The 132,482-nt window shown below is 43.8% G+C and overlaps 1 protein-coding gene across 2 annotated transcripts; it reads right to left on the bottom strand.

The window, feature by feature from the left end:
* Positions 1-64,538: 64,538 nt before the first annotated feature.
* Positions 64,539-108,521, bottom strand: ANLN (anillin, actin binding protein). 2 transcript variants are annotated; one of them, XM_056118210.1, is made up of 23 exons: positions 108,425-108,521; positions 102,281-102,621; positions 100,530-100,740; positions 97,035-97,225; positions 96,649-96,756; positions 93,512-93,638; positions 92,022-92,132; positions 90,621-90,859; positions 89,417-89,559; positions 88,825-88,972; positions 87,704-87,839; positions 86,748-86,936; positions 84,317-84,443; positions 82,172-82,220; positions 82,022-82,078; positions 81,682-81,720; positions 81,300-81,321; positions 79,772-79,884; positions 78,833-78,886; positions 72,397-72,483; positions 67,878-67,985; positions 66,725-66,897; positions 64,539-65,711 (listed from the first exon to the last, which is right to left on the bottom strand). In XM_056118210.1, exons 1-23 carry the CDS (start codon positions 108,477-108,479, stop codon positions 65,588-65,590), a joined length of 2,952 nt encoding a protein of 983 aa, XP_055974185.1. In that variant the 5' UTR covers positions 108,480-108,521; the 3' UTR covers positions 64,539-65,587. The 2 variants fall into 2 exon arrangements, with proteins under 2 accessions (XP_055974185.1, XP_055974186.1); XM_056118211.1 differs by lacking the exon at positions 78,833-78,886.
* Positions 108,522-132,482: the final 23,961 nt, after the last annotated feature.

Raw genomic sequence — 132,482 nt, 5'->3', positions numbered from 1 at the left:
GTGGAAAGTAAAAACCAGAGAAAGAGAGAGAGAAAAAAAACTCAGCTTGCCCTTTCAAGCTCCTGTTCTCCCTTGAAACCATCCTCTCTCTTTCTTTTCCCTCACATCATTCTAAGTAAATTTCATTCAATAAAAACTACCTTGCTTCACTATTTTGCCTCCTCCTGAGATTCTCTTCTGTGAGGTTAAGATGATGGACCTGGAACACTGTGCTGAGGTTAGTAGGACTGACTTTCCTTTCCTGCAAAGAGCAATTCCTTTCTCCATCCTGAGTCTATGGCCCCCTCAGGTAACTGGCTGGCAGGGATCATCAACCGACCACTTGCAGAGTGGTGGTCTCTAGGTGCAGTGTGATAGCTGTCTGGTGGGGCTGATGGGCTGTTGGTATCCATGCAGTATAGGTACTCATAGCTGACTTTACCTCTCCTGATTCAAGCCTGGCATTTCCCTGAGTGGGTGACTGAGATGGGTCAAGCAGAAAGGTGGAGGCATTTTCTTCTCAAGGTTGTTTCACTTTCACCCCACTTTACCAAGCAATACTTCCTTTCATTTCTCAAATAAAGTCTCCTCTGATTTGGCAAAATAATAATATTTTGGAAATGAAATGAACACCTCATCAAGCTGAGAGAGAGAGAGAGAAGAAAAGTAGTGCCTGCTTCAGAGGCAGGTGATGGGGGTGGGGGTGGGAGAGTCAAGAGGGAAACTGGGACATTGGTGGTGGGAAATATACACTCATGAAAGGATGGGTGTTGGAACATTACATAACTGAAGCCCAATTATGAACAACCTTATAAATCTGTATTTCACTGTGGTTCAATAAAAATAGTTGAAAAAAGGAGAAGAAGAATACTGCTAGATTACCATACCGATTTGAAGGGATGATACAGAGCTACATGGGAGGGCAACAGATTAGGGAACTCAGAGCCTTGAAAGCAGGAAAGGGGCTTTATTAAATAACATCACAAGCTTCTCAGCACTTTGTCACTGAGCATGGCATTTCCTCATGATGCTTATACCCTTTACTATATTAAAAAATAAAAAGGCCTGTTTATTCCTAGCTTGCTGAGGGTTTTGTACTTTTTTAATAATGAATTAATGTTTCATTTATATTAAATGTTTTTTCTATGTCCTCAGGTGATTTTTTAAATCAATAGAGTATTTTTTAATTAAAATCTTTGGCCTAATGCAGATACTTAAACACTGTCTTTAATATTATATTTTCTAACATAAAGCCTTAAGAAGAAACACTCTTTCATATTTTTCTTTAAAATGTTTTTAAGTTCTCCTCTCCTTACTCTTACTAAGTTGTATACTTTAGGATGTATCTATTATATGTGTACTTTAAAGTGTATAAATATAAAACCATTTATACTACAAATTTTAAGAATTTATATACCTAAAAGAAATAAAGATATATAGTTTCTGAAAAAAAATCAATCTATCATTGATTTACAGTCTTGTAGAATTTCAGGAGTTTGTCTTTATCCATCTTTACGTATGTTGGTATCGCCACCTTCACAATAAAAATCCTCCTTCATATGTGAGATATAAAGAAACATAAGGGAACAACAAGCAGCCAAATTTATTAAAACTGGAGATCTTATCTATAGAACTGATTTTACATGAAAGGGGCAGTGGCTGGGAAGGGTTTGGGGGACACGGGTGGGGGCAAGTGGGCACTTTGGTGATAGATGTTGTGTCGGAATTCTGCATGTGTGAACAGCAAGCTTACTATTTATAACAGTATCATAAATCCCAGTGCCTCAGTGCAAATGGTACAGAAAAAAATAAAAACAGAAAGTGGATTCAGGGAGATACTTCCAAAGGCTAGGGCACATGTTGAGCCTGTGGGAGGTCCAGGTCCATCCCCTGGCACACTCGATCCCTGAGAACTGAAGCAGAAGTGTCCCCTGAGCACCATCTGGCATGGTTCAACACCCCCAGCTGGAAAAAAAATGCCTTTTTCTTAAGACACCTGATTAGAGCTATTGGATCATACTTCTTGTAGCAAACAGGGTAAAAAAGAGCAATCCACAATGAAGGAGCCTTCTCTCTGGGTGCATGTAGTGGATAGACTTGGGGTTCCTCTGTCATCTTCAGATAAATATCCCAACACTATTGTCATGGGTTTACCCAAACAGGAGCATCTGGCCCCATGGGTGGAGGGGTCAACAGCAGGTAAGATGCTAAAAGTGGCTAGCCCAGGTTCATCACCAACACTACATGTTCCCCAGTGCATGTCAGGACCAATCCCTGAGCACAGAGCCAGAAGTGATCCCCGGGCATCACTGGGTATGACATCAAAAGACAAAAGGAAAGGAAAAAATGTAGCCCTTTGCTATCAAATCAAGCTTCCAGTTTTTTACATAAAAAATCTATTAAGAAGTTAGAGTCACATATCCAAAACACAGACTCAACAACACTGAAAACACACGATCTAGGCTGCAAACACTGGAACTCTGTCAAATGCCTGGTAAGGTGACAGGCAGGGATGGGGATGGGCCCTGGCCGAGGAATGGTGGGAAAATATTATGTGCCTAGAATAGAACTATCGATAACTTTATTACTGTCACTGTCCTCCCGTTGTTCATCGATTTGCTCAAGCGGACCCAGTAACATTGTGAGACTTGTTACTGTATTTGGCATATCGAATAGTCATGGATAGCTTGCCAGGCTTTGCCGTGTGGGCGAGATAATTTCGGTAGCTTGCTGGGCTCTCCGAGAGGGGCGGAGAACTTTATAAGTCACAGTTTATCAACTAAAAAATTATCAAGAAGTCAGGCCCACAGCCTGCCCCCCAGCGCCATCTTTACAACATACAGCCCAAGAGAAGGACCACATGAAGGGCGGAAACCACAGATCCCAGAGGAAAAAAAAAAAAACAGGTTCCAAAAAGAGCCGAGATCACCGGGAAGTCCCAGATGGGGTAGGTACCGCATCCCGCCTCCCCCAGATGGAACCCCGGTGACCAGAAGCCTCTACAAGCACAGCTCGAGTTTGCGGGAACTGGGACTTTTTCACAAATCTGCCGGAACTACAGCTCCCAGGTAACCTCTGATTCTGGAAGTCACGCCCACAGCCCGCCCCCCAGTGCCATCTTTACAACATACAGCCCAAGAGAAGGACCACATGGAGGGCGGGAACCACAGATCCCGGAGGAAAAAAAAAAAACAGGTTCCAAAAAAGAGCCAAGATCACCGGGAAGTCCCAGATGGGGTAGGTACCGCATCCCGCCTCCCCCAGATGGAACCCCGGTGACCAGAGGCCTCTACAAGCACAGCTCGAGTATGCAGGAACTAGGACTTTTTCTCAAAACCGCGTGGCCGCTTACGCGGCTGCGCGACATCTCTCTATATACAAAGTGATCAATGGGAAGTAAACCACCCAACCTTTCTCCCTGAAAATCAGAGTTAAGTTTGGAGCACGGCCACAGCCCCAGAAACACAAAGACTTAATGCAGAACCCAGCAGCTTGGAGCAGAAAAGTGAACAGACTATGCGTTAATCCAGGCCATCATGTCTGCCCGGAGGGCAAAGAGTGTTGCCCCATTCACCCTCCCTTCTCTGGAAAGAAGGATGGCAGCCGCATGGGAGCCTTGTGGACAGCAGGTATGAGCCGGGTGTGTGGGGGCGACTAAAACCTCATGGGAAGGGGAGCGTTCTGGTCCGTCCTTCACGCCCTGAGGGGAAAGGGTGTTGCCCCATTCGCCCTCCCTTCTCTGGAAAGAAGGATGGCGGCCGCATGGGAGCCTTGTGGACAGCAGGTATGAGCTGGGGGTGCGGGGGCAACTAAAACCTCATGGGAAGGGGGGCGTTCCGGTCCGTCCTTCACGCCCTACCGAGGCCACCAGTTGGCCCCACGAGCAGCTCTCCAGCACGGCCACAGCCCCAGAAACACAAGGACTTAATGCAGAACCCAGCAGCTTGGAGCAGAAAAGTGAACGGACTATGCGTTAATCCAGGCCATCAAGTCTGCCGGAGGGGAAAGGATGTTGCTCCCTTCCGCCCTCCTTCCTCTGGAAAGAAAGATGGCGGCCACATGGGAGCCTTGTGGACAGCAGGTATGAGCCGGGGGTGTGGGGGCGACTAAAACCTCATGGGAAGGGGGGTGTTCCGGTCCGTCCTTCACGCCCTACCGAGGTCACCAGTTGCCCCCCACGAGCGGCTCTCCAGCACAGCCACGGCCCCAGAAGCACAAGGACTTAATGCAGAACCCAGCAGCTTGGAGCAGAAAAGTGAAAGGACTATGCGTTAAACCAGGCCATCATGTCTGTCCGGAGGGGAAAGGGTGTTGCCCCATTCGCCCTCTTCTCTCTGGAAAGAAAGATGGCGACCACATGGGAGCCTTGTGGACAGCAAGTATGAGCCGGGGGTGTGGGGGCGACTAAAACCTCATGGGAAGGGGGGCGTTCCGGTCCGTCCTTCACGCCCTACCGAGGCCACCAGTTGCCCCCCACGAGCGGCTCTCCAGCACGGCCCCGACTCCAGAACACAGAAACCAATTTCTTAACTATCTGACTTCCAGTAGAAATACTTCCAGGGTCAATAGGTAAAATAGCAGAAATCCAAAACCAACATTTAATTCTTGAACCCAGCTGAAGAAAGCAAATCACTTCACAATACTTTTTCAGCATGTCTGATTTGGGGGGGGGGGGTAAACTCTAAATAATAGTGGTGAATCTTTTATTGAAACAGTGAATCTAATCAAAGCAGATAGAGTGTTAACTAGAATTCATCTGCCTCACAGGGACTGGGAGGGGTGAGGGGTGGGGTTTTATTGGGGTTCTTCATGGTAAAAAATAAGTTTTGGTAAAGGGAAATGCGTTTGATATTTGCATGACTGAGACATAAACCTGAAAGCTTTGTAACCTTTCCCACAGTGATTTAATAAATAAATAAAAATAAATAAATAAATAATTTAAAAAACAATTATCAAGAACTTTTTATCCCGGCCTCAGACATTTTTCACCTGGAGTAGAGCCTTTTTAGACTGAGCCCCTGATGAGACAAGAAAAATAAAAGCCAGGTGCCTCAGAAAAAAGGAGGTCAGCTCCACCTCTTCATATGGGGCTTGTGCTTCACGCACCCTCCACAGCCCTTTTCCAAATGACTTGGTCTGCAGTGAGTTTCCTCAACACATGCCACCCCTTTCCGCTGAGGAATGCAGTGTAGTCAAACCTGCCGGAACGTCACATGGTTGATTTTGCACTAATTTCTGGTCATTTCTAGCTCGGAAATCTTTTACTGTTACCAAATTTTTCACCATCCCCACATTCAGCTGCATGACCCCACGTGAGGTGGTGACTCATAGCTTAGAAGTTAGAGTCTAGAGAAAGGGTCCTGAGCTGCCCCCCAAGAGAGACACTTCCCAGAGAAGGGGGACTGAGGGATTTGAATGGGAAAACGAAAAGTCCCCAAGACTCTGAGTCAAAATCCCCATTACCTTCTATTGCAGTGTAGGCATTAAGACAACGCTCTGTCACACTGTTTTTACTGCAAATTGTATCTCATTGTATTTACTGCAAATCAGTTCTAATTATTCACTGCACTTGTGGTAGTTCTAATTCCATAGGTCAACTTCGCACACTGGATTAGCTAATGTTGAGCCGTTCAGCTTTGTTGCCCAGAGCTGGGCCTCCGTGCCCGTCCCACGCAGCTCAGGGGTTGAAAACCGGCTGTCTAGGGGCTGGATCTACGTGCGCATGCCCAGAAAGGGTCCCAGCCCTTGGAGGCGGGCTGTACCTGTTTGGAATTGGAGCGGTTCAGCTTTGTTGCCCAGAGCTGGGAACTTCATATGGGGAAATGTAGGTTGATGGTGGAAAGTATACACTGGTGAAGGGATGAGTTTTGGAAAATTGTCTGACTGAACCCAACCAGTTTACTTTGTAACTGTGTATCTCATGATAATTCAATTTTCAAAACCTAATTTTTTTTAAAAAAAGGAAGTAGACCCTGAGCTGCGTGGGATGGGCACGGAGGCCCAGCTCTGGGCAACAAAGCTGAACGGCTCCAATTTCAAACAGGTACAGCCCGCCTCCAAGGGCCTGAGACCCTTTCTGGGCATGCGCACGTAGGTCCAGCCCCTAGACAGCCGGTTTTCAATCCCTGAGCTGCGCGGGACGGGCACGGAGGCCCAGCTCTGGGCAACAAAGCTGAACGGCTCCAATTCCAAACAGATACAGCCCGCCTCCAAGGGCCTGGGACCCTTTCTGGGCATGCGCACGTAGATCCAGCCCCTAGACAGCCGGTTTTCAACCCCTGAGCTGCGTGGGACGGGCACGGAGGCCCAGCTCTGGGCAACAAAGCTGAACGGCTCCAATTCCAAACAGGTACAGCCCGCCTCCAAGGGCCTGGGACCCTTTCTGGGCATGCGCACATAGATCCAGCCCCTAGACAGCCGGTTTTCAACCCCTGAGCTGCGCGGGACGGGCACGGAGGCCCAGCTCTGGGCAACAAAGCTGAACGGCTCCAATTCCAAACAGGTACAGCCCGCCTCCAAGGGCCTGGGACCCTTTCTGGGCATGCGCACGTAGATCCAGCCCCTAGACAGCCGGTTTTCAACCCCTGAGCTGCGCGGGACGGGCACGGAGGCCCAGCTCTGGGCAACAAAGCTGAACGACTCCATATCCAAACAGGTACAGCCCGCCTCCAAGGGCCTGGGACACTTTCTGGGCATGCGCACGTAGATCCAGCCCCTAGACAGCCGGTTTTCAACCCCTGAGCTGCGTGGAACGGGCACGGAGGCCCAGCTCTGGGCAACAAAGCTGAACGGCTCCAATTCCAAACAGGTCCAGCCCGCCTCCAAGGGCCTGGGACCCTTTCTGGGCATGCGCACGTAGATCCAGCCCCTAGACAGCCGGTTTTCAACCCCTGAGCTGCGCGGGACGGGCACGGAGGCCCAGCTCTGGGCAACAAAGCTGAACGGCTCCAATTCCAAACAGGTCCAGCCCGCCTCCAAGGGCCTGGGACCCTTTCTGGGCATGCGCACATAGATCCAGCCCCTAGACAGCCGGTTTTCAACCCCTGAGCTGCGTGGGACGGGCACGGAGGCCCAGCTCTGGGCAACAAAGCTGAACGACTCCAATTCCAAACAGGTACAGCCCGCCTCCAATGGCCTGGGACACTTTCTGGGCATGCGCACGTAGATCCAGCCCCTAGACAGCCGGTTTTCAACCCCTGAGCTGCGTGGAACGGGCACGGAGGCCCAGCTCTGGGCAACAAAGCTGAACGGCTCCAATTCCAAACAGGTCCAGCCCGCCTCCAAGGGCCTGGGACCCTTTCTGGGCATGCGCACGTAGATCCAGCCCCTAGACAGCCGGTTTTCAACCCCTGAGCTGCGTGGGACGGGCACGGAGGCCCAGCTCTGGGCAACAAAGCTGAACAGCTCCAATTCCAAACAGGTACAGCCCGCCTCCAAGGGCCTGGGACCCTTTCTGGGCATGCGCACGTAGATCCAGCCCCTAGACAGCCGGTTTTCAACCCCTGAGCTGCGTGGGACGGGCACGGAGGCCCAGCTCTGGGCAACAAAGCTGAACGGCTCCAATTCCAAACAGGTACAGCCCGCCTCCAAGGGCCTGGGACCCTTTCTGGGCATGCGCACGTAGATCCAGCCCCTAGACAGCCGGTTTTCAACCCCTGAGCTGCGTGGGACGGGCACGGAGGCCCAGCTCTGGGCAACAAAGCTGAACGGCTCCAATTCCAAACAGGTACAGCCCGCCTCCAAGGGCCTGGGACCCTTTCTGGGCATGCGCACATAGATCCAGCCCCTAGACAGCCGGTTTTCAACCCCTGAGCTGCGCGGGACGGGCACGGAGGCCCAGCTCTGGGCAACAAAGCTGAACGGCTCCAATTCCAAACAGGTACAGCCCGCCTCCAAGGGCCTGGGACCCTTTCTGGGCATGCGCACGTAGATCCAGCCCCTAGACAGCCGGTTTTCAACCCCTGAGCTGCGCGGGACGGGCACGGAGGCCCAGCTCTGGGCAACAAAGCTGAACGGCTCCAATTCCAAACAGGTCCAGCCCGCCTCCAAGGGCCTGGGACCCTTTCTAGGCATGCGCACGTAGATCCAGCCCCTAGACAGCCAGTTTTCAACCCCTGAGCTGCGCGGGACGGGCACGGAGGCCCAGCTCTGGGCAACAAAGCTGAACGGCTCCAATTCCAAACAGGTACAGCCCGCCTCCAAGGGCCTGGGACCCTTTCTGGGCATGCGCACATAGATCCAGCCCCTAGACAGCCGGTTTTCAACCCCTGAGCTGCGCGGGACGGGCACGGAGGCCCAGCTCTGGGCAACAAAGCTGAACGGCTCCAATTCCAAACAGGTACAGCCCGCCTTCAAGGGCCTGGGACCCTTTCTGGGCATGCGCACGTAGATCCAGCCCCTAGACAGCCGGTTTTCAACCCCTGGGCTGCGCGGGACGGGCACGGAGGCCCAGCTCTGGGCAACAAAGCTGAACGGCTCCAATTCCAAACAGGTCCAGCCCGCCTCCAAGGGCCTGGGACCCTTTCTGGGCATGCGCACGTAGATCCAGCCCCTAGACAGCCGGTTTTCAACCCCTGAGCTGCGCGGGACGGGCACGGAGGCCCAGCTCTGGGCAACAAAGCTGAACGGCTCCAATTCCAAACAGGTACAGCCCGCCTCCAAGGGCCTGGGACCCTTTCTGGGCATGCGCACGTAGATCCAGCCCCTAGACAGCCGGTTTTCAACCCCTGGGCTGCGCGGGACGGGCACGGAGGCCCAGCTCTGGGCAACAAAGCTGAACGGCTCCAATTCCAAACAGGTACAGCCCGCCTCCAAGGGCCTGGGACCCTTTCTGGGCATGCGCACGTAGATCCAGCCCCTAGACAGCCGGTTTTCAACCCCTGAGCTGCGCGGGACGGGCACGGAGGCCCAGCTCTGGGCAACAAAGCTGAACGGCTCCAATTCCAAACAGGAGACGTTCCCAACTCCTCGCCAGTGCCAGGGACTGTTTCCGGAGCCGCGGCCGCTAACGCTGCCGCGAAATATTTTCCCACTACATATGCCTTAGGAACCATAAGCTACCTTCTTAGATGGAAACTTCTCTATTTTAGCTCAGCCACTAGAAACACAGTAGCCAATAACTCATAAGCCTATCTTAACTCACACTGCATATCAAGCAGAATAGTAACAGTGAACGTGAAGGACTAAACCACACCTCTCACAATGGTAAAGCAACGCAAAAGCCCACCAAACTTTCATATTGAAGAGTCTAGCCCAGATGACACCAACAGTACTGTAGTGTTAGACAACCTCTCTGACAAGGAATTCAGGAGGGAGCTACTTAGGATGCTTAGGGAATTAAAAGAAACAATGGAAAGCAATGCCAATAGAAGACAAGAGGATCTGAAGGCATAAATGAGGAAAATGCAATCAGAAATGTCAGACCTGAAAAATCTCGTAGGCGAATTGAAAAGCTCAGTGGAAGGCCTCAGCAGCAGAGTAACAGCTGCTGAGAACAGAATCAGTGAACTCGAAGATGAAGTTCAGAGACTCGCCAGAAAAGAGCAGAAAATGGAAAAGAGACTCACAATTCGGGAACAGATGGGAAGAGAAGATCGTGATGAAGCCAAGAGGGGCAACATAAGAATCATTGGAGTCCCAGAGGTACAGGAAGAAAACCTCGATGAAGAAGAAACTGTCAAAGAAATCATTGCTACAACATTTCCAGAGCTGAAGAAAACTTGTGACCACATTCAGGAGGCCCGAAGGGTACCAGCTAGAAGAAATCCGAATAAAAATACCCCAAGACACATTCTGATCAAAATGACCAAAACCTTAGACAGAGACAAAATTCTGAAAGCAGCAAGATCGAAGAAAGAAATCTCTTACAAAGGAGCATCCTTAAAATTCACAGCTGATTTTTCTGATGAAACCCTCATGGCCTGAAAACAGTGGTGGGACATAGTGAAAAAACTCAATGAAATAAATGCCTCTCCAAAAATACTTTACCCAGCGAGACTCTCATTCATAATAGAAGGAACAACACACAGTTTCACAGACAAACAACAGCTCAGGAACTTCATAGACTCAAAACCATGGTTACAGGAACAACTAAATGGGCTACTTTAAGGCAAGAAAGGCCCCTCAAATACACCAAATTTTAACAGAACAATGGGACAAAATCCCATAACAATAATCTCTCTCAATGTCAATGGGCTAAATGCACCAATTAAAAGACATAGAGTGGCAGGATGGATTAGAAAATTGAACCCAACATTCTGCTGCCTGCAAGAAATGCATCTCAATAGTCAAAGCAAACACAGACTCAGAGTCAAAGGCTGGAAAACAATCCTACAGGCAAACAGCTCCCATAAAAAAGCTGGGGTAGCCATCCTTATATCAGACCACATCGATTTCAGGTGAGGAAGGTCATAAGAGACAGTGAAGGCCATTTCTTATTGATCAAAGGATCTGTACAACAGGAAGAACTTACAATAATAAATGTATATGCACCTAATGAGAGACCAGCAAAGTACTTAAAACAACTACTCATAGATTTGGAAAAAGACATCAATAGCAACACAATACTAGTGGGAGACTTCAACACTGGTTTGTCACCTCTTGATAGATCAACCAGACTCAAGCTTAGCAAGGACATACTTCATTTGAGGGAAACAATGGAAGAAAGGGACTTAGTAGATATATATAGGACACTTCATCCACAAAAAGCTGAATACACATTCTTCTCAAGCGTCCATGGAACATTCTCCAAGATAGACCACATGCTGAGCCACAAAACATGCCTCCATAAAATTAAGAAGATAGAGATTGTATCAACAATCTTCTCAGACCATAATGCGCTGAAATTAGAAGTAAATCACACACAAAAACAGAAAACTAAATCAAACACCTGGAAATTAAACAGTGCACTATTGAACAACAAGTGGATTAGACAGGAAATCAAAGAGGAAATCAAAAGATTCCTAGAAACGAATGAAAATGAGAACACGAGTTACCAAAACTTATGGGACACAGCAAAGGCTGTGTTAAGAGGAAAGTATATAGCTCTACAAGCATTCCTCAGGAAGGAGCAGCGAACACACATAAGTAACCTAACCTCACAGCTTAAGAGCTTGGAGAAGGACCAAAAAAAGGAGCACAACCCGAACAGGAGAAAGGAAATAATAAAACTCAGAGCAGAGATTAATGAGATAGAAACCCAAAAAACAATCCCAAAGATCAATGAAACCAAAAGCTGGTTCTTTGAGAAAATTAACAAGATCGATAAGCCGCTAGCAAAACTCACAAAGAAAGGGAGAGAGAAAACCCTAATAAACCGAATCAGAAATGAAAAGGGGGTCATTACAACAGAAACTACAGAAATTCAGAGGATCCTCAGGGAGTACTTTGAGAAGCTTTATGCCACGGAACATCAAAACCTCGAGGAAATGGATAAATTCCTAGACTCCTACAGACTCCCAAGGATGAATCAAGAAGACCTGGATTACCTGAACAGACCTATCACCATCAAGGAAATTGAACTGGTAATAAAAAGTCTACCCAAGCACAAAAGTCCGGGCCCGGATGGATTCACTAGTGAATTCTTCCAAATCTTTAAAGAGGACTTACTCCCAATGCTCTTTAAGCTTTTCCATGAAATTGAAATATCAAAAACACTTCCGAACAGTTTCTACGAAGCAAATATCACACTGATACCAAAAGCAGACAGAGATACCACAAAGAAAGAGAATTACAGGCCGATATCCCTGATGAACACAGATGCAAAGATCCTCAACAAACTACTAGCAAATAGAATCCAACTACTCATCAAAAAGATCATACACCATGACCAAGTAGGATTCATCCCAGGGATGCAAGGATGGTTTAACATTCGAAAATCAATCAACATAATCCATCATATCAACAAAAGAAAAGATAAAAAGCATATGATTATATCAATAGATGCAGAGAAAGCATTTGACAAGATCCAGCACCCCTTTATGATGAAAACCCTAGCCAAAATGGGTATAGAGGGGACCTTCCTCAACATAATTAAAGCCATCTACCACAAGCCTACAGCAAGCATCATCCTCAATGGGGAAAAACTGAGAGCCTTCCCTCTAAGATCAGGGACGACACAGGGATGCCCACTCTCTCCACTTCTGTTCAATATAGTACTGGAAGTACTTGCAATAGCGATTAGGCAAGAAAAAGATATTAAGGGCATTCAGGTAGGAAAGGAAGAAATCAAGCTCTCACTATTCGCAGATGATATGATACTCTACTTAGAGAACCCAATAACCTCCACCAAAAAACTCCTAGAAACAATAGACTCGTATAGTAAAGTTGCAGGTTATAAAATCAATACCCAAAAGTCCATGGCTTTCCTATACGCAAACAGTGAGAGAGAAGAAAGCAACATGAAAAAAACAATCCCGTTCACAATTGTGCCCCAGAAAATCAAGTACCTAGGAATCAGCTTAACTAAGGAAGTAAAGGACCTGTACAAAGAAAACTACAAAACGCTACTTCAGGAAATAAAAGAGGACATGAGGAAATGGAAAGATATCCCCTGCTCATGGGTCGGGAGACTTAACATTGTCAAAATGGCAACACTACCGAAAGCATTGTATAAAGTCAATGCAATCCCTATAAGGATACCCATGACATTCTTCAAAGAAATGGAGCAAACACTCCTGAAATTTATATGGAACAATAAGCCCCCACGAATAGCTAAAGCAATTCTTGGGAAAAAGAAAATGGGGGGAATCAACCTCCCGAACTTCAAACTGTACTACAAAGCAGTAATAATTAAAACAGCATGGTACTGGAACAAAGGCAGAACTGCAGACCAATGGAACAGGGTTGAATACACTGACATCTCCCCTCAATCATATGATCATCTAGTCTTTGATAAAGGTGCAAGTAATGTGAAGTGGAGTAAGGAAAGCCTCTTTAATAAATTATGTTGGCATCATTGGACGGCTACATGCAAAAAAATAGGCTCAGAACTCTGCCTAACACCATGTACAAAAGTAAGATCAAAATGGATTAAAGACCTCAACATCAGACCAGAAACCATAAGGTACATTGAAAATAAAGTTGGCAAAACCCTCCATGATATTGAAGCTAATGGTATCTTCAAAGATGCCACGCCACTGGCCAAGCAAGTGAAAACAGAGATAGATAAATGGGACTATCTTAAACTAAGAAGCTTCTGCACCTCCAAAGAAACAGTGACCAAAATACAAAGACAGTCTACAGAATGGGAAAGGATATTCGCCGAATACACATCTGACAAGGGGTTGATATCCAGGATATACAAAATACTGGTTAAACTCCACAAGAAGAAAACATCCAACCCCATCCAAAAATGGGGCAATGAAATGAACAGAAACTTTCTCAAAGAAGAAATCCGAATGGCAAAAAAGCACATGAGAAAATGCTCTACATCATTAATCATCAGAGAGATGCAGATCAAAACCACAATGAGATACCATCTCACACCTCAGAGACTGGCCCACATTCAAAAGAACAAAAGCAACCAATGCTGGCGTGGATGTGGCGAGAAAGGGACACTCCTTCACTGTTGGTGGGAATGTCCACTGGTTCAGCCCTTCTGGACAACAGTATGGATGATTCTCAAAAAATTAGAAATTGAGCTCCCATTTGACCCAGCAATACCACTCCTGGGAATATATCCCAGAGAAGCAAAAATGTATAGTCGAAGTGACATCTGCACTTGTTTGTTCATTGCAGCACTCTTTACAATAGCCAGAAACTGGAAGAAACCTGAATGCCCAAGAACAGATGACTGGTTAAAGAAACTTTGGTACATCTACACAATGGAGTACTATGTAGCTCTTAGAAAAGATGAAGTCATGAAATTTACATACAAGTGGTACAATATGGAAAGTATCATGCTAAGCGAAATGAGTCAGAAAGAGAGGGATAGACATAGAAAGATTGCATTCATCTGGGGGATATAAAGTAACAAAGTATGAGATTAATACCCAAGAATAGCTGAGATCAGCACCAGGAGGATTACTCCATAACTTAGAGGCCAGCCGGGTATCCTAGAGGAAAGGGCAGTTCAGATAGAGAAGGGAGCACCAAATAAAGGATGTTTGGAGGATCCTCCCAGGAGGGGAGATGCATGTCGAAAGTAGACTATGGACTGAACATGTTTGCCACTCAATGCCTCTTTTGCAGACCACAACACCCAAACGGAGAGAGAGAACACAGGGGATTGTCCTGCCACAGAGGCGGGGGGGATGGGGGGATGGGGGTGGGAGGGATATTATCCATGGTGGTGAAAAACGGGCACTGGTGGAGGGATGGGTATCTGATCATTGTATAATTGAAACCCAAGCACAAAAAAAATTGTAAATCTACAACTGTAAAAAAATAAAGAAAGAAAGAAAAAAAAAAGGAAGTAGAGTTAGGTGCTTACAAGTCTCTGGTCACATATCAGTAACGTATCAATATGGGACCTGGTTTTATCTATAGCTTTTTTTTTAAAGGGACCTTATTTAAGTTATTCTTTATCTGTTAACAGCAGATGGTAAATCATGCTACAACTTACACTTGAGACTTGTCCGCACACTTCATTTCTTCATAAGGTACATCAGAGCCTCTTGCACTATGAACTCTCTAGATGGTGCTTCTGAACTATATCAGGAGTCATTCTGAACTATATCAGAAGTCATTTTAAATGTGTGAAATGGACAGCAAAAGATATTTTTTAAAAAACTTACAAAGTTTTTAAAAACATGCTGACAAAAAATTCTGAAGCAAGAAGCAGCAATATCACTGTGTTTGGCTTCAACTGGGAACATACAAACCAGGTAGCCCAAATTCTCTTTTACTTAAACGAGTACAAAAGAGACCTGGATATTGATTTTGTGGTTTTAAAAAGATTTAAGCTAGTAGACAAATTCACAAATAAAAAGTTCTAACTAATGAGGATCTATTGTATCTTGAAAATGCATTTGGTGGGCACTGGTGGAGGGATGGGTATTTGATCATTGTATAATTGAAACCCAAGCACAAAATTTGTAAGTCTACAACTGTACCTCATGGTGTCTCACTAATAAAAATTTTTTTAAAAAAGCATTTGGGGTCATCAATGCCCACAAACTCTAACTATGAGACCTCATCTCTGGAACTATTCAAGAAGGCCGCGCACTCAAATGTGCCCATTTTTAATATTACATCATATTTTAAGTATTGTGGTTGGTATTTGAGTTCAATACAATTGACTTTCCTTGTAATGCTTTATATACTTTATTTTTGCACTTAAAAATATTCATCTTCATGGGATTCACAGCTTTCCTCAGATTGCCAAGGAAGGTGGAGTGTGAGGTATGGGAGACAGAATAGAGAGGGGGAGGGGGAGAGGGCACCAAAAGGTCAGATATGGGGGTGAGGGGGACAAGGAGAAACTCGGCAGTATAACTAGAATAAGTGTGCGGCATATTTTTTTTATCTGCTTCTAAGAAGGGCTGAGTGGAAAGAAAGCACAGAAAAGAAATCTGGTTGATTGTTCACTCACCGTCCTTTACCCAGAGCCTCGTTCTGGTCTGACAGTTACCCCCGGGTCACATTCTCTATGGGGCCACCTAGAGATGCTGGGCAGAGAAATGAGTCCCGTCCAGTGCTCTCCGGGGCATCTCAGAGAAGGGATTTCCCAGTCCCATGAAGCCCATTCCTCACTCCCAGTTTTGTGTGTGAAGTAAGAATTCATTGCAGTCCTTCCCTTGACAACCTCTGCTTTCCTGCTGGAAATTAAAATGGCCAAGTCAGCAGCTCTCCTGGGCGAGTCACAGGTGCCTTCACCCAGCTGCTGATGAATGGACACCTCAATCTCTCATTAACATGCTACTGTCTCATTAAACTGGCTTCCAGACTCCATGTTTGCCTGCAGGTTGAGCTCCTCTCATCGATCTGGCAGAGGCTCCAGCACAAATAAAGACAGCAGCAAGAGCTCTTTTACCCTCATCCTTTGTTTGCTTGGGGTAAGAGGCGGGGGCGGGCTGAGTAGAGGTGGTTTTAAAACCATGTTTTCTGGGTCACTTCTTAAATCTGCAGTATCAAAATAATAATGCCTTCATCATCATAAATCTGCTGTGAGAAAGGATTTTCTCTGGGAGCTCTTGGATTGATGGAAATGCAGAGGCGAAATAAAGAGCACACAATGAAGCTTGCTCAAGATTTCTCTGGGCGGTGTGCTCCTGGAGGGCTGCTTTGTTTATAATTAATTATGTGCAGCATTTACAGGAACCCTTTCAGCCCGGGGCTCTGCAGAGGGAAGCCACCTGTCCGCAAAGCTGTGTTAAGGTCAATAACTTGCGCAGAAGGATGAGCCTGCAGCCTCTCGTCCCTCAAGTTCCGCCTCACCTGAGGATGCTGCCCTGCAGGACGGAGCATTGCAGGCTCAGAGAAGGCCGCGGATATTAACATTTCAACAGCCATGTCCACATTGCAAACATCAGCCTGTTTGTTGAGCAGGGAGCCAGGGCTGGGCGGCGGGGGTAGCACGGGGCTGTTGAGACGTAATATTCTGAGACTCCAGGCGCCTAAAGCTCTCCTAGAGAGCACCAAACAGCCCCACTGCCTCCTAGCACTGCAGACACACTGAAGCACAGGCAGGGGAATTTATGAACCAACAGGCTTGGGAGCCGCTCATCTAAATCAGAATTATGTTTAAGCTCCTGGCGCCACCATTCCTTTCTCTTTACAACAGGAACACAGGTGGCTGCAGTAATAGCGCAGCCAGTCGGGTGCCTGCCTTGCATAGGGCCCGCCAGAGTTCCATCCCCAGGGACCCATAGGTCTCCTGAGCACTGCCACAAGTAATTCCTAGTGCAGAGTCAGGAGTAACCCCATTGGCCCATAAACAAACCCAAAAAAGGAGGGAGCAATAATCCAGCCCTGTGCTGTTTAATGATGGGGAGACTTTCTGAGAATCGCCATGCTAAGTGATCTTTTGTCATAGGACATGGAGGAACACAGTCACACAAGCCAGGATGGCATAAAAGGCACATCATGTTTCTCCCGAACAATGCCTTTTTTACCCCAGAAATTTTATGTGACTTGGGGTTATAAAATAGGTGTAAAGGTAAGGTAAAGGCCCTCCCGTTGATCGTCGATTTCCTCGAGCGGGCCCAGTAACGTCTCCATTGGAGACTTTGTTGTTACTGTGTCTGGCATATCGAGTACTCTCGGTAGCTTGCCGGGCTCTCCGAGAGGGGCGGAGGAATCGAACTCGGGTCGGCCATGTTGGCCGCGTGTAAGGCGAACGCCGTACCCGCTCTGCTATCGCTCCAGCCATAGGTGTAATATCAAACAATTACTGACAAATCATGAACTTATTTTCAACAAAATTTTTGAAATCCCCATGTTTAATTATGTGACCTTAGGTGGGGTTACAAGTAAGTGTATGGATTATGCAAGGTGCATAGGTTAGTCTAGTATAGAATGTTTGTTTTTGACATGTATAAAGTCCATCATTAACAGAACTTTATAAAATGGCGTTTAACTACTCCCCAGTCTTATTGTAAGCATTAACAGCATCTGAAACTTACAGAGGGCAAATCATCCTCACACAACTACAAGACTGCTCTGTTTGGGTTAATACTTTCACAAGCAGACAAAGGGAAGAAAGAAGCAACTATGCACAACTAGATTGACGAATTGGGTCTTTGGAGCCAGGCTTGCTCATCCTAGGCCCTGTCCTGTCAGTTGCCTCACAACTCACCAAGAAATTCAATGTTTCTTCAAGTTGCTGAGTAGTTAGTCAACAGTGCTTCCGTTGACTATTTCCAGGTTGTAGTCTGGTCACCAACATGGCTCTGATCCACTTTCTCCATGGAGCAAAATAAAGACCCATCAAGAGACAGAGCCTGTGACACTGTCGACTCACTCCGGACCTGACTGTTTCTTCATTTTTCCTACCTCTGGTCACAGGGGACAGGGATAAGTCTCCACAGCTGGCTGCCCTGTGGTTGTTCGACCTGTGCTCACTACTCCAGCTACTCCCACCCCTGGATGATGGCCTGAGCCAGAGAAGATAATTCAGGGAAGACTGAACATTCATGATGAGTTCTCAGAAAGTAGAGAAACTCCTTTCACTGACCTAGCTCTTAGTATCACAGGGAAACTGAGGTCACCCAGGTGAAAGAGGTGTTGAGGACTGAGGCATCATGTAGAGAAGAGTTAAGGTATCACTATTCGCACCGAGACCTGAGAGTCATGGGAAAGAAGTTTCTAGAACTTCCATCATAGTCCTGTATGAGCTGGATATGATATAATGAGAAACTCTTGTGAGACCACTGAGAGTCAGGCTGACCTCTTGTGCAGGTGCATGAGGGAGTTCCTTCTTGGTCAAAGGCCCAGTCTCCAGAAACATTGTGATGCAGCAGTTCAGGTCAAGGTCTCTCATACTCTGTGTCTGTCTCCTGAGTTCTCACCATTCCAGCTCTTCCTTCACCAGACTTTCCTCTCATTAGGAGAAAAGTTCCAGCAGATCCTCGAGGAAAGTGACTAAGTGTAGTGTTAACTCTTTATAAGGCTGACAAGAAAAACTAGATTCCAGCTGTGGCTGCTCTCTCAATTTGGGTTTGACATGTTCTGGCCATGTCTGTAGGGTTTTTCTCTTCTCACTCTGGATTCCACCAATGCAGGTGCTAGGTTCACTAATGTCTCAGCTGTTACAGGTGGGGTAGGTATGGCAGGGTGGGGTGTGCCCAGGGAGAGAACAGTTTCCTGTCCCTTGGTTTCAGGATGGATTGCTTGTACCCAGAGCTGCAGGGATACGCTTCAGTCACCCATAACTCTGGGCCAAATAAGAGAGGTCAAAAAAAATTAAGGAGTCAGAAAGATAACAGAGCAGGTTATGGACTTGCCTTGTACATAACCAACTCAGGTTCAATACCCAGAGCCCCACCAGGAGTAATCTCTGAGCACCACAGCATCAGCCCAAAAACAAAAAAAGAAAGAAAGAAGGAAGGAAGGAAGGAAGGAAGGAAGGAAGGAAGAAGAAAGAAAGGCGGAGAGAGTGAGGAAAGGAAGGAGGAAAGGAATTTGAAAAGACTACATACTGTAAAATGCCAGCTATGTGATATTTATGAAAAGTTGAATCTATGGAGACAAGATAAAAGAACAGTAATTTACAAACCAGAGAGATAGTTCAGTGGGTAAGGTGCCTGCCTTGCTACTGGTCAACCTGGATTCAATCCCCTGTACCATCAAGGGTGCAGAACCAGAACCAGAAGCAAACCCCCAGAGCATCTGGGTGTGTCTCCAACCTCCCCTGCCCACCAATGTAACTTCCAGGTATTAGGTAAAAGGTAAAGATGACTCAGACAAAGCACAGAGAATTTTAGGACATGAAAATACTCTGTACCAGAGTGACAGATATGCGTGTCATTATACACTGGTCCAAACTCAGCCTGTTCAGCATCAAGAGTGGTAATGCCAACTATACACTAGGTAGGGTGATTAGGAAGTGTCAGCATCAGGCCCCAATGCTGACGATGCCATGGGCATGGGTGATGTGCTGGTTATGAGGAAGGTGGTCCATGGGTGGCAGGTGGGAGGGGGGGTGATGGGGGTAAGTGAGAAGCCTCTGGTTTCCCATCTGTGTTTCTGTGAATCGAACATGCTTTGATTTTTGAGATGCCACCAGGCTTGCATCCACAGAGGCAGTGACATTCTAAATTTCCACAAAGCACAAGTCTTCCAGTTTCTCACCTTCTCACCAACACTTTCTCTTTTCATTTCTTTTCACATTATTTGATAACCATATTGTCTCTACAGAGGTCCACTTGACTGCTGCTCCAACCTTCAAAAAAATAGGAAGATAGTCGAAAAAGGGTTTGATTGACAGTAAGCCTCATGGCCCAGGGGGAAATGTCACCTGCACCACCCCAGAGGCAGTTTGACAGGGAAAGAGTGTAGGAGGCAGAGTTTCAGGGGGAGAGGTGTAGTGATGGGGATAGAGATCATCAATAGATTCCCTCCTGGGCTGGTTTTCTGAGGAGGACTTCCTGTGTATCTATAAATGATGATTTCTGACTAGCTTTTCACCCTCTTATCCTTTGGGAGAAGATAATGGGGATATTCTCATAATTTCAACCAATCTGCCCACACAACTTTCTTGGTTTCTAATCTTGAATTCAGTTCTAACTCTTCTTGTACCTGTTTCAATACAAATGGACACAACAAAATCTTGTTGTGAGGGAAATTCTTTTAGCTTTATTTAATAAATGTATAAAACATAAAAAATATATAATATATTTAAAGTATACACTAGAATGAAACACACAAATATATGTATGTCTATGTGTGTATTTGTGTATGTGTGTTTATGCATGTATAAGTGTGTGCATATGTGTATGTGTTGTATACATGTGTGTATGTATATATATATGTATAGTGAAATATTCCCACAATTTTTTTTATGATTTATTTATTTATTTATTGAATCACTGTGGGAAAAGTTACAAAGCTTTCAGGTTTAGGTCTCAGTCATGCAAATATCAAACACATTTCCCTTTACCAATACTTATTTTTCACCACAAAGAACCCCAATAAACCCCCACCCCCGCCCAACCCTCCCAACGCCTGTGAGGCAGATGAGTTCTAGTTAACACTCTTTCTATTTTGACTAGATTCATTGTTTTGATAAAAGATGCACCATTATTATTTAGAGTTTACCCCCCCCAATCAGACATGCTGAAAAAACATTGTGAAATGATTTGCTATCTACAGTTGGGTTCAAGAATTAAATGATGTCGCATGGCCACGATAGCAATAGCGGCTGCGCGGTTTTGGATTTCTGCTATTTTACTTATTAACCCTGGAAGTATTTCTACTGAGAGTCAGATAATTAAGAGATTGGTTTCTGTGCTCTGGAGCCATGGCCGTGCCGGAGAGCCACTCGTGGGGAGCAACTGGTGACCTCAGTAGGGCGTGAAGGATGAGCCGGGAACGCCCCCCTTCCCATGAGGTTTTAGTCGCCCCGTCACCACCGGCTCATACCTGGCTTTCCCCCCACAATTTTAATGTATTCATCAATACATTACTTATCTTTCTTTTCTTTTCTTTTCTTTTTTAGTGAGTACACTTAAGATCTAAGTTCTACTGTCCTAGTCTCAATTCTATAGCACAATATTATCAATTGTAGTTACCATGTTTTACATTAACTCTTTAAACTATTCTTCTTATAAGCTCAAAGTTTGCATCACTTCATCAACATCTCCCTCATTCCTCTATGCCACAATTCTTAGCACCCATGATTTTCAGTGAATTTAATCTTCTTTTTGTTTAGATTCTGCTTGTAAAGGATGACTGGCATATTTTATTTCACACCATGTTCTCCATATTCACCTATAATTGTCATGAGTGGTAGGGTTTTCTTGTCCTTTGGGGCAGACTAATATCCCACAGTGAAACATATTTTATTCTTTCATTCCTACAGATATTGTCAGGAGGCTATGCATTTGTGATGATTTGAGACGTCTCAATATTTTGTTTTCTATATTTTGAAGTCCCTCAATTTTGCTGTAAACATAAAACAGCTCTTAAAAGTAAGGTCTAATTTTCAAAAAAAAAAGAAGAAAGTTAAAACCAGTTGGTGGTTATTTGGTAGCTAGAGCTATAAACCAACTAATTAAAAAGTCTATAATGTTGTTCTGAAATCTGGAGGCAAGAAAACTATCCTGTGAATTTAGGCAGCTGCTAGCTCATTCTTGTAACCTTCAGGCTAGAATTTCATTTTGGAGCTAAGTTTTATGTGTGGATACCTATAGATTTGTTTCAAGTTCTTTACTCTCAGAATCAAATCTCTAATAAAAATAAGATTATGTTGTTCTCCTAGTATAATTTTAGATACCAGTAGCAGGTAGAAATTACCTTTTTTTTCAAATTTCATTTAAAGTAATTTCTAAAAGAACAAAATACTCAGGAGGGAAACAAGTAAAAGGCATGTAAGTGCTCAATACAGAAGACAAATTTTCAACAGTCTAAATAAATGGAGTTATGTACCAACTTGTGATTTTCCAAGCTCATTAAGTTATTGCTTCTGCTAAAGCTGATGCAGAGATTTAAGTGAGACCTCGCACCATGGCCCTAAGCATCACACCCTGGATGCTGTGGCCTGGCCACAGCCACTGCAGCTGTGACAGAAGTGTGCCAGCCCACGGTATTGACAAAGAACTGATTAATTTTATATATATATAAATTTTATATATATTTATATATATGTACATATACATATATCCCTAACCAGAGTCCCTATAAAGTTTGGAACTGTTAGAGAGAGGATACAGAGACACAGAGGCTCTACATTAACTGCAATAATTCTGAGGAAAAAAGACAATGGAATGTTTTCATCCACAATTTAGAACTACAGTAACTGAGTGTGTGAGTATCTGACCTGAGGGAAGAAAGATAACTCAATAGACTGGGGTGGTGGCTGGAAACAGGCTCCAGTAGAAGCTCCCTGTGATTTCTTTATAACGGGGCGCAAAGGCAAGGGGAAAGGACCTGACAGCTGTGGAACGTGAGGACATATGCTTAAATGGATTGATTCTGTCTCAGAGCATGTTGCATTATGGCTGGTGGGGGCACCAGGGACAGGCGGTGGGGGGAGTCCTTTGGATTTACACAAGATTATCACATACAGCACTGGGTTCTCTCTCTCCTCTCTCTCTCTTTTGTCTCTCTTCTCTCTCTCTCTCTCTCTCTCTCTCTGCATTCATCCTTAAGTGAGCACACTTCTGCCACATTTCTTTCTGCACCTGCCTGCATGCATGCATGTGGTCCAAGAAAGAACTAAAGCTGGGTGAGACTCATTTCCTTTCTCACTTATCCTCACTTTTAGCTGGTTCCAGACTCTAACTGGCAATATGCCAGGCAGGTGAGATTTTAAATGATGAGTGGGCTGGGCTGGAGCTAGCACAGTGAGTCTACACTTGGCTTGCACGCAGCTGACCCAGGTTTGATCCCAGCAGGTGTGATCACTAAGCACAGAGCCAGGATTCAGCCCTGAGCACTGTAGGGAGTGGCCCTCAAATCAAAAACTAAATTAAAAAAATAATAAAATGGTGGGGTACTACAGCAGGTAAGTCACTTGACTTGTATGCAGTTAAACCAGGTTCAATCGCTGGCATTGGTCTCCAAGGAGTGATTCCTCAGTGCGGTACCAGATATAAATCCTGAGCATCACTGAGTGTGGCTTAAAAACCTAAACAAATAAATAAAATAGCTGGAGATGCACTTTGCTATCCCTAAGTCTTTCTTCATAAACCCTCTTTTCAGAGCTTTAGTCATTACAAAAATTAAATTATCTTGTATTATTTCATCAATCAAAACATTGATTACCAATTAAATTATCTTGATTATCTGGCATTCCCCTTACTTTTCACTGTAACAGTGTCTTATGTGAAAATTAATGTCACATAAATCATAGCCAATGTGTGAAACTCACACAGCAAAGCTTTTAGAAGAAAATTTCATTGCAGTTTGGGAAAAGTTATGTTTCCTATACAAGATGCAGAACAATGACCAAAAATGAAAAAGAAGAAAGATGAATTAGACTTGAGCATTATCATTATTTTTTTAAATCAGGAAAAATGTAAAATTTCTGTCTCCACTTCTGAAGACAGAAGGCACCCCAGACTGGGGCAAAATGTTCACAAAACATAGGTCTGACAAATTATTTCAAAATGTTCAACTCTGAATAATAAAAAGACCTTTTTTTATAAACAGCCAAGGATCTGAAGAGAGGCTTCACCAAGTAAGGCATATGAATAGCATATAAGCACAAGAAAAGGTTAAAACCTCACTGAAATGTCACTTCACACCCTTGGGATAACTGAAAATGAATATTGACAGCCACAAGCATTGACTAGAATGTGGAGCAACTAAAAATCAAATACAAGCTCTTTTGAGAAAGCTCCTCATAAAATTAATTACAAATCTAGTCTATGACCTAGAAAATTCACTTCTAATTGCTTACCCACATGTCCACAAAAGACGTTGAAAGAATGTGCATAGTAGGGGCCAGAGAGACAGGACAGCAAGTAGGGGGTTTGCCTTGCATGCTGCCAAACAGGTTTTATACCCTGCACCCCATATGGTCCCCTGAACCCTCCAGGAGTGTCCCCTGAGTGCAGAGCCAGAGGTAAGCCCTGAGGATTGCTGGTGTGACCCCAAAACAAAACAAAAAAGAATTCATAATAGCTTTGTTCATAATAGCTTAAATATGAAAAATCCTCAGATGTTCTATCAGTAGAAAAATGAATAAAAGGTGAAAGACTGCCCAGAAAATTTAAAAGAAACTACTGACAAAACAAAAAGCAGTTTCAGTTACTATAATGATAAAAGAAGCATTATACAAAAGAGCCTACATTATATATGTATATAAATTCTATAATAGACAAAACTAACACATCATTTTTTTAAACTAGGGCTGGAGCAATAGCACAGCGGGTAAGGTATTTGCCTTGCATGCGGCCGACATGGCTGTCCCGAGTTCAATTCCTCCGGCCCTCTCGGAGAGCCTGGCAAGCTACCGAGAGTATCTCGCCCGCACAGCAAAGCCTGGCAAGCTCCCCGTGACGTATTTGATATGCCAAACACAGTAACAACGAGTCTCATGATGGAGATGTTGCTGGGCCCGCTCGAGCAAATCGATGAACAATGGGAGGACAGTGCTACAGTGCTACTGTGCTACAGAAAAGTATTTGGCTAGAGTATGAAAAGCTAGGAAGGGATAGGAAAAAACCTTCCAGAAAGACAACATTATCTTCATAAAGGTTTGAGTTACATAGATGCAAGCACCAGCTATGGTGCACAATTCACAAATCTCACTGAGGATTCGAGCACTTTACTGTAGGTGAATGGGACACACAGGTGGGGAGCTGGGTGTATGAATGCATTCATCCTTCTATTTTCTATTTGCCCTTTTTTTTAAGTTGACTTTTTGAGTGCCTTAAGCATGAGATGTCACTATATGCATACCTATAGATAAATCATTTTCCAAAAAATCTTTGGAAGTTCATACAGGTCACTGGAAAAATAAATGGAAAGATCACGCATCTTTTATAAAGAAACATAGTAAGGGAGAAAGAAACTGCCAAAGGCAACAGAGCCTGAGAGTTGGCCTATAGCAATGAGTTTACCATGATAGGGAATGCCTGGGAGGGTGGGGGGAGGGCAAGCTCTGGTAGAGGGGGTAGTGTTGGAAAACTGCATGCATAAAACTCCATCATTACCAGTGTTGTAAATCACAGTGCTTAAATTTTTTATTAAAAAATTAATGTCGCACAACTTATTGTGACCTATAATATTTTATGGGTATGTAAAAAGAGTTTTGTATTCATGCAGTTGCTAGATTTGTTAAAAGAAAAAAAACATCAGTAGGGGGTGAGAAATTATAAGCACCTAAATTTTAGAATATAAATAGGGCTATAATTTGGAAAAAGGAAAAGGCATAAGGAAGAGAGAGAAAGGATAATTAGGATGCAAAAAAGGAATCTGGCTCATGAATTACCTTGAAAGCACAATTTTCAAATATAATTATCTTAATTCATTCCCATCCGAGAAAATGTACAGAGTAAAGCCAACCTTTCCTCCCAGGACTGCTGACAACTTTATTAGGAAAAGTGACTTCTGATGTCCCCATTCAAAGCAGCAGAATCCCTTTATAGAAGGCCAGGCGGGTGCAAATTTTGCAAAGGAAAGCGAGAGATGTTAATTAGATGTTGGATTTTACTGCAGACCATGTCGAGGCTGATTAGCTATCTGGACAAAGAGCATGCACAATAGGAATCTCACCACTGGCAGACTCAGATTCCAGCCAGCCAGGCAAAGCATCACTAAGGAAGGAACTGTACCTCCATCCATCCTGCAGTAACCAACTCACCAGTTTGCCATCATAGCCTCTCTTGTGGACCTAAGAAAAATAATAACAACCACACAATATGGGCAAAAAGCCAAAAGTTAGCAAGTAATTTGATGGAAGTTTTATTTTTTTTAATATTTAATATATTTGGTAAAGATTGGAGTCAATGTAACTGCCTTTCAGAGTCAGGACAAGAGGTGAGTGCCTGGTACTGCTGTATGATCCATAGAAAGTTACTCTTAACTTCCCCATCCCTCACGTTCCCCAAAGTCTTTTATTCTTGTATTATACATGGAAAGTCTGAAGATTAATTAAAATAACACATGCAAAACACTAATGTAACTCCACAATACATTATCCATATCCAAAAAGCTCAACAACCTTAGGTTTTCTAACTTTGAAGCAAAGACCTCACCAGGTATAAAGCCATTTAGTCTTGTCCTACTTCGTGTCAACAGTGATGGTGCTAGAGAACACAGTGCCAGAAACACATTTTGCCCAGGTCGATGATGCTTGCCACTGGATGGCCAATTGATCACTGCTGGGGTGGTGCGCTGGTCCCCAGCACCCCATGGCACCCTCAGACTCAGGCACTGTATCCTCAGGAACAATTGGCCTGAGACTCAAGTGACCCTGAGTCTTCCCAAAGTCTGCTTGGGGTGTGCCACCCCCAAATCAACATCAGACGCAGGTCTGTGAATGCTTTCACTGAGAGGAGCTGCCCTTGACCCCTCACAAAGCATTATGTAATGTGTGGTCTATAATCACTTAAATCTGATTAATGAATGAAACCCACTGTATAAATCCAAATATTCTGAATTTCAAAGCACATCTTGCCCCAAGAATTTCGGGGAAGAGACTGTGAACCTAGGTTATGGCCACGTTTTATTATTATTTTATAAATCTTCACAATTTGAATGAATCATATGGAGTGTGAATTGTATTTCAATAAAGTTAGTACAATAGCCAAGATATGAAGAAATTATGAATTTCCCATTTCTACTCCATTGCATGCCAAGGCATGGAGATGGGTTCATTTTATGTCTTAACATCTAGGTTTTGCTGGCAGTGGTGCTTGACAAACAGACAAACCCAGACCTCATTCATGCAAGACAAGCTCCCAGCCTCTCTCCACCCTTGCCCTGCTCGTGTGGCTTCTATTTTATTTTGACTCGTCTTCCAGGTGGTACTCAGGGAGCCTCTGCCAAGCAGGCTAGTGGTTCAGCTAAACCACTCTGGCAGAGCTTGGGAGCCTCCTGGGCTGTACCCTGTGTGCTTGGGGATGTAGCCAGGGTGGGCTGCATACAAGGCAAATGCCTGAATCCTGCACTCTCCCTCCAGCCCACTGTAGGGCAACCTTTGAGCTGCCCTTAGGGTCTGGAGCATCTTGTTTCTGTGTCCTATGGACACGCAGCTGCAGAGGAGAATCGAGAAGACGCCACTGAACAAAGGAGTGGAATCAAGGGAAGACAACTGGGAACAATTGTAGCCCACAGCCCAGCCCAGCCCAGGTCCAGGGAGAAACCATGGGGACCAGCTTCCACCTTGCCTTTATTTATTAATTGGTGGGTTACAATGCAGCAGATGGCAAGGAAATGAAAGTTTAAAAAGATCTGACTTGTAAAAACTGTTTTTTGAAAGTTGTATAAATTAAATATAAAATGGGAATACAATTACAGGAAATAAATAGCTCTCCACTCATTATAGGCGTTTTACTTCTTTGGCATAAATCATTCTGAATAATGTTATATGCTTATGCTCACTTTTAACTATATATAGAGCTGAATCAGTAATAAAAGACTTAATTTGGCTAAGCACATCAGTAACCATTTATTTATTTGTTTACACTGCAAAAAATTATAAAATAAGTATTTAATTTTTTAAATATTGAGACACTTTGATTTTAATTCTGATTGATGTAGTTCAGGTCTTACACTGTCAGCATTGTTGGTTTGGTGGTTTAGATATATTTTATCTATTTCTATATCCTCCACATCATTGATGTGTCCACAGCCTCTAGCCCCTAGCCTGTGGCTGCCCATCCATCTCTTCTACTCTCCCTCTTGATTTCTTCCCTTCCCTGTCGCTCTCCTTCCTATATTCTAGAGTCAAGGGAACTGGGCTACCTGCCCTCTGACACCTTTCTTCCCTCGTCCTTTTAACCTATATACCATAGGTATGTGAGATTATTATTTGTCCTCCTTCTGGACCACTTTACTTCACATGATATCCTCCAGATCCATCCAAATTACAGCAAATTGCATGATTTCCTCCTTCCTCGAAGCTGCATAGTATTCAATTTGGGAGCAGTAGCACAGGGGTAGGGAGTTTGCCTTGCACGCAGCCAGCCCGGCCGAGCTGGGTTCAATTCCTTTGCCCCTCTCGGAGAGCCTGGCAAGCTACTGAGAGTATCTCGCCCACACGGCAAAGCCTAGCAAGCTACCCACGACGTATTCGATATGCCAAACACAGTAACAACAAGTCTCACGATGGAGATGTTACTGGGCCCGTTCGAGCAAATGGATGAACAACGGGAGGACAGTGGTTCATACTTTCATCATCTATTCATAAGTTGATTCCATTTTCTAACATATTGTGCTATGTGCTCCAAAGAACAGTGAGGGAAAATGTTCTTCTGAATGAATGCTTTTGTGTCCTTGGGAGTAGATATCAAGAAGTGTAATTGCTGGGCTCTATGTTAGCTCTATTTTTACTTATCCGAGAAATCTCTACACTGTTTTCCTTAGGGTTTGAACCACACAACATTCCCACCAGCAACAGATAAGCATTCCTTTTTCACCACATCCCAACCAACACAGATGGTTCCCAATTGTTTGTTGTTATTGTTTTTATTTGATATGTGCCATTCTCAGTAGTATGAGATGATAATCAGTCCAAGTCGCCTTGATTTGGATTTCCCAGGTAATAAGTGATGATAAGCACTTTTCATGTGCCTGTTGGCCATTCATCTGCCTTCTTCAGGAAGTGTCTGATCATTTCTTCTCCCTATTTTTGATGGTGTTTGTGGATATTTTGTTGTTGTTGATTGATGTTAGTGAGTGTTTTATATATCATAAGTATTAATCCTTTATCTGATGTGTTGAGTTCAAATTTTTTCTCCCATTCAATTAGGTAGCTTTTAAGTCTATTCATGAAGAGAGAAGAAAAATCTAAAGTATGAGAAAAGCAACATTAGAATCAAAACGAATCTCCCAAATGAAACTATGCAAGCAAGAAAAAAGTTTAATGACACAAAGTACTGAATGAAAAAGATTTTAAACCTAGAGTACACTACCCTACAAAGCATTCTTCTCCAGTGCACATGTAATGTTTCCCAGGAGAGAAAACATACTAAGGCATAACTCAAACATACATTAATTATAAATACAGAAATTATGACAAGCGTCCTCTCAAATCACAGTGCCAGGAAGGAAGAAACTCCAAATGGAAGCTGAATAAAAAACTGCTAAATAAGAACTGGATCAAAGAGGAAATCAAGGAAGAAATAAGATTTCTGGAAACTAATGAGAATGGAATTGACAAATTTTGTTCACGGTTCTCAAATACTTGGCAAAACCCCACAGAGAAGTATTGCATTGCCATCTGGTGGTAGCGCTTGAAACTACACGTGTACATGACAGAAGGTATAAACTTGGTCCTGAAACAACAAAAGGTTCCTGAAGGGAGATTGCTCAGAGGGCTTCGGTCCAGCTCAGCAGAATCCCCTAAGTACAGCCTGAGCCACGCCCCCCCCCCAAGTTCCTCTGGATGTAGCCTCAAAACCAAAACAAGAGGTTTTTAAAACAAACCCTGCAAATTCACAAAAACATACTAAGATTTATTCAAGTTTATGTTAAAAGGAAATAACTGTGGGGTGGGGAAATGTAAAGAATTTATTTTCTAAGAACTGGAAAATCTCCCAAATACATTCAATACTTCCATTCTGCCTAAAAAAATTTAAATAGCATTTATGCATTTAAGGTCTTCATATTGAACAACTGTTTACCTGGTGATTTGAGTAATTTGGAGAGATATTTGGGGAATTCTTTCTTCTCGATGAAATGTTACTATTTGGTTGTATGTGAGAACTAGAGAGATTTGAAAACCTGTGACAATTTGGAAATATTTGGAGATGTATCTCAGGGACACATCACTTTTTTGTGACTGGGAGGACTCCAATACTCAGCAGTTCTCAGGGCTTACTCCTGGCAGCTCAGGGGACCATATGGGATACCAGGGATCAAACCCAGGTTGACCTCATGCAAGGAAAGCTCCTTATCCGTTGTCCTATAGCTCCAACGAATTCGAGTAGGTTATAGCATTTGAATGGGTGAAGTGGGAAGTTCAGTCTCCACCACTGCAAACCATGGTCATCATCACTGCCGTCTTCATCATCATCATCACTGGTCCTCATCAGCATCATCATCTTCAGCATCACCATTGTCATATCCATGATTATCATCACTGCTGTTGTCATCATCAACATTATCACCATCTTCATCATTGATATAAGACCAGTGAAAACAGGAAACTAGGAGGCTGGAATGATAATACAGTGGATCAGGTGCTGGCCTCCACCTGAGCACCATCAAGAATGAATCCATAGAAAGAAGATGCAGAAATACTCCAATGTCAATTAACAACAGGATCAAGAGGAAGTCAAGGAATAAATAAAAAAGATTCCTGAAACTAACTAGAATGAAGGATCAAACTACCAGAACTTATGAAACACCACAAAAGCAGTACTTAGGGGGAAATTCATGACAGGCCTGTATTAGGAAAGAAGATACTGATCAAATTGCCACCGAAATGCACACCTTAAATACATGGAGAAGGAACAATAAATGAATCCCAAAACTAGAAGAAGGAATAAAATAATAAAAACTAGAGCAGAAATTAATGATATAAAAATCAAGAAAGTAATAAAGAAATGAATGAGACCAAGGTAGGAGCTGATTCTTTGAAAAAATAAACAGGATAGAAAAAACTTTAGCTAGTCTTATGAGGGCAAAAAAAGAGAAAATTTCCCAAATAAATTAGGTCAGAAATGAAAGGAGAGAATCCTCAGAGATCCAGGATATAATGAGTTTACTATTAGCAACTTTGCACTGTTAAGCTGGAGAAACTAGAAGAAATGGACATATCCTTAAAATCATGCAATCTCCTAAAAATGAGCAAGGAGGAAATAGAAAATCTAAAAAGGCCAATCATATGCAAGAAAATTGAAATAATTAGATAATTAAGTAATTAAAATCGCCCCACGAACAAAAGATGGGTTCACTGTTAAGTTCTATCAAATCTTCAGAATTACTACTTTTACTCTTTAAGCTCTTCCAAAATATTGGAGAAATAGAAATCCTTCCTAATAGATTCTATGAAGCCAACGTTACAATACCCAAGCAGCCAGCGAAACTACTAGAAAAGAAAATTTCATACCAATTTTCCTTATGACTAGCTGATTGAATCTAGCAGCATATCAAAAAGATCATATACCACAATCAGTGGGATTCACCGCAGGGATGCAAGGATGGTTCAACATATGCAAATCAATTAACATAGTACACCACATCACTGAAAGAAAAGATAAAAGTTATGTGGTCATATCAATTGATGGCAAGAAAGCTTTCAACAAGATGCAACACCCATTCATGCCAAAAATCCTAAATACAATAGGGGGAGGGTCTAGAGCAATAGCACAGTGAGTAGGGCATTTGCCTTGCACACGGCTGACCCGGGTTCGATTTCCAGCATCCCATATGGTCCCCTGAGCACCGCCAAGAGTAATTCTTGAGTGCAGAACCAGGAGTAACCCCTGTGCATCGCCGGGTGTGACCCAAAAAAAGCAAATATATATATATATATATATATCGTCGTCGATCGTCGATCGTCGATATATATATATATATATATATATATATATATATATATACAATAGGGGGCATAGTAACACTCTTCAAAATAGTAAAAACAAACACACATCCAGTATCACTCTTAATGGTGAAAAACAAAGTATTCCCTCTGATATCAGGCACAAGGTCAGAATTCCACTGTCTCCACTTTATTCAATATAGTATTATTACAACAATCAGACAAGATAAATAAATCAAAGGGATTCAAATTAGAAAATAACATCGGCCACCATCTAGATCACAAGGCGTTTTCTCCCAGAAGCAAGTAACATGACACCCACCATAACCATGCCACTGGACTCCGTGCCAGGTTGCTTTACTCGGGGCGCCCCAGAAGGGGGCAGGTGAGAGCCCTCCCTGCCCCAAGGGATCCAGCTCTGGCAGCTGAAATCATCCACAACACAACCGCCACCACACTCGGGCTGAGCCTCATATATTCCTGGACCACGAGGCCGCAACACATCATAAGACACTCCCTACCCAATCTCCATGATTACTACACCATATTTTATGGGGTTCAGATATTAGGCAACAAATCATAGAGGGAAATATATATATGCATATATACATATTTTCAGATATATATATATATATATATATATATACCAAAGCTCACATCACCCAAACTTTAACAACATGTTAGTGATATCCCATAGAATGTCTTAATGGCTCCTGCCAAAACAGAAGAATCTTCACACTGTTTCCTATATGAACACTTTTTTGTAAGCATGTTCAGCAATTCTTCATAACAGACAATATGAAATACATTATTTTGTTTGTGTTTTGGGACAGGGATTGGGGATTAGGATGGAAACATCCCGAATTTGGTGGTGGGAAGGTGTAATGGAGGTGGGATTGGTGTTTGGACATTAAATGTAATCAAATACTGTGAACTAACTTATAAAATAAATTTTTTAAAAAACAATTAGAAAATAAGTCAAATCATCACTTTTTATAAATGAGATGATAATATACCTGGAAGACCTTGACCACTAAGAAGCTCCTAGAAACAACAAACCAATAGAGGAAAGTATTTGGCTGCAAGATCAACACACAAAAATCTGTTCTATTCCAAGATGCAAAGAATGAGCTAGAAGAGAAAGAGATCAAGGAGGCAGTAAAGTGCCTAGGAATTGACTTAACAAACTATGTGAGAGACTTACACTGTGAAAACTATAAGCCACTTAAGAAAAAGAAGACCTTGGGAAATAGAAAAATATTCTTTGTTCATGGAGTAGAAGAATCAAAATTATCAAAATGACTATCTTGCCTAATATACTATATAGATTCAATGTGACCCTCATCCAAATTCATATGACATTCTTCAAGGACTTAGAGCAGTCAATCACAAAGTTTGTATGAAATTATATTATACCTTGAGATAGATGCGCACTATAAACCAGAGGTTTAAGGAGTGAACAAAGAAGAGTGGGGTAAATCTCTGGAATTCCCTTGTTATTTACTTTTGAGGAAGGATAGCTTCTCCCAACAGTGCTTGAGGACTACTCCTGACTCTGTTTAGGGGTCATTCCCAGCAGTGCTAAGGGGCCCGTATGTTGCTGAGATGGGCTCAGAACTGCCAGGTGCAAGGCAGGTGATTGGCACAATGAGCATCACTCCAGCTTTCTTTGTACGTTTTATAAATTAATTCCTGCTATCCAGAACTTCCTTGCCAATGTCTGTAATAATAGCATCTTCCATTCTCCTATGTTATTCATCTGACAACATGTCAAGAACCTCATGGAGAAGATTTGCCTGTTGTATTGTCAAACCTATCATTGAAATTTCCAGATACTCTTGCTGCTGCTCTGAGACAAATGGCAGAATTCAAGAGTTTGCTTTGTGACAAGGCCTTATACTTTTTCCTAAAACACTTTGAGCCAGTAAGCTCAAAACATTTTTGAACAGAATTTCTTGTATGCAACCTTATTGTGACAGAGGAAAAAAATGTTAAAATTAAAATTCATAAGAAGCCCTTTTTTTCTAACACAAATTAATTGAAAAAGTCAATTAAAGTGGGAAAGCGTTATAGAAGAGTGCACACACTTCTTAAATATCCATTTTCATTCATCACATGTGTTACGAGGACAAGGGCTGTTCTCTGAGCAGAAGTCTGCAGAATGAGTTCTACAGTTTCTTCCTTCCTTAACAACAATGTGCAATGTCTGGGTCTCTAAAGAGAATAAAAAATTTGAAGAAGTGAAATAACATCAGAGCAATGTACTTTCACACTTCTCTTACTTTCCTCTCTACTACTTAAGACATAGCAGTTTCAAAATCAATAGTTACGTTGGGGATGGAGTGATAGTACAGCAGGGAGGGTACTTGCCTTGCACGCAGCTGACCTGGGTTCAATCCCCAGAATTCCAGAGGTCCCCTGAGCACTACCAGGAGTGATCCCGGAGTGTAAAATTAGGAGAAATCCCTGAGCATTTCAGGGTGTGGGCCCCCCCAAAGTCATTAATTATAAAACCTCTCGTCATTTGGGAGGGGTAAAATAACCCTCCTCACACTTTACATAACATATAATGGTTATGTATTTTATATAGATTTCATATATTATATAATAATAAAACTGTATTACATATAACTATTTGTTTATATAATATATAACTTCTCACACTTTGTTTATATAAGCATTTATAATTATATTTATATAATATATAATTATATATAACTCTAAGTGTGGGCTGGAGTGATAGCACAGCAGGTAGGGCGTTTGTCTTGCATGCAGCCAACATGGCCGACGCGAGTTTGATTTCTCTGCTCCTCCCGGAGAGCCCGGCAAGCCGAGAGTATCTCGCCTGCACGGCAAAGCCTGGCAAGCTACCCGTGATGTATTCAATAAGCCAAAAACAGTAACAAGTCTCACAATTTGTTGTGAGATGTTACTGGTGCCCACTCAAGCAAATCAATGAACAACGGGAGGACAGTGCTATCAGTGCTAACTATAAGTAGTTATATATAACTATATATAACCAATTTGTAATATTATTTATAAGTGTTATCATCAGATTCACAACAAATAACATTGTCCTGATTCTTGCCATTTGCTTCTAGAAAAAGAAACACACACACAAACACCCGAATGGCCTTTAGACAAGTAGATTTTACCAAGGGTGTGAGTGACTTCATATCTTGACATAGTTAAGAGAGGCTGACAGTGTTTATATTACACGCATGCACAGACACACACACACACACACATACACACACAGAACCTGATTTCTCAGGAGTCTTTTCTAAAGAAAGTGCTTTAATCTTGCTAAGTGGAGGCGGTTTTTTGCGGTTAGCCCTCAAAAGGCTAGATGATTTTGCTCTTTGGCAAGCCTTTACTAAGCAGTATTTACTGTTTCACTGCTCAATAGTAGAAACTCACTTGGTGAACTTGGGGTCTCAGAAGACTGACTTGAGAGATAATCAGTTATGTTCCTTCATTCTTGAAACTCATCTGGCCAGTGAGACAGTGCATGAGGCAAGACTCTGTCCTTGCTTGCAGCTCACTGTGGCCTGTATCCCCAGACTGATGGTCCCCAAGCATGTCCAGAGGTTACTCCTGAGCACTCCTGAGCCAAGAGTAGACTCTCGACATAGGCTGGCATGGCAAACAAACAAACAAACAAACAAATTTGGGATCCTTCCAAGTCTATGTCATTTTCATTCTCAGTGACTGCAGACTGGAAACCAACAGCTGTGCAGGCATCTGCAGTTCCCTGCCACAGACCATTCACACCAGGGAAGCTGACAAGAGGCCAGTCGGACAGTCTCTGCAGTCTGCTGAATGGTCTGAATGCCATTCAGGAATGACACTCCAACACCTTTGCCACAGTGTGCTGGCTGGAAGGAGTCAGTTTCCACCCACAACCCCACCTTGGCTTGAGAAGATTGACACAGGTGTGATTCCCTGAGGGGCCCTGGAGGGTGTATTTGCCAGGGGATGGGAAATTAGTGATGAGAGCAGAGCCTGAGCCTCATGGAGACTGAGAGACAGTGAGCTGGGAGAGATAAAGAATTCAGGCTCAGATAAAAATTACATACCGAATGTAATAAATTATTGTGAACAACTTTAATAATAAAGAAAAAAATAACTTTCAGGAAAATATTCCCTCATAACCCTAATCACATTGAATCATCTTTTTTTGTCTCCCTGTATTTGTTTTGACAGAATTTTTTAAGGAAAATTTTGAAAAAAATATCTTTGACCTTATCTGCTGCTATGTCCTGTTTTGCATTGAGACATAAGTGCATCAAAAAAGAAGAAGAAGAAGAAGAAGAAGAAGAAGAAGAAGAAGAAGAAGAAGAAGAAGAAGAAGAAGAAGAAGAAGAAGAAGAAGAAGAAGAAGAAGAAGAAGAATTTAAGCAGCTACTCAGGGTCTGGGACTTTGGGGAGATAGACATTTACAGAGCATATGTGGACAATTTGGTACAATAATCCCTTCCACAATTTAAAAGTGTATGTTTTGGCATGAAGGAGTAGCTCAGTGGGCTAGAGTATGGCTTTGCATGCAGAAAGCCAGATTTTACCCCAGGCAGTGCATGGTTCCCTGAGCACCAGAGCCGGGAGTGGTTCCAGAGCACCAACAAGGTAGCTAAAAATCAGGCAAACAAAAGGAATCCGTGTTGTTCTTCATTCAGGGGGCCTGATTCTCTTCCTTTTCAGGGAAGTTTATTTAAAGCTTAATTGTCAAACTGATCAAAACTTACTTCTCAGACAAATGAAAAACAGGACAATGTTTTAGTTAACTTATAATGGGAACATTAACAGAAAGACAGAGGAACTGTCTAGATCATCTGAGACATAGTAATGGTACCTGGGTCATGACACTAGGCCTGGCCTAGTAGACAGAATCTTGGGTTAAATCCCAGGCACCTCATGGTTCCCTGAGTATCCCTGTAAGCAACAAGCCCAATGTGGCCCAAAGACCAAAACCAAGAGATATCCCTGTTATTCTAAGTAGGAAAATTAATTCAAGAATGAAAATGTCAAATTACAATAAGAAATTGATTAAATTTCACTAGAGCAACTACTATAAGAGTTGGGATTATCTGCTTTTACGTCAAATGAACACACACACACACACACACGCACACACTTCTTATCAATTTTCCATAAATTAGCTTATCATTTTATAGGGCAAGTTAAGTGAGGAAAGCAAGATACATCTAAGAGACTTTTGCCAAAAACATCATGAGGTTTTGATTTTTATACATTGGTTGCCATGCATTGTTTCCAAATTTGAATATTTATTCCTGCACTCATTTTACATTGAAGATGCTAAAACTGTTCTTAAAGGAATTTTTTTAATGCTCCATTTCTATTTTGGTATAACAATTTTCTACTCCTGACACATAGGCTGAAGCACTGATACTTTTGAGCTAGAGATTCTGTGTAATTCAGCATGATCAGTTTTAGAGATAATGAAACCAAGCTTCAAATAAGTTAACTAATAGGCAGCAGTGAGATTATATGAGACTGTAGCAGAAACCAAGTAACTCTTTGAACCCTAGCACCACAAATGGTCCCCTAAGCCCTCCAGAAGTGATCTCTAAGCACCCAAGGTTAACCCTGTATGTGGTTCCTTAAGGAAGGCAACAGGGATGGCAAGATGCATCCCCAGAACCGGGTCCCAGCATGGTGCCATATGGCCCCTGGGTATCTCTGGGGTGGCCCTGCCTGGCCTGACCAGGCACCAGCATTCACCAACCCCTTTGTTGGCTGTGAATTGCCTGATAGTTGCTTGTGAGTCCCAGAACACAAAGAAGAATGTAGCTTTCTCTTTATCTGTCAAATTCAACCAAAAGGCACATCTGAAATTATCTGAAACTTGGAAATAGATTCTCAAAGACAGATACTAGAGCTTTCTTACAGCCCTGCTGGGTCACCATCCCCCCTGGCTGTGCCAGTCCACAAAACTGTGGCAGCAGGTTCTCGTTTTGTGCAAGTGATTTGCAGCCAATAGACCAGATAACTCCAGAGATCATCGTTTATTTTCCAGTTTGATTCTAACCCAATAACTCTCACAAACACTGCCTTAAGTCCCTGACTTCTTGAGTGCTTTCTCAACTGGTTTTTGTAGATATTAATATTAGCAATAACTGGGTTTTCTTACATTACTTCTTTTCATTCGTTAGTGAACCACAGAAAACCTTTAACAAATGAGTCATGATTTAACCCTTTTGAAAATTATACTTTAATCTACCACTATTAAGGGCTGGAGCGATAACACAACGGGTAGGGCGTTTACCTTGCACATGACCAACCCCGGTTCGATTCCTCCATCCCTCTCGGAGAGCCCAGCAAGCAACCGCCCACATGGCAGAGCCTGGCAAGCTCCCCGTGGCATATTCTATATGCCAAAAACAGTAACAACAAAGTCTCACAATGGAGACGTTACTGGTGCCTGCTCAAGCAAATTGATGAACAATAGGACAGTGCTACAGTGCTACTACTATTAAAATAATCAACTTTAATTAAAATCAGCTCTTGCACTTGGAAAAATAAGAACATCATCATCTGAATTTAGACAACTTTTTGTTTGTCTCTTGGTTAAAAAGATCTGTCTGATCTGTCAGCGTCGGATCTGTCTGGGATTGGCCCCCAGGACTGGCGCACAGCTTTCCATGCAGCCCACCACCACAAAAACCAACAGCTCTCTTTGTAACAAGCCACGTGTGGCCCTTAAAGCAAAATGAAACAAAAACCTGGAAAGCCAATATAGCCTGCCAAACTTTATATAAACATAAGCACGTATTTAAATCATTGTGGAGATTTGAGAAAAACTGGCTTCTTCTCTGCCCTTCACAATTCCTTCCAACGGGTCCAGACTCGACCCACAATACTTGGTCATTTCTGGTTGCCATTCAGAATACTTCTTTCCTTTGCCATTAAAGTCAGTGGTGTTTAAATAGCATGTGCTGTGCTTTTCTTTATGTACTCTTGATCTCCAAAGAGATTGTGTAATTGAAGCTATAGCAGGTGCCACAGACAACTTCTCACTGTCAGCAACACACACGAAGTTATGGTTTTTCTCTGCTCTCTGTCCAGAAGTGGGAGGTGATCCTTTTCTTGAATTTTCAGTAATTTGCCCCCCCAAATCATGTTCGTTGTACTAATTTATGCCTCAAGGGGGATCACTGAATAAATTTTTATTGTCTCCTTACTCTGCTCATCAATATTTTTTAAGATAATAATACTTGGAGCTGGAGCTATAGTACAATGGGTAGGGCACTTGCCTTGCACACAGCCAACCCAGGTTTGATCTCTGCACTCCATATGGTCCATGAGCATTGCCAGGAGTGATTCCTGAGTGCAGACTCAGAAGTAACCCACACATCATGAGTGTGACCACAAAACAAAACAAAACAAAACAAAAACAAAAAAATAGTAATACTTATTGGTCACTGATTTCCAATGGGAAGTAGGAGAAACCAGGGAAGGACAAACAACCACTGCAAATCTGAGGTCCCAGAGATTCTCTTCCATGTTTGCAGTGTGGCAATAAGAGGAACTTTCGTGGGTTGGAGCAATAGAACAGAAGGGAGGGAGTTTGCCTTGCACGCAGTCAACTCAGGTTTGATCCATGGCACCCCAGAAGGTCCCCCAAGCTCACCAGGAATGATCTCTGAGAACAGAGCGAGGAGTAAGCCCAGAGCACTGCCAGGTGTACCCACCCAGCCCCTCCCCAAAAAGGGTGGAGCCTTCCTTTGTCATAGGATTGGGGGCTGGATCAAGCAGGATCACACATGGGGCCTCAGGGAGTGTCTATACTCCACTTGCTGACCACTTTATGCTCTGTTTGGTGGCCAGAGCTGCTGCTTGGAGCTCAGGGGGCCTTGGAATAAGATTCCTCAGAAGTGGTGAATTTGACAATGAGATATCATTTCACACCACAGAGACTGGCCCACATCCAAAAGAACAAAAGCAACCAGTGTTGGCGCGGATGTGGCAAGAAAGGGACACGCCTTCACTGTTGGTGGGAATGCTGACTGGTTCAGCCCTTTTGGAAAACAGTATGGACCATTCTCAAAAAATTAGAAATTGAGCTCCCATTTGACCCAACAATACCACTCCTGGGAATATATCCCAGAGAGGCAAAAAAGTATAGTCGAAGTGACATCTGCATTTGTTTGTTCATTGCAGCACTCTTTACAATAGCCAGAATCTGGAAAAAACCTGAGTGCCCGAGAACAGATGACTGGTTAAAGAAACTTTGATACATTTACACAATGGAGTACTATGTAGCTGTTAGAAAAGACGAAGTCATGAAATTTACATACAAGTGGTACTACATGGAAAGTATCATGTTAAGCGAAATGACTCAGAAAGAAAGGGATAGACATAGAAAGATTGCATTCATCTGGGGAACATAAACTAACAAAATAGGTGACTAACACCCAAGAATGGCCGAGATTAGTACCAGGAATTTTACTCCATGGCTTGGAGGCCAGCCGCACATGCTAGGGGAAAAGGGAGCTCAGATAGAGAAGGGAACACCAAATAAAGGTTTTGGGAGTATCCTCCCAGGATGAGAGAAGCATGCTGAAAGTAGACTATAGACCAAACATGATTGCCACTCATTGCCTCTTTTGCGAACCACAACACCCAATAAGAGAGAGAGAACAAAAGGGAATGCCCTGCCACAGAGGCAGGGTGGGATGGGGGGGTGAGGGGTGGGGGGTGGGAGGGATACTGGGATCCGTGGTGGTGGGAAATGGGCACTGGTGGAGGGATGGGTATTTGATCATTGTATAATTGAAACCCAAGCATAAAAATTTGTAAGTCTACAACTGTACTTCATGATGTCTCACTAATAAAAAAAAAAAGTGGTGAATTTGAGAGTTGCAGCTTAGACAAGGCCTTTCTCTATCAGAAGTAAGTCTCTCCCCCGGGGAAGACATGATGATTAACACAACAAGATTCAAGTCCAAAATAAATTTTAATGCAATATGTTTTAGTTGCCAGAGCTGAAAACTTATTTATGCAAATGAGAATAGACAGCATATTATATTATACCAAATGATTTGAATTTCCTTATTTGCATAGGTTAAAATCACATAGCCATCAATCATCATAAATTGACTTTTATTGATCTATTTTATGATAATCCCATTTGCCATTCCTTTAATTTTTTTGAAGCAAGCAATGTGAAATAAATTTGTTATATCCTGCCAAGGGGCAGGCTAAGGGGTGTGAGGAAAGACAACTGTGGATGGAAGGGGACATTGGTGTCAGAACATTGAATGCCTGAAACAACTATGCTGTGAACAACTTTGTAAATCAGTGTCATCACAACATTAAATAAATTAGATTTTTTTGAAAAGAAGTCTCATCTCATAGAAGCAGAATGCACAACAGCTCTTCCCATTTCTGCCTGGATTTGGTTTTTGTTTTTCTTAGTTACCCAAGAGAACAGTCACCTTGGCAACTTGAAGTAAATTATTTCCATGGAAACCTAATCAAGTCAGAGCAGAAGGTAAATTAGAAGATCACGACCTGCACATTACAGTCTCTCAAAATTGCAACTGTTCTAAATGGAAAGGAAACTTTGCTGTATTTTCTTAATGCCATTTCATGCTCAGTGAAAGCATCTGGAGTCCACTTTCCTTTCTCCTTCCATTCTGTTCACCCCAACATCTGAGTTTGTCTTCGTCCCAGCCAGCTCCAGGCCTGCTAGGAACACTGGCACCTCAGAGCCAGGTCCCAGCCATGAGGAACCCACATCTCATGGCCAGATTCGGCTGTATTTCAGCACAAAGGCACAGAGGCTGCAGACACTTGCCCACCTTGCAAAAGTGCCTTTCCATAAAGAAACCCAAAGCCACCGAACTATCAAGTTCAGAGTGTGTGCTGATGACTGACTGGTCACCTTCTTCAGGGACAGCACAGGGTTCTAGTCATAAGCAACAACTGCCAAGGGTTGGGCATGAACCTTTAGTTGGGCATGAACTTTCCTTCACAAATGGATTGATAAGCTGAGAAACTACTGCAAGTTTTCCCCCCAAAAAGGCCTCCAGAAACATAAATGCTAGAGTTCCTACAGGAGGCAAGAGAGAGACCAGTCAGTTTATTACGTTTCTTGTGACTTTTCTGCATTAAAGAAACAGGTGGAAGTGTTACACAAACAGAGCTAAATTCTCAGGAATGGAGAAATAGTGCAGTGCGTGTTACTTTGAACACAACTAACCCCAGTTTACTTCCTGGAACCCTATATTGTTCCCAGGCACCTTCAGGAGTGATCTCTAGGGGTAGGGCAAGGAGGGGAGGGAACAGAAGGGAAGGGAAGGGAAGGGGGAGGAAGAGAAGGGAAGGATGGAGGGGGGAGGAACTGGGAGGGAGAAAGGGAAGAGACATAGGGTGGGAAGGGAGGAGAGAGGAAGGGAGAAGAGGGGAGGGGGAGGAGAAAAGAAGAGGGAAGGGTGGAGAGGGGATGGGTGATGAGTGATGGATGCTAAACTCTTTCCCAAGTAGACGTAGTCTGGCATTTAGGTATCCAGATTATTCTCTCTATAGCTAGCCCCATTCCTTCTTCTCCAAGTGACTTTGAAGACAAAAGAAATTTCACTTTTATCTTAACGCATCCATGGCAAATTCAAAGGATTTCCTGAGCAAAGAGCGTGGTCTGGCCACGTGGCCTGCCCCATGCCTCAGAGATCCTGCCTATGGGCGTGATGCACTAGTGAGGTGATGCTGCTGGGCCTTTGGCAGAGGTCACAATTGAGAGGATACTGCAGGAGACCTGCCTCCCCGAGGCGTTGCAGGACCCGGACACCCAGCCATGTTCTGGGTCAACAGGGACATGTTGGTCCCCCTCCATAGGAACTCTTGAGAAATATCCAAGAATCAAGATTGCTGCTTACATGTGTTTTTTAAGTAATTTAATGAAATGTAGTCATAGTGAGAGTATTCTTGGAATCAAGCCAGTATTCCCCCATGCTATGTTAATGAAGTAAGAGATTCTTGCGATTTGCTGCATAGCTCTTTTCACAGGTGAAACACATTTGGAAAGTTAGCTTATGTTGTGAATGAAAAAGTGAGGTAGGAAAGATAGTACGGGGGTCAGGACACGTACCTTTCATGCAGCCAACCCCGTGACTCACCCCCGGCCATACATTCGGTCCCTCAAGATAGCCAGGGGTCCCTCCTGTGCACAGAGCTGGGAATAGCTCTGGAGAATCCCCCTCCAGAAAGAAAAAGAAAAAGAAAAATGCTACTTAACCCCAAACAAACAAACCAAAAATCCAAGTAAGGAGTCTGCAGCTGTGGAAAGATGCTACACTGTGGAATTAAGAAACTGAACTCCTTTAGGAAGATGATGATTCTGTGATAGCAGAAGAGGAATACAAAAGATTGAGTAAGAGCAGTTCGAGGTGTGCTGGACACTGCACAATTGAGACCACAGGCGGGGACACTGAGAAAGGTCTCCGGGAGTTCACAGAGAACATGAGAAAGAATGCAGGCAGTCACTTAGAAGCAAAAAATTAACCCCTGGCTAACAGCCGATCAAGGAAATGAGAATCGCTGCCTCATAACCACAAGGAATGGATTCTGCCACCAACCTGAAACTTGAGGAAACAAATTCCTCCTCCAGGTTTAAGATTAGACCTGAGCTGATTCAAACAAACCTCTCTGAGCAGAGGGCCTCTGTGAGTCATGCTGGTCAGAAATGTTGGTTTTGAAATCAGCCCTAAGGAAGGTGCTGCAGACAGATGGAGAGGGGACCCAGGAAATTTGTTTGTGCAGAAAAACCACGTACTAAGAAGATAATAAAATAATATAAAATATATTTATAAAAATATAAGATAAAATACAACATCACTCTCACTGTCCTCCCGTTGTTCATTGATTTTCTGAAATAAAATAATAAAAATTCTCAGCTCTGAGGAAGCCTAATGAGGATCACATCCCTTTGAGATGCGGATCCTGAGCTCTAAGGAGAGGGACAAACTGAGGCACCACCCAGATGCAGAAACTAAGCCCCTTCCAGAGAAGAGTGAAGCCCTCAAAAAAAGGAGAAGGTACAGGAGGATCTCAAGATCATGGTAAGGACATGAAAGGATCATCAAGAGTCCAGGGACTTCCCCCTTGACAACACTCTAGCAACAGACTTTTACCCAGGTGGGGGCAGTTTAGAAGAAACCTAACCATAAAAACCAAGTGTTGTACGGCATAGACGTTTCATGCATCACCCTGTAAGCTGACTCACATCCCAACATGAGATGTGTACTCTTGAATTCTCTTCTCCCGAGAAGGCCTGTGCTCTCTTGCTCTCACTCTCTCTCTCTCTTTCTCTCTCTCCTCTCTCTCCCTCTTCCTCTCTGTCACTCTCTCTCACTCTCGCTCTTGCTTGCTCTCTCTCTCTTTCTTTCTCTTTCTCTCACATTTCCCTAGGTAGATTTTTTTTTTCAGTAAAAGTTGTTCTGTTTTGTTTTGTTTTTCAGTAAAAGTGAAAACCTCCTGAATTTCTTTTCAGTAAGGGAAGGTGACGTTCCTGGAAGGCCTATACTAAGGTGAGGACTGACTCTCCTTTCTCGACCAGAGTAATTCCTCACTCCAGCCTGGGTTCACAGTCTCCCAAGATCAAGGGTGACGAGGACCAGCTTCCATGCCATGCAGACCAAGTGGGCTTCAGGAGTAGCTTGAGAGCTCCTTCATGTGGTTGATGGGACTCAAGTGTCCATGTTGTGGAGATTCAGTAGCAGACTTTCTCTGTTGTGACCAATCCCGGGTATTTCCAGAGTGATCAAGCTGGACATGAGCAGAGAGGTGGAAGTGTTCAGGTGACTTGATAAAGTGGGGATAAAGCAAGTATGAGAACAAAGGAACAAAGAGCATTCAGAAATGTCAGGCACAGGTCACAGAGCAGCAGACCTCAGATCAGGAGGACAGCAAAGCACATGTGGCCTCTTAGTAAGTGACATGACACGTGGTCAGCTGGGGGACATGACAAGTGATATGGTACAGAGGAAATAAAGGGAGAAGCTTGGACAGTGGGGAGGAATCAAGAACTACCTACTTAAATTACAGTAAAGAACGTCACTATCAGCAGCATCAGGAGTTTTGGATGCTAATTAGACATTCAGAATTTAAGGACCCTTGAGCCTGAGTGATAGTACAGCAGATAGGGCACTTTTCTTGCATGACTAATCCCCGTTCAATCCCCAGCACCCATATGGTCCCCCAAGCATCACACTAGGGGTGATCCCTGAGTGCAGAGCCAGGAGTAAGTCCTGAGCATCCTCATTAGGCTTCCTCAGACCCAAAAACCAAAGAGAAAGAGAAGAGAGAGAGAGAGAGAGAGAGAGAGAGAGAGAGAGAAAGGAAAAAAGGAAATAAATTACTTCTGGCAGTGCTTAGGATGTATAGGATGCCGGGGATCAAACCCAGGTCAGCTGTGTGCAAGACAAACACTCTACCCACTGACTATCATTCCAGCCCCATATTTTATTTTTTTTAACTTAACTTAACTTCCCGTTAGTCGTCAATTTGCTCCAGCAGGCGCCAGTAACGTCTGATTTGTCCCTGTCGCGTGCTAGTGTAGACCAATGGCATCTGTTCGCTCCGGGAACATGAAGAGCCTCAAACCGATCGTTCATGATCTTGACAAAGAAGTCTGACCATCTGATAGGTGGGCGGCCACGCGGTCTTTTGACATCCCGTGGAATCCAGTCAGTAACAGCTCTAGTCCAGCGGTCATCTTTAAATCTCATTACGTGACCAGTCCATCTGATTTTCGACACCTTGGCAAATGAGACAGCGTCCCTGATTCTTGATCGTCGACGGATGTCAGAACTCTGGATTCTATCTCTCATTTGAGTGAAACGTGATATTCCAAGCTCTTTCTATTCTTCTTTGGGAGACCTGAATAGCGTTCACATCTTCTTTGCGTAGGGCCCAGGTCTCTGAGGCATATGTTAATGCAGGAATCAAAGAGATGTGCCCGGAGCCGGAGGTTCTTCGTCCTCTTAGCTATTTCTTCAATGTTCTTGAAGGCGTTCCAAGCCGCTCTCTTCCTCCTGCGCAGCTCGGGTGCCAGGTCATTTGTCATGTTGACCTCTCGACCTAGGTACACATAGCTGTTGCATTCGGAGATGGTCGTTCCGTTGAGAGCGAATGGGGCGTCAGGAACAAGGCTGTTTCTCATAAACATTGTCTTCGTAAGATTCAGCTGTAGTCCTACCTTTCCACACTCACGGACAAAGTCGGCCAGCATTTGTGCCGCTTGGCGGATGTTTGGTGTTATTAAAACAATGTCATCAGCAAAGCGGAGGTGGTGTAGTTGCCGACCATCTATCTTCACTCCCATTCCTTCCCATTCCAGTCGTCGCATGACGTTCTCGAGGGTGGCACTGAAGAGTTTCGGTGAAATGGTATCTATCACCCTGCCGCACCCCTCTCTTGACGTCAACGATCACTTCTTTGTAGAATGGTGAGATCCTGGTAGTGAATCCGCAATACAGCTCACGGAGGATCCTGATGTATTGGGCTTGAATGCCCTGATTGACTAGGGCTTCAATGACTACTTCCGTCTCAACAGAATCAAAGGCCTTCTTTAAATCAATGAACGTTAAACAGAGCGGCATCTTGAACTCCCGAGAAACCTCAATGAGCTTGGTTATCGTGTGGATATGGTCGATGGTGCTGAATCCTTTGCGGAACCCGGCTTGCTCGCATGGTTGTCCTTCATCTAGTGTTCTGCCAATCCTATTTAGGATGACTCGAGTGAACAACTTGTAGATGACAGACAATAGGCAGATCGGGCGATAGTTGCCACTGTCATGGATGTCTCCCTTCTTGAACAGTAGTATGGTCCTGCTGGTTTTCCATTGGGACGGAACCTTGCATTCAGACAGGTAGCGAGTAAAGAGCCGAGTCAGTGTATTGATGAGTACTGACGGCAGGTTCTTCAGGTGTTCAGGTCTGACCTTGTCTGGGCCGGGTGCTGTTTGTTTCTTTACCGACAAAATGGCGTGTCGGATTTCAGAAGGGAGAACGTTGGGAACGACATATCCATCCTGTGGAATTTGGTATGTCGGCAAGTGGACATGGCTATCGAAGAGATTTGAGTAGAAGTCATGGATAATCTTCTCCATTGCCGTTCTGGAGGATGTGATGGATCCATCAGGACGTCGGAGGGCAGTCATCTTGGTCTTGTAGTTGGCGAAGGACAGGCGAGCATTATGAATACTTTTCCCGGCTTCTGCCGCATCTACCAGTACTTCTGCTCTTCTCTCTTTGAGGTCTTCCTTGATCGCATCTCCGCACTGCTTTGCGAGCTCGGACGTTAGCTTGTGGTTGCCTGAGGCATGCGCCAAACCACGCTGGCGAATAAGCTCAAGAGTTTTAGAAGACAGGCGATTTTTTGTGGCTATCTCTCTCTTGGCGTTCCTCGCACATTCATGGAGGTGCTGAACCAGTCAATCGTATTCCTCGTCAATGTTGTCAACAATGGCATCTCCCCATGTTGCCGCAATAGTACCAAAGAGTTCCCAGTTGGTGGTCATTCTTGGAGTTCTCTTTTTGAACTTTGCAGCCCTTTCTCCCCTCTCTGTGAAGTAGAATTTTGCACGAAGGAGACGGTGGTCCGATCCCGTTCGAAATTTTGGGACAACAGCGCCATCAGTCAGGCAAAACCGTCGATTGAATATGATGTGGTCTATTTCGTTGTGGAATTGTCCACCGGGAGACTCCCATGTCCATCATTTAGATTCTGCCTTCTGGAACTGTGAGTTACCATGAATGGTCTTGGTCGACATGATGAACTCAGACAGTCTCTCACCCTGTTTGTTCCATTCTAGGCCATGGGTCCCGATATGAAGTTCTTCAGCTGATCTTCTCGGTCCTATCTTGGCATTAAAATCACCCACAATGATCTTGTAGAAGGTGATCTTGTAGATCGACACTACTTCCACTACCCAGCCATCGCCACACTCCAGGACACTTTCTGGACCCGCACAGCAGCTCCGGCCGAGACCCACGCACGACTGAAGACCCACAGAACAAGATAAGTGGAACTCTCTGAGACCTTGGACTCCAGGCTCGGCGGACCCAGGGACAGAGCTTCTCTGCTTGCTCCCACCAACCACAGCCGTCGCCACACTCCAGGACACTTTCCGGACCCGCGTGGCAGCTCTGGCCGAGACCCACGCACGACTGAAGACCCACAGAACAAAATAAGCGGAACTCTCTGAGACCTTGGACTCCAGATTCGGCGGACCCAGGGACAGAGCTTCTCTGCTTGCTCCCACCAACTACAGGTGACAAAGGGATTCTAATCAGGAGCCCCACCCTACCCTGCCCTGTCTGCTTCCATCAACCACCCAGGGATCGAATTGCACACAGAAGACACATCATAAGACACTAAATACCCATCTTCCGGAATTGTAGTACCATATTTGATAGGGTTCAAATATGGTAACACCTACAAGGGTGATTAGAGGTCGCCCCAAAAGCCTCTATCCCTCTCGGAAAGACTGGCAAGCTACAGAGAGTATTCCGCCCGCACGGAAGAGCCTGGCAAGCTATCCATTGTGTATTCGATATGCCAAAACCAGTAACTACAACTGGTCTCATTCACCTGACCCTGAAGGCTTCACCGACATGGCAGCACTGAGAAGGATGAGAAATGAGAGGCCGACAAAATCTCAAGGCCGACCTAGGATGCCACAACGAAGGAAGACATAAATGATCGTCTGTACTTTCAATGCATGTATGCTAGCATCAGATGCATCCATCGAGGACCTGATGGTACAAGCGCAAATGATCAAGTACTACATCATTGGTCTGACCGAGACAAGAAGGCACGAATCTCACCATGCCGTTTTCAACACTGGAGAAGAATTGTTCCTTGGAACATGCGATAAAAGAGGTGTTGGAGGCATCGGTGTCCTTGTCAACACAAACTTGGCCAAGAGCATTGATTCATTCGAATGCCTAACAACCTGAATCGGATGTTTACATCTGAATAGATGTGGCTCACTTCCTGCAGTTTCTATCTTTGTTGTCTACGCACCAACATCTCATTATGATGAAAGAGAAATCGAGAAGTTCTACATGGAGCTAGAGAAGTTCTATAAAGAAGACCACACCTTCTACACCTTCTTCTTATTTTTTTAAGTAAAGAATTCAAGGACCCTCTCAGGTGCTCACGAGTCTTGTGGTGACCATATTCTGTCCCCAAGTCCCCTTTCATCGTGTTACTCCTTCCACTTGAGGACATAGGAAGCATAGGGATCTTTGCTTTCACAGCCATCTTTAACATCAATATTGGGGGATTGTTGAGGCTCTTGTACGTCTTTCTCATCAACATGAACATTTGTTTTTATTTGAAATGCATTGTACGGATTGATACAATGTTGTGACTTTATCCCTAGCTGGTCTCACAGTTAACCTTCCCCTGTCTCCCAACCAGCAAGCCTGGGATTTTCCTAACTATGGAGAGTATGAAAGGTTTTCTGCCTTGTTCATGAAGGTAACTTTGGCAAAGCACCTGAGTCTGGGTGCTGGTTGCCAGGGAAAGAGACAAGAATAGACACCCACCCCTGTTTCCTGGGAGCAGAGGGTTCAATTGCTAATGGCCAAAGGACTCACCTGTATAATGCAGCATCCATGAAAAAGAGGGACAAGAGATGTAACAGGAGAACACTAGAGCCCCCATTTTGCCCCACCATTCCTGTTTTGCCTGCGATCTCTTCCTGGGGCGCCTGGACAGTGAAAGCCCCTCCCAAACCCCTCTTGAACCTGGGACACATCCCCAGAGACCCATAAAACTAATGCTGGCCTCTTTGTCATTCAGGTACAACAAGGGCACCAATCCCCATCCTTCCCCCATAACTCCTATATCATCTTTGACCTCTTCCTGGGTCCCCTGATGGACCAAGCACCTCCCCAATCCCCCCTTTTTTTGCTTTTTGGGTCACACCCAGCAATGATCAGGGGTTACTCCTGGCTTTGCACTCAGGAATTACTCCTGTGGTGCTTGGAGGACCATATGGGATGCCAGGGATTGAACCCGGTTGGCCGCATGCAAGGCAAATGCCCTACCCACTGTGCTTTCGCTCCAACCCCTCCCCACCCCCTTTTGAACTAAAACTGTGCAGACCCTGACACATCCATGCGACAATATCACACCTTAATCTGCACCAATTTCAAGTGCCCTTAGATCTTACATCACTGCATCACTGTATCACTGTCATCCCGTTGTTCATTGATTTACTCGAGTGGGAGCCTGTAACGTCTCTATTCCTCCCAGTCCTGAGATTTTAGCAGCCTCCCATTACTCGTCTTTCCCAATGATTGGAGGCTCTTTCAGGGTCAGGGGAATGAAACCTATTATCATATGTGTTTCTATCTAAGATTTGTTGCCTAATGTCTGAACCCCATCAGATATGGTGTGGTAATTATGGAAAATGGGTAGGAAGTGGCCGCACGGTCTGGAAAGTGGCCTGGAGGGTGGCGGCGGTTGGGTAGTGGAGGTCAGCTGCCAGTGCTGGGTCCATTGGGGCGGGGAGGGCTCTCACCCGCCCCACTCTGGGGCGCCCTGAGAGAAAACTGCCTGGAGAGGAGATTTTATGTATTTCCTCAAATAAGTCTATTTTAATTCTTCTGTACAAATGAAAATATAAGACATTAAACTGCAGGACCATTAAGTAACATACTATTATTCCAACATTGTTAGAATAATAAATTATGAAGAGCACTGTTTGCTGAAAACCAAATTAGATCAGACCTCAGATATCCAACATTCTGAAACTCAAATCATAACACCCACAAAACTTTAGGGAAAGTGGTAAAACAAAGGATGTTATCTGCTCTGGAAGACACTGACCAAAGTCCTGGCAAATCATGAACCTTTATTAGCCTCAAGTCTCATCTGTTAGGAACTTAAGTCAATGCTCCATACCATGACCACGGAACTAAAGCAATCACTGAAAGAAAAATTCAACGAACTTAATGATGAACAGCACAGCGGGTAGGGCATTTGCCTTGCACGCAGCCAGCCCAGCTGAGCCAGGTTCAATTCCTCCACCCCTCTCAGAGAGCCCGGCAAGCTACTGAGAGTATCTCACCCACACGGCAAAGCCTGGCAAGCTACCCATGATGTAACCGATATGCCAAACACAGTAACAACAACTCTCAAAATGGAGACATTGCTGGGCCTGCTCGAGCAAATCGATGAACAACGGGAGGACAGTCGATGATGAACAGATGCAAGGTATCAAAGAAGCCATACAAATGAAGTTGAAGGAGTTAAAAATATTGCAAGTCACAGCAGGAGAATTTAACATGAAAAGGACTGGATCAGTGATATTGAATTCAAAATACTAGCCATCTCTAATAACAAAGTGAAAAAAGAAAAGTAAACTAATGAAAGAGAGTGTAAAATTACTGATAGATACTAGCAAGGGAAATACTCTTTGAATCATAGGACCACCAAAAGGAGAGGGAAAAAGTAAATGGAAAGAATCACTGGTCACAGAAGTAATAACTGAGAACTTTCCTGATATCTCAATAGAGGATCCTGCACAGATTCAAGAGACCCAAGGATCTCCAAACATGCTTTCTTCAGTCTAGTTAAAGTCATCTGCTACAAGTCCACAGCAAGTATTACTCTCAATAGGGAGAAATAAAGCCTTCCCTCTAAGATTGGGGACAAGACAAGGATACCCACTCTCACCACTTCTATTTAATATAGTACTAGAAGTTCTTGCAATAACAATTAGGCAGGAAAAGATATTAAGGTCATCCAGACCAGAAAGGAAGAGGTCAAGGTATCACTATTTGTAGATGACATGATACTATGCTTAGAAAATCCAAAAGACTCTACAAAAAAGATCCTAGAAACAATAGATTTTTATAGTAAAGTGACAGGATACAAAATCAACACCTGAAAGTCCATGGCTTTTCTATATACAAATAATGAAAGAAAAGAAAGAGATATTTAAAAAAGACAATCCCGTTCAGAATAGTATCTCAGAAAATCAAGTACCTCAGAATCAATTTAACTAAAGAGGCGAAGGACCTATACAAAGAAAATTGCAAAACACTACTTCAGGAAACAAAAGAGGACACTAGGAAATGAAAACACATCCCCTGCTCATGGATAGGGAGATTAACATTGCCAAAACGCAATACTCCCCAGAGCATTATACAGATTTAATTCAACAGCAGAATTCAACATGAAAAGGACTGTAGAAATGACATAGTAGAAATGACAATAGCCAGAATCTGAAAACAACCTGAGTGTCTGAAAACAGACAACTGGTTAAAGAAACTATGGTACACCTACACTATAGAATACTATGAAGCTGTTAGGGAAGACCAAATTTGCTTATAAGTGGATGAATATGGAGAGTATTCCTATAAGGATACCCATGACATTCTTCAAAGAAATAGACAAAACACTCCTGAAATTTATATGGAACAATAAATCTCCATAAATAGCGAAAGCAATCCTTGGGAAAAAGAAGATGGGTGGCATTACCTTCCCCAACTTCAAACTGTACTACAAAGCAGTAATAATTAAAACAGCATGGTATTGGAATAGAAACAGCCCCAAAGACCAATGGAACTGAGTTGAATATTCTGTCACAGACTCTCAAATATATGATCACTTAATCTTTGATAAAGGAGCAAGAAGGAGCTGGAGTGATAGCACAGAGAGTAGGGCATTTGCCTTGCACATGGCCAACCCAGATTTGATTTCCAGCATCCCATATGGTCTCCCAAGCACCACCAGGAGTAATTTCTGAGTGCATGAGCAAGAAATGTAAAGTGGAGCAAGGAAAGCTTCTTCAACAAATGGTGCTGGGAAAACTGGATAGCTACCAACCTGCAAAAAAAAAAAAAAAAAAAAAGAATTATGACCTCTGTCTAACATCACGCACAAGAGTCAGATCAGATGAAAGTGGATTAAAGACCTCAATATCAGACCTGAATCCGTAAGGTACATAATAGAAAATGTAGGTAGAATCTCCATGACATTGAAGCTAAAGGTATCTTCAAAGATGAAATACCACTGACCAAACAAGTGGAAACAACATAAACAAATGGGACTATATTAAACTAAGAAGCTTCTGCACCTCAAAAGGAACAGTGACCAAAATACAGAGAGATCCCATGGAATGGGAAAATTTATTTATCCAATACCCATCAGATTACAGGTTATTTTCAGGGATTTACAAGACATTAGTAGAACTGTGCAAAAAAAAAAAAAACTCCAACCCTATAAAAAAATGGGGATAAGAAATGAACAAACTTACTCAAAAAAGAAATATAAATGGCCAAAGGCATATAAAAAACGCTCTTGATCACTAATCATCAGGGAGATGCAAATCAAAACAAAAATGAGATATCCTCTCACACCACAGATTGTGGCACACATCAAAAAGAACAAGAGCAAACAGTGCTGGTGTGGATGTGGGGAGAAAGGGACTCTCTTTCATTGTTGGTGGGAATGCTAACTGGTCCAGCCTTTCTGGAAAACAATATGGACATTCCTCAAAAATCTAAAGATTGAGCTTCCATATGACCCAGCAATACCATTTCTGGGAATATATCCCGGGGATGCAAAAAAGCATAGTAGAAATGACAATAGTCAGAATCTGAGAAAAAAACCTGAGTGCCTGAAAACAGACAACTGGTTAAAGAAACTATGGTACACCTACACTATAGAATACTATGAATCTGTTAGGGAAGACCAAATTTGCTATAAGTGGATGGACATGGAGAGTATCATGCTAAGTGAAATGAGTCAGAAAGAGAGGGACAGACATAGAATGACTGCACTCATTTGTGGAATATAAAATAACATAATATGAGACCAACACACAAGGACAGTAGAGACAAGGGGCAGGAAGATTTCTCCATTGTTGGAAGCCTATCTCATGATCTGGGGAAGAAGGCAGCTGGGATAGAGAAGAGATCACTAAATCAAAGATGGTTGGAGGAATCGCTCAGAATGGGAGATGTGTGCTAAAAGTAGATAAAGGATTAAACATGATGGGCCTCTCAGTATCTGTAATGCAAATCATGATGCCCCAAAGTAGAGAGAGGGTAAGAAGAAAGTTGTCTGCCATAGAGTCGGGAGGGATATTGGGGATATTGGTGGTGGAAAATGTATACTGGTGGAGGGATGGGTGTTCGATTATTGTATGACTGAAACTCAATCATAAAATTTTTGTAACTGTATCTCATAGTGATTCATTAAAAAAAAGACTTCCAAACAAAATGGATCAAACAAAAGAACTCCAAGATACATAGTAATCAAAATGGTAAAATCAAAAACAAAGACAGACTACTTAAAGCTGCAAAAGAGAAGAAAGCCCTCAAATATATCGAAACAACATAAGAATCATAAAAGACCTTCCATATGGCATCTTATAAGCCAGGAAAGAGTGGAATGATATATTCAAAGCATTGATGAAAAAAGCTTCCAGTATGGAGTCTACTACCCTGCAAAGCTATCATTTATACTTGAAGTGTATTAAAGGTTCTTTCTTATGAAAGAACCTGAAAGAATTATTTATAAAAAAATACTCTTGCAAAAACAACTGGATCATACACACACACACACACAAACACACACACACACACACCAACATAGCCCTTTATGTCAATAATCTCTCTGGATGTAATTGGACTAGAGAAAGGCATAGGGTAACTGGATGGATCAGGAAAGAAAAGCCATCCATTTCTGCCTGCAGGAAACACACCTAAATTCTCAGGACAAATAGAAACTTAGAGTGAAAGGATGGAACACATTCCTTTCAATACAATTCCAAAGGATGGAATGCAAGTCAGTAAAAAATAAGCTGGGACAACCATACTTAAGCCAAATTCCACTCAATATAAGGAAAGTTATCAGATACAATGATGGACACTAATTTGTCAAGGAAACAATATATCAAGAAACATTGTCATCAACATTTATACACCAAAATAAGGCTCAGCAAAGTTCATAAATCTTCTGCTCACAAACCTAAAAAAAGATATTGATAGAAACACAATAGTAATGGGTGATTTCAACACACAATTTTCACAACCAAACATATTAACTACCTCCACTACCAAGCCACCGCCACACTCCAGGACGTTTTCCAGACCCTCGTGGCAGCTCCGGCCGAGACTCACGCACGACTGAAGACCCACAGAACAAGATAAGTGGAACTCTCTGAGACCTTGGACTCCAGGCTCGGCGGACCCAGGGACAGACCTTCTCTGCTTGCTCCCACCAACTACAGGTGACAAAGGGATTCTAATCAGGAGCCCCACCCTACCCTGCCCTGTCTGCTTCCATCAACCACCCAGGGATCGAATTGCGCACAGAAGACACATCATAAGACACTAAATACCCATCTTCCGGAATTGTTGTACCATATTTGATAGGGTTCAAATATGGTAACACCTACAAGGGTGATTAGAGGTCGCCCCAAAAGCCTCTATCCCTCTCGGAAAGACTGGCAAGCTACCGAGAGTATTCCGCCCGCACGGAAGAGCCTGGCAAGCTATCCATTGTGTCTTCGATATGCCAAAACCAGTAACTAACAACTGATCTCATTCACCTGACCCTGAAGGCTTCACTGACATGGCAGCACTGAGAAGGATGAGAAAGGAGAGGCCGACAAAATCTCAAGGCCGAACTAGGCTGCCACAATGAAGGAAGACAAAAATGATCATCTGTACTTTCAATGCACATACGCTAGCATCAGATGCATCCATCGAGGACCTGATGGTACAAGCGCAAATGATCAAGTACTACATCATTGGTCTGACCGAGACAAGAAGGCACGAATCTCACCATGCCGTTTTCAACACTGGAGAAGAATTGTTCCTCGGAACATGCGATAAAAGAGGTGTCGGAGGCGTTGGTGTCCTTGTCAACACAAACTTGGCCAAGAGCATTGATTCATTCGAATGCCTAACAACCTGAATCGGACGTTTACATTTGAATAGATGTGGCTCACTTCCTGCAGTTTCTATCTTCGTTGTCTACGCACCAACATCTCATTATGATGAAAGAGAAATCGAGAAGTTCTACATGGAGCTAGAGAAGTTCTATAAAGAAGACCACGCCTTCTACAAGATCATTGTGGGTGATCTTAATGCCAAGATAGGACCGAGAAGATCAGCTGAAGAACTTCACATCGGGACACATGGCCTAGAATGGAACGAACAGGGTGAGAGACTGTCTGAGTTCATCATGTCGACCAAGACCATCCATGGTAACTCACAGATTCCAGAAGGCAGAATCTAAACGATGGACATGGGAGTCTCCCGGTGGACGATTCCACAATGAAATAGACCACATCATATTCAATCGATGGTTTTGCCTGACCGATGTCGCAGTTGTCCCAAAATTTCGAACGAGATCGGACCACCGTCTCCTTCGTGCAAAATTCTACTTCACAGAGAGGGGAGAAAGGGTTGCAAAGTTCAAAAAGAGAACTCCCAGAACGACCACCAACTGGGAACTCTTTGGCACTATTGCGGCAACATGGGAAGATGCCATTGTTGACAACATTGACGAGGAATACGATCGACTGGTTCAGCACCTCCATGAATGTGCAAGGAACGCCAAGAGAGAGATAGCCATAAAAAATCGCCTGTCTTCTAAAACTCTTGAGCTAATTCGCCAGCGTGGTTGGCGCATGCCTCGGGCAACCACAAGCTAACGTCCGAGCTCGCAAAGCAGTGCAGAGATGCGATCAAGGAAGACCTCAAAGAGAGAAGAGCAGAAGTACTGGTAGATGCGGCAGAAGCAGGGAAAAGTATTTGTAACGCCCACCTGTCCTTCGCCAACTACAAGACCAAGATGACTGCCCTCCGACGTCCTGATGGATCCATCACATCCTCCAGAACGGCAATGGAGAAGATTATCCATGACTTCTACTCAAATCTCTTCGATAGCCATGTCCACTTGCCGACATACCAAATTCCACAGGATGGATATGTCGTTCCCAATGTTCTCCCTTCCGAAATCCGACACGCCATTTTGTCGGTAAAGAAACAAACAGCACCCGGCCCAGACAAGGTCAGACCTGAACACCTGAAGAACCTGCCGTCAGTACTCATCAATACACTGACTCGGCTCTTTACTCGCTACCTGTCTGAATGCAAGGTTCCGTCCCAATGGAAAACCAGCAGGACCATACTACTGTTCAAGAAGGGAGACATCCATGACAGTGGCAACTATCGCCCGATCTGCCTACTGTCTGTCATCTGCAAGTTGTTCACTCGAGTCATCCTAAATAGGATTGGCAGAACACTAGATGAAGGACAACCATGCGAGCAAGCCGGGCTCCGCAAAGGATTCAGCACCATCGACCATATCCACACGATAACCAAGCTCATTGAGGTTTCTCGGGAGTTCAAGATGCTGCTCTGTTTAACGTTCATTGATTTAAAGAAGGCCTTTGATTCTGTTGAGACGGAAGCAGTCATTGAAGCCCTAGTCAATCAGGGCATTCAAGCCCAATACATCAGGATCCTCCGTGAGCTGTATTGCGGATTCACTACCAGGATCTCACCATTCTACAAAGAAGTGATCATCCATGTTAAGAAAGGGGTTCAGCAGGGTGATACCATTTCACCGAAACTCTTCAGTGCCACCCTCGAGAACGTCATGCGACGACTGGAATGGGAAGGAATGGAAGTGAAGATAGCTGTTCGGCAACTACACTACCTCTGCTTTGCTGATGACATTGTTCTAATAACACCAAACATTAGCCAAGTGGCACAAATGCTGGCTGACTTTGACTGTGAGTGTGGAAAGGTTGGACTACAGCTGAATCTCACGAAGACAATGTTTATGAGAAACAGTCTCGTTCCTGATGTTCCATTCACTCTCAAAGGAACGAACATCTCTGAATGCAACAGTTATGTGTTCCTAGGTCAAGAAGTCAACATGACGAATGACCTGGCACCTGAGTTGCGCAGGAGGAAGAGAGGGGCTTGGAATGCCTTCAAGAGCATTGAAGAAATAGCTAAGAGGACAAAGAACCTCCAGCTCCAGGCACATCTCTTTGATTCCTGCATTAACATACGCTTCAGAGTCCTGGGGCCTATGAAAACAGGATGAGAAGGCTATTCAGGTCTCCCAAAGAGGAATCGAAAGAGCTAAGCTTGGAGTATCATGCTCCACTCAAATGAGAGAAAGAATCCGGAATTCTGACCTCCATCAATGGTCATGAATCAGGGACGCTGTCTCATTTGCCAAGGCATCAAAAATCAGATGGGCTGGACATGTAATGAGATTTGGAGACAACCACTGGACAAGGGCTGTTACCGACTGGATTCCACAGGAGGTCAAAAGATCACGTGGCCGCCCACCTATGACATGGTCAGACTTCTTCGTCAAGACCCTGAACAATCGGTTTGAGGCTCTTCATATTCCTAGAACGAGCAGACGCCATTGGGCTACACTAGCATGCAGCAGGGATGAATGGAAACGTTACTGGTGTCTGCTCGAGCAAATCGATGAGTAAGAGGAAGTCAAGTGATCAAGAAGTTTTAACTTTCTAAGAAAATCTTGAAAACAGAAAAGGATGTAATACTGAATTGTGGGCAAATTCTAAAATTGCAATATTACTATTAGTTTCTCTGTGATAAAACTGCAATAGATAACATAAAGTATTATTCTTTGTCAAAGGAATTTTAGCAAACTCTAAAATTTCTAATTTTAATTTTCTAATTTGTAGCAACCTCTAACTTCAGAGAACAGAAAGTTTGATGTGGAGACTTCTTGACAGATTTATATCTGTCTCTGCTCAGGTATTTCTGGGCAGTTAATTCCTTAATAAATAATCACTGCCATTATTAGTGACATGGAGGAAATGAAGAGAATCAGAAAAATCAAGACCTTCAATTGTCCCCTTATTTACATATGCAATCCTGCATATGTACTGGTCTAAATTACATAGTACAACTCATATTTGTACAAGGACCTTTGAGAACATTCACAATAAACTATTTGATTGGTCGGTCATCCAATAGTTATCCTACACATCTTCATTAACATACACAGTCCTATTGGACCACGTAGGATTTAACCAATCAGACAGAAAACAGCAAAAGGGTGGAAACATGTAATACATTCAAACATAGGTCAGAGAGAGAGGGAGGTGGGCAGAAAAAAGGTGAGGAGGGTGGGGCAGAGCGCCACACAGGCAGAGGCAGTCTGTAAAGACACACCTACATGAGTTATAAAATAAAGAGCCTGACATTGACGACACCTCTTGGTCTTGATCTTACATGTGTTTCACAGGAACCTGAAGTTAGAGCTGCAGTAAAAGTAAGTAAAGTAAAGGCCCTCCCGTTGATCATCGATTTGCTCAAGCGAGCCCAGTAACGTCTCCATTGGAGTCTTTGTTGTTACTGTGTTTGGCATATCGAATACGTCACGGGGAGCTTGCCAGGCTCTGCCGTGCGGGCGAGATACTCTCGGTAGCTTGCCGGGCTCACTGAGAGGGGTGGAGGAATCGAACTCGGGTCAGCCATGTTGGCTGCGTGCAAGGCAAATGCCCTACAGCTGTGCTATCACTGCAGTAACATTAGGAATAAATTCTTTGCCTTTTTACTGGTCTAAATCTTAAATATTTATCATTTTATTTAAAACTCCCAGCAAATCATGTTACAAATAGAAGAATACCCAATTTGTAAGTAAAAAACACACAGCTATTATAGCTGAGTGAGATGCAGCAGTCTATAGTTAACAATACTAACATAGTTTTATATAAATCAAATAATCAGAGCAATTAAAATGGACAAAGTACAAATGTGGAATTCAAAAATGAAGGAATTCATATGAACAATAAATCCATGGGATGATATTCAACCTCACTAGTAATATTCTAAAATTGTCGAAGCAATTGAAAAAGCTCATCAGCTTGGGGGATTTGTCTCCATAACATTTATGTATTCTATAATAGAGAGGATAATTTAAATTAATAGTTTAAATTAATTAAACACCATAAAATATGCTCAAGGATTCTGGACTAGAAACAGCACACTTTAATTAGTAGGACCAAGATGGAGTAAGGCTCTTTGGACCCCAGAAAAGGCTGATGTCTCCCCACAGGGACAAAAAGAGGCAGCCAGCAAGAAGACCTGAGACTGCAGTCCCTTCCCTTATGGACAAGGCTCCTGACTCTCCTCCATGCTAGTGTCCCTTCTCAAGGGACAGAGCCTCCCAGAAGACACCCTGTGTCCTCTGGTGACTCCCCAGGTGAAAACAATTCAGTCAGGACACCCAAGGCAGGAGTGACCCACTTTTCTAAGAAAAATGAGGACCGACCCTTCCTTCCTTCCTTCCTTCCTTCCTTCCTTCCTTCCTTCCTTCCTTCCTTCCTTCCTTCCTTCCTTTTCTTCCTTCCTTCTATCCCTCCCTCCTTTTCTCCCTCCCTCCTTCCTTTCCTCCCTTCCTTCCTTCCCACCCCTTCCTCCCTCTTTTCCAACCAACCTCTCTCTCCCTTCCTTCTTCCCTGTTTCCTACCCTCCTTCCCCTCCCTCCCACCATTTTACTGAGGTGCTCATACTTTTCATGTACACATCATTCCAACAACACTCCTGCCCCCATAGACCCTGCTTCCCTCCATCAGTACCCCTCCATGTAAGCTCAGTTCTACAGACAAAATCTTCAGTTGAAGCACATGCTTCCATGTGGGAGGCCCAGGATCGAGCCCTGGCACACCAGCCCTGACCACTGCCAGGAATCACCACTAAACACAGAACCTGGGGTAACCCCTGAGTACTTATGGGTATGGCCTAACAAAACAAACAGAAACAAACAGCTCTCTGGGAGATGTTGGGGGCAAGCTGCACAGAAGCACGCAGTCCCCCAAACACACTGCATGAAAGTTTAAGAAAATAACTGGAAGGCCAACCCAGCTGTGCTCAGGGCTTGTTCCTGACTGTGCTCAGGGATCACTCCTGGCAGGGATTGGGGGACCATATGTAGTGCTGGGAATCGAACCTGGGTTAGCTGTGAGTAAAGTAAATAAATGCCTTGCCTCCTGTATACCATCTCTCCAGTCCCAAGCAGCACAAATAGCCTTCCTGCTTTGAAGCTATTTCAGGGCTAGTGACAAGCCAATTTTTCTTAGTTTTATTATTCCCTAAAATCCTCATTCCAGTCCCAATCCCACTCCCCACCTATGAGGACGTTGCAACTTCTTTAAGTTCCTAGGAAGAATCTTCAATTATCAAGTTGGAAATGGGTGGAGTTCTATTGTCTCCTAAGTTTTACTTGGTTTTTGTTTGGTCCTGATGGAGCTGGCGGGACCATGTGGTGCCAGGGATCTAACCAGGGTCTCGCACATGCAAGGCACATGCTCTATCTCTTGAGGTACAGGAAGATATTCTCACTATAAACATGTCAAATATCTAGGAAAACTGTCAAGTCAAAGCATTCCTCCACTCAGCACTGCTCCCACTCACTTTCCACTACTGTCACCTTGCAAAGTTTGTAGTTCCTTGCATACTTTTGTCTAGATAATCATCTGCAGGACTTACCTACATAGAATCACCTTACATGGCACATTCCCATTTTTATGGAGATCACTCCTTGACCATTTGTTAAGATGTAGGTGAAAGGGAAGAGCACCAGGTAATCTCACTAATTGGTCATTTTAAATCTTATTCATAGAAAAGTCAAATAATAAGATGGCTGGGGGTGGGAATTAAAAGAACTTTCTTTGTCCCTCACCTACGCCCAGATGAATGTTCAGGAGAACAGAGATTCTTACCAGGCACCCAGAATGCTGAAAGAGATCAAGGAAAGCCACGGAGACAGAAAGCTGCTGGGGTGCAGTCCTAGACAGGCCAGAGAAAGGTTACAGAGCCGCAGGTGCCCTGGAGAGACCCAGAGATAGGTTACAGAGCAGCAAGTCCCAGCAAGGGGACACAAGGTGACATGGTTTCAGCTGCTATTCTAGATCAGGAAAGTGTACATAGGTCAGAGAATGGTGTAGGGACAAGACCATCCTATGCTGGGCGTGAGCAGATGGTAAGGGACAGATTTAGGATGTCATAATCTGAACCAGGCATTAGGGGGACAGGACAATGACATCTCACCTGGGTGAGAGGCTTAAACATTGGGGAGGGGTCTGGACCCATCTACTTAAACTTTACAATAAACCCCAACTAAGCATCTGAATTTTGTCTGCAATTTTATCACAAACTCACAGACCCACAAACTCAGGAATAAGTCCACTTTTGTGCTTACAAATACAAGGTATCTTATAGAGCATACCATAATTCTCTGTTTTAATCAGAACTTGCAGATTATCTCTAGTTGATGGGTTTAGTCTCTATTCCCTTTTGAAAAAATAAAATCATCATCAATGGGACCAAATAGACAGTACAGTGGGCAAGGTGTTCATCTTGCATGGGGCCAACTAGGATTTGATTCCCAGTAACCCATATTATCCTCCAAGTCTGCTAGGAGTGATCCCTGAGCACAGAGACAGGAGTAAGCCCTGAACACAGCTGAGTGTAGTTAAAAACAAAAACAACAAAAAACAAAAAACCAACTTTTTAAAATAAAAAAAATAACAATATGACAATAGTTATATTTTCATATGGCTCTTTGCTCACCTCAAGCTCTCTAGATAGCAGTGAGGAAGGAGTTAAAACAGTTGCCCTTTAATTCTGGGAAGGCAGTAAGTCAGGTGACACATGTGAATCCTTGCAAATCTGAACACTGACCTCCTGGTAGACTGATATTTGCTAGGGCTTTATCTATGGAATGCTCTCAGTAGGATGTGGTTGGCTGAGGAATGCTCATGGTAAACAAACTTAGACTATGGATCTGTGAGGCAAGATCCTTTAGAGGAAAGCCACATAACCACATAACACGCAGGGCCTAAGGCAGTTCTTACTGAAAGCGCCCCTACCTCCCACCTCCAGCCTTGCTCTAGGCCCGAGGGTACCTGTCCAGGGTGGTTCAGAAAGACTGCGGAGATATGGGGAGCAGGGGGTGTACAGACCTTTCCCTGCACCCGGTACCTCATTGCTTCTGCTCCTGAAATTATGAGTACAGCGGCCCTGGGGAAGAATGCAGTCACAGACAGGTTGGCTTTCCAATTCTGTTCTGTGGATTAGCAGGTTCCTGGGAGCCGCCAAGCCCCATCCAAGGGGGCTGTTTCTGTTTTCACTGGGCATGTGAATGAATTTGTTTCTCAGTAACACTGGCTATGGATTCACCAGTGAGGGGGCTACCACCATTTTAAGCTGTATTTTGTTTGACCATTTGCTTGTTGCCCTTTGGATTGTGTGTATGCACTTACTGCCAATGTTATTTGACCTTTTCAAATGTTAAATTATTCACAGGTTGAGTTTTAGACATGCAATGTTACAGCACTAATCCCACCACCAGTGTCAACTTTCCCCACCAATGTCCTGGGTTCCTCGTCCCCAACCTGCCCCCAGTCGCATCTTGACGCCCCTTCTTAAGTTTGGTTGTTGAAGTTGGGATCTCTGGTTCTCAGTGTTGACTGTGGTTTGGACACTTTGCTCTACTTCTCTACACCACTGAGGTCAGATTTTCTTTTTTTTTTCTTTTATTTTTTAAATTTATTTATTGAATCACCGTGAAAACAGTTACAAAGCTTTCAGGTTTAAGTTTCAGTCATACAATGATCAAACACCCATCCCTTCACCAGTGCATATTTTCCACCACTAAGAACCGCAATACACCCCCCACCCCACCCCTCCCCCTGCCTGTGAGGCAGATGATTTCCACTTAACTCTCTTGTGCAATAGCAGCCAGGCAATTTTGGATTTCTGATATTTTACTACTTAAGTCCAGGGGGATTTCTGCCAAAAGCCGCATAGTTCCGAGATTGGTTTGTGTACCTCTGGGTCCATGTCTGTGCCGGAGAGTCGCTCATGGGGTGGGGGTGGGGGGGGCAATTCGTGGGGCGGGAAGGACATGCTGGTCCTGCCCCCCATCCCATGAGGCCTACGTTACCCCGCCACCACCAGCTCATACCTGGCCATACCACCCTGAACGCACCCAATCTCGTCTGATCTCGGAAGCTAAGCAGGGTCGGGCCTGGTTAGTACTTGGATGGGAGGTTAGATTTTCTTATTGAGAAATAGGAACCCTTTCTCCTCCACGTTACAATTTTCTTGCTGAGTACATGAAAGGTGCTCCTCAGCTGAGCTCAGGGCCCAGGGCCCAGGGCCACACCCTGCCACACACAGCCAAACTGGCTAGGGGGTTGCTTCTGCAGGATGCAAGCTCCTTGGGACCTGCAAAAAACCTCTGAGCTCCCAGATCAGATGAAGCCCAGTGCTGGGGAGTGGGGTGGGGGTGACACTTGGTGTTAGGGGGACACAGTGCTGCTGGAGGTATCAGGACCACCCGCCAGTATTCAGAGGCTCCCAGCATGTGGAGCTCAGGGTCTGGAACCTGGTCCAGGGGTGGCCCTGACCACTGTACTATCTCAGGGGTCTTCTGACCAGACAGAAGCCCCCGTTCCCGGGCACAGAGCAGCCCAAAGCACATTTCTAGAGTATTTCTTTCTCTCTCCTTTCTGTGGTGCCAGAGACTAAGCCCAGGGCTTTGCACACTCAAGGCACTGAACACAACCCTTCCTCTTAATATCATTCCTTAAATGAATGACACCTTAAGACAGTTATAATTATTTATTTGGGTAAGAGCATAAAATGTATTTTATAATACATAAGAAAGAAAACACATTTGGGTGAATAAAAAGAAAAATGACAAATGACAGTAGTTAGTGTTTATAAATGAGTAAATTTTAACAATTCAGACAAGAAACTGAAAGGATATTTGAAAGCTGAGACCAAGTTTTAACAATACTTTAAAACAAAAAAAATATTAGGCTTTTAAGGACAATACCTGACAACAGCTTTTCAAATGATTTTGTATAGATTTCTAGATACTCTCATATATGAACATGAAAAAAGAAAGAGACAAGAACTTTGGCAGGAAAAGTATTAGTTCATAGCAGCTTGGTAAAGTTTTCTTTTATATAAACATTTCTGAATTTAAATTTGCTCTTGTTACAAGAGTAGAAAGAACTAATGTGCCAAGTGTATTTTGAGGAGTGGATAAGCCATACAGCAACTATACTTTTAAAAGCCTATATTCTATGAAAATGTGCACCACACAGCATCTGTAGTAAATGAACAAAGGTAAACCATATGCTTATTCAATCTTCTAAATAAAACTCTTAAACGTACATAGTAGTGCCTACACCCCAATCTCTTGTTTGAAGACAGCTTCAAGCTTTAGACTCAGATAAACGTGCTATTCAAAAACAGTCCAGATCTCTGTTATGAAACTGCTGTGTGTGGTCTCTTAGCAATCTTTTCAGTGCTCCAGTAAAAAGACATGCCATGATTAACAATCTTTAGGAAAAATGTACCGAGATTAGAGAAGAATCACCAACATCCAGAAGCTTCTGCCTCCGCCCTTGGAGGACCTTACCTTCAAGACCTGCAGCTCCAAAAAACAATTTAAAATTTCTTGTTTAAAATAAAAAATTTTTAAATCAAGAATATTTGAATAACTCGATTTCTAGGAAATCAAGGCTTCTTAAATTAAGACTAAGCAAAACAGACTAGATTAAAAAATGAATTCTCTTCCCATCATTTATGACAGAAGAAAACTAAATTTAAGTTTTACACACAAAGGATATAAATACTGCATAATATGTAGTGAATATTGGCACACACCCTTTTTTGCATTTAAAGCATAAAATTCGATCAGTAATCTGATGCTCCTAATCTCTGTTTATCACTTACTTAGCTTGCTAATCTGCTACAAGGCACAGAGACCATCGCAGTCTAAGGCTTTCCAACAGGTTTATAGCAAGCATCAGGTTGCCAAAGCCGAATATCAACAAGAACTTGATTGAGTTTTTGCATCCAGAGATCCCGCTCCTCCTTGGTATCTGCAGACAGCCAGTTCCTACAGGAACAGACAACCAATGTCAGGGACATTTTCCTCACTGGCCACCTTCCCTGTCCCTCTGGAGGTGAGGAGACAAAGGCCTGAACAACCCAGTAAAACCAATCTGACCATCTTTGAATGATCCTAACCAAGAACCCCACAGAGAAGGGCCCCTCCAATTGGCAGGAAGAACATGATGGCCCTGGCTGCTTAGCTGACACTGCATGGGATGATACCTGGCAGGGGATGGTCAGTGTCCTGTACAGCTGCCACAGCCTGAGCAGTCTGGGGACAGGGACACCCATCGTCTAGCTCACAAGACCAAGTGCAGCTGGTGACAAGGGGGAGCTCAGAGATCCCTGCCTCAGGCTCCCAGGGCTGAAATGACAGTGACAGGCTCAGCTGGACAGGCAACGTGACAGCTGCAGCCCATCATGGCACCAACAGAGATGATCTAACGATACTAAGACTTGGACCATCTCAGGAATCTCTCTTTCCATCCATATTTAGTTGCAAGCTGAGTAACTAGTTGATAGGGCAGGTGAAGAAATCATCCTTCTAGAACACCCAGTTACTAGGAAACTTTTATGGTATATCTACTCACTACCTTTATAATACCTCCCCATTGGTAGTACAAGCAATATAAGCCGAGTTGACCATCCCCTATCAGTCCACAGAGAGGCTCCAATACTGACAACCCCTATTAGTCTATGGAGAGGCTGCAATACTGACCTTTTAAAATATAACTGGCTAAGTTATATGTAGTTTGATATATTTTAAATTACTATTGACGTTTAATAACTGATAGAGTTTTTCTCATCAAGATTACACAATTCAAAGACATGAGTCATCATTCTTGTGCTCAGAGACCATATATGGTGCCGATGATTGAACTAAAGCCAGCCACACGCAGGCAAGCACCTTAACCCCTGAGCCCCTGCCCTTAACCCTAACCCCAAATCAAAGGCCTTGATGTGCAAATACACTGAAGCAAACATTCAGTGGAAGAAGCATGCAGGGTCAATACATACTTGGTGACACAGAGCGTGTCCCTGCACTGGCTAACCAGGGTCTCTCGGTCGTCTTCTCTCTGCGGCCGGACAGTGATCAGCTCAAAGGTATTGCGTCTTGCACAGAATTCTCTGTTGGCTGGTTCTATCTGACGACTAGTACAATTGGCCAGATTTATCCTTCCTATAGGATTCTATTAAAAACACATTTTTAAAAAAATACATTAATATAACATAAATAAGATCATTTAAGTCGGTAAGCATTTAAGTTGCTATAACTGTAAAATTAAAATGCCATTCACTTGAAAGTTAAAATTGTATTACCCTCTGCTTAGAGAAAGTCAATATAACTGTTTCATTTTTTTATTACCCAAGCAGTTGATGAAGCGTCAGCTCTAAGAAGGTTTAAAAAGAAATTAAAATTACATATATCGTTTTAAAATGATATATTTTATCATTCATCGGCAGCTAGGAATATAACTCAGTGGTAGAGCCTATACTTTGCAAGCAAAAAGCCCAGGATTCAATCTACAGTACCCAAAATAAAATAAAATAAAATAATAAAAAAAACAAAATAACAGAAATTCTGAGGTACGCTTGGTAAAATTGTAAAATGAATTTTTAGTGATAGGCAGTTTGGCTAGAGCAATCAAAATTCAAAATGGGCATATTCTAATTCCAGTGCTCTGCTTAGAAGTAACCTACCCTAAATTCATACATATGTGCACAAAGATGTTTATATAAGCAAAATCACTTTTTCCAAAAGAAGTATCCCTTTACTTATTTATTTATGTGTGCTTTTTGGGCCACATCCAGTACTCATGAGGGCTTACACCTGGCTCTGCGCTCGGGAATCAGTCCTGGAAGGGCTTGGGGGACCATACGGGGTGCTAGGGATAGAGCCTGGGTCAGCCGTGCACCTGGCAAATGCCCTTTCCACCACACTCTCTCTCCAGCCCCAAGAAATGTATCAAATCAAAAGCATTTGAAGAGTAATCAAATCATGAGGAATAACATGACAGAAGAATTTCACATAATTATACAGCATGCACACACACGCACACAGCTCTTGCAGTAAGTTTAAACGGCTCCGTAGCAGAGTTGGGTAGGTGGACGGGATGGAAGGAGTGTGCATGAGGGCCCTCCTCACTGACAAGGCCGCTGCTGCCATTACCTTCCGTCTCTCGTCGTCCGGGTAGGTCCAGTAAGAGATACAGTTCTCAGAAAGAACACACCACCTCCTGTGCCAGGCACCAAAGCCACTCACGTCTTCAAATATAGTCTGGGAAAGGCAACAAACCCCAGCTTTAGAAACCTGAGCATCAGCTAGGCATTAGTTTTAGAAGTCAAATTTCAATAAACTGACATAAATCATACCTCAAATACCTCCTTGCATGATTTTTATCATGCCTTTTAATTCAGTAGTGAGAATCACTGATGGTTCAGACCAGAAACAGCCAGACTCTCCCCATCCGAATAGAAGGCCCTGGGTCCAGGGGACGCACAGAGTATCAGGTGCCCGTGCAACAGGGCACGAAGCAGCCTTGAACCCTAGCACAGAGCTGCTGAGGACAGGACAGGGGACCCAGAACCCTGAACACCATTTGGGGGGGAAGGTGGGGAAGAGGGGGTGCAAGTATTAAGGACTTCCAGGTATTAACCCAAACCCATACGTTATCTAATTTTATACCGTTGTTTTGTTTTGGGTCATACCCAGCGGTACTCAGGACTTACTCCAAGCTCTGCACTCAGGAATTACTCCTGGCAATGCTCAGGGGATCATAACGGAATACTGGGGATCAAACACGGGGCAGCCAAGTGCAAGGCAACCCACTGAAGTATCTATTCTCTAATTTTACACCTAAAAGTATGGAAAACAATTTTTTAAAATATGATATCCCTAATCAAATGATCCTTAAGTGAAGGTACGTTGTGTGTTGTCAGACTTTAAAACACTAAGAGCATCACAGCTTTACATATTTTAAAACTAATAAAGACTTCCTGAGCTAGATGAGTCTTAACACAGAGGTGCCATTCAATTCTAGGCCCTCGTAAAATGCGCTGACTCACACGCTATGCCTGCAGAGGGGATTCTGATGGTCAGTCAGAGCTCCACGCCCCGCGGGGCCTGAGCCAGGAGCTGACCTGCAGGCAACACAGCCCGACAGTCAGGCCAGCTCACAGCACAATGAGGCTGAACTGGGAGGGGACACTGCTGTCATGTCTTCAGGGGGGCTGGTAAGGGACCCTGACTGGGAAAGCAGCTCTGGGGTTAAACAGAAGATTTCCTGAGGAACTGCTGTCACATCCTGACACTGCTGCCCAGTCTATGTGTGGCTGCCCCAGTTCCCCCACAGAAGCAAACGGAAGTACAGGAGCCCAGGCTCCAGCAAACCATCTCAACTCACTAGATGGTGAGAATTCACCAAAAGGAGGCTTCAGACAGGAAGCCTCATCTCTGGCTCCAGGAGAAAGTCATTTTACAAGACAAAAGTTCATAGTTCAAAACCTCAGGGGTCTGGAGACAGGCCAGCGGGTGAGACGCAGGCTGACCATGCACCTGCTGCATGGCTGGGACCCCAAGCACTGTGGGGTTGGCCCCGTGTCCTGCTTCTGCGCACCCTCAGGCCTTGCGCTGCATGGCTGAGTCCCCAGTAGGACCCCTGGACCTCTGCAGCAAAGCTCCAAAACCTTAATCCTCGTATCCCTAATGAATGCATTCAGATAAGCCAGCTCACTCCTGCCATACAGCTCCCCACAGCTGTGTCACTGGCTCCCCTTATATCTTCTTTCCCCCTCAACCAAGACTTTCTCTGGGCGATACTGACCACAGCCACCAAAATAAAAAAGAATCTTGCTGCTTTGATCTCAAGTGCAAAGTTGGTAAAATGACTCACCAGCTTCATTTTGTGGCTTTTTGCATTACAAAGTAATAGACAAAAGGGGACATAAGATGAGCAAGTATATCACAAACCATTATTATACCCTATTTTAATGCGAGAAATAAGAAAAGACTTTCCTCTCTGAGGAAATAGAAGAACAATAAAATCCACATGCCGGCATCAAATCCCAGACCAGAAGTGGAACCCCGCAGCTATGAAAGCCCTTCAGCCCATGCCTGGCTGCTGACTAGGCTGAGGGGCACAAGCCCAGCCCCACAGCTGAGCCCCTCCGCTCCATGATGGGAGTCTCCTGGATTCCCACCAACAAGAGTCAGTGAAGGTCTGTCTTTTGTGTGTCAAGAATAAGGGTACTTCAAAGGCATTTGAAGATAGGACATAGGACATAGAATATTTTAGAGTATCCTGATAAATTCCTTGCCAGGTTTCTTCAAGCGCAGATGCGAAGAGAACAGGCACTAGGGGTCACAAAGCGCAAGCCTGGAGAGCTAACTCTCCACTAATCACCAACCACCCAGCTTCACGATGAGACTGGCCAGACAGCATATGCGAACAGACTAGCTGCCTTAATACTTCATCAGCTGCCAGTACATAAAGAGGTAAGTAGAGAAACTGCCTTGAGTGAGACTTGAAAATCTGCTTTCCCACGAATATCTAGTGCCACCCACTGACTGACGAATAAAAATGCAAGAAGCCTGATTCTATACCATATAGCTGTCCTTTTGGCACGCTCGGTATTAACGGCAATTGAATTTGTGGTATCCTTTGTACCAAACTCTAATCTCACAGAGAAAGGCAGCACTGGTAAGTCTCTTTCCTGCACAACGCAAACAACCTTCTATGTTTTACGTGCACTCTACCTTGGCGGGAGTGCTCAGGGGGTGCTCAGGGGCTACTCCCGCACACTGCTTGTCTGGGAGACCATGCAATGCAGGGGCTTGAACCCAGTATGCACTCTGAGTCATCTCCCTGCCCCATGCTTCTCTCATTGAGCTAGTTCTCCGACGAGCTCAGTGAACTGTGGTCTGCTCCTTTCACTCTCATGGCCTTGTCCCACCTGTTACTTCTCAGCCTCCATCGGTTTCCCTTTCGCCTCTATCGTTAGTCCCTTTAGCCTGCTAGAAACACCAATTTGTATGTAAAGATTTTCAAGTCTCTCAATAAAATGTCAACAATATCTTTCTTTCTTCCTACCTAGCTCTGGGAGTACCACCTTCTATCTCTCTCGTGACAGTGCAGACAGATGGCACAGCTTTACTTTTACTTTGCCAAACCACTGCAAAGAACTGTTCCTTGCTTCCCACCAAACACAAACACACACACACACACACACACACACACACACGACCTGGCATCTGATTTCTCCAGCCCTGACTGAGTCTGCACACGCCTTCCTCTTCTTCTGCCTGTCTCAGCTGCCACCCCTACCTCTCCCAAAACCCCCATCTCCTGCAGGACCACACTGCACACTCCACATGGCCACCAACATCTTTCTTTTGTTTTTAGAGTTTGCTTTTTACTTGGGTGTTTTGGTTTTGGGGCCACACCCAGTGATACTCAGGGCTCTCTCCTGACTCCACACTCAGGAATCACTCCTGGTGGTGCTTGGGGGGCTATATGGGATGCTGGGGATTGAATCCAGGTCGGCTGAGCACAAGGCAAGCTCCCTACCAGTGCACTACTGCTCCACCCACCAATGTCTTTCTAAACTCCAACTTGAAAGCTATTGCTCTACTAAATACCCTAAAAGAATCCATTGGCTGCAGGATAAAGTCCGAATCCTTAAAAAGTCCTTTAACAGCAGTCTGTTTCTCGTAATCCAACAAGAATCCTGTATGAGTTTTTTCTGCTCTCTCCCTTTCTCTCCCTGTCTAGCTTCTCTCCTTATAGCTCTGGCTAATCTTCAACATCTCCCAGCATCCGGATGCGTCACTCCATTCTCTGGACTCAGATAAATGCCCCTGTGGACTCATTTACCCAGGCCACACTTACACGGTCTCCCTCCAAGCTTCCTCTAAGCCTCTCCCTACACTCCAGACTTGAAGTTCCACCAACTCACACCCATGGACTCTGCTCTCGCCTGCTAAGGCCCTGGAGGTAAAAGTAAAGTAAAGTAAAGGCCCTCCCATTGATCGTCGATTTGCTCGAGCGGGCCCAGTAACGTCTCCATTGGAGACTTTGTTGTTACTGTGTCTGGCATATCGAATACTCTCGGTAGCTTGCCGGGCTCTCCGAGAGGGGCGGAGGAATCGAACTCGGGTCGGCCATGTTGGCCGCTTGTAAGGCGAACGCCCTACCCGCTGTGCTATCGCTCCAGGGCTGGAGCGATAGCACAGCGGGTAGGGCATCTGCCTTGCATGCAGCCAACATGGCCGACCCGAGTTCGATTCCTCCGCCCCTCTCGGAGAGCCCGGCAAGCTACCGAGAGTATTCGATATGCCAGACACAGTAACAACAAAAGTCTCCAATGGAGACGTTACTGGGCCCGCTCGAGCAAAGGCCCTGGAGGTACTGTGCAGAATTTTTTCTTTTCACTGATTTCTTCCAATTAAACTACAAGCTGGAGGGATTATTTTGGAAAGCGTATTAGATTCCAGCTCCAGCGCCATGACTGGCACATGTGGATACACAAGTCTTTACTAAACCAACCTGTCAATTAATCTCATACGCTTTTGGGCCTATGCGATAGCACAGCGGATAGGGCATTTGCCTTGCACGCAGCCAACATGAGAAATCAAGCCTTTATTTTATAAAATGGATAAAAGGAAGAAGACATAAAGCAATGTTACTTACTAGAAAGCCTCTTTCTTCCACACTTGAATTCACTTGACATTTTATTTTTAAATAAATATGACCTTCCAAAGGACATAGAAAGGGCACCTGCAAAGAAAAAGGATAATCTTGCAAAACAGGTTCAAAGTGTGAATTTTCTTAACAAACATAAAAATCATGAATAGAAAATATTATGCCTTGAAAACACAGTATTTTATAAAACTGAAATGTAATAAAGGTGACTAAAAATAACCACCGGTTCCTTAGCAACAAATTCTTTTGAAAAATAGATTCATTCACGAGAACTTAATAAAAACAGAATCCTAAATCCCAAGTTAATGTGCTTTAATAAAAAATATTTTAAAACAAAAAAACATATATTATCTTATATATTATATATATTTTATATATATATTAAAAATATAATACATTATCTTAGCTATTATTTAGCAACAGAATATACTCAATGGGAAACTATATAAACCAGCCAATATATTAGTACAAGACAATATTCCTCAACAATAAAGAATACTAAACTATCAAAGGGCTGGAGTGATAGCACAGCGGTAGGGCGTTTGCCTTGCACGCAGCCAACATGGCAGACCCAAGTTCGATTCCTCCGCCCCCTCGGAGAGCCAGGCAAGCTACCGAGAGTATCTCGCCCGCACGGCAGAGCCTGGCAAGCTCCCCGTGATGTATTCGATATGCCAGACACAGTTAACAACAAAGTCTCCAATGGAGACGTTACTGGGCCCGCTCGAGCAAATCGATGAACAACGGGAGGGCCTTTACCTTTATCTAAACTATCAAAACCAAAGTCCATGTGAAATTTCAAGAAGTTCCAATAACTAACTCAGCTTGAAGAACTAAGTAGGAATAATCATACTTCCTTATCCATCTCAAAACTTAATTCACAGCTACAGTAGTTAAAATAGCCGGATACTATATACTATATATATCCTAGCCGGGTATAAAGCTAGGCGGACAGATCAAAGGAATAGAATTGCAAGTCCAGAAATAAACCCAGGTCTATGGCCAAACGACTTTCAAGAAGGCTACCTGAACCAATGAGGAAAGAGACATCTTTCATACAAATGGGGCCATGCAAGAAAGTCAAATTAGAGTTCTCCCATATCATATATAACAATTATTTCAAAATGAGTCAATGACCTGGGTAGAAACTTTTAGGTAGAAACACAAAACTCTGAGCATTCCTCCAAATAAAAATAAAAAGTGCAATTATCAGAAAATCAAACGTTGCTTCTGGAAATCTATGCAGAAGAACAAAAACAGGTTCTCACCAGGAGGGAGAATCATACTCCCACATGCATGATAGCATGTTTCACTAGAGGTAAAAACAAATGATCAAGCAAAAAAAAAAAAAAAAAACCAAGACAGTTTCTTCTCTCCCTGCCCTGCCTCTGAGAGCTTCTCCAGGCACACACACACATCCTGCTCTTCTCCAAGTCTGACACGTTGGTCTTCTCGACTCTGAATCTCTCCTGGTTTGTTTTTGGAGATGTTGGGGATCCCATATTGAGCCTCATACATGAAAGGCAAGCATGGCAAGCATTCTACCAGAGTTCCTCATCAGCTCTACCTTTGCAGAGTTGCTCCTACAACTTTAAATGAACTGCATGTTCTAATAGTCTGCCAAATCACATCAAGGCATTCAAGAGAGAAAGAAGCAGGGGAAAAAGAGAGGAAAAGAAAAAGTGAGAGGGAGGGAGAGAGGGAGGAAATGAGGGAGGAAGGAAGGAAGGGAGGGAGGGAGAGAGGGAGAGGGAGTAGATGAGACAAATAGAAAAAGCATAAAATGATAGACCGTGGAGAGGCTCTGTGATCTATTTTTGTAGAAGCTCATATAGTATCTTAAACTTTGCAGACCATATGAGCTAAGTCACAACTTTTCAACTCAGTCACTGAAACTTGAAAGCAGACTTAGACAATACATAAACATAGGGGGCTGGTTGTGTTACAAAGACTTCAAAAACAATTACAAAACAAGTCACAGTTTGTACAGAACAGCTATAAAAACATGATGCTCAACACCATATAAGAGTATCAGTACTGGGGCTGGAGCACCAGCACAGGGGAGAAAGCACGTGCCTTGCACTTGGCATCCCATATGGCACCCAGAGCCCGCCAGGAGTGACTCCTGAGTGCAAAACCAGGACGAAGCCCTGAGCACCACTGGCTGTGGCCTCAAAACAATATATAGTATAGTATAGTATAGTACAGTATAGTATAGTATAGTATAGTATAGTATAGTATAGTATATATTTTGCGGCTGGAGCGATAGCACAGCAGTAGGGCATTTGCCTTGCACGCAACCAGTCCGGTCAAGCTGGGTTCGATTCCTCCGCCCCTCTCGGTGAGCCCAGCAAGCTACCGAGAGTATCCTGCCCACATGGCAAAGCCTGGCAAGCTACCCGTGACGTATTCAATATACCAAACACAGTAACAACAAGTCTCATGACGGAGACGTTACTGGGCCCGCTCAAGCAAATCGATGAATAACGGGAGGACCGATATATATTTTAAAAAAGAGTATCAATATTGGTTCACTAACTTTGATTAGCGTTGCCACGTTAACAGGCCAGGGAGCTAGTATAGGGCTCAGACCTGGTGCACTGCTAGTCCAGTTGGGCCCCAGTCCAGTGGGTGTGGAGCTGTGGGCTCCAACTGAGTGCCATACTCTGGAGCCCACTCACCAAGTTCTGACAGTTGAGAAACACAGAGCAGAAGGGGCCTCTGATCCCCTGAGTGCTGCTTGGGGGTCCATTCACAATTCCACATTAGTTCAGTGAAAGTCAGAAGGTGGCAGGAGAGGGCAGCTAAGATTGCCTCACAGGAGCCGAGCCCGGCTCAACCCCACCACCTAGGCCAGGTTCACTCTGAGCACTGGCAGAACAGCCCCTACGCGCCAATACAGACAAAAAGAGTGTCAAGAGAAGATAGTAAAATAACCCTAACATTGAGAAAATATGAAAAAGAGGGCATATAGGATTTTTTTGTCTTTGGCCACACCTAGCTATGCTCAGAAGTCACTCCAGGTGCAGATGAGAATGTAGAATTTGCTGTGTGCAAAGCAAGCACCTTACCTGACATGTGATCTCTCTGGCCCAGGAAATATTTTTAATAAACCTATCAGCATATTAGTAGTGAAGATACCTTAAGTTCAAAGTACCTTTCAACTAACAAAAGGTGCTCAAACATATGACAGCTTTTCTAAATTTTGGTTTTATATTATCTTATTTTCCCCCAACTTTTGGTCTTTAGAAAATTTTACTTTTTTATGTACAAAAACTGGATCATTTTTGAAGGCTGGAGCGACAGTACAGTGGGTAGGGCATTTGCTTTGCACACAGCCGACCCGGGTTCGATTCCCAGCATCCCATGTGGTCCTCTGAGCACCTCCAGGAGTAATTCCTGAGTGCAGAGCCAGGAGTAACCCTGAACATTGATGGGTGTGATCCAAATAGCAAAAATTAATTAATTAATTAATTTAATTAAATAAAAAACTGGATCATTTTTATTACCCAAAAAACTTGCTTCTCCTACACCTATTTCATATTCTATTGACCAGTCATATTTTTTAAATGGAAGGAACTTTAGTTTACAATAATACATAGGTTTTCAGTATATCATTTTCTAAGTAAAAATATGTTAATCTAAACACATTGTATTCATACCAAGTTCAGTGCCCCCCCCTTACTATCTGAATTTTAAGCAAAGGTGACAAGTACTACAAAAAAAAAAAATCAGGCTGAGTTGTAGGTCCACAATGTCTGTGGTCGGAGCCCAATCCTCGGCTTCCTCAGCAAAGCAGGAAGCACAGGCCAAGGCCAGCTAAGACAGACAGGATGCGACACTAGCAGCACCCTGGCCATGTGCGGAATTCAAGAGGCCAGCCGGTGGCATTGGGGTCAGGACGGAGAGGAGATAGATGCACTCTGATTCCTGATTCCTAATGAAAAGGACGTCCTCCTCCAGGGGACAGGAATTTAGTCTGAATTTCAAAGATTTGACTTAAGTGCCGAACAATTTAGTCCTTTAAAACAACAAAGAAAAGTTGACTGAGGCACTCAAAGTAATAACTCCAGGAGACAAACCCCCCAACTTACTAAATTAGAAAGGCATATATAATATAGAGCAACACATCATTTACCTAGTTAATCTATGTTATAAATTATCTGGTCTTTTTAAAAAATGTTTTCAGTTTTAAGGTCATAGGCACTCAATGCTAATTAGTGAACAGAATTTTATAGTTCAGTTCAGAGAATGCTGCTAGTAATAAAAGCAAACTCAGAAAAATGAAAGGAAATGTTTTCTCTCACTCTCTAGCTATCGAAAATAGGCAATATTTTTAGATGCTGTCCCGATGAAGCAAATTGAGAATATCCATAAAATGCCCAATATTATAACACCCTGTTGACAGCAAACACATAAAACTGTATAATCCTCTCCTGCTTTCTGTTTAACAAAAGTATTTTTAGAGGCATCTCCCTAAGGAAAATAAGATGTGTAAAATATAACTTATAAGTAAGGTGACTCTGTTATATTTTCTACACCGGGGTATCGTTGAGAAAGTAATACTATGGATGATCACAGCAGACTGACAGACACAAGCCAAGATACCCTACTCCCTCTGTCACCTACAACTCCACAGTGCTCACTGGCATAATGTCTGGCCTCTCTACTGACGTTGACAGCTCTATGTCCTGGAAAGTATAAATGCTTGTGAGGTTTTCTTAAGTAAGATGGTGAGTTGTGATGTCCTCCCTTTATCTACATAAGCACAATAGATCCTGTGGTTATTTTTAACTAAACAGAAAATTCGAAGAGAGTTGCGAGTCTGAGTCATCAAGATTCATAACTTAAATTCCAGAATGTCAAGCTCATCTCTAGATACCTGTAATCTCAACTGAAAAGGCAATCTGCTACCAGTAGTGACCTAAATCTACAGGACAAACAGCCTGAGAAAATCTCAATAGAATTCCATTCTAAAGGGGAGCTCAGACATAAGCTCTCTGATCGCTGTATTATTTGTCAAGGCCCAGTCAAATAGGCACAGTCATGTACTGATGGTATCTGAGGGAGTATGGAAGAACTGTCTACTCTCTCGAAAGTCAGTTAAGCACGACTATTATGTGAAGATAAAAGATCCTCCATTTCCCCAAATTCAAGGCACATCTACACTTGACAGCTCTAAGTATTTGCCAATGTCAGTGAGCTAATTGCCACTGGAACAAGTATTTGCTCCCCACTGCCACTCACACAAGTATATTTAAATTTTACATTTAAATTGTATGTGACTCAGAAAGTGCCATTTTAGCTACGACCAATGAAATTTAGTGACTTGGTTTTATATTCAATATGTTCCTGACAGCATCATCAAAAGAATTATGAAGAGAATGGAAACTCATGTTATTTTTAATTTGTAAGTGTGACATTTGAAGTAAAATGGCAGTCAAATGCTTTTTAAGGAGCAATCCTTATTTTTAAAATGTCACTTAAATTGCTTTCATTTTATATTTTTTCAGATTAATAGAATCTCTAATATATGTAGGAACTAGGCGACAACAACACGGTAAGATTAGTTTATAGAATCCTATTCTTTAAATCTAATTGAGAAATCTTTGAAGAGATTAAAGTAAAATTTAAAGTATCATTTGGCATTATGTAAAATTAACATTTTGGGGCTGGAGCAATAGCACAGCAGGTAGGGCGTTTGCCTTGCACGAAGCAGACCCGGGTTCGATTCCCAGCATCCCATACGATCCCCCGAGCACCACCAGGAGTAATTCCTGAGCACATAAGCCAGGACTAATCCCTGTGTATTGCCAGGTGTGACCAGAAAAGCAAAAAAATAAAACAAAACAAAATAAAATAAACATTTCTATACCCAACAGAATGCTTGAAACTGCTATATGCAAGGTTATCAAAAATTATTTCTAAAGTATATAATCTTTGTATAATCTTACTAATAAAGGTACATTTTAATTTAAAGATAATACAGCTTCAGGTATATCACAAGTATACTGAGATCATAAAATTTACTACTTTTATTTGAAGCATCAATATTCTTCAATATCTAGCAGGTTAAACATATGAATAAATTTTCAATTTTAATCATAATTATTAATTTAATACCCAGAAAGTCAAAACATGGAAATGCTAGAGAAACTTAAAAGGTTTAGAACATAAAAGATAATATAAAACAAAAACCCAAATACCAAACATGCATGAATGGAAACTTTCAAAGACAACTTTAAAAATTTATGAAAGAAAAGATGCCCATCAACAAGTCTAAAGAAAGAATAGTTAATGAATAGCATGTACCCAAAACAACCAAGATGTAAGAATGGTTAGTGAAAAAAACAAAAAAGAAAAGGCCAAAACTTTAAATTCGATTTTCAAAGTCATTAGTTTCAAGCAAAGAAAATGTGGCAACCTTCTCCTGGAACATATAGCCCAGTAGCTCTCGCTCTTTTACATCATAATTTATCTAAAACAAACAGAATAAAAAAAAGAAAAAAATCCAAGATCACTCAATCTGTTAAGCTAGCTGAATTACTGAACAGTACATTTTAAAAGCTTAATATGCTAGAAATACATTTACATATCAACAATAATTTAAAAAAATCAATTCTTTTTTTTTTGCATATTCACTAAATTTTGTTTTTTGTTTTTGTTTTTTCCCACAAAGCTAGATGGTTCTTATCAAAGTTAGATTGTTTTTCTCTAACCTAATATGCTGGAGAGGGAAAAGAAGACAACAGAAATGTATTGACTTTGCTCAATGTTAAAAGGTGATTACTAGCAGAGTTTAAACTAGAAAGCAGGCCTTAAATTTTTATTCTCTATATTTTGACTATAGAATCCTCCTGATATATCCTAAAATGGTCTTGCTAGCTGTCCAGTTATGTCCTAATATGGTAAAAAAGAAAAAAAGTACTCAATATGTGTGGTTATACACAGCTGAATTTCAAAGCTTTGAATTTGGCAAGAGAAGTTTACCAAAGAAATCCACTATTCACAAGTACTTTCCTAAGAAACTTCCTAACTTTCCCAGTCTTGCCAAAACTAAATCTATAAAGCACTATTCATTTCAAAATCTTGCTCCAAATGGGCTAGAAGTTTTAAAACTGTACTCTATAGGCAAGTAGTACTTTTTATCCAGAAGTCACAATATACGCTTCTTTGAAGATTTAACTTCAGATTCAAGGGAGAAATACTTCCTCAGAAAATATATCATTGGTGTATCATTACATACACTCATGAAGACATAAATGCTAACTGCATACAGTTCAAGGATTTCAAACACTTGACAGTACTGGGGCACTTTCATTGACCTGATTTTTCTAAAATTAAGTAAATGAACTTGGTTTACCTTGTCCAATGCGAATTTAGTGTTTCCTACTGAAGACAGTGACAGCGTGTAAGAACCCACAAGGGCAAAATTGCTGGTCCGCACAGCGTTGATGCCTCCTGGACTGGCCAAAACTATAAAGAGAAGAAACAGTTCAGTTTCAGTCCTCACTCTCCCCAATAAAGCAAAACTAAGTTTCCACAGAGAAAACAGTCTCTGTTTCCTGCATCTCTAAATATAGGGGGAAATAACAATATTAGTTCCTAATCAAAAACCTGTTAAGTCTATGCAACAAAAAATGAGGTACAGGCACTCTTAACACTTGGGAATGATATCTTTTAAGAAAAAAAACTGAAAATCTGTACATAAAAAAACTGTTTTCGACCACAACACCCAAAACGAGAGAGAGAACACAGGGGATTGCCCTGCCACAGAGGCAGGGGGGGATGGGGGAATGGGAGTAGGGGGGATATTATCCATGGTGGTGGAAAATGGGCACTGGTGGAGGAATGGGTATCTGATCATTGTATAATCGAAACCCAAGCACAAAAAATTGTAAATCTACAACTGTACCTCATGGTGTTTCACTAATAAAAATAAATAAATAAATAAACAATTAAAAAAAACCTGTTTCCCTGTAAGGGGGGGGGGGAGGGGAAAGACTTCCTAGGACAGCGCTTCTCAACTGGGGGCCATATGGCCCCCCCTGTACCCCCAGGAAAACACCAGATGCGGAGTACCATGACACAGTCCTGGGGACACAGTAGGAAACAAGGTGGAGGATCAGGAACAACGGCCTAGGGTGCTTAGTACAGCAGAGACAAACTGGTTCCATTGTGCTGGCTCTCTTATTCCAAGAGACAAAAGCAAAGGAGGCCTGTGAAGCCAGCTCTGTCCTAGTCCACCTTGGAGCACTTGGCTAATGTCATTCCACAGGAGTGGAATGTGAACTGCAGTCCCAGTGACCTAGAAAGACGCTCTTCTCTACTAGAACACCCATCGTGATCAGTATGGGGAAGAGCAGTTAAGTGGGTGGTAGGGGGAGCAAAACACAAATGATCAGAACAGAAGTTACTCTCAAGAGCTGCAGGTGGGGGGCTGGAGACAGGAAGGACATTCTTCACTTGCATCCTGTACCCCATGGTCCTGAGCATCACTGGGTGCAGCCCTCCAAGGCCCCAGAGGAGCCAGATCAAAGGGTCTGCAAGCAGGAAGGCTGGGTAAGGTGACCGGAAGCACAGAGCGAGAAAGAGCCCCCCAATACTGGCAGGTTTGGTCTCCCCCAGCCCGGGTCCCCTGAAAAGCAGACCGAAAGCTATCAAGTGGCTCTGTGTCAGGTGTGTGCTGCTGAGAGTGCCAGAAAGTGGGGTGGACCACACCCACGGGTGGCAAGAGCCACTTATTCTTCTACTTTACCAAACCAGGAAGAAATGTCAGTCTGAGAGACTCAAGACAAATACTCGTAAGAAAGGTGGCCTGGAGGCACACATAGAGATGGCTTAGCTCTTTTCTTTATTCTAGCATTCAGAACCATTCAAGTTCCACTCACCTGAAGAATGAAGGTTGCTTTTCTGAAATAGGAATGAGGAAGGAACAAATTATTTCTTTATCTTATATAAAATTATAACAACTACATTTCAGCAAACATTTTTTTCCTGTGTAAATTTCAGATTTTCAGTTCCTTGTCATTAGTCTATTTTAACGGCTGCTATGGTATGCAGGGTTTAGAAACAGCTAATGAACTAACCAGCTTTTCGAGGGAGGGAAGGTGGGAACATCAGCAGTGCTCAGGGGACCAAATGCAGTGCCAAGGACTGAACCTGGGTTGGCAAGTGCCGACCCACTGTAGTATTATTTCTTAGGCTCTGACAATCTTATGTGTAAGACAAGTATTTCACAAGAACTTTATTCTTTAAAAAAGTTCTACTTACTGTAGTTATAGATGTGAGAAGCCGCTTTGGAGTAATAGCCTAGAAGATAACGGTATATTAGCGACTAAACATTATAATTTGGAGCTTAAACCTATCTAACCTTTAGACACTGAAGTTTACAGCCTGGTAGGTAAAATAATAACCTTTGGAAAACAACTTTAAATCACATTTCAAGTAGTAACATTTCAGAATATACGTTTATCTGTTTTAGGGGCAACCCAAGCAGTGCTCAGGTCTGTGGGGGGACCCTGGGGGCACACAGGCTGGGGGGGCCTAGTCTGGGGATTTCACAGCGCCCTCCCTCCCCGTGATGCTCTCACTGAGGTTCTCTCATTCTTACCTTGGATTTATATGCTTTTTTCTTCTTATCAAGGCCTGAGGTATCTTTCTTTTGCACCTACATATAAAACCAAGAAATACAATGAGTTCAAAATCGGGATCTTTAAGGAATATATGTCATTAATTACTTTATAAAGTTTTCATTACTTACCAGGCTGTAAACTTCAATATTAATTTCAAAGTCATTGGACACATCTTGGCTGGAAAAAATAAAGCATTAAATAAAACTGTAAGAAAAACATTGCTGTGCCCACCAGGAGGATTACTCCATAGCTTAGAGGCCAGCCGGGCATTCTAGGGGAAAGGGCAGCTCAGATAGAGAAGGGAGCAGCAAATAAAGGGTGTTTGGAGGATCCTCCCAGGAGGGGAGATGCATGTTGAAAGCAGACTATGGACTGAACATGTTTGCCACTCAATGCCTCTTTTGCAGACCACAACACTCAAAAGGAGAGAGAGAACAAAGGGGAATGCCCTGCCACAGACGCAGGGTGGGATGGGGGGATGGGGGTGGGAGGGATACTGGGATCCATGGTGTTGGAAAACGGGCACTGGTGGAGGGATGGGTATTTGATCATTGTATAATCGAAACCCAAGCACAAAAATTTGTAAATCTACAACTGTACCTCATGGTGTTTCACTAAAAAAAATTAAAAAAAAAAATTGCTGTGCCATTCAAAATGATGACACAAGGAGTATCATAAAAGCTTTGGCCAAGAAAAAGGGACTTACTGTTTTTAATTAGAAATAATAGATTATTTACAAACCATGAAAGACTATGGAAGTTAAGAACATCCTGTTCTTGGGACCGAAGTGATAGTACAGCAGGTAGGGTGTTTGCCTCGCACGCGGCCGACCCGGGTTCGATCCCTGGCATCCCATATGGTCCCCCAACCACTGCCAGGAGTAATTTCTGAGTGCATGAGCCAAGAGTAACTCCTGAGCATTGCTGGGTGTGACTCAAAAAAGAAAAAAAAAAAAACAGAACAGCCTGTTCTTTCAACTGTGACACAAATAAAAAAATTTTTTTCAGTATTTTACATCTCAAGATCTTGAAAACTGAAACTATTTTTTTAAAAAAACTGAAGTTTGACTCTCATATCAAAATAAATCTATGACAATGTCTTTTCATGGAAACTGAATATCAAATGCATTACAGGACATGAGCATATATTAAGAAATTACAGTTCAAAAAGCAACCGATGCTGGCGTGGATGTGGCGAGAAAGGGACACTCCTTCACTGCTGGTGGGAATGTCCACTGGTTCAGCCCTTCTGGAAAACAGTATGGACGATTCTCAAAAAATTAGAAATTGAGCTCCCATTTGACCCAGCAATACCACTCCTGGGAATATATCCCAGAGAGGCAAAAATGTATAGTCGAAGTGACATCTGCACTTGTTTGTTCATTGCAGCACTCTTTACAATAGCCAGAAACTGGAAGAAACCTGAATGCCCAAGAACAGATGACTGGTTAAAGAAACTTTGGTACATCTACACAATGGAGTACTATGTAGCTCTTAGAAAAGATGAAGTCATGAAATTTACATACAAGTGGTACAATATGGAAAGTATCATGCTAAGCGAAATGAGTCAGAAAGAGAGGGATAGACATAGAAAGATTGCATTCATCTGGGGGATATAAAGTAACAAAGTATGAGATTAATACCCAAGAATAGCTGAGATCAGCACCAGGAGGATTACTCCATAACTTAGAGGCCAGCCGGGTATCCTAGAGGAAAGGGCTGTTCAGATAGAGAAGGGAGCACCAAATAAAGGATGTTTGGAGGATCCTCCCAGGAGGGGAGATGCATGTCGAAAGTAGACTATGGACTGGACATGTTTGCCACTCAATGCCTCTTTTGCAGACCACAACACCCAAAAGGAGAGAGAGAACACAGGGGATTGCCCTGCCACAGAGACAGGGGGGATGGGGGGATGGGGGTGGGAGGGATATTATCCATGGTGGTGGAAAATGGGCACTGGTGGAGGGATGGGTATCTGATCATTGTATAATTGAAACCAAAGCACAAAAAATTGTAAATCTACAACTTTAAAAAAAATAAAATAAAATAAAGGGGAAAAAAAAAAAAAAAGAAATTACAGTTCAGATTTTATAAACAATTTTAGTCACAAGGAATGTGCTACTCAGTGAAAGGAAAGTGCTATAGTAAGTTAAACCAACAAATTAAAAACAGATATTTGTCCATGTAGAAAAAATGAGCACACTAAAGTTCAAGGATTACAAATGCCACCTGTATTAAAAGAAAACTGTTTGACTACGGAGCCCAATTACTCACAGAGTAAAGGTCGTGGTGAATGTCAGAGCATCTCCGTTCAGAGAGCTCACAGTGCTTGCTAAAGGCGTCGCCACCATGTTTTCAGGTCCCGCTTTGAGCATAATCAAGAAATAGTAATTTGCTGCATCTGCAAGAAGTAATCACATAACAAGCACAAGTAAAATCAGCTTTCTAGAAGACCAAAGGAGTAAAGTGAGAATGCAATTGATTCATACAAAGAAGTATTTTGAATTTACGAACATCAACTTTGCAGACACAAAAAGACACCAAGCAGAACATAAGCCAAGCATCCTAAGTCTAAAATAGGCAGCTTCTTCCTATTGTGTGAACTAGAATAACTTTATCCCAAGTCCCTCAATTTCTGCTCTACATTTTCCAACTGTCCCCTTAATTTTTAGTGTTTTTCATTTTGATTTGAGGTGGAGGGAGGGACAGTCGCATACCCACAGCCCCACTCCTGACTCAGTGCTCAGGGATCCCTCCTCTGGGGGTCAGGAGACCAAATGGGGCACTAGGGATCGAACCTGAGTTGGGGGTATATGCAAGGCAAAAGCCCTACCTGCTGTACTATCTCTTGGCCCATGTCCCCTAATTCTTGAGGCAAAATAAATTCCTCTGACTAGTAAATTCCAATTATTTCAAATTGAGATTAAGTTATTCTATTTGTGAATTTTACTCAGACAAATTCTAATTAAGATCATTTATTCACTGTCATTAAGTGCTCAAGAAAGTTATCAAGACGCTACGCCTTGAAAATCAGACAAGAATAAAAGTTAGAATCTAAGTTACATCATTCCTACTTTAACTTATTTTTTAAAAAAAGAAAATCTACACTTTTTGTTTCATCTGAATCTCAAATTCACTTCTTATCTAATATTCTTAGAGAAGTGCTTTGGGAGTTAGGATATGGTAAAGGTATACGTTTGCATGGGGTCAACTGTGCTCACACTCAACTTGCACCCGGTTGGTGCAAGTCCCCAGAATCGCCAACAGTAGCTCCTGGACCACCTAAACAGCACTTGGGAGTAGCTCTCACCCCTCCCCGCCCAAGAAAAACCGTTAAAAAAAATCTTATCCAGAATTTAATCTAAACTTGCTACAATTACTCTTCCTTGCTGGTTCCATACACTCCTTTATCCAGTTCGGTTGTATATGAATTTTAGAAGAATATGTAGTTTAGGAATGTTTACTTATTCAATCTAGAAGAGCAGAGGGAATAACATGTCATTAGAAGTATCTTTGTTGTGGGCTAGAGATTGGCACAGCATGTAGGACACTTGGCTTTGCATGTGGTCGACACAGTTTTGATCCTCAGTATCCCTGAGCACTGCCTGGAATGACCCCGAGTGCAGAGCCAGGAATAACCCCTGATCATTGCTGGGTGTGACAGCAAAACAAATTTTAAAAACAAACAAAATGAAGCATCTTTGTTGCATCCCCTGAGAGCTAACCTTGCACTTGGCAAATTTGTAGTTGATCCCGGGCACCAAATTATGCTCCACAGAGCCCCACCAGGAGTGATCCCTGAGCAGAGTTAGAAATACCACTGACTGGGTATGACCCATCCTCTCCTAAAAAGAAGTTATCTTTTTAATTTGTACCCATAAACCTGTAATGTAGAATCTATAGAGAAAATTCTTCTCATGAGATTTCTGGGGGACAGCAGGGGTACACTTGATTGTGCGTGGTGGCGGGGAGTGGGATAGACAAAGATACACGCTGTGTGGCCAAGTTGAGGCTCCCACATGCCCTGTTCCTCTGCCAAGCTCAATCTCTGTCGTGCCCAGTAGAACAGGATGGTTTTTGAACAGCAGTAAGTAAAAGATTTTGGATGCCCAAATGCATCCCAAAATAAACCTAGTAATAAGACAAAATGATCTGTTGTGTCAACAAACCTCATTTTAGAAAAATAAAATCTTAACCCAAAACTATGTTTAACAAGTCTTTCAGATAGAGACATGTAAGTTGTTACAGATAAGTAACCCTGTACATGAAATTTTCCCTTGGTTGTTATATATACATCTTCATAAAAGAAATATAAGGTCCATGACACAAGTTTGGATCTTTATGCTTAATGGGCTCACGTTTGCATAACTTTAATCTAAGTAAGGTGTTCAGCCTCTAGAAGTCCAATGCGCTATCCATTGCGCTGGAGCGATAGCACTGCGGGTAGGGCGTTTGCCTTGCACGCAGCCAACATGGCCGACCCGAGTTCGATTCCTCCGCCCCTCTCAGAGAGCCCCGCAAGCTACCGAGAGTATTGGATATGCCAGACACAGTAACAACAAAGTCTCCAATGGAGACGTTACTGGGCCCGCTCGAGCAAATCGATGATCAATGGGAGGGCCTTTATTTACTTTACTTTAAGTAAGGTGTTCATAGTTTAACAATGTCTATAGAAGTTAAGCTAATGAAAATCATCATGCCATACCTGGCTTCTGAACTGTACCACAGACAAAGTCAGCTTTTAAAGGTAAGCGGATTTCTGACAAAGTCACTGATCCTTTAGATGGGAGGAATTCACTTCGGGATCTGGAGCCACCAGCCATATTATTCTTCCTCTGAGGCCCTTCATTCTTCAGTTTATTCAGCTCATCAACCAACAGTGTTCTCTTCTCAGCTATGTTAAGAAATTAGCGAGTTAATACTCCAAATTATAAAACTGACATTCTAAATGTGACAGAATTCAATATAAACATGGCAATACACAAAGACAAAGACAAAAATCAGCAATACTTTTCTCATACAAAAGGAAGCTAAGAAGTTGGTAAATACTGACTGCCACCTGCCTACCAAGTTCTTACAATGGAACACTTCACCATCGATTCAGTTTCTCTGTGTTGCTGAGTCATTGTACCTCAGTAAGTCTGTCACCCAGAACCACAGAAACACACACAAAATTCACAGGCCCTCTGGCCGCACATGAGAGCAGCAGGAGTGTGCTGAAGCGTGCCTGAGTGCATGTGGGTGCTCAGGCCACAGGCTTCTCAGCATCTTCTTCACAACCTCGACTTCCTCAAATGTGCAAACTACTTTTCTTTTGCCTTTCATGCAAATTACATTTTATCTTAAAGTACATAGTACCAACAATTTTTATGAGTACGAGAAACAAAAAAAGACCAAATAAAACAGATTTTCAACAGGGCTGGAAAAATAGTACAGCAGGCATAGCACTTGCCTTGCACATAGCTAGTTTCAATCTCTGGCACCACAGATGGCCTCCAAGCCCACCAGGAGCGAGCCTTGAGCACTACTGGGTACGGCCCTCAAATCAACAGAAAAACAGTTTTGTTTTGTTTTTTTAATTTATCGCTGAAATCAGATTACTGACTCTACTGGACAAAAAGAGACTTCGAGGATGAAGCAGTCCCGAGGCATCACACATACTTGCAATGAGAAGAAGTCTCTCTGCCTCAGCTTCCTCCAAGGACCCTTTGCCATGCTCCTCATCAACACAGCAATTGAGAGCCTGGCTAGCTTGATAGATCACTGTTTGCTGGAGATTGATTTCATTATTGAGTTCCTAGTGAAACCAAGGGGAGGAGGAAAAAAAGCATTGATTTGTTTCACTTTATTTAAACTTTAATTCTGATTCATCTCATTGGGCACGTTCCAAAACACACAGTGATTCAGATAAAGCGAAACTGCCAGTGGCACTGTCCCCAGTCCCACTGTCCTCCCAGAGCAGACACTGTGGTCCTGGGAGGGGGCAGCAGAAACCATCCTGGGGTCCCGGAGTAGCCTCCATCCAACCGGGGTGGGGGGGTGTTTTGCTTGTTCGGTTAAAGGACATACATTGCCAGGAGAGCGCTGAGTAATTTTTTCAGAAGAGAGAGAGGGAGGCCAGACAGGGCTGGAGGCTCTGGTGGAGCCAGAGCTTCTCGGCCTTTCCCCACTGCAGCCCTTCTGACCTGTTTCCTTCCTGTGTCCCCAACCCCTAGTCTTAGGCTGTGGCCCCCACTTTTATGTGGTTTTCACACAGACCCTCTTGAATATTTGGGGACCTATAGGAGACGAATGGCCCCCAACTGGGAAATGCTGGTCAGACTATGCACCAAAAACATTTATGTGGTAATAAAGTCATAAACATTCTTGTGAAAAGATGGAATTCACATAAGATCATAATTGCAACTAATTCCAAGAAAGCAGAGGTTTAAAAGTTATCCGGTTCATTTATGTTACAATTTTTTAAAACTGCCTTTCTACTTGCAAAAGGAAAAAAAAACAAACCTGTGAATAAAATCAATTTTACTTTCCAGCATCATCATTTAAGGAATATATATGACAAACATGTTGAAAAGTAATAGTGATAACAAACAACTTTCTATATTCTCCAATAAAGAGAATTTTTCTCAAGTTAAACTGAATCCAAGAGTGATTTACTGAGCAAAATGCCACAGACTGCGCTATTCACTCAGGGTAGAGAGAGGATTAAGACTGGGTCCTTGACCCCAGGGAATGCAATCTGGAACAGGAAACATTGGAAATCCCCTTCCAAAAGAACATACCTGCATTTTCTGTTTGATATTGACTGGACATAAAAAGGCTTTATTCTTTTCCTCCGATTTTGAAGTAATATCCTCCTTTCGCACAATCACCTGTTTAATTGAAGGTCGATCTGTTTCTTTGAATCTTTGAGATCTATATGCATCAATGCTTTGGGAAATAATTTATTCTGTTAAAAACTCAGCAGTACAGAGTAGTATGGTTTTTGCTTGTTTCTTTTTGTTGTTGTTTGCTTTAGGTTCATTAGAGACTGTGCCAATGGATCACTTCTGGCTGTGCCAGGGGAACATATACGGTGCCAGAGATGAACTGGGGTCAGCTGAGCCAAGCGGCAAGCACACTTCAGCCCTTTACCATCTATCTGGTCCCTGAGCACTCCGCTTTATTGAACACACGAAGCAGAATTTGATACTGATATATTTCAGAACACTTCTCAAAACAGAATAATGCCACCTGGTAAGAGAGTGGCTGACAAAGTTATCCAAAGTTTTACATGGGTGAGTTACTAGTGACAGTATATTACAGATTAAACCCAAGTTCTGATGCCGTATAAGCCATAGCCCTCAGTGAGCACGTTCCTTACAATGTTCTAACCTGTAAGGCAGGTCGCGATCCTCAGAGCCAATGCTATCACCAGACTCAGCTCGGGGAACACGGGTCCTCTGGAATTTTCCTGGCCTGGGACTTTCACTTACGCTGGTTTCCTTAGATCCCAACTCAGGCGAGGAAACCAAGCTCTGCAGAAAAGCACATCAAGTGTTAGAAGACTTTATGGACAACACCGATAAAAAACAATCAAGCTGAGAAATAAATAGGTCTATTATGAAGAAATAAATATCCATAAGTAAACTGAATCATCATAAAAGTCAGGCATATTTAATTCATGAAGAGTAAGTAAATCAAAGTTCAAGGATAGGCCTGGGATGGAGCTAGAAGCAGAGCCAGTGCTCTGCACGTATGAGTTCAATTCCCAGGACAACAAAAAAGTTCAGAGATCGGAAACCTGCACTTAAATCATTCATTTAAAAAATATTTCTAATTGAACCAACTTTTGAACGGAGCTGCAATAATTCATTTTAGGGTGACAACTAGTGATAATAATCTATGTTCAACAAATGTTACTGCTACTAAATACTAATGCATTAATAGGTAAAGGCCCTCCCGTTGATCGTCGATTTGCTCGAGCGGGCCCAGTAACGTCTCCGTTGGAGACTTTGTTGTTACTGTGTCTGGCATATCGAATACTCTCGGTAGCTTGCCGGGCTCTCCGGCATTAATGCATTAATAATAATAATAATAATAATAACCCCATCATGTAGGTATTATTTATTTTTTTAACTTCTCTTAAAGTAAATGGAACTGAAAAGGTTAAATAACTTAAGCAAAAAACAATCAATGGCCAGGCCAGGATTTGAGCCCAAACACCCACCCCTGAAAGTTATTATAGATAAGAACCTTAGATACTATCTAAAGTTATAGGAAACCTCTGGAGAGTTTTAAGACCTATTTTCAGGGAAGTGACATCAGGGTTGCTTGATGGACCATATAGAGTGTCAAATCCCCATCTAAAGGGATGCTGGTCCAGACAGAGCACAGATACCTGCCTCGCATACAGCTGGCCCGACAGAGAACCCTGAGCACCACCAGTAGTGAGCCTGGGCCACAGAGCCAGGGCTAAGCACTGAGCACAGCCAGGTGTCAGGTGTAGCCAAGAAGAAAAGGGTGAGGGGTGAGGGTGGATCCCAAAACGACTTTGATTCCCTGTTCCCAAGTCTGTTTGGATTTAGCCTGTCCTTACCTCTGGACTTATCACACCCACTGTCTGCACTAAAGGAGCAAGTAAGGACATGGAGGAGATATTCAGTGCATCTTCTTGTTCCTCAGTGCCCTCTGCTTCTTCTGGAGCCATCTCTTCTTTATTCCTTTCCACATCTAGTTCACCTGCCTCTAAGACATCACTGAAGATGTCATTAATGACTTTTGAACTATTGATATCGTCATCATCATCCACACTCATCTCAATTTCACGTATCACTTCTGAAAAATAGTTCAATAGACAATTGTGATCATTAAGACTTAAAGGATTAGCAGAGAAGACTTAATACTCAGAAGCTTACTAATTAAACAGGAAAAATGTCTTAATTTGAAAAAAAAAAACCTCTTCTTAGAATATTTATATATCAAACCAAAATAATTTTCAAAGTCCCAGTAACATTTTCTTTCCTGGTTTTTTATCAGATGGGAGTGGGGAGATGGTCCCATCTGGCCTTTGCTCAGGACCTGTGATGGGCCTAGTGCGTGGGGAAATCATGTGGTGCCAGGGATTGAACGTGGGTCTCCTTCAAGGAAAGCTTGTGCTCAGCCCAGTCAGTTATCCCTCCGGCCCTCCAATAACATCTTTAAAGCAAAAAGATTGAGACTATCAAAAGCTGATACAACTCTTTGGATTTAAGAAAGACTAATGTGGGGTTGGCATGTCATATGGTCCTCTGAGTACCAGCAGAAGGAATTCCTGAGTGCAGAGCTAGGAGTAAGCCCTGAGCATTGCCAGTTGTGCCACCCCGCAAAAAAAGAAAGAATAGGGGCTGGAGCAACAGCACAGTGGGTAGGGTATTTGCCTTGCACGCGGCTGACCCGGGTTCAATTCCCAGCATCCCATGTGGTCCCCTGAGCACCGCCAGGAGTAATTCCTGAGTCCAGAGCCAAGAGTAACCCCTGTGCATTGCCAGGTGTGACCCAAAAAGAAAAAAAAATAGTAAAATGTAAACTGTAAGATTACAGCCTAAAGTGGCTTCCAAAAAACATTCTTTCAAATCATTTATTTCCCAAGGGTGGAGGATGACCCTTTCATGGCAGACAGTAACAGGAAACTCCCGACATACCCAAGGCAGGGCTCATGTAAGATGCAAGAGCCACTAATTCCTCACACTGCACGTGTCCAGTGTGCAAGTGTCCCAAAACTATAGCTTTTTGCTTTTGAAAGTGAGTGAATAATTGGACTCTCACAGGTACTATAATATGCTCAAAAGGTAACAGTACTGTATCTTAATAAAAGCTATAACATTTCCTAGCTGAAGGAAAAAAGAGCACTATGCGGTCACAAGAGATTTTAAAATATTAGAACACTGTATATTTGAATATGTGCTTCTACCGATATATTCTTGGAATTTATCCAACATTAATAAAGAATAAAACTAACCAGTCTGCTGCTCAGCCTCCGGGTCTGATGCTACTTTTAAATTCTTTTTCTCTTCTAAAAACAAAGTTATTTTCAAAGGGCTAGACTTCGTCATTTCACATTCAACTGAAGCTAAAAGGAAAAAAAATGGTGTCAAGAAAACCTGTATGAATATATATAAAAGAACTTAGAACTCCTCAGCTAAGGAATCACATGTGACTGTTTCCTGATTATAAAACAACACTTATTTTTAAATGTTTTGTATTCAAATTCAATAATTTTGGAAAATGGGAAGGAGCTTAAGAAGTTAAAACTAGAGCTACTATGTGACTCGGCAATCTCACTTCTGTGCTAGGTTTCTGTTTTGGGGTGAACAGTCTTGTGTTTCTGTCTGAAGAACATGAAAACATTAAGAAAAGAAAGAATAAGCAGAAGCCACGTATGTAGCTCTGGGTCAGAGAACTTCCCTGGATGTGTTGCAGCTCAGAGTTTAATCCCCAGTGCAGACACACACACACACACACACACACACACACACACACACACACACACACTATATACAACCCAATGTTTTCCACAGCATTGTTTACAAATGCTGAGACATGGAAACAATGTGCCCGTGAATAGAGGACTAGACAAAGAAGATGAGACGCATGTAAACAAACAATACTATTCAATTATTTTTAAAAATGAAACTTTGCCCTTGCAGCAAAAGGAAAGGAATGGATTAGATGAAGCAGAGTAAGAAGGAAAAAGACAACTATCAGATGGTCTCACCCATGGGGAGGAGGAAATAGAATTAATAAATGGATATAAAATTGATGAAGACAAAACAAAATAAAAATAAACCACGGGTTGGAGCTGAAGAAATAGTCCAGCAGGAGAGGATCTGCCTTGCCCATGAATGACTCCAGTTCCATCCCCCAGGTCCCCATATGATCCCTGAGTGCAGAGAAAAAACTTTAAACTTCTTTATATTTCCACCATAGGAAGAAATACTTGCAGAGCGGCTGAATTAAAAAATATGCATACCACATCATTCAATAGATATTACTGCATTTCCTCCCCACTCTGCAAAAAAAATATATATATGTAAGATATATACATATATATATATTCGCACTTTCAGCAAGAGTATGAGTTCATGTTCTGGGAAGAACTTAGGAAAAAAAACATTACAAGGCTGGAAGTGGAAATGTGAATGAATGATATGAAGAGATGAATTCACCTTTTCATACTACAGTAGCATTTCTGCTCAATTTATAGAACCAAGGTGACTGAGCACTACATTTTCATGAAGCAGAAATTGGAGACAGGATGGGGCTGGAGCGACAGGACGGGGGGAAGGGCACTTGCCCTGCATGTGGCTGACTGACATTCGATCTCCAGCAACCCATGTGGTCCTTCGAGCATCACCAGGAATAACTCCTGAGTAAGCCCTGAGCACTGCCAGGTATGGCCCAAAATGGGGGGTGGAGGGGTGGGAGGGGGAAGCAATCAAAGACACTGACCTGTAGGCTGTGTACTGGAAGGTTCTACTGATGTCTGATTCTCAGTCACCTTTTCTGTTACTGCAAGTGTTGGACTATTTGAAACAACTTGATGTTTTTTGAGGGGAGTGTTCTGACAGTGAATTTCCTGCAAAAACAAAAAAACAAATGAAGAAAAAAAACTTCTCAAAACTATAAGTTCTTTTCCCCGTGATATCAAATGGGAAAAATAAAGGCTTGTTATTCTACACACACATTCATGGAAGAAAACAGCTACTGGTGTTTGCTCATCAGCATTACAAGGGAATAAGCACTCAGGGTCAGTGAGTACTGGGGTGACTGCCGAGCTTAAGATGACTGAGAGTTGGGGCTGGAGCAATAGCACAGTGGGTAGGGAGTTTTTGCCTTGCACACAGTCAACCCGGGTTCCATTTCCAGCATCCCATATGGCCCCCCCGAGCACCGTCAGGAAGGATTCCTGAGTGCAGAGCCAGGAGTAACCCCTGTGCATCACCACGTGTGACCCCCCCCCCTCCAAAAAAAAAGCAAGATGACTCTCAGTCAGAGGCAGAGATGAAAACCCTGATGAGACACCTGTTTCACATAATCCAATTCAAGTGAAAGCCACAGAGGGGAGAAACAATCCCGTCACCCAGTTCATTCCACCCCTATCAGATCCAGAGACAGGCTCTATACCAGGACTCCACTTTCCAGAGAAGGAAAAAAGAAAATGATCACAAGAAAAGAAGAAAAGAGAAAGGAAAAAGCTTCCCTCATCTGAATCAGTTTTAAGATGATTACGCAATGAAAATACTGTTTTTGTTTTTAGGGTGGCCTATTTTGTTGTTTTGTTTTGTCTTTCATCTTGTTTTGGGACCACACCCAGCTGTACTTAGGGTTTACTCCTGGCTCTGCACTCAGGAACCATGTGCCAGGCCGAACACTGAACCCAGGTCAGCTATACCCAAGACGCATACCTTATTTCCTCTCTAGCCCTACTTTTAAAATGGACTGACTAGATTAAATGAGTAGAGAAATAATTACAATCAGATGAGGTAAATACAGGTTGCATGGGGGACAAGAGAGCCCCCTTGAAAAAAGTGGTAAAAGGAATTCAGAGGGAATTAAAGTTTGACCCAGTTGACAAACAGGCTCCTCACAGGACAGGAACAACCTAGTAAGACCAGGAACACCAACCACCTGTGAGAAACTGCAGTCTGACAGAACTAAAGTGCGTGGTGGAGAGCAACAGGGAGCGCGCGTCTGACCATTCACTTCAGAGCATTTTCTAGCTATGGTTGTAAGGAGGGCATCAGGTGTTTCATTTACCTGCCTGTGGCTGTTTGCTCTCCGGGGCACACTAGGTGGTGGTCCCAGCTTGGCAGTCACTCCCAGGGGAACTTGTGGGACCACATAATGCCAGGGATCCAGTTGGGGTCAGCCCATGTAGACAAGTGCCTTAACCCCTGTTCTAAGCCTCTAGCCTGCTTTGCTAGATTTTCTGTTGGTTTGTTTAGGGGCCACACCTGGTGGTGCTCAGAGGACCATATGAGATGCCAGGGATAGAACCCAGGTAAGCCTCATGCAAGGTAAATTCCCACTATCCTACTACCGTTCCAGCCCTGCTTTCTTGGAGGTTTCAGACATACAAGTATCTGTCTTACAGAAGTACCTCTCTGGCTACAGCCTGCAGGAAGGAGCCAGACTGAACACAGGGGTCTCTCCAAAGCTATGGGAGATGTGGGCAGTGGCAGATACAGAGAACAAAGAAAGATACTGTGTTTAGACAGAACCATTCTTACAAATTTTCTTTTACTGAGTCCCGGACAAGAACAGTGCAGTCTTTTGCCCCCGCGCCTGGGTGTCCCTCGCCGGGACCCCTTGGAGGGGAGCGGGTCGAGCTTTCCTCCCCGCCCCGACCGGGGCTCTGGCAGCCGAAGACCTCCAGGACCAGCCACCACCATGCTGAGACCACTCTCCGCACACATGAAGGTACTGGCAGAGGGACAAAGCCACGCAGGTTCCGGGGCCGAGACCTCCAAGCCTACTCGAATTGCAGTCGAGCATCTTCCACCCAGATCCTCCAAATTCCAGTAGGCGGGGGTCACACCCACCACCTGGCCCCCTGGCGCCGTGTAATCCCATCAGCGGCCAAGACTCAGAGACTATAAAATTCAGATCCCGGAACCGCGCGGCCGCATTCGCGGCTGCGCGACATCTTATCAGAACTTTTCTTTATGACATCTTATTATCTCATTCCTACTTTGGACAAACTGGCAGGCTATCGAATGTAGCCTGCCCACAGGGCAGAGTCTGGCAAACTCCCCGTGGCGTACCAAATATGCCAAATACCAGTAACAATGATGGGTCTCATTCTCCTAAAGAGTCGTGAATATAATCTCAGGGCTAGGATGAAAGAGACGTTACTGGGGCCTGCTCGAGGCAATCGACGATTAACAGGATGATGAAATGAAATGAAAAAATGAAAAATGAGTCTTTTTTGATCATTCCACTAGCCATTTAGTAGTAACAAACAATATCAAATAAATTATTCTGAAGACAGAGCACACGATCCTCCTCAGCCACAGCTCAGCAAGATGAGCAGGCAGGCAGACAGCACTGCTGGGTGCGGCTGTCCCTGTGAGGAAGGGGAAGCCTGTGCGGACACTGGAAAAAAACGCGCCAACATCAGAGCGCCCGGGAACGTGGCCTGTTAGCAAGGACTGAGAGAAACAGAATCAACCGGCAGTCATTCTCAAGACTGGGTAAATGGATTGTTTCCTTTCTGCTGGGAAGCTCTTGGATTATAGACGGGATAAAAGAATGGGATTTGAGGGAAGGAAACAAGAACGAGAAAAGCAGATGCAGAGAAACATTTTAGAACCAAAGTTCAAAGGAATCTGGAAGTACTAAATAACGAGAAATTTTCAAAATTTGATTTGAATTTTATTTACAGCAGATGATCGATGAATCTGGTAAAGATTTCCATTAAATGGAAAAATGAGAAATGCAAAGTTGAAGTGAACATTTAAGGAGAAAAAAGTGTCACTTTTTAACAGAAAGAGGAAAGTATATGAAGAATTACTTTTAACACAAAACCACAAATTAGACTACAACTTTGATACCAAGTTTATGTTTACATGCCATGTCAGCATTACCTGTTTGGCTTCTGATTCTTTGCTTCTTGAGTTTTGACCTTTTTCTGCACTCCATAAATTTCCCCTGTCAAATCGGCCACGAAGACATGCTAGTTCTTTTTCACGTTCCTAAAAATTATCAGAAGCTCAATTTTAAATGCATGACTAATCGTATGTTTAAGGATATCCAAGTACCACTCAACTTTACTTGTTTCCAGTTTGGAAATTTAAAAACTCACAATGCATATGGAACACAGAATATTAATATTTCTAATTTGAACTATGTGATAAAGACAACTAAAATGTTACTTATCTCAGCGCAAAAGACTAACATTAGAACCCCCAACGTAATTTCTAGGTACTATGCTGACAATGTAATGAGTAACGTTAAAAGAGGTAATTAATACCTGCTTGAGCTGTTGGGCTGCATGAGTGGTGGACAAAGAAGCGCTTTGCTTGAATAATCTTTCTTGGATGGCCTTTGTGTTTGGGGTGATAACAGGAGTTCTGTGGGGTGTGCTTCGAGCTGGGCTTTCTCTGCTGTGCTCGTGACAACGCTCTGCAAAGCGTTCCAGGAAAGGCTTAATCCCTGCACCTCCTACAAAGAAAAGCACACATTTTGGAGGTTATTCAGTGATAAGTATAGTTTTTATGAGAAAATTTCTAAAACCAGTACAGAACCCAAAGGTTTTGATTCTACTGTGAATAAACACTCAGAAAATAGATAGTATAAAAACAGTTCATACTTAAATTTTTACCATACTATTCTATTACATTCCATTTCCTACTACATCTATAGTATTTATTTCTTTAAAGGAGTACAGGAATAGCCAGGGAGCTGACTCAAGGGCTGAAGCAGAGGCCTTGCGTGGAGGACACCCAGATTCGATCCTGGACACAGAGTGGCCTCCAGCACACACACACACACACACACAAATTAAAAAGTAGAGTGAGAGGGCTGGAGCAATAGCACAGCAGGTAGGGCGTTTGCCTTGCACACAGCCTACCTAGGTTCGATTCCCAGCATCCCATATGATCCCCTGAGCACCACCAGGAGTAATTCCTGAGTGCATAAACCAGGAGTAACTCCTGTGCATTGCCGGTGTGACCCAAAAAGCAAAAAAAAAAAAAAGTAGAGTGAGGGGACAAGGGCTGAGAAAACCCTACATGATTGGAACAACTAAACAACACTACACTTAAGCACTGTGTCCTGGCCTAACTACTAGTATTTCTATAGCCTAATTTATTTATATTGCTTTAGGAAGCTCCATGTATGAAAACTATGGAATATCCCTGGTCTCTCTCAAAAGAAAATTTAGAAATTATTTAATCAAAAGATGTCTTCAGGGCCCAAAGCAATAGTACAGTGGGTAGGGTTTGCCTTGCACATGACTGAACCTGGACATGGTTGAATCCCCGGCATCCTATATGCTCCGTGTGAGTTCTGAGTGCAGAGCCAGGAGTAACTCATGAGCACTGCTGGGTATTAACCCCCCAACTCCAATTTTTTTTTTTAAATAAAAGGATTTCTTGATGTCTGAGTAGTATGAGGCACACTGAAATAGAACAAAAGGTACAGCAGGTAGAGAGTTTGCCTTGCACGCAGCCAACCCGGGTTCAATACCAGACATCCTATATGGTCTTCGGAGCATTGCCAGGAGTAATTCCTGAGTGCAGAACCAGGAGTAATCCCTGAGCGTTGCCAGGTGTGACCCAAAAAAGCAATAAAGTAATTCATAAATAGAACTAACGTCCTAGTGACAGTATGGCAGTAGGGCTCTTGCTTTCTATGTGACTGACCCCCAGTCCATCCCCAGCATCCCATGTGGTCCCCCAAGCATGGCCAGGAGTGATCCCTGAATGCAGAACGGGAACAAGCCCTGAGTAGAGAGCCGGGTGTAAACCAAAGCAAATGAATAAATGAAAGAGATGCAATCCTCTCCATACCCTGTGCTGTACGAAGGGAAGATGGCTCCACTGTTACAGAATGGAGAGGCCCGCATCAGGCCCTGCACTCCAGGGCCCCCTGAAATACCGCACACCAGAGCAAGATAAAGGCGGTTTCTCTCAGGAATTGGCAGCATTTTGCTGGAATGGTCCGGGAAGTGTTGTGGGCTCCACAGGCCACGTGGCCACAGCAGCAAGGCTCCTTTCTACCTCAGCATCAAAGCAGCCGCTCTCACGGCAGAGCCGGAGTCACTGTGTGCAAGAGGATTTCCTTTACAGCACAGCTAAGCAGAGCTTGGCCCACGGCCACAGTTTGAAGAGCCGCATGCCATGTATTACTCCATCTGCTGTCCGAAACTACAGTCCACTAAAAATACAAATACCCGTCCAAATCAAGTAGCTCTGAGTCGCTGGCAATGGATTTTGAAAAACAAAATGTTTATCTACATAATCATCTTTAGAAAATTAGGAGGAACTGTCCTATTTCACGTGGAACTTTGTTATTACTTTCAATATTAATTTTGGCTCATCTGAAAACAGAATTGGTCTTTAATTACTCTCATCTGTCCATCTGGTCTCTTCTTTTTTGTGTATATATTAGAGTTTCTAGTTTCTATTTTCAAGTGAAAGATAATTATTTTCAAGTTATGTTTCTATTTTCAAGCGAAGGTTCTATTGTCAGGTAAAAAAAATCTTTCCCAAAATAATTCTAATAAGGAATAATAAAGATTAAATAAATCATCCTGCCATAAAACTTGAACCACATATTTTAAACCTGTTTCTCAATGAACAATATATGGGGATATGTCAGAAAAATATGTGACCACAAGATAAAAATGGATTTCCTGTAGCATGCATTGATTCGGTAATTTCAAAACGTCCTAGTATACATTCACATACATCATTGGGAGTGAAGGAATTCACGGAAGATCACTTTCATTTGCTACTGGTGTCTTCAGAGAGAACTTGAGAAGCACTGTGCTTTACAGCTTGTTTCCAAGAGTTTTTCATTCTCCACTATGACACTTAGTTGGATATGTTATATCATCCAGAAGATACAACAAAGTTCCCCCAATGTTCACTGTGAAAAATCTATTTTTGTTGTTCTTTTGTTCTCTGGCACACCTGGCAATTTTCAAATACTACTACTGTTTCTGTGCTCAGGGATCACTCCTGGTGTAGCTCGGGGGACTATATGTGGTGCCAGGGATCAAACCCTGGTTGGCTGGATGCAAAGCAAGTGCCCCATCTGGTGGACTATGACTCCAGCCCCTAAACAGACATACCTAAATGTTAGTGACTAATCATTTACTCTATCAAAGCTGACTTTTAAGAAGCCCCAGTCAACACAAGCAGGCACTTGCTGCCAATACTGTACCATTGGCTGGAGCAACAGCACAGCGCTAGGGCATTTTCCTTGCGTGCGGCCGACCCGACCGACCCGGGTTGAATTCCTCCGCCCCTCTCGGAGAGCCCAGCAAGCTACTGAGAGTATCTCACAGACAAGGCAAAGCCTGGCAAGCTACCCATGACATATTCTATATGCCAAACACAGTAAAAAGTCTCACAATGGAGATGTTACTGGGCCCGCTCGAGCAAATCGATGAACAATGGGAGGACAGAGACAGTGACTGTACCATTAACCAACGTTTAAAACTCTGAGAACAGGGGGCCAGGTAGAGAGTCCGGAAGGCAGAGTATTTGCCTTGCATGCAGCTGTCCTGGGTATTTGATCCCCAGCACCCACTATGGGCCCCAAAGCACCACCGGGAGTGATCCCTGAGCACAGAGCCAAGGGTAAGTCCTGAGCACTGCGGGTGTGGTGCCCAAATCAAAACAACAAGTAAATAAAAATAAAATGCTGAGAACAGATTATGCTGAAAATAACAGATAACCACACCAAAAAAATCAGTTACTTTAGATTTTTTTCTTCTTTTTTTTTTTTTGTGCATAACCTGGTGTTGTAGATTTGGTGTCAGGCTGAGACTGCAGAGAAATCTCTCGATTTAATTCTTCTCTGGGTCGGACTGTCTGGGACACAGCTGACTTCCCAGCTGGTTTTGAGGCCTCTGTTTTCAGAGGACTAACCCGGGTTTTGTGAAGTCGCTCAGGATTTTGTAGCTCAGTGCGGGATGCGACAGAAGGTTTCACTGGGGATGCAGCTTTCTGAAACACAACAAAAAGTAAATGAGAATATCCAGAATAGCTAAAACAACTCAAATTCCATTGTTTCATACCCTTTATGTGAACGTATTTAAAAGAGAAAGAACAAGTCTTGCTCTCTAGATACATCAAATCATGTGATGGGTCTGGAAACATCAGCCCTGAAATGCAGGGAACTGATCCCCAAGGGACTGGGAACGGGCGGTCGCGGTCGCTCGCCTGAGGCCTGTCCTGAGCTCCTGCGCCCCAGACCCAGCCACCCATGCAGAGAGCTGGTGGTCCCGGACAGGACAGCAGAGAGAATGCTTGGCCGGCACACAGAAGACCCCATATGGTTCCCAGAGCCTGACCACCAAGTGCAGAACTCTGCAGGGGTGACCCAAAAACCTAAATAAATGCAAACTAACCAGGGCCAGAGAGGCAGTACAGGTATACACATGTATATACACACATAAAGCCTTGCAGATGTTGGCCACATGCAATATCCTGGCTGTCTCAGGGCTCACTTCTGCTCTGTGCTCAGGGCTCATTCCTGGCTCTGTGCTCAGGGATCACTCCCGGCCCTGTGCTCAGGGCTCACTCCTGGCTATCTCCTGGCTCTGTCTCAGGGCTCACTCCTGGCTCTGTGCTCAGTGCTCACTCCTGATTCTGTGCTCAGGGATCACTCCTGGCTCTGTCTCAGGGATCACTCCTGGAGGGAGGTACTGGGGGACTATATGTGGTGCTGAGGGTTGAACCCAGGTCAGTCATATCCAAGGCAAGCACTCTATCCACTGTACTATCTCTAACTAACTGCGTATTTTTTACATTTTAATTATGTTGATACTGACTTGGGAAAATCATATCATTCACTTGATTATAACAGAATGCTTTATGAACATTAACTCATTCATGCCCCACCATAATCCTCTCCTTCCCATTTTATAGATAAGGAAAGCCCTAAACACTGCCAGGTGTAGCGCACAAAAACAAGATCCTAGCTCTAGAGTTAAAGGCAATACTCAGAAAGACAAAAATTTTATGTTTCCTTTGCTTTTAAAAATCACTGAGACTAAAAAGCCAAAGACGGTAGTCTCTATAGTCGTGCACGGGTAAGGTGGCCTCTCAGACACACAAAAGGCTGCAACAGTGTGTCACAACTACTCCTGACAACTCTGTTCAGGAAGAACACAACAATTGATAGGGGGTACTTTCCAAAGACAGCTTCTATCTCACAGCTACACATATGCATCCTAATGCTAATTAGGGGGACAGTGACTCTGTGCACTCTCTCCAACAAGAGAGGCTCCATCACTCCATATTCCACACCTTGGAATTGCACTTACTCTAAACAATCGACAACTAATTCATCTATAATAGAATGCCAAACTCTTTTAACTTCCTATTTAATGTTCTAAACATGAACATACTGCTACCTGTACATACATGGATCTATCTACAAATATTGCATCAGTCATCAAAAAAAAAAAAAGGTAAGAGATAAATACTACTACTCAAAACCAGAAAAAGGACAGTTTCCACAATCAGAACTGCACCCACTTACCGCAGAGCCTTTCTTCAAAGCCCCGGCACCGTCCCTCTGGGAACAGCATGCAGCTTCCTGCTCAACACTGAAGCTATTGATCCCAGCAGATGCTCCACTTGCAGAGGAAAGTTTGGATAAACAAGTGGTACCAGGCTGTTCTCGGGCACTGTTTTGTTTTGCAGATGAGTAACTGATGTCATCTTCCCAGGAGCAAATAGTAGCAGCAAGGTTGGCCAGACGGCCCCTTCTGCCAAGGGGGGTGGCTGGGCCCCCCGAAGGGGCAGGTCGAGGAGGGGAGGCAGGCCTGTCCTCTGCAGGCACCGAGAGGACACAGGCTTCAGGTGGATCCACTGAGGATGCTGGGGAAAGAACGAGAACCCATATTTATGTATGGATAATACCACAGCACTCTATTCTGAAACCCCAAAATTCTTTTATGTTCAAATTCTAGTGAAAAATGGCCAGGGAGATGGCTGAAAGGGGTGGAGCACAGGTCTTACAAGAAGTATAGTAACAAGTTCGATTCCCAGCACCACTGGTCATGGTCTGGAGGCCACCCAAATCCTCCATGCATAGTGCTATCAGAAGGGGTCCCCAGAGCATCACTGTGGAGTCCCTCCCAAGTAAAACGATTGCCATAAGGTCCAATCTGTAACTTTTCATTGTCCGATACTTAAAATCTTTCAGTTAAAGAAGAAAAAAAAAAAGAATCCTGCCATTTTGGGGCCAGAGCAACAGTCTAGCAAGTAGGATGCTTACCTAATACACAGCCAACCCAGGTTCAATCCCTGGTATCCCATATGGTCCCCCAAGCCCTCCAGGAATAATACCTGAGCCTGGAGCCAGGAGTTAGCCCTTAGCACCACCAGGCGTGACCCCAAAACAAAAACAGCTATTTTGAAATATTGCCTGTAATATAATATAAAACCCAGCTCCCGGAAGCACATGGCTGCATTTGCGGCCGCGCGACATCTTATTATCTCATTCTTACTTTGGACAAACTGGCAGGCTACCGAATATAACCTGCTCACATGGCAGAGTCTGGCAAACTCCCGGTGGCGTACCCAATATGCCAAATACCAGTAACAATGATGGGTCTCATTCTCCTAACCCTGAAAGAGCCTTGAATATGGCACTTTTTAAAAAATCTCAGGACTAGGATGAAGGAGATGTTACTGGGGCCTGCCTGAGGCAATCGACAAACAACAGGATGGCCGTGATCGTGAATATGTGTAGTGTGTTCATGTGTTCATGTAAAAAAGGTCTCAGTTTTAGCTGTGTACCAGAATTAACTAGAGAACTTAAAAAAAAAAAAATCCACCATCCTTCTGAGACTCCAGTCTGAATAATTCTGGTTCCAGGGCTGGAGGAAAGCTGAAAGACAGCCCCTCTGCCCACCACCTGTCTAGGGGCACAAGGCAGGTCTGACTTTGAAATCACTTTTACCAACTGTGTCTGGAGTCCGGCCATCTGCCTGCCTTGAGAACTTCTCCTTTCCTGACTCCCACAATCAAGCTTAGAACACAGGGAGAATACCCTGAGGTGCTCAGAATAGTGATGGCCTGCTTTTATCTGAGAAACACCGGTCATGTAACTGATAAGTGTTGCACCTGTTTACCTTGGCCACTGCCATATCAGAACCATCTCTTAGTCAAGTACAGCAGAGTTAAAGGTCTGTTATCTAATAAGCTAACTCTGTCCCTCATTTCTTTCTGTTTCCTCCCCGTATTTTCTCTATACCCTGATTTCCTTATTTTCTTGTTTAGTAATATAGTTTGTCAATATAGGTTATAAATAGTTTCAAGGTTTGGGGAGTAAGAGAGCAAAATGTAATAAAATTTATTGTAGCACAAATAACGCTATTGGATGTTTACTCCTGGCCTCTGGGGCCAGAAAGGCAAGGATCCGAGTCCTCACCACTCTAGCACCTTAGCCAACAGCCCCAACACGCCATGCCTATGTTCAGCCTTCTGATGTTCTCACCCTTCACCGACCCGAGTCACACACATTTCATTGCTAAATACATATGACAGAATCTCTTGAATACAAAGCTGAAGATGAGAATTGCTAATGTCAAAAATATACTGTCAGGGAGAGGTACGAGCTTACAGTGACGGGGCGCACGGGCCTCTCGGGATGGGGGAGGCGGAACCGGCCCTTCCCCCAACCCGGACGAGACTCCTAGTTGCCGCCCACAAAAGGTTCCTCAGTTCCTCAACGGCCATGATCCCAGAGGCACACAAACCAATCTCAGAACCCAGTAGCTTCTGGCAGAAATCCCTCTGTACTTAATTACTAAAATACCAGAATACAAAAGTAAGTGGCTGCTGTTGCAGCCTCACGACATCTAATGTTCTTTATTATCAGCAATAGAAAACAAATTATCTAATGATGCCTTTTCGGCAGGTCTGATTGTTGGGGGGAAAATTCCAAATAATAATAGTGGGTCTTCTTCCGAAAAATTGAATGTAATCAAAGAGAGAGTAAAGTGAAAATCATCTACCACACAGGCAGAGGGAAGGGTGGGATGGGGGGGTATACTGGGGTTCTTGGTGGTGAAACATCCCTTCACATGTGCACTGGTGAAGGGATGGGTTTTTGATCATTGTATGATTGAGACTTAAACCTGAAAGCTTTATAACTGTTCTCACGGTGATTCAATAAAAAATATATATAGACTGTTGGGCCTGAGAGACAGTGTAGCAGGTAAGGCACTTGCCTTGCATGCTGTGGACCCAGGTTCAATCCTTGGCACTCCATATGGTCCCGAGAACCCTGCCAAGAATGATCCCTAAGCACAGCTAAGAATTAACCCTGAGCATCATTGATGTGACCCCCTATCCAAATCCAAACAAAATAGAGAATATTTCTGTTGGGGGTTGGGGGGTCTTGTGTTGTATGTGTGAGGTCCTGAGCTTGAATTCTGACACTACAAAATAGAAAAAACCATTCCTGTTGGCCAGGCTTGATTTGAGTAACATTAACTGGGTTGGAGTTATATAAATATGATCAGCTTTTTGAATCCTGACCATTACCATTCAGGAAGTGCAATCACTGTTTTTCCATCCTGAATGGACGTGATTAGTAAAGTTCACTTCAGAGGTGATAAATTCCACCTGGAAACCTGCAGAGATTCGTGTTCTATGTAGAGTTATACATCTGGTTATATTAATGTATCACACAGTCTCCTAGAACAGAGGAAGACTCACATGTGCTTCAAGCTGTATTATGAGCCTGGCAAAGGCCAAAGAAAAGTTGGTGGTGACCCCTTTATCTGTTTGTTGGCCTTCATTATGGTAATTTAATTTAAACTCCCTGTATCTAAAATGCTGTCTTCACTAAATAAAAAGTATCTCTGTGACTTAATGTATAACATCAAATAAAGAATATTCAACATAGAGCAGGATCCGCCGCCGACGCTGCGGAGCTCACACTGGCTGAGAGAGTTAGAAAACCACCACCCAACAGCACACTGCCGTACAGAGAGAAGAAGGACCACATGGAGGGCTGGCTCCACAGCTCCCTGAGTAGAAACCAGGTCCCGAAGAGAGCCGAGATCATCTGGAAGTCCCAGATGGGGTAGGTGCCGCATCCCCCCTCCCCCAGATGGAACCCCGGTGACCAGAAGCCTCCACAAGCATAGCTCGAGTATGCGGGAACTAGGACTTTTCCTCCAAACCGCCGGGACCATCCCGGCCCCCAAATAACCTCTGATCCCGGAAGTCATGCCCACGGCCCGCCCCCCAGCGCCATCTTTACAGCACACTGCCGTACAGAGAGAAGAAGGACCACATGGAGGGCTGGCTCCACAGCTCCCGGAGAAGAAACCAGGTTCCAAAAAGAGCCGAGATCACCGGGAAGTCCCAGATGGAGTAGGTGCCGCATCCCGCCTCCCCCAGATGGAACCCCGGTGACCAGAAGCCTCCACAAGCATAGCTCGAGTATGCGGGAACTAGGACTTTTCCTCCAAACCAAATGTAAGTGGCCGCGTGACATCTCTGTATATACAAAGTGATCAATGGGAAGTAAATCACCCAATGTTTCTCCCTGAAAATCAGAGTTAAGTTTGGAGCACGGCCACAGCTCCAGAAGCACAAGGACTTAATGCAGAACCCAGCAGCTTAAAGCAGAAAAGTGAATGGACTATGCGTTAATCCAGGCCATTATGTCTGCCCAGAGGGGAAAGGGTGTTGCCCCATTCGCCCTCTCTTCTCTGGAAAGAAAGATGGCGGTCGCATGGGAGCCTTGTGGACAGCAGGTATGAGCTGGGAGTGCGGGGGCAACTAAAACCTCATGGGAAGGGGGGCGTTCCGGTCCATCCTTCAAGCCCTACCAAGGTCACCAGTTGCCCCCCATGAGCGGCTCTCCAGCACGGCCACGGCCCCAGAAGCACAAGGACTTAATGCAGAACCCAGCAGCTTGGAGCAGAAAAGTGAACGGACTATGTGTTAATCCAGGCCATCATGTCTGCCCGGAGGGGAAAGAGTGTTGCTCCCTTCCGCCCTCCTCCCTTTGGAAAGAAAGATGGCGGCCGCATGGGAGCCTTGTGGACAGCAGGTATGAGCTGGGGGTGCGGGGGCAACTAAAACCTCATGGGAAGGGGGGCGTTCCGGTCCATCCTTCACGCCCTACTGAGGTCACCAGTTGCCCCCCATGAGCGGCTCTCCAGCACGGCCACGGCCCCAGAAGCACAAGGACTTAATGCAGAACCCAGCAGCTTGGAGCAGAAAAGTGAATGGACTATGCGTTAATCCAGGCCATCATATCTGCCCGGAGGGGAAAGGGTGTTGCCCCATTCGCCCTCTCCTCTCTGGAAAGAAAGATGGCGGCCACATGGGTGCCTTGTGGAGAGCAGGTGTGAGCCGGGGGTGTGGGGGCGACTAAAACCTCATGGGAATGGGGGTGTTCCAGTCCGTCCTTCACGCCCTACTGAGGCCGCCAGTTGCCCCCCAGGAGCGGCTCTCCAGCACGGCCACGACTCCAGAGCACAGAAACCAATCTCTTAATTATCTGACTCTCAGTAGAAACACTTCCAGGGTTAATTAGCAAAATAGCGGAAATCCAAAACCAACATTTAATTCTTGAACCCAGCTGTAGAAAGCGAATCACTTCACAATGCTTTCTCAGAATGTCTGATGTGGGGGGAGGGGGGCTAAACTCTAAATAATAGTGGTGCATCTTTTATTGAAACAATGAATCTAATCAAAGCAGATAAAGTGTCAACTAGAATTCATCTGCCTCACAGGCATTGGGAGGGGTGGGGGGTGGGGTTTTATTGGGGTTCTTCGTGGTAAAAAAATAAGTATTGGTAAAGGGAAAGGTGTTTGATATTTGCATGACTGAGACCTAAACCTGAAAGCTTTGTAACTTTTCCCACAGTGATTCAATAAATAAATTATTTTAAAAAAAAAAAGAATATTCAACAATTCTCCCCAGAAGAATATTGTTTGTTTTGCTTTGGTTTGCTTTTCGGCCATACCTGGTGGTGTTCTGGGGTCATTCCTGCCTCTGTGCTCAGGACTGGCTCCCAGCAGTGCTTGAGGGACCATATGTGATGTGAGGGTTCGAACCAGAGTTTGGAAAATGTGAGGCAAGCACCTTATCTCCTACACTATCTCGCCAGGCCTGCATGCATATTTCCAGTGCAAATATAAAATCAGACTACTGTGAACTAGTGTAAAAGCTACAGCACCATCTTCACTGAGAGCACAGCCAATTCAATATACCACATGTATGCAAAATACCTGCAAGTAAAGAACCCTCAGGCTATGGTCAAATGAAAGTGTTTGTCTTTTTCAGTGTTATTAAGATGTTTTTAACTTGAATAAAATTTAAAACATACCAAGTTGACTCTTGCACCACGCCCAGTGGTACTGAGGGCTGCAGGCAAGGCCACTCCTGCCTTAGTGCTCAGGGGACTGCGGAGCTGGGCCCTGAACACAGGGATCCTATAAGTAAAGGCTGCACCCCACCCCCCAGAGTGGATTCCTTTTGGCTGGCTTTTTTGGGGGCCCCATCTTCACCATGGAATTCAGGTGCTGCTTTGGACTCGGGACCCAGGGATGTTTAGAATACTGTGTTCCAGTCACTGGGCCCCTCCCTGGCACCCAGGCTTACTCTCACTGAAATGAGGCATGCCCAGACCATCCAGATAAATGGTACCTGTCACATCATCACTCGCATCCCAGTGGCGCCTCCTTTCAGCCAGTTTCTGCATTCGGGTCCTCACTGAAGAGGCAGCGGGTGCTTCCAGTGTGGAGCCCAGGCCTGGTGGCTGGCCCATCGGTGACCAAGCGGGGGCAGTAGGCTCCTGGGCAGGAGCGGAGGCTTGGGGCTGTGTCTGAGGAGACACAGGGCTAGGGGAACAGGATTTCACAGGAGCTGATCCGACGGGCTGCTCATTTTCCAGATTAGACACTTCAACTTTCTTGTCGTCTGAACAGCGCTTTTTGGATGGCGAGGGCTTTGTACAAGATTTCTCTAGATGAGAAAGGAAAACAGCTTCAAAATTCTCTCATTTCTCACAGCATGAAGACCAGCAGTAGATTACTCAACAGATGACTGAAACACCATGTCCCTTTCTTCCTTAGTATAATTTTACTTACAATAAGAAACATATGTATAATTCCACGCCCGGTAATTTAGAACACTAATAGGTGAGATTTCCTGTTCAGGAAAAGTTAATTTATAGTTAAAATATAATTTATGGTTCAAAATGAATGAAAATTAATTCAAGTATCATTGCTAAGATAACTACATAAAACTTTAGTACTATTAAAAAGGCAGGGACTGGTGCGATAGTACAATGGGTAAGGCGTTTGTCTTGTACGCGGCTAACCCAGGTTTGATTCCCAGCATTCCATATGGTCCCCCAAGCACTGCAAAACCAGGAGTAACCCCCGTGCATTGCCAGGTATGACCCAAAAAGCTAAAAAAAAAAAAGAAAGAAAAAAAAAGGGAAATATCTGTCCTAAGGGATTTTGAAGAATACACAGCCCATTCAGCTCTTATTTAGATTACTTGCCTAAAGGGACAGAACTAAGTTAGGGGTAAAAACCAGGGTTTCTGCTTCATAACACTCTTTCTCAGATAAGAAGCAAGAGTCGAGATGCCTGAGTGAGGGTCAGGAGAAGCAGGGAACCGCAAAGGCAGCTGGACAGACTGGGCAGTACCAGCCAGACTCACTAGCTCACCGTTTCACTACACTTTCTGTTTTAAACTTCCACAGACACCTATAAGCAAACTTAGGTATTTTAAAATAAAACAAAGCTATTCACATCCAACATCAAGCTTGTGCTATGGATATCAGTCTACTAAAACACCATATGAAACATCCTATGAACATACTCTGGTTCAGGAAACCTTGAAATCTTCTAATCTTCTGTCATTTTTGGACTTATGCTCCTTGAACCCATCCAATCATTTTCTAAATGAGTTCAATTTTACACGGATCACCACCGGAAATACAGGACTCTTCAGATTTCAAGTTCTAATATAAAGTAGTAGATGCTCCCGTTTAAGCATCAAAATGTCACTTGATCCACAAGTTCTCAAGTATATAGTATTAAATATCTGATTACATAAGCCTGTGTCAACCTGACAATGGCAATTCTAAAATAGGACCAAGCCTCTATTTTCTTTCTTTTTTTTTTTTATTAGTGAAACACAATGAGGTACAGTTATAGACTTACAAGTTTTTGTGCTTGGGTTTCAGTTATACAATGATCAAGTATCCATCCCTCCACCAGCGTCCATCCTCCACCACCACGGGTCCCAGCATCCCTCCCACCCCCCGTCCCCCCATCCCACCTTGCCTCTGTGGCAGGGCATTCCCTTTTGTTCTCTCTCTCTCCTTTTGGGTCCTGTGGTTTGCAAGAGAGGCAATGAGTGGAAATCATGTTCGGCCTATAGTCTACTTTCAGCATGCTTCTCCCATCCCTCCCAACACCCTTTATTTGGTGTTCCCTTCTCTATCTGAGCTTCCTTTTTCCCCTAGCACGTGTCAAGCCTCTATTTTCTAGTTGAATACCAAAGCTATGCCATACATTTCCCTCCCTCTCTTCAAAATGTGTAAAAAGAGGTAAAAGTGATTTCTCAGGGTCAGATCAATGGTACAAAGGGGAGGGTACCCGCCTGGAGCAGGCCTGACGGGGTCCAATCCCTGGTACCATGTCCAGGACTCTGCCCTGACAGGCATAGCCAGGTACAACTCCAAACAACAACGGATTCTTCATTCTATACATTCTATAGTTAGCTTCCAAAATAACTGAGTCAGATACCCTGGTTTCTCTTCAGATCATGTAAATCTTTCATCTTGTACCAAAATTACTGAGTCTTGGAGCCAGAGCAATAGTACAGCAGGTAGGGTTCTTCCCTCGTATGTGGTTGATCCAGACTGATGCCCAGCATCCCATGTGGTCCCTGAGCCCACCAGGAGTGATCCCTGAGTGCAATCAGAAGGCCCCAGCACTGCCAAATGTGACCCACCCCCTCCAAAAAAAAAAAAAGAGTCAACACCATTTCACATTTCTATTTTTTTGTATTATAACATGAGATACTGTTAACTTTCTGTTTCTATATGCATCTTTGTTTAGGGCGACAGGCAACAGTGCTCAGGGCCTACTGCTGGACCTGCATTCTGCATTCGGGATCGCTGGCAAAATCATAGGCAGTGCCAGGGATCAAATCTAGGTTGACTGCATGCAAGGCAGGCACCCTACCCTCTGGGCTATCTCTGCAGCTCCTAAAAAATGATTTGTACAGCCAAAACTATCCCTTACCTGAGGAACACTCTAAAGCAAGCAGCCGGTGCAAGTTAGAGAGGCATGACTTAAGCAAGAGAAAAGCCCCAGCGGATGTCTGCGTCTGTAGAGTAGCAGCCACACTCTGTACCTCCTCAGCTGTCTCTGCACTCACAAGGACGAGGAACATGTCCACTCCAGCCTCTGATGCAGGGCTGCTCTCTGCCACGCTGCGCTGGCCACGGGGCCACAGGCCCTCAACACCGGGCAGGCACAGGTAATAAACCCCACCTTGATACTAGCGTAACTGCTCCCCTGCACCTTTCTTTTATTGGTCTGGGGGCAGGTAACGATAACTTTAGATTGAGGAAAATAAAATTCAACAACTAATTTGAAATAGTTGATGGATATTCTGTTCTAGCCTTATGAGTTCTAAGCACAGCATAGCACATCACACACCACGCCTAAGCTAGGAACGTGATTTTTTTCCTCCAAAGACTGTTCCATTTCCTCAATGAAGTGTCGGTTCTCTTCGTGTGCAGTGGTGTAGAGGGCTGTGGCCTTAAAGGCAAATACTGCACGCCACCCCTTACCACACCCCATGACAGCTTCTTACCTTCACCTCCAGGTGGGAGCTGCTGCTTATTTGCATCTGACAGTGGCTCTCTGGCCCGCTTGGCTTGAACCCCAATCCTTGGTGCAGCTGTGGGCCTCTCAGCCATTTTTCTCTGAAGATTCTCTCGCCTGGCACGGGTTCGTTCAAGCAGTTTCTACACACAGAACATAAAAGACAAATGTAGGCAATAATTCATAAAACGCAGACATCTTCTGAAGTCTGGACATGCAGGGTAACAGTGAAATACAGTTGAAAAGTAGGATTCTAGATTGTCATGTCTAAATTCACCCAAAGAAAATCTGATTTCTAAACGACTGCAGATGCAATACAGACAAAGGGGAATAAAATGCAACACTCACTGAACAGGAGTTTTAGTATCCAGAGGTTTCTCCAGTTCATTCACACCTTTGAATTGCACTGGCCCATCTGATTTACTTTGATGGATAAAATGTGGCGGAAGTAACGCTCCACACTCAGGTCTCAAAAGGCCTTGCAGTTTCTGTTCTCCCTCTCTGGGAGCTCCAGCCCATGAAGGAAGCCAGTGCAGCCCATGGCACAGAGATACTGGCAGTCAGCATCAAGCATCGGTCCAGGGCAAGACTGGAGATCACCATGGACACCAGCATGGCCCAGGTGAGAAAGTGATTTTCCTGCTTTGCTTTCCAAGCTGAGGGGAGGTGTTCCCCAGCAATGCTCAGGAGGTCTAGGCGTTCCGGGGCCATGCAGGGCCAGGGATCAAGCCAAGTGAGGCACATCTAGGCATTGCTCTTACACTGTACTCCCAGCCAGCCCCGAAGTATAAATGAACAAGTGTTAATTAGCAAAATTAACAAATGTTTTAAGCACCATGATTCACAGAATGCTGGACCCCCCAAAGTTTGGTCCTGCCTTAATCATCCCCTAAACCTGTGAATCGCTCACCTTCCACAACAGCAAAAGGCATTTTGTTGATGGGATTAAAGTGGAGAGATTATCAAGGATTACCTGGGTGTGTGCAATGTAATCCCAGTTGTGCTTATAAGTGAAAAGAGGCTGGAAGATCAGATATGCCAAAGGCTGGCAGAGGTCTGAGTATGTGACTGGTGGCTTTGAGAATGATTATTACAAAAATTGTAATAATCCCCAGAAGCTGAAGAGGTGAGGAAATCTTCCCACAGAGCAGAGCCTTCAGAACAAACACAACCTGCAGTCACCTTGATTTTAACCCAGAAAAATGTACCAGATCTCTGACCTACAAGTTCACATGACCTGTTAGGTATTAGATCTGATACAAGAGCAATACTACTGGCCACTAAATCATGAAGAAATGGGGTGGTGTGGGGAACTGAGACAGCACAGTGAGCATGGTGCTTGCCTTGCAGCCAACCTGGGTTCAGTCCTGAGCACCACTATAGTCTACCAGGAGTGACCCCTGAGCACAGAGCCAGGGGTTGTCAGTCAAACCTGACGTTGGGTTTGGCCCCAAAACAAAAACAATCATTCAGCAGATTCAGAGGAGGTACGGGGTAAGGCCTTTGCCTTTCAAGCAGCCACCTGAGTGGGCTTTGATCCTGGGTACTATCTATGGTACCCGAGCACTGCCAGGAGTAATCCCAGAAGGGATTCCTGAGCAGAGAGCCAGAAGTAAACCCTGAGCACTGCCAGATGTGACCCAAAAAGAAATCGAAATTAACAAAACTATTCGTCCTTTGAAAATGAAAGCTTTGTAAGGGAGAAAAATCCTAAACAATATTACACTTAACTATAGATCAATAGGTAATAAAATGGTTTTGTGTTGCAATCAGTCATCCCATAAAATCATGAACACTCTTTAAAAATTAATTCTATTAAGGGGCCATTGGTTTACAAGAGTGTAGGTCTGGAAAGCCAGAACAGTGGATAAGGCTCTTGGCTTGCACACAGTCAATGGGGTTCTAGCCCCTGTACCCTATAAGTTCGTCTAAGTCCCTCCAGGTATGATCCCTCAGCACAGAGTCAGGAGTAAGCCCTGAGCAGAGCCAGATGTAGACCCCAAACAAAACCAAACATGAGTATGACCATCTATATTTTAGGGTTACAATGTTCGCAGTTCATAGCACCAATATGCCGATATTCCTGCAGCAAATAGTCACTCTTCCCAAACCAGTAATCAACTGAGGCTCCTATACAAATCATCTAGGAGGACAAATACAAGACCCTGTAAAACAATTCATTCTCACACAACTGGAGGAAAACACAGACCAGGGCTAGTGTTCATATACTATACCTGCAAAGTTAAAATGAATAGCAAAAACAAAGAAATTTTTACCTTTAGGAAAAGGGGGTGGGGGACACTGTGATTTACAATACTGTGAATGATGGGTTTCGGGTTACAAGCACAAACCTTCCAACTCCATACCCTCCATTACTGAATCAGGCTCCCAGAACTGAATTTTAACCTTTTAACCTTCTTAGTTCCTTAACTGAAATAGAAAAACAAAATTAAAAATTCCCCTGGAAGGGGGCTGGAGTGATAGCACAGGGGGTAGGGCGTTTGCCTTGCATGCGGCCGACCAGGGTTCAATTCCCAGCATCCCATATGGTCCCCTGAGCACTGTCAGGAGTAATTCCTGAGTGCAGAGCCAGGAGTAACCCCTGTGCATTGCCAGATGTGACCCAAAAAGCAAAAAAAAAAAAAAAAAAAAAATTCCCCCGGAAAAAAAATTATTTTCTTTGCCGTCCTACCCAGAACTTCACACCCGCAAGGCTGGTACTCTATCAGTGAGCCACAAGCCTGAGCTCTGAAGCTCAATGCAAGAAGCAGCTTCAGGAGCTTCCCCTGAGTGCACCACCACAATCCACCAGGAGTGAGCCTGATCTCCACTGCTGAGGATGGGGTGCCCCAAGTACCACCAAGGGTGATGGCTGAGTGCAAAACCAGGAGGAAGGTCTGAACATCACAGGGTGTGGTTCAAAAACAAACAAAAAAAAAAAACAAGAAAAAAAATCTGAGTATCAAGCAGAGAGCAGCTTTGGAGCACCAAAGGGTGTAGTCCAAACACATTTGCACATTTCCTCTGAATATGCAAAGAAAAAATTTCTAAGCTGAAATATGAATGAATACACTGTTCTATTTTTCTTTAGACTGAGTTATATTTTAGGGTATAATGGAAAAACTAGCAGTAAACCTAAATGCTTAGTCACTAATTTGTGAACCAACTGCCTTCCAAAACACAAGACCACATAAGACCAGTCTTTTGGGGGGTAACACCCAGTGATACTCAAGGATCACTTCCTGGCAGGGTTTGGGGTACCATATGCGGTGCTGAGGATCAAACTGGGTCAACTGCAAGCAAGGAAAGCACTTTGCCTGCTGCACTATCTCTCGAGCCCCGAGGGCAACAGATCTTTAAATAAAAATCTTCAACATATGCTAAAATGACAGTGTTCACAATTTTATCTTTCTGGTAACTTCCACTACAATCAATAAAGGACTCCTCAGACACAAAATCAGCCTAGTTATTTTCATGCCTGGACACGCCCACATTCCATTCTGACCAGTTAGAGTACTTGTGAGTCAGTGTCTTCAGTTACCAAGAGCAAAACTCACAACAAAGGAATGCAATTTTGCTATTCAAATATACACAAGTGGCTAGGGATGTGGCTCAATATTAGAGGATCTGCTTGCACCTGCAAGGTTCAGTCCCCAGCGCCAAAAAAATCAAATGTACACAATATATTTCCAAAACATATCCAAAATCCAAAGTATCCATTGCCTGCATTGTATTAAAAATATTTAAGATTTAAAATTTTAAAGAAAAAAAATCCCTTAATCTATAAAACAAATAAACACCAGAGATGATGAATTTTAAAGAAATGATACATCTTAATTCAAAACCTCATGGGGCCACTGTGCTCGCCTGGATGATAAAATGTGATACTTTCAAACTATGAGAAGACTTTGAAACCAAGACACTAATGCTGATTAGTGATTTGAATGGAGGAGCGGGTGTTTGAAGTTAGTTCCAGGTCATACCCAGAGGGGCGCAGGGCCACTCCCTCTGGTGCTGGAGACCTTCCACTGCCAGGGATACCACCTGGGTCTTCAGCCCACTGAGGTCGCTCTTTAGGCTCCTTCTATGATTTGGGATTCACCTAAGGGACAACATAGCCCATGCTTATAAGAAATTGTTTTCTGAATTATTGTGTGTGCCTCATTCTCGAAACCCTATCTTGTAGGTTTGGTTTTGGTGTTGCTTTTGTGCTATTTAATCAACATATTTAATCAACATATCACACTGGCATATAACTAAGATATATGCCAAGACTTGCCTTCAAAACCAGTATGGGCTGAGTATGGGCTCTTAACTGTCTCTCTACAAAATCCCATGGCTCTATTTAGGACCTTTTTGACAACAAAACTTTATGCACCAATGTGGTCATCAAGATGAACATCTGCCTAAACTGCCTGCTCATCCCAGATTCAAGGTGGATCTTTTATTTTTAACTAAACCCTGAGGAACTTTTGAAAGACATCCCTTGCACCCTACCCAGCTCCCGATTTCAAACAAACTGTCAATACAAACAAAGCCCTTGGACAAATTTCAGAGCTGACAGAATAGCTGAGATTAAGCAACTCTTTTTAAACTTTTTTGTTTAAACTTTTTGTTTGTTTGGGGCCACACCCAGCGGTGCTCAGGGATCACTCTTGGTGGGGCTGGGGGAAAACATGTTGGTGGCAGGGATCAACCTGGGTTGACTTCATGCAAGGCAAGCACCCACCTGCTGGACTCTTTTTGTAGCTCCAACTGTTGCAAACTTCTTAAAGAGAAATAATGGCATTAGCTTTCTTAGAGCATTTTATGACAAGCACTAACATACCTAAGTACAAAATCACGTCTAGTATTTGCTTTCAAATAATTCTGCAGGAGGAATTACGTAAAGTATAATGAATCAATACGACAGGCACTACTGACTAGCCTGTGCAGGAAGTTATTATACTTTCATACAATAAAGAACACCGAAACTGTTTCAACAGTGACTGTTGTATGTAATTATTTGCAAAATAATCAGAACGATCTGTTTCTATGAACTGGCGGATTGCAACAGGAAACATGTCCAGCCAGCAAATGCCAGCGAGATAACACTGAGCGGGGTGCTGACCATCTGGAAATGAGAGACTGGGCTTGGAGCTGGAGACAGAAGGAAGTTGACAAGCTGGGAGAGGACTGAAGAGATTAGGGTGCTTGCCATGCACATGCCCAATCGGATTCAATCTCTGGCACCTCATATGGTCCCTGAGCATCACCAGGAGTAAGCCGTGAGCACCCCGGGGTGTGACCGTCCCCCAAAAAAAAAGAGACAGGGAGAGGAAGGATCCCAGACAGCACCAGTGACTGTGACAAACAACCAGGGCACAAAGTCGTCACTGAGGAAACAGAGTTTAGGATGGCTGTCAGCCATTCAGATCCACAGTAAGCCAAAGAACAAAGCCTTAAAACCCCAACACTGAGTTCATAAAATATATCTCCCCCTTGCGTGGGCCACGTTAAGGTTATGAATCCTCTTCCGCAGAGCTGTAAAAACAAACTCTGAAATAATGTTGGCTGTTTTTCTAAAGAACTTTGGTCAAGAATGTCATTTTCACTGATTAACTGACTTCTCATAAAAGGAACTGCACCAGGCCAAGTCACCGTGCAAAAAATATTACCAGTGCCAAAATGAAGTTGCTTACAGTTGGAACCAATTCAAAGAATTCCCTCATTACCAATTAAGGAAAAGATGTTAACTTGGTTTATTCCAGTTGCAACCGATGAAGCTTTTCACGATATAAAACATTCCTGCTTCTGAGCACACTCCAAGGTTTTTTTTACAGAAGTTTCTGCCCATTGATGTTTGCACTGACTTCAGAGTGACATTTTTCACTAAGATGAAACACCGGTTTCAGCCAAGCACCTTTTTAAAATGTTAAGTTCCGGCAGGTACTAAGAGAAAATGAGTACGTAGAAGACAGAGTGCTGACATTTTCAAAAACCCGTTCTAAGTTGGTTAACAAAATAAAGTCAGGGAAAACTAGAGGGTGCCTGATCAGTTCTACTACCAGAAAAGGTCTGTCTCCTAGATTTTGCTAGGATCTCTAGGGAGATCCTAAACTCCGGAGACTGAAAGAAAAAGAGTTGCCTTTGCAGAGAGTAAACTAACTGCTCTAACTCAGTATTTTGGACTGGAAGCGATCGGAGACAGTCCCTTCCCAACGACGTTGGCAACTTTGCAGTAGGCAGCCGCTTTGCAACTTTTCGAAGCAGTAACGATTTACCCTAGCAAACAGTCCCTTCCCAAGGACGTTTGCAATTTTGCAGTGGACAGCCGCTTTGCAACTTCTCGAAACTGTAACGTTTTACCCCTGCAAAACAGCTCAGGAGGAACCGCCCGGGAGGCGCCGGGAACAGACCCGCGGCCGCGCTCCGAGAAGCCCGGGTGCGGGAGGGGCGCGCGGGCGCGGCGGGATGCTCCCGGGGGCCGGCGCGGGGACCCCGCCGCGCGCCCGTGTCTCCCGGGGCGCCGCCCAGCCCGGCGCGCAGCCTCCAGCCCGCCGCCCGCGTTCCGTTCCGTTCCGTTCCCCGCGCCCGCCACTCCCGCCTCCCGCGCCCCGCCGCGGCCGTCGGGGAGCCCGAGGTCCCTGGCGGGGCGGCGTGTGCCGATCGCCGGGGCTGCTGGGAGGCCGTCGCGGGCCCCGCGGAAGACGCGGCGGATGAAATGGGCCGGCCGGGGCCGCCCGCACCGGGCCCCGCACCGCGCGTACGCGCGCGCCGTCCGCTGGGCGCCGAGACTGGCGGCCGAGCCGGGCCCCGCCGGCCTCCCCCGCCGGCCGCCTCACCTCCGTAAACGGGTCCATGGCGCGGCCGGGCTGCGCGTGCCGCTCGGGAGACGGCGGACACGGTGGCTCCGACGGCGACGGCGGCGCGAAGTGAGTGGCGGCGCCGCGGGGGCCGGGGGCAAGGCGGCGTCGGGTCCCTCCCCTCGGGCGCGGCGGCCGTTCAAATTTGAATTTCAGCGCCCGCCGCTCGCGCATGCGCGCGCCGCGCCGCGCCCCGCCCCGTCACGTGGCCCGCGGTCGGCGGCCTCCGGGGGGCGCCCGGCCGGGACCCGCCCGCGCCGCTCCCCTTCCCGCCGCTCCCGGCCGCGTGCGGCCGTTGCCGCCGTCCGCATTCCTGGGCTGGCGAGTCGGAGCCCCGGGTCCCGCCCGGCTCGGCTCGGTGGGCTCGCGGCGGGACGAGCGCTGAGACCTTCTCAAGCCCCCGGGGGGCGTGGGGGGCGCGGGGGACGCGGGGGACGTGGGCCGCCTCCCGCAGAGCCGGACGCGCGCGAGGATGTGCAGCGCCGCGGACGTGCGCGGCCCCGGGAGGAGGGGGCACGGCCCCGCCTAGCAGAGACCGTCCTCGACTGGCCCGTTTGAAAAGCCCCCCCCCCCCCGGGAAAGGCAGGACCGCACAGCCGGACCGACCCGAACGGTTGTGGGCAGTGCCGTGGCCCGGCCGCGGGGACACGCGGGGAAAGCCGCGGGCCGCAGGGTTGGGTCCCGGGAACTCCATCCAGGCGGCGCGCCCACCCTTGGCGCCCACCCGTGGCAGCGGCAGGAAAGGAACTCTGTGGAAAATGCACCCAAGAGCTGGCCTCCTGCCCGGGACGGATAACCATAAACCCTTGAGCTGAAATAGCTCTCATTTCATCGTGTCTTTAAAACTATCCCGGTTTTGAGTTTCTCGTTCCCAATGAATGAATAATAAGCTGTACTTGAACATCAGGGACCCTAAAGAATCGCCTCGAGTTCCTGGCTAGCGGGGCTTTTTTTTTTTTTTAAAGCCTTGGGAGTTGTTGGCTCTGTTCGCAGTGCGAGCCAGAGACGCTCGGTGCCCAGCGTCGGGCTGACCCCGAGCGAGCGTTCTCACTGGACTCGGGAGCGCGGCTCGGAACAAGACAGCCAAGACTGAACGCCTGCAAAATCCGGCGCTGGTCGGAAAAGGGTGTGTCGGTAGCTGGAAAATGACTCAGAAACGCATGTGGCCGCCCGAGCTTCCCAGGGAGACCGAGATTCTTCATGGGCTGGAGTCCGGCCAGGACAAATAACCGGAGCGAGCGCCGGGCACAGGCGTCCGCACGCCGCTACACGTCGGTCGGTCCTTCCCGCCGAGCTCGGCACCGACGGTTAAACGCCGTGCCAGCCTTGACACCCAAGGCCACCCTCCCCGAAAGCACACACTCAGTGCTTGATTGCCACCCACCACTCCTGACGGGTCGTTTTTCAGTTGGTAGATTTAGAGCTCCCTTTAAAAAACTGGTGGTAAATATCTCCAGTTGGTTTTTAAGAAGCGCTGAAGAAACCACCAAGCTTTTCTTTTTTTAAAATAACATTATAAACAAAATGGTGTGTGTCCCTGCTGAATTCCATCCCCCTTCCACTCTCCAGCAATGAAACTGTCGTGAGTTTTGACCACCATCCTAGAAAGCTGTGAAATAGCTCAAATTTCAAAATTTGAAAACTAGGCTGGCTTTGAGTTTATCGGTCCCATTACATGAATGGGTGTACCCTTAATTGCATCTGTATATCTTCATAGCACCAGTGTTTTACATAAACTCTTTTTGCAAGGTACCCTCCACACACACAAAGTACTCCCTGGACGAGATTTATCTTCCCTAATAGCATTGCATTTTCTTCGCTGTATTCCATTGTGTGACTGTGTGTCATTTGTGTATCCACCGTTCCGTTGCTGAACCTTGACCTGATTTCCAGTTTTGCCTTTCAGTAATCCCATGATCATGTTTTGGTTTGGGTTTTTTTTTTTTTTTTGTCGTTGTTTTTTGTTTTTTGTTTTATCACGAAGGTATGAGGCGGGGGCCACATGTGACTGTGTTCAGGGGTTACTCCTCGCTCTGCACTCAGGAATCACTCCTGGCATGTCATGAGTGTTTTTATATCTCCATAGTACAAGCATGCAAAACTTTCGCTAGAACAATATGCCCCTGAATGAGAGCGTTCTTTCAGTGAAACTATTTTACTATTATCGCTAGTACTGAAAATGCACGGAAGCTGCGCTCCCAGGCGCTGCTCAGCAGTATGAGTGCGCCCCCCAGTGGCTGAATTCTATTCGGGTCTTACCATTCCTGTTGGTGGCTTTCACGTCTTTTTCTGACTCTCAGTTTTAGGTTGTTGTGACTTTAGCATCACTACCTTTACCGTCCCCCTGCACCTTTGCCCCTATTTTTGCGATTATTTTTCTATTTTTTGTATGAATTTGTAGACTTTTGTTGCTTTTTTTAAATTCTGAATAACCCGTATTGGGTTTTTTGGCTTGCAATCTAGTTTGTCTTCATTTCATTGTGTCTTGTATGTACAGAAATATTTTATGTTAAAGTAACTATATATACATATTTACATATATAAATTAAAATTATATTGGCTATTGTACTCTTTGTGCCATGTTAATTTTAGGGTCAGGCTTCATGAAGGAAGAAAATATTATCTTGAAAATTTTTTAAGTAAAAATAGTTTTATTGAGAGGAAACTGTAAGGAGGATGTGAGATTATACAGAGAGAGAGAGAGAAAGAGAGAGAGCTAAAAAGTAAAGGAGCTCTTACAACCCAAGGTATTTTGCCTCTTGAGATTTTGTTCGTTGGTTTGGAGCCACGTGATGCAGTGCTGGGTCTGGTGGTTGCTCCCCGTGGTGCTCAGGGTCCCTACCGTGTGCCGGGGATCCAACCCAGGGTCTCTGCACATGTGCTCCAGCCTGTTGCACTCCCTCTCCAGTCCCAATAGCCAAATTATTCTTTTGCTTGTATTGTTTTTGGGGCCACACCCAGCAGTGCTCAGAGCTTATTCCTGGCTTTGCACTCAGGGATCACCCAGGCCAACGCATGCCAGGTAAGCGTCTTGCCTGCTCTGCAGTCTCACTGGCCCCCGAGTTCTGTAGAGGATCTACAAAAGCCTGCATGAAACTTGCCTGCCTCTACTATCCTAACATCTTCCAAATATCATAATATTTTCCCTTTTCCACAATACGATTCAGACTTAGAGACCTTTTCCCTTGCTTATTAAAAAAAAATAGTCAACCAAATTCCTTCCTGCTTCTAGGACTTTCCACTGGCTTGTTCTCTTCTAGATCTGACCATGCCTGCTCTTCCTCAGACCAAACGTGCTATCTTCTGAGTGGACATTCCTGTCAGATGACACACCATTTCTCCTCACTCCTTAAGCAATTTCTGCTCATTACACTGATTTTATTTTTCTTCGTTGCATGTAATACTTTTATGGCATTATTTTAGCTATGTATTTATGTTTATTGTTTGACTCTGTTACTAGAGTAAAAACTAGGAGATAGCAGGATTTCATTCATAGTTATAAGCCAGTAGTACCTTCTGGTACCAGGAGCTTAATAGGTGTTTTTTTTTTTTTGTTAAATGGGTGAATGTAAGATCATTATTATTCCAATTTAGCACTGAGAAATGGAGATCCATAGATGCTTAGTGACTGGGACTCTAACCATCACCTAATAATTTGAACTAGACCAAACTGTGATTTCAATCTAGACTATATTTACTCTAGGCACTTTATTTTATTTTATTTTAGTAGTTTACATCCCCAGGTACAATAATGATACAAAAGTGCTCTTGAGATCTTTCTAAAATGTTGAATTAATATCAACCATGTTTTCTTCTGAAATTATTTTTTGAAAAATAAATTATTAAATTAGGAAAGAAAATAAGTGCATTCACATGACTGTATCACTGTCATCTCATTGTTCATCGATTTGCTGGAGTATAGGCACCAGTAACGTCTGCATTCATCTCAGCCTGAAATTCTAGCAGCCTCTCCTTACTCATCTTTCCCAATGCTGCTGTATTGGAGTCTTTTTCAGGATCAGAAAGAGGGTCACATGACTAGTAGTACTTTTTTTTTTTGCAGTTTTTATACATTTTATTTTCATAAAGTAGTTCAAAATAGTTCATTACAGATAATATTCAACACCCACCCTACCAGTGAGCATCTTCCCACCACAATAAGAGGGAAGTGTGTGAAGGTTGTATTTCATTCTGGAGCTATTTAAGCCGGTATATAAGAGAAGACAAGCAAGTATGTTAAAACCAAACAAATATGTGCTACTTTAGATACATCAGTGGGCTAAAGTGTAAGAGGTCACATAGCTGCATTTGCAGCCACACGCTCCAGGAAATACTGCATTGCTCTCTTCCGGGAGCTTTATTTTATAGTCTCTGGAGCTTGGCTGTTGATGAGATTACATGGAAGTTTGTGGGTTTGACTGCCAAACTACTGGAAAACTGGGGAGCTGGGTGGAGGAGACCCAGTCCTGATCCAAGCAGACTTGGCGATCCCAGCCATGGTCCCACATACCTCGGTTTCTCTGTCAGGTCCTTCATGGGTGAGGCTCATCCAAGCGTGTGGAGAGTAGCCTTGAGCATGGCTGTGGCTGGGTTCTGGAGGCTTTTGGCTGCCAGGGCTCTGCTTTTGGTGGGGAGGGAAACTCAACCCTCCCCCCCTCCGAGGTGCCCCGGTGAGGACAGCCTGGTGTGGGGTCAAGAGATTCTGCTTCACTCTCTTCCTCGCTTCTTTCTTTACGTTATAGTCTCTGGATCTTGGCTGTTGATGAGATCAGCTGGTGCCTGGGGCAGTTTGTGGGTGTAGCTGCCAAGATATAGGAAAACTGGGGAGCTGGGTGGAGGGGCCCCAGTCATGATCGGAGCAGGCTTGGAGATCTCAGCCACTAATAGCACTTTAAAACGTAGTGGCTTCTTCCTTTCTGTAGTTTTGCTAAAATTATGTTAATACTCTCCAATATTAGCTGTAGTATTAACATAATACTTTCATTATGTTAATACTATTAAAATTAAAAGTCATCAAAAGCGTCTTCCTTGGGGACTAACAATAGTACAGAGAGTAGGACATCTGCCTTGCAAGTAACCAAAACTGTCAAACACTGTCCTCCCATTGTTCATCGATTTGCTCGAGTGGGCCCAATAACATCTCCATTTTGAGACTTGTTACTGTGTTTGGCATATTGAATACGTCAGGGGTAGCTTGCCAGGCTTTGCCATGTGGGAGATACTCTCGTTAGCTTGCCGGGCTCTCCGAGAGAGGCGGACGAATCGAACCCTGCTTGGCTGGGCAGGCTGCGCGAAAGGTAAATGCCCTACCGCTGTGCTATCGCTCCAGCCATACAAATAACCAACCTGGGTTAAATTCCCAGAACTCCATCTGGTCCCATGAGCACTGCCAGGAGTAATTCCTGAATGCAGAACCAGGAGTAACCCCTGAGCATCATGGATGTACCCCCACACACACACACACACACACAAAGTATTTTCTTGAGTTATTTGAGTAAAAGCCATAGCTCTCCAAGTTGTTTAAGTAAATACCCCAACATTTTTTATTCTATTCTAGGAATAGAATCACAAATGGAGATCTAATAAATGAGTATTGTTCCTTCTAAGATCAGTCCTTTTTAACAAAAAGAAGCAGTAATGTTAATTGGCTGCTTGTAAGGCAAATGCCCTACTGCTGTGCTATTGCTTCGAGCGGCCAACATGGCTGACCCGAGTTTGATTCCTCTGCCTCTCTCGGACAGCCCGGCAAGCTACCGGGAGTTCTCGCCCGCACGGCAGAGCCTGGCAAGCTACCCGTGACGTATTCGATATGCCAAACACAGTAACAACAAGTCTCATGATAGAGACGCTACTGGGCCTGCTCAAGCAAATCGATTAACAACGGGAGGACCGTGACCACCCGTGAATCATGTTAGTTGTAGACATTAATGTCTGCAGGATTGAGGGGTATAGAAAAGAATTGTAAAGCATTGACATCACTAAGGCTGTACAGCAATTGTGTGTATGTTTAACAGCTTTATATTTCAAAGTCGAAGCTATAGGCTAGCGGGTTGGGTGCTTGTTTCTATGTGGCCGAGCTGGGTTCTGATTCCCAGCCTCCCATATGGTCCCCGGGTCCAGCCAGCAGCCAGGAGGAGCTCCTGAGGGTAGAGCCAGGAGTAACTGCTAAGCATTGTCAGGTGTGCCCCAGAAACCAAAACCAAAACAAAACAGATTTTTTTTTCAAAATATATTCACACATTCTCCTTTAATTCACAACCTGATATGATGTAAATATTCTTATTTTCACAGGGATTGAAAAGGCCAAGAGTTCACCACCAGACCATGACAAGAAGGATTAAAATCAAGTTCTCTGCCACAGGTTATCTGGCTGGGCCATTTCTTTAATCCATTTACTACCCTTCCTATCTCTGCTATTAATGGTCTCTTGTAACACATAGATTTTATTTTTAGATTTATTCAACAGAAATGTTCTATATTCCCAATGTGAGGGAAAAAAAGTTGTACTTACAGAATATATTGAATTTTTTCCAAAACTCAAATGACTTGTTTACTTTCTCAAGTGCTTAATAAGGATATAAAGAGGGACCAAAGACACAGTACAGCAGGTAGGGCATTTGCTTTGCATGTGGCTGACCCAGGTTCTATCCCCAACATTCCATATGGTCCCCCCGAGCACATCCAGGAGTGATTCCTTGAGTGCAGAGCTAGGAGTAACCCTGATCACTGCTGGGTGTGGCTCTTCATCATTATCATCATCATCATCATCATCATCATCATCATCATCATCATTGTCAGGGTTTAAAGAGAAATCATGTTTAAAGGACCACAGTACATACCTTCATAAAGAGAAAGAATTCTTTTAGGTACTAATCACACTGTAATTTACATGTTAATAACTTTACTCTTCTATACCTAGGTTTCTCAATACTATCGTCATAGATCCTGATTTTTTTAATGCTCCCGTGTTAGAGAAAAGTGCTCTAAAATGCTGCAAAATTAGCTGCAGTTAGTATTTCTTAAACTCCAAATCTACTTTATTGAACATCAAAAATTAAGTCTTCTTTAATCTAATATAGAGAAAGAGTGGATTCATTATACTCCTTTATTATATTCCTTTGATATCTGTCATGAACTTGAATTTCCACACACTTCAAAGCTTCTCCATACCATGGTTCCTCTACTCTCTGGTAACCAAATATTGGCATTCATGACACGGGCTTTCCAACATGATCCCAGTCTTCCTCAGCCCGTTTGGGTCTAGCTGGGTCCCCACCCCGAGACGTGTTCCTTACAGAGCATGTGCCAACTTCTTGACCTCCCCAGTCCCCCAACCTTCTGCCTGTTCTCACTCTGCCTGGCTTCTATGCTTCCATCAAGTGTATGGTCACACTTGGAGTCTGACGCTTGCACTTGTTCATTCTCCAAGATTTCCAAGCTCCCAAACTGGTCTCCTGAGTCTAATTTTGAGCCCATTCTCTTTCCCAACTTTTAGTCAGTTTCATTTTGGAGCCATGCCCGCATGTTAGCCCTGACTTCCCCTTCCTCTGTGAGTCAGGCAACATGCTAACTAGTTCCATCTATTTTGAAAAGGAGAACAAGAGAAATGAAAGTTTAAAAAAATGTGAGCATTGGTCAGAAACTTTCAGATCACCTCATTTGACCTCTTAAAATAAGAGACGAACAAAGCAGGACTGTGACCGATGGGACATTCCTGAGCCTGTTTCTGGTGCTTCTCAGGTGTCTCCCACAGTTACTGCTGACCTCCTTTATGCTTCACTTGTGACAAAAAAATGGAGCCAACTCCAGTTCAAACCCTTCTCAACTTCCAGTCCTCCAAAGCCTTCACTCTTGCTCAGAATCTTCTCATTCATATTCATCTGAATGCCTCCCAATTTCTATATTATTTCTCTGTCCCCCCTTTACACTCTGTTTGATCCCTAGCCCCATCAGGAGTGATACATACCTGAGTACAGAGCCAGGAATAAGTGCTGAGAACCACTGGGTGTGGCCCAAAACCAACATATATGTGAATGAGTTCAGTTGAATTTCATATGATTGTTTTGTTGTTGGTTTTATTTGTTTGTTTGGGGAGAGGGGCATGGTGCATACCCAGCAGTACTTAGTCCTGGTTCTACACTCAGGGACTACACTCAGAACCAGGCTTAGTCCTGGTTTTACACTCAGAGATCACTCCTGGAAGTACTTAGGCAACCATCTGGGGTACTGGGGATTGAACCCGGGTCAGCCACATGCAAGGCAAACACCTACCTACTGTACTATCTCTTTGGCCCCCTACCTGGATATCATATTAGATTGGAACCCTCTTATTCTACAGTGAGGGCATCAGTTTGTTTGATTGGCTCGTTGCTTGGCATTTGATAAGTCTTTGGGCTACACCAGCACTACTCAGCTTACTACTGGATCTGTCCGCCGGGGCACCACACAGAATGCTGGGATTGAGCCCAAGTTGGCTGCATGTAGGGCAGATGTCCTGCGGCTGTACTACTGTTTCGGCCCCATACAGTGAGGGCATATCATACCTAAGTAGTATATAATAGTAGTGCAGTTTATCTTGAAGTATTCAGACTTCAAGAAAAATTGGGAAATTTTACATAGAGAAAAGACATACTAAAGAACTCCTGGGTGTCCTTAAAATATGCATATATGATATATTTACATTATATATGTTTTTTTTGGAGCTGGAGCGATAGCACAGCAGTAGGGCGTTTGCCTTGCATGCAGCCAACATGGCTGACCCGAGTTCGATTCCTCCGCCCCTCTTGGAGAGCCCAGCAAGCTACCGAGAGTATCTTGCCCGCACGGCAGAGCCTGGCAAGCTCCCCGTGACATATTCAATATGCCAAACACAGTAACAACAAAGTCTCCAATGGAGACGTTACTGGGCCCGCTCGAGCAAATCGATGATCAACGGGAGGGCCTTTACCTTTACCTTTACCTTTTACCTTTTTTGCTCGAGCGGGCCCAGTAATGTCTCCATTGGAGACTTTGTTGTTACTGTGTCTGGCATATCGAATATTCTCGGTAGCTTGCCGGGCTCTCCGAGAGGGGCGGAGGAATCGAACTCGGGTCGGCCATGTTGGCGGCGTGTAAGACGAACGCCCTACCCGCTGTGCTATCGCTCCAGCCCTTTACCTTTACCTTTTTTAAATTTATTTATTTATTGAATCACTGTGGGAAAAGTTACAAAGCTTTCAGGTTTAGGTCTCAGTCATGCAAATATCAAACACATTTCCCTTTACCAATACTTATTTTTTACCATGAAGAACCCCAATAAAACTCCACCCCCCACCCCTCCCAGTCCTTGTGAGGCAGATGAATTCTAGTTAGCACTCTATCTGCTTTGATTAGATTCATTGTCTCAATAAAAGATTCACCACTATTATTTAGAGTTTACCCCCCCCCCAAATCAGACATGCTGAAAAAGCATTGTGAAGTGATTTGCTTTCTACAGCTGGGTTCAAGAATTAAATGTTGGTTTTGGATTTCTGCTATTTTACTTATTAACCCTGGAAGCATTTCTACTGAAAGTCAGATAATTAAGAAATTGGTTTCTGTGCTCTGTAGTCGTGGCCGTGCTGGAGAGCCGCTCGTGGGGGGCAACTGGTGACCTCGGTAGGGCCTGAAGGGCGGACTGAAACGCCCCCCTTCCCATGAGGTTTTAGTCGCCCCCACACCCCCGGCTCATACCTGCTGTCCACAAGGCTCCCATGTGGCCGCCATCTTTCTTTCCAGAGAGGAGAGGGCGAATGGAGCAACACCTTTTCCCCTCCGGGCAGACATGATGGCCTGGATTAACGCATAGTCCATTCACTTTTCTGCTCCAAGCTGCTGGGTTCTGCATTAAGTCCTTGTGTTTCTGGGGCTGTGGCCGTGCTCCAAACTTAACTCTGATTTTCAGGGAGAATCGTTGGGTGATTTACTTCCCATTGATCACTTTGTATATAGAGAGATGTCTATTTGGTTTGGAGGAAAAGTCCTAGTTCCCGCATACTCGAGCTATGCTTGTAGAGGCTTCTGGTCACCGGGATTCCATCTGGGGGAGGCGGGATGCGGCACCTACCCCATCTGGGACTTCCCGATGATCTCGGCTCTTTTTGGAACCTGGGTTTTTCTCCGGGGGCTGTGGAGCCAGCCCTCCATGTGGCCCTTCTCTTCGGCTGTATGCTGTCTGTTTTGTTTTTATATATTATATATACCACGTTTCAGTGATTTTTTTTGTCCCACAACTAAATGACTGAGAATTCTAAATTCTACCAAGTATTTTTGTCTATCCAAACAAACTGATCAGTTCTGTTTAAATATCAATTATATGCGCATATCTCTCCAATTCTTATTTTTTTTTCAGCATATCTTCCCTGAACTCCAAGTTCTTAACATCCAGCCATTCATCTGAAATCTTGATTTGGGCATCTAACTGGCATATTAAACTTAATATATCCAAAATATGGCCAAAGCAATAGTACAGGGGTTAAGGCTCTCGACTAGTATGGGACTGTCCCCAGTTCAGCATCTGTCACTCTATATGGTCAAGTGCCAGACATGAGCCCTGAGCACAAAGCCAGGAATAAACCCTGAGCACTGCCAGGTGTGACCTCAAAACCAAAACCAGGAAAAACAAAACAAAATTAAACAAAAGAACAAATTAAATTTTCCTTCTCAACCTTTATTTTTCCTTCTGAGTCATTTGCACTTTTTAAATTTATCATGTTTTGTTGTTTAGGTGACACACTTGCAGTGCTTATAGATTCTTCTAGTGAGACTCTGGGACCTCAGGTGTTCAGAAATAAACCTGAGCCTTTCTCCAAAGCATGGGCACCAGCACTTTAAGTCTCTCCACAGCCCTGTGGTCTTTTCCTTTCCTCTAAATGGTATCACTGTCCACCCAGTCTCACAAGCCACAAATATAGGCATCTTGGGAATTCCTACTTGCCTTCCTCCTCTTCTGCACATAGATCCTATCTATGAATCAGCTCACCTCCAAAATATATTTTGAGTCTTCTACAAGCTCTACAGCTCCCTTTACATTAAGCCTTTTCCATCTCTCCTTTCCCCCTGCCTGGATCTCCTGTCTTGGTTTCCTTACTTATCTTTCAGCCTCGTATTCCTCGAACTCAGAATCCTCAGTGCAATCTTATGAAAGCATAAATAAGGGACCCAGCGGGATAGTATAGAGAGCAAGGCGCTGGCCTGAAATAGACCCAGGTTCGATTCCTGGTACCATATATGATGTTCCAAGCCCTGCCAGGAGCAATCCCTCCATGCAGAGTCAGGAATAAGGTCTGAGTACCACTGAGTGTATCCCCCCCCAAAAAGGGGGGCCACAGTGATAGTACAGCAGATCAGACATTTGCCTCGCACACAGCCAACCCAGATTCTATCCCTGACATCTGATATGGTCCTCTGAGCACCACTAAGAATAACCCTTTAGTTCAAAGCCAGGACAAAAATAAATAAATAAATAAATAAATAAAATAAAAGTATAAAACGACCTTGTTTAAAGTCTACAAGTGACTTCTGATTGCACTGAGTTAAAGCAGTTTTGGCTGTCCTGCCTGTCTCTGAAATCTCACTTTCCTAAGGATTTTAGACTCCGGCCTTTCACACTCCTTTTACCTCGATTGCATGTCCTCCCAGTTCTCCTGTACTGACTCCCATTCTCAAGACTCAGCTGAAAGTCAGTTCATCCAAGAGGTTCAAGACTGCCCCCTCACTTACTGTCACCAGCTAACAGACTTCACAGAGGAAGAGCACTTTTGGGAGCTGAAATGTAGCCAACTTGATGTTCACTTCTTTTATTACAACACAGGTTTTGAGAGAACTGGAATTCTGTCCAGGTTTTTCACCCACCAAATCCCTGATATGCATGCTGAAATAACTGGTTGATAAATACTCATCACTTCCATATGCATGCATGTACACTGTAAATTCTTGGGTTCTATATCATGTCTTTTTCATCACTCTTTGTGTCTTGCACAAATATTATTATCATGTCTTTTACAACATCAATTTGCCTTAGACTAGGTACTTAATATTTGTGAAGGTAGTTAATTATATTTTTTCCACATGTAATTAAGAGGGGCCGGAGCAATAGTACAACAAGTAAGAGGTTTGCCTTACATTTGGATCCCTGGCATCCCATACGATCCTCTGAGCACTATCAGTATAATTCCTGATTGCAGAGCCAGGAGTAACCCATGAGCATTGCTTGGTGTGAACCCAAAACTAAATAGGTAGATAGAGATAGAGAAAACTAAATAGATAGAGATAGATCTTAATCAAGTTGAAAAACTACTTTTACTGTCTGATTTTAAAAAAATCCTTCCTCCCCCAATCATTTACAGCAAAACATCCTAGCGAGAAAAATCAGTGTTTCCTTGATTTTAATGCCATTCTGTTTTAAATGAGGAGAAAAGGCAGTTTCACAAAGCCTTTTAAAAAATTTTTGGCTTTCATTAATACGTTCAACTGTTGTGAATACACACACTGTAAGAACATTCTGTTCTCTCAAGACAGACATTCTGAAAGCATCCAAACTGCTTTGAAGTTTTCTAAAAGCCACAAAACTCTATTCTATCATTTGTTATGGCTTGGGGGCCACACCCATCAGTGCTCATGGCTCACTTCTGACTCTGTGTTCAGGGATCATTCCTGGCAGTGCTCACTTTTGGTACTATTGGAGAAACATACATGGTGCCAGGAATTAAACACAGGTCCTGTGAATGCCTTACCTCTGTACTATCTCTCCAGCTCTCTAATTTTTCTTTTATGACTCAAGATACATTGTTTACTGCTTTCCTTGAGGCTTCTGTTCGTGCTTGCAAGTTGCAAGATGAATTCAATGTTCACAGCTTCAGGGGTAACTCCACTCACAGTCTAAGCTATTTTGCAGAAATTTTAATTCAATATTAAAAAACGTTTAGGAAGAAGACATCAACTGTGCTCCGGGCTTGCTCCTGCCTCTAACTCAGGGACATGGGGATTAGGGGAGCCCTATGGGGTGCTGGGGATTGAACCCAGTTCAACCATGCACAGATCAAGAGCTTTTAAGCCCGCTACTGTCTCTCTGGCCTCCTATTATTCAAAAAATTTTGAAGGTGTTGTATTTTTAAATATAAATTATTAAAGGCAGTTTTAATAGATTCTTAAGTTTATTTTGCAATCGGCACCTTAAGTAGTAACTGATAATGGTACCTGTTCCTTTGTCTTGATATTAATGGCTTTATATAGAAACAGGTATAACAGAACACTTTTCAGAAGATGGACTTGTTCATTCTTCTGAGGATATGGAAAAACAATGCTGACTCAGAAGCTGCCCAGGGAACAGCTGGATTCCATACCTAGTGGAAATACCGAACAGTCATAGCACAGATAAATAATTAACACAGTAGATGAACAAAGCTTGATGCTGAATAATTACAGAGTTGGGGGTGGTCAAAAGCTGATAACAGGACTCATTTGTAATTAGACAAACCAAATCTGTTAACAAATATGTCAATGCTTCACATTATACGAAGAATTGTTTACAATGCCTTGATTGCAATGGCAGCACCTTTTTCTAGGATTAGCTTTAAAGTTGGGGTCAGGTCAGAATGTGTGATCCTGACACACAAAGATACTCAGAAGTCACAATGATTCATAGGAAAATATTGGTAGGGCATATTTTTTAATTGAATCACCATGAGATATACAACTACAAAGTTGCACGATTGGGTTTCAGTCATATAATGTTCCAACATGTCTGAGTTCATCATGTCGACCAAGGCCATTCATGGTAACTCACAGTTCCAGAAGGCAGAATCTAAACGATGGACATGGGAGTCTCCCGGTGGACGATTCCACAACGAAATAGACCACATCATATTCAATCGACGGTTTTGCCTGACTGATGTCGCTGTTGTCCCAAAATTTCAAATGGGATCAGACCACCGTCTCCTTCGTGCAAAATTCTACTTCACAGAGTGGGGAGAAAGGGCCGCAAAGTTC

Source organism: Sorex fumeus, unplaced genomic scaffold (genome assembly GCF_029834395.1).
Source record: "Sorex fumeus unplaced genomic scaffold, SorFum_2.1 ptg000037l, whole genome shotgun sequence".
In the NCBI taxonomy this organism is placed as follows: Eukaryota; Metazoa; Chordata; class Mammalia; order Eulipotyphla; family Soricidae; genus Sorex; species Sorex fumeus.
The sequence above is the reverse complement of the archived record's forward strand: the minus strand, read 5'-3'. Positions and strand labels throughout refer to the sequence as shown.

Coding starts and splice junctions, on each gene's coding strand:
- ANLN (XM_056118210.1), bottom strand. CDS start 108,479: ATGCAGAAACTGGCTGAAAGGAGGCGCCACTGGGATGCGAGTGATGAT. Junction 86,937..87,703: donor GAGACTTCTTCTCATTGCAA/GTATGTGTGATG, acceptor TTCTTAACATAG/CTGAGAAGAGAACACTGTTG. Junction 84,444..86,747: donor TGGTACAGTTCAGAAGCCAG/GTATGGCATGAT, acceptor TACTTCTTGCAG/ATGCAGCAAATTACTATTTC.